This window comes from Triturus cristatus, chromosome 1_2, assembly GCF_964204655.1.
Source record: "Triturus cristatus chromosome 1_2, aTriCri1.1, whole genome shotgun sequence".
NCBI classification, from domain to species: Eukaryota; Metazoa; Chordata; class Amphibia; order Caudata; family Salamandridae; genus Triturus; species Triturus cristatus.
The window spans coordinates 112970380-113114558 of record NC_140580.1 but is presented as its reverse complement, the minus strand read 5'-3'; the positions used below and the strand labels follow the sequence as shown (position 1 = coordinate 113114558).

At 44.6% G+C, this 144179-nt stretch overlaps 1 protein-coding gene across 1 annotated transcript; it reads right to left on the bottom strand.

Annotated features, from left to right (window-relative positions):
- Positions 1–30929: 30929 nt before the first annotated feature.
- On the bottom strand, positions 30930–121685 carry VAX1 (ventral anterior homeobox 1). The gene is made up of 3 exons (XM_085603130.1): positions 120036–121685; positions 103138–103325; positions 30930–31501 (listed from the first exon to the last, which is right to left on the bottom strand). Exons 1-3 carry the CDS (start codon positions 120271–120273, stop codon positions 31031–31033), a joined length of 897 nt encoding a protein of 298 aa, XP_085459256.1. The 5' UTR covers positions 120274–121685; the 3' UTR covers positions 30930–31030.
- Positions 121686–144179: the final 22494 nt, after the last annotated feature.

The following is a 144179-nucleotide window of genomic DNA, read 5'->3' as shown; positions in this document are numbered from 1 at the left end:
TTTTCACACTCGATTACACATGTACACGCTGATAGAGTTCTGTTTCCTTCTAATCAAATGTTCGATGATGTGTAAAAGTATGTATTCTCTGATCCTTGTTTGTTAGTCCTCAATTGAGGCATGAACATCATCTTGTTCTAAATGGAAGTCACACTTGTCACTCATGTCTTTCTCCTGCACGTCTCAAAGTCTGTTATTTCTGCAGCATGTAGTCAAGCAGATTATTATTTGTTAATTTCCATTGTCGTCATTCCTTCTGACTTCAATGAATTTCCACAGCTCAGTCATGAACCTGCTACTATTTCTTCAAGGTTCTTTATCTAGATCACTGTGCTCCATGCATGTAAATAACACTCTGTTGTTCAAGTATCTAGTTTGTTCTAACATCTCCGAATGACATTAGCTTAGAGGGGGCAGAATATGTATTCATGTACTGAGATAGTGTTTAGGTTTTAAGGCAATATCACATTTAAATTAACTGTGCTCTAATTTGCTGATGAAGTGATGCATTTGCTCCAGCATGGTGATTCTGCAGTTCTGTTAATTTCATATGTTAAAATAACGTATAAAAACCTTCGATATTGGGCGTGAACTTGAAGACTTTCCTGTTCTTCTGGGGAAGCTCCCTGCTGCTCTCCTTATTTTGCTGCCCATTTGGGGCTCAAATTTCTGATGTTGTATTTCTCTATATTGTCCTTCCCATTAAGAGCCTTCATGGCATTGACTCTGTACTGCTTTACTTTTGAATTTTTGTAAAAAGTTTCTTTAACTTTCTATTGACATAGAACTTAGTTATCGAGTAGGCCCTACCATATACTTCATTGACTACATTTCCAATTTTTGATGCATTAGGAGGTGCCTTTACAGTGGGGACAGTTTGCCTCATGGAATTGAGGTTTAACACCTGCTCTGATCCAGGAAAAGTGGGTATTCTGATGAAAAGTGAATTTTGTGGTGTCCAAAATTTCAGGGTCGCCCATGTCCACAAGAGCAGTGAGGTGGCTGTCCTACCAACATTGATGAGCACCCACGAAAGATCACACAGACAGTGATAATTTCTTATATCATTTGTATATTTATTACTGGTGTTTATCGACAATTCTCTGATCACCCCAACTGCTTATGCATAATTTAGATTACTTGTTCAAGTGCAGCAGGAACTTAAATAGGTCACGTAGACTGGTGATATAGATTGGAAGGTCTCTTAAATTGATGGGGAGTTTGTGGGCTATGTGACAGGAAAGTCACAAAAGTTAGTTATTGCTTTTGTGCTGAGTGGCAGAGCTATTGGCTGTGGTTCTGTATACTGAATTCCATCAATTCAATGTCTTCTGCGTTATCCCCACCTCTTCAGGGGCAATGCATGTAAAATCTCAAGGTGGTACTGGCAGTACATTTTGGTGAAGTAATTCAGTAGGTGTGTTGGGAAGGTGAGGTGTTAGATGCACATCACAGTACCCCAGTCTGGTGCTGTCCTGCATGCAAGTTGTTGCATTGGCTAGGGCATCTTTGTGTTTGGTAAGGGATGGCTAGTTTGCTACTGTATTTGGGTTTCAATGGGTTCCTTTAGTCTAATATTCATGAGGATCAAAGGAACACTGTTAACTAAAGAGGGCTGAGTACTTTGGATAAATCTTACAGTGAGACAACTTGCTAAGGGCCTAACAAGTCTGGCAGGGTCCACCAGACTTGCGGTGGTGCGACGGAGGCGGTCCAATTACTACAGCATTGGCGGTCTGACTGTCATATAACGAGTAGGGTGGTCGGACTATAATTGGACCACCAGGGAACCAGCATTCCCTGGTGGCGGTGCTGTGGTCAGGGCCATCTTAAGATGCAGGTGGTGCCGCTGTGGCACCGCCATGCATTTTACAAGTGTCAGGACGCCAGCATTTTCATGAAAGTCTTTCCTTCATGAAAAGGCTTGCGGTGCTGAAACAAAGGACCCCCTGTGCCCCCTCAGCCTGGGGATGCATGCAGGGGAGCACAACATGTGCCCCCCCCAAGTGCATGCGCTTCAGTTCCTGCAAGGTATGGACTTCACAGTCCATGCCATGCAGGAACCTGTGTTGTGTTCCCATTGCTGTGCCATTTTCAAAGGCACTGCTGCCTTTGAAAGAGGCACTGCCGTGGGAACACCACGTCGCCTGCCTGCCAGACCACAAAAATACTTGTAATCTGGCAGGCGTGCGGCAGAGAATCTTGGTAGTGCAGGGCGCTGCAGTGGCAGGCCGCCTGCTACCAGACCTTCAAAAGTCAGGACTATTTTGACTTTTGCATCCACAGGCAGAGGGGGGCAAACGGGGACCCCCCCCCTTTGTTTCAGCACTGCCAGCCTTTTCAAGGGGGAAAAGACCTCCATGAAAAGGCTGGCAGTCCTGAAACTTGTAATATATATGGCGGTGCCTCAGCTGCACCCCCTGTATCTTACAATGACCCTGACCTCTGCGCCACTGCCAGGGAACAGCGGTCCCTGACGGAGCCAGCAGTCCTAATACGAGTTAGGCAGTCGGACCGCCGGCTAAGAGGTGGCTTGACCGCCACCACGGGCCACCATGAGTATGGCGGTCCTTGGACCGCCCGACTTGTAATTAGACCTGAAATGTTTTTCAGCTATCTTTAGAAAAGGGTGTCTGCCATTATTTGCGAGCTTGCTCATTAGTAATCTGCATTTCTCTTTCCTTGCAAGTCATTGTGAAGTTCCTTATTCGCTCACATTCACACGTGGGGAGGGATATTCTTCCGCATGCTGACTTGTCTACAAGGCTTCAGGTCTCTGCATTCGCTTCATTGCTGGCAAATGCAATAGTATAATAGCTCAGTGGTGTCACTGAACAGCCCCTGTGTCACTTGTGTGCACAGCATACATGCAAGTGGGCCTGCTGCAATGAAAAGTCACCTTGTATCCTCACATGTGGCTAGGTCCAGCTGAGCAGATGTGTGACCATCGTGATCTAAGTACTGCATTAGGAATATGGCTGTGGCACGTGCACACAAACAGCTCGACTTAGTGTGTGCAGGCCAGCAAATATTGCTCTCAGCAGCAAAATGGAAGCGAAAGGTATGCCAGGGCAGCAATAACTATGTGACATTCTCTTGTGACCAACGTTCAAAACAGAGAACTTGACAATCTGAAATAAAAAGTGCTCCCCATACACTGCATAAAATGTACCAAGCGACTGCATGCAAAATATAAACCAAAAACCAATTTAAAAATCAGTAACTATTATCCTTTGTTAGCCACTGTGACTCAAAACCCATTGTAGAAATTAAGGTGAGATTTCAGTGTTCTTGCTAGCATATAAAAAATGTGTTATGCCTTGTGGTTAGGTTTAGAGTGTTAGCCTGTGTGGCAGGGTTTCTTTAGGAATGTTCATGGGGGTTGCTGGGTGATGGAGTCAGAGGATTCCAGGCTTTTCAAATGTATGCGGAGACGTTTATTGTTGAAGGTGGATGTCTTTTGTTGCCTCTGCTGTGATGACCAGTAATAAACCTACTTAAAGGACCTGACTCCTGAGGTGATTACTACAATTTGACTGGCGACGATTTCCGGTCTTCACAGCTGTCTCTTTGAGCCTACGCGAGTATTTCAGCCTCGTCAAGACAAGCTAAAGAAAGACAACCCATTACAAATTGAGGTGGGTGCTACGCCTCGAGACAACCAGGATTCTCCGTTTCTCAAAAAACAAACACCCTTACGTGGCTGCAAGGTAAGGGTGTCTAATTTCGTTTTAAAAGCAGACTGGCAACCGTTTTTCGTGAAAACACGAACTTACCCGACCAGAGGAAGATCGATCTTCTTTCCGCTGTTGTTGTACCGCGGTGTATCTTCGTTTTGGCTTTATATCTGTTCCGGACGTTTTTGAGATTATTTCTCGTTTTTCCAGCTTTCCCGTGCATGCGCGAAGGTAGTTCTGATCTATTCTGACTACGCAAGCGCGAACCGGCAACACGTCCAAGCCAAATGCCAGTCCTGTTGTTCTCGTTGCCTAGCAACAATCACCACACGAGTGATTAACCTTCTACACGCTGCACTCGAGTGTACAGTGGTACAACTAATGAATACCTTTTCTTCAGTGTATTGCTTCTGTGATACACACACACACACATACATATATTCATTGATTCAGTGATTTTGTTTACGAAGTCAGCAGATTCTTCCTGTGATCTGCACACAGTCATTTTTTTTTAGTTTCAAAGGAAAAGAAGCAGATTCTTCCTGTGATCTGCACACAGACATTTTTTTTTTTAATTGTTTTTTTTTCTCCCAGATTCTCTCTTTTTTTTTGTCATACACATTGTGCTGTTCCTCGAAGCAGATTTTTCCTGTTATCTTCATACAAACCCAGATTTGACGTTATTGTGAATAATTTCGTATTTTGGGTGTTACTTTTCTGTTTCTGCTCTTTTCATTTTTTTTAATCAAAAGTGTTTGATCATCTTTCTGTGTACATCGTTTGTTATTCACTACCAATATGCAATCAGTCACTCCGCCTCCTGCTTTTCTGGAATCAGCGGGGGATCCACCAGTTAGGTGGGAACTGTGGTTTGATGCTTTCCAAACCTATTTGGGTGCTATTGGAGCATCCAGATTCGGCGATGAACGTAAAAGATTTTTACTTCTTCATTCTCTTGGTTTTGAGGGGAGGTCCATTTTCAAACATCTTCCTGAGATCGTTCATACTCCAGGGGAAGACATAGATGTATTTCAAGATGCAGTGACGAAACTTAGGACAAGGTTTCACAAACAACCTAGCCTGATGGTTCTGCGACATAAATTTTTCAAGAGGCAACAAAAAGATGGAGAAGATGTTGACATGTATGTTTCTGCGCTAAGGAAACTTGCTTCTGAATGTCAGTTTGAGACATTTTTAGAGCAACTGATCAGAGATCAATTTGTCTGTCACTGCAGTGACAAACAAATAAGACAAAAACTTCTTTCTCTCTCGAATCCTGATTTAGATGAAACTATAAAGATAGCTAAAAGTATTGAAACTTCTCAAATATCTTTAAAAGAATTGGAAGACAAGCTTCCAGACCCGGTGAATGTGATCTCGTCAACTTCAAAATTCAATTCAAGATTTCTGATGAGACAGACTGTATCGATCCAATCGTTGAGATTCTGGTGGGGGACAAAGTACTAAATTTACTTGTAGACTCTGGGGCTAGGATAACAATGATAACCAAGGAACTGTTTGAAGAAACTTGGGGAAATAGGAGTTTGCTACCCCCCGATCGCTCGCCAGTATCTTATGAGGGTCGTAGGATAGAACTGTTGGGGTATTTCGAGGATGAACTTCAATTTGATGGTAGGGTGATCAAGGGCAAGATTTATGTTGCTGTCAAAGGACTAAATATTTTAGGATGGTTTCACCAGGGGTTATTTGGAATGATCCTAAAACCAGGTTGTAGAGTGCAAGTTTTAACAGTTTCTGATGGTGGTTTTGGTGGCAATGTCAAATGGGAACAACTTTTTCCTACTGTTTTTTCAAAGAAGTTAGGAACTATCCGGGGGTTCAAGCACAGAATTATTGTCAAAGAAGGATCTCTACCGGTTAAACACAAATTAAGGGGTGTCCCGTTCAGTGTTAGGGAGGACCTTGAAGTAGAGATAAAGCGCTTGTGCCAGGAGGACATCATAGAACCAACAGAGTCTTCTCTATGGCTTTCTCCTCTTGTCGTAGCACGCAAGAGGTGTGGTAAGTTGCGTGTCTGTGTGGACCTTAGGTCCCTGAATAAGGAGATCTGGGTGGATTCCCATCCGCTGCCAAAAATTGATGATCTGTTTGCATGTGTCAGGGGTTCGAGATATTTTTCTAAATTAGACTTGGCAAATGCTTACCACCAGATCGAATTGGAGGAGGAGTCTCGTCATTTTACATCATTTATTTCACCTCTGGGTACTTTTCGCTATAAACGCATGCCATTTGGTTTGGCTTCTGCCGCGTCGGTTTTCCAACGTGTGATGCAGAGTATGTTGGGTGAAATCAAAGGGGTGCTGGTATTCCAAGATGATGTGCTGGTTCATTCCTGAGATATTAGTTCGCACAATGTCTTGTTGAGAAAGGTTTTCGAAACGTTCAGAGAATATGGCGTAGTAGTAAAGCCTGAAAAATGTAAGTTTTTATGTGATGAGGTTGAGTATTTGGGACATCACATTTCTGGCGAAGGTATTCGACCGAGGCAAGGTTTGTTGGATGCTATTATCAATGCGCCTATTCCCAAGGATAAAACAGGGGTTAAGTCTCTGTTGGGTTTATTGGAATATTATTCTAAATTTATTCCAAACTATGCCTCTGTGGTTAGGCCAATCAGCTATTTATTGAGGAAGGGTGTTATGTTCGGTTGGTCAAGCGAGTGCACTGCAGCTTTGGAGACTGTGAAAGTTCTACTTAAGAACAGTGAGGCACTTAAGCCTTATGATCCTTCCCTTTCTACTTGCATCACGGTGGATGCAAGTCAGGTGGGTTTGGGATGTGTGGTTACGCAAGATACTCGAGGTGGTGAAAATACTATTGCGTTTGCATCCAGAGTTTTGAGGGATGCGGAAACGCAATATTCAGTAATTGAGAAAGAGTTATTGTCTTGTCTCTGGGCTGTGAGTAAGTTTCGTACATATGTCTGGGGAAGACGGTTCACTTTGAGGACCGATCATAAACCTTTGGTGAATATTCTTAGTGCTGGTACTAGCAAGTGTTGTTCACCGAGGATTGTGAGAATGGTTTCAAGACTTATGCAGTATCAATTCGATGTGGTCCATGTTTCTGGTGGAAAGAATACAAGAGCGGATTTCTTGTCTAGATTTCCTGTAGGTTTAAACCAAGGGGTCTGTTCAGATGATTACCGAGAGGACGAAGACGATTCGGATGATTGTTTCATAGCTGCAGTTGATATTGCTGTTGGAGACGAAGGAAGTTGGTTAGAAGCTATTGCTCAAGACGAGGTTCTTCAGCAAGTGAAACATTATGTGATGAATGGTTGGCCTAGAGAAAGTACTTTGGTGCATTATTTACAACCTTACTGGAAAGTACAGTCTGAGATTTCCATTGAAGGGGGGGTGTTGGTTCGAGGAGAACGACTTATCCCTCCTCTTGGTGTAAGAAAAGACATTATTCTCAGAGCTCATGAGGGTCATCTAGGTTCGACTCTCACCAAACGTAGAGTTCGAGATGGTTTCTGGTGGCCATCAATGGATGCGGATGTTACAGAAGTTGTTGACAGGTGTGTCATATGCAGCAAAGCGGACAAAGGGTTGAAAGTAAAGACTCCACCACTCTTGCCTGTTGACTGTCCACCTGCTCCCTGGAGTAAGTTGGGGTTGGACATCATGGGGCCGATAGAAGGTTTGCAGAATGGTGGACGTTTTGTTCTGGTTTTAATTGATTATGTTTCTAAATGGCCAGAGGTTAAGGTTGTTAAGGATATTTCTTCCTCTACGGTGATTATGTTTTTGAGAGAGGTGTTTATTCGAGAGGGGTTTCCTGAGACATTGGTGACAGACAATGGCACTCAATTTGTTAGTGTAGAATTTGAGTCATTTCTAAAGTCTTCCAACATTAAACATAAGAAAAGTTCTCTGTATCACCCACAGTCTAATGGTCAAGTGGAGCGCATGAACAGAGTGGTGGGTGACTGTATCAGATGGGCTAAGAGTGAGAGAGTTAATATACAGGGTTCCTTAGATAGCATGCTTTGGTTCTATAGGACTACTCCTCATTCTACCACTAGAATTTCTCCTTTTGAGCTATTGAGAGGACGTAAAGCTAATACATGTTTCCGACCAGGTTGGATGAATAAGTGGATCAAATCGTTACATGATGTGAACAGTCTAATGGAGATTGTGAAAAGGAATGTTGGTAGTGCTCAAGTTAAGCAAAAGCGGTGGTTTGATAAGAAAAATTCCGCAAAGCTCGTTGAAGTGCATGTGGGGGATCTTGTTAGGATTAAATCCTCCATACACGTCAAGAAAGGGGAGAGTAAGTTTGGACTACCCATCCGTGTTATAGAATTAGGTAGGAATGCTGTAAAGGTTGAAGGGGGAAGTTGGTGGAATGTAGGTAAGATTGTTAAAGCTAGGGAAACGAGTGGGACAGGACAGGAGGTTAGCTATGGAGAGCCTTACTCTTCTGATGCTTTAGATGCTAGTCGTAGAACTTGTGATGTTCGTTCTACTGTGAGGAGGAGTAGTAGGACATGCAGAATTCCCATTCGTTTTCGTGAGTGAATCTATGTCATAGTGTTGATGTGAAAGTTGGAGTTGTTTTATATTTGTGTGTAATGTTTATTTTCGTTCTTTTTAAAAAAAAAATGACAAAGGGGGATATGTTATGCCTTGTGGTTAGGTTTAGAGTGTTAGCCTGTGTGGCAGGGTTTCTTTAGGAATGTTCATGGGGGTTGCTGGGTGATGGAGTCAGAGGATTCCAGGCTTTTCAAATGTATGCGGAGACGTTTATTGTTGAAGGTGGATGTCTTTTGTTGCCTCTGCTGTGATGACCAGTAATAAACCTACTTAAAGGACCTGACTCCTGAGGTGATTACTACAAAATGGAAGGTGCCCTATATATGGGGGCTGGTGCACTGAGTGAACTCGTCCTTTCAATGTGCTGGAGCTAGACTTCCGTAACTCCTTTCTTTGGGGTTGGGAGCATGCAGGGTGTCTCACCTCACTATTATGGAGCTCTTGGGAAGAGTAGAGCTTTGTGAGTCTTTGCCGCTGGTCCTCTGAGGCGCTGTGTTAGCTAGCTACTTTAGCTACCTGTGTTAATTAATTATTTGTTTTTGAATACTTTTCACTGACAAAATATCCTAATATTAATAGTCTTAAAACCCAAAAGCCAGGCTTTTCTCAACTTTTCCAACAATCCCAGTCTCGCCTAATGGGAGGATGCACACTTAACGGAGGGCATAATCTTCGTCTGGTTCTCACACTTGACCCTCAAGTGTATCACACTGTGGTAGTCCCACAAGTCAGGACTAGTCACTCAGTAGTCATCTAGTGAATTTTCAATTCCCTGCCGAGCGAGTGTACCCACAGTGGAAGGAATTGACTTGGGAGTGAAACACTGCTATGAAAAATGCATCAATGTTATGTTATGTTGAGGGGTTTCATTAAGCGCTCTCTTGCCCAACGGGCGTATTGGCGCTCGCTGAAAGGACCACAATGAGAATTGGCCCTCAAGAGAAAATTAGCAGGATCTGAAAAGCCAGGTTTTTAATGCTTTCCTGAAAGGCATCAGATTTGGCATTGATTTAATAGAAAGAGGGAGTTTGTTCCAGGCTTTGGAGACGCTCACAACAAAACCTCTTCCGCCCCAGGAGGCACGCCTGTATCTGGGAACGGAAACCAGCTTAGCCAAGGCAGATCTAAAAGATCTGGAGGGTAAGTACCATCTAAAACTGTTTTTGAAGAATTCGGGACCTAGATTGTGCAAGGCCTTGTAAACAATGCAGAGAGCCTTAAAAGGCACTCTCTGCCTCACTGGAAGCCAGTGTAGCTTCTTGATGGAAACTGCTACAGAATGAAATCTAGGAATTTTCAATAGAGTCCAAGCCGCCACATTCTGTAGTGTCGGCAATTTATTTAACACCTGCTTGTGGGTGTTTAGGTATAGGCCATTGGCATAGTCAATTTTAGACATAACCAAGAAAGTGACTACTGTTTTCTGAAGATTACTGGGTATACAAGGAAGGATTTTTTTAATTAATCTCAAAGTATGAAAAGCAGCTGAAGTTACTAATTTAGCCTGATCTAAGAAGGAAAGGGAATTGTCAATGTATACTCCCAAAGTTTTGGTTTTCTTAACTGGCAGAGGGAGAGCGTCTAACTCTGCTGGCCACCATTCCGGAGACCAGAAAGATGGCGAAGGACCGAAGATGAACAACTCCGCCTTTCCTGAGTTTAGTTTCAGACAGTTCTTGGTCATCCACAAACTCACCGGCTGCATAAAGTTACTAAAACTTGAGCCATCTACTACAGTGCCACTATCTAATGCGACGACAATCTCAGTGTCGTCCGCATAGGAGGTAAGGGTGAAACCGAAAGATCTAATGAGATCAGTTAAAGGGGTGACATAGATGTTAAAAAGTGTGGGGCTAATTGCCGATCCCTGGGGTACACCACAGGGCAGCGAGAATTCCTTAGACGAAAAGTCACCCAGACAAACTGCCAGAACGCGTCATTAAGGAACGAGTCCAGCAGTTTCCATGCCCCCTTTGTCACCCCTATCCCGCTCAACCTCTCCAACAGCAGCCCATGATTTACCGTATCAAAGGCCGCTGATAGGTCAAGCAGGATATGAGCTACTCTGCGCCCATTGTCAAGTGAGCTCCTGATTTCCTCCGTAGCTTTTAAGAGGGCAGATTCAGTTCTGTGCCCAGCTCTGCAACGTAATTGGGTAGCATCCAGTAAGTTGTTATCCTGCACATAGCTAACCAACTGCTCATTCATGATCTTTTCGGATCTAGGGTTTTTTGATAAGTGGCAAAACAAGTGCCATTCTGATGGAAACTGGCCCCAGCAACACATGCAGCGGAAAATCGCAGTGAGCTTGGGCGCAATGGTATCAGCCACTAAGGCTGCAATTTTAGGTGGACAGGGGTCACCGGGAGACCCAGATTTAGCTGACCTGAGCATATCAGCAGCTCTCTCAGTAGAGGGCAAAACAAAGAGACTAAAGGTGTTGTTCAGCTGAGAGCTAGGAGGAGCCTCTGTGTCAGATGACGTAGACAGCAGAGAAGAGGACAAGTTATTTAAGGCCCCCTCAACTTTCTCCATACATGCAGTTGCCAGAGTCTCGCAGAAAGATTGACTGTGGTCATTGCAGTTCTTAGCGCTAACCGAGGAGAGTTTCTGGACTGTCGCAAATGGCTCTTTTGTCGAATTTGACGCTTCTTCCACTTTGGTGGTATAGAAAATAGACTTTTCCTGGACAATCAGTTTTTTGTACTCAGATATTTCATTTCTTATAAATGATCCTCTCCTCCTCAGAGTACCCTGCTTTTCATTGTTTCTCCTGCCTGAGACAGCCCTGCTTAGCTACTCTAAGTTTGTTAGCGAACCATGCTGCAAATAATTTTTGTCTTTTTATTGATGCCTTTTTAGCTGGCGCCAGGGCTTGAGCCACTGCATCCAGCCAGTGCGTGTACTGCGCCACTTCAAGTTCCAACTCCTCCGATTCATTTGGAGTGGAGCTCTGTAACAGAGTGGCCAGTTCGTCAGCTCGAATATTATCCCACTTTCGAGGAGAGATCCATCTGAGGCAGCCTGCTAATGACTGAGTTGATGAGAGGTAGCTCATCTCAAAGAAAATTTCCCTGTGATCTGACAATAGAAGGGGTAGTGTAGTAATGTATCCTAAAGTAAGACCGTTGTAAACAATTCCATCCAACGTATGGCCGCAAAGTGTGTAGGCCCAGATTCCTCTCTGAAAGGCCCAAAGCCTCCATGGGGCCGATTAACAGAACTAATCTGAGATAATATCCTAAACATACTACTTTTGTTATTCACAGAAGGCATTTAGTAGTAGTAAAGTTAGGACTCCTAACTTTACTACTACTAAATGCCTTTTGTGAATACTGAAAGTCAAAACGTTAGGATTTTGTCTCAGTTTAGTAGTAGTAAAGTTAGGAGTCCTAACTTTACTACTACTAAATGCCTTTTGTGAATACTGAAAGTCAAAACGTTAGGATTTTGTCTCAGTTTAGTAGTAGTAAAGTTAGGAGTCCTAACTTTACTACTACTAAATGCCTTTTGTGAATACTGAAAGTCAAAACGTTAGGATTTTGTCTCAGTTTAGTAGTAGTAAAGTTAGGACTCCTAACTTTACAACTACTAAATGCCTTTTGTGAATACTGAAAGTCAAAACGTTAGGATTTTGTCTCAGTTTAGTAGTAGTAAAGTTAGGACTCCTAACTTTACAACTACTAAATGCCTTTTGTGAATACTGAAAGTCAAAACGTTAGAATTTTGTCTCAGTTTAGTAGTAGTAAAGTTAGGAGTCCTAACTTTACTACTACTAAATGCCTTTTGTGAATACTGAAAGTCAAAACGTTAGGATTTTGTCTCAGTTTAGTAGTAGTAAAGTTAGGAGTCCTAACTTTACTGCTACTAAATGCCTTTTGTGAATACTGAAAGTCATAAAGTTAGGATTTTGTCTCAGTTTAGTAGTAGTAAAGTTAGGAGTCCTAACTTTACTACTACTAAATGCCTTTTGTTAATACTGAAAGTCATAAAGTTAGGATTTTGTCTCAGTTTAGTAGCAGTAAAGTTAGGAATCCTAACTTTACTACTACTAAATGCCTTCTGTGAATACCAAAAGTAGTAAGTTTAGGATTTTATCTCTGATTAGTTCTGTGAATCCGCCCCCATGTTTTTAAGTAAAGTGGCTATCGCATATCCAGATAAAAATCAAAGTCAGTTAAAACTGTGAAATGACTAAGTAGGATATTAGCTTCTAACATACTATTCAATTCAGCAACAAAATTCATGGGAGGACCTGGCGGACGGTATATCAACATGCCATTAAAGGATACATTGTCTGGTAAATGAGCACAGAAAGTAAAGGCTTCGCAAGATAGAGGGGCGAGAGAATTGCAACGCACTTTAATGTGCGAATTGTAAACAAGCGCGATACCCCCACCCCACTTGTCTTTCCTAGAAAGTTTATAGAAGGCATAGCCCTCTGGAATGGCGGCGATAAAATCCGGATCGGATTGCAAATGTACCCAAGTCTCGGTAACAAAAATATAGGCGGCAAGTGAGTTTCAATCAGAAGCCCTCAGTGCTGCTGACACTGCACTGAGCATCTCCCCCTGCATGGGATTGTGGTGTAACTGCCTATCTAGTAGTAAAGTAGCATCTGTCCCCCAAGATTGGGAGGCGCACCTCTAGACCTTGACTAAGCCAATGCCAGAGATGATGGTGTGGCTGCAGGGACATGTTCCCAACCTAGCATATGCAGATAGGGGCGTTAATACCATCAGAGGTACCAACAGGGTATTCACCTTTTATGCAATACTATTAATAATACATGACCGCTCTCTGTAATGCAGTGGGGTTGCCATATCGTGATGGCATTCTGGATGGCAGTATGGTAAATGGTGGATTAGGGCCCCAGAAAGTCCCTAACGGTAGGGTTTCTTTTATTTGTACATCGCATTGCAGTTGAGAGTCAACAACAAAAACAAATGTACACCCTAGCATTCTTGCAAATTACATAACAGCCTGCAACGTTCATTGGCTCAGGAAGTTATCAAGAGTATATGTCTCCATTCAAATAACCAGACCTTTTTAGCAGACTACTAATCAGGTTTGCAAAATGGCTACAGCCCCGAGGCAGCCATTTCAGGAATTGTAGTTGAAGTTCATTGCATATTAGACAAGTGAGACTTGAGTTCTGGAAAACACTCAATCTCTCAGTCATAGGCAGGGTGAAATTGATTAAAATCGTGATGTTGCCACGATTGCTTTATTATTTCGTTAACCTCCCAATCTATTTGACGGGTTCATTTTTCCGGTCATTGGAGGGTATCATACCGGACTTTATTTGGAATGACACCAGGTGCAGGGTAGCATTAGGGGACCTATATTTGCCTCGATTAAAGGGTGGGTTGGCTCCACCCAATATGGCAAATTACTATTTGGCGTCCCAGGTCCTGTGGGTAGCAAAACGGGTAGAGGGATTACACCTGGCAGACACAGCTGAGCATGAGCCCCCGTACACTCTGGACAAGATCCTCTTTCTTTCTATCCATGCAATAGTTCACATGAGCCGCTTCCCCTTCTAGCGCAGATTGCTCAGAGATGCTTTCGCAGGGCATTGCAACTTACTAGACATGTCATACCATATGCGCCTGCCATTCCATTACTCGGTATGCCGTCAGTTGGAGGACATGTTCGGGGTACGGATCTTGTTGAATGGCACAAGGCGGGCGTTTTTACTCTGGAGGATCTATATGCAGGGGGCGCTTTGTGGCCCTTCCTCTCTCTATCTGAGGAAGAGGGTGTCCCACAGGGGCAGTTCCTGAGTCATGCTTCCTTGTTGGCTAGGTTGAAAAAGCGATGGGGAGACCTTTCACAGGAACTTACTACGCATCTTCTAATGCAGTTATACATGTAATGGGGACAGAGCTACACCTTATAAAATGGTTTGCAGAATCCATCCGGGAACACACCATGACAGACTTAATACCATTGAGAAATAAATGGAAGGTGGATATGACGCGACCATACACAGATCCTGAATGGTCCATGCTATTGGAAAGCCCCGGACAGATCCCCAAGAACGCACGGTTCCGGCTGATCCAATTTTATGTTGTGCACAGAGCGTACTTGTCCCCAGACAAGATTAATAGATATTTCAATAAGTCAGATGCATGCTGCCCGGGATGTAAGACCATAGGGGCTGATTTACTACACATGCTCTGGTCATGCCCCAAGTTACACTCGTACTGGAAGGATGTGACCCGTTCCCTGAATACAAGCACGGATAGAGAAATACCGCAGGACTGGAAGGCGTGCATTACGAGAATTTCCTATAGACATAAAAAGCATAAAACTTCTTCCAGATTATTTGATTTGGGGTTGGTTGTGGCCAAAAGGCTTCCTACACGCCACTGGAAAGCTGAAGAGCCCCTGTCAATAAAGGCATGGTTGTACTCCATGATAAATTGGGCTCGGGCTGAAGTGGTCTCATTGGTGAGGGAGGACAAGCTCGGACTCCGTAAGTACCCCATCTCCACGGCATGGATTACAATGTTGTGCACACTGCAAGGGATGGTTACTCAGGATGACATGTCCGACGGTCCTAACGTAGACTAAAAATACTCTGTACTGGTGTTGTGATTTGTCTTAAATTGTGATCTGGAATTTGCTGCATGTATAGACTGCCTTCGCCAAATTGTGTTAATATTTGTTGATAATAGATGCATATATGAGAATGTGTCATGGATAAGAATGCTATGATTAATGACTTCCTCCCACTCCCAAATGTATCCCTGAGCTCTCTCCTTGTCCCTCTAATTGGTTATTATATATATTTCAATGTTATTCGAATGATTGTCTGGTCGAAATTTGGCTATATTGACATGGTTGATAAGACATTTTCCGTAATGCACACATATAAGTAGAGTGTATGCATACAATGCGATTATATTCTGTTATACCGAGGTACTGTACGGTGGTTGGAATAATTACATTTATATCTTTGACCAAGGGTAAGGATAACCCATGCTAAAAAGACAGACTGGTATTACTACTGTGTCATTTTGATGTTTTACTGTATTAAATTCTGTATATGCAATTATAACTGCTGTTTTTTATGTGAAAATCTAATAAACAGATCATACAAAAAAAATTAGACAAGTGAGGCGCCGACCTACATATATCTTCTACCTTCTAGGCCATAGCAGGCTGCAAAGAATTCTAGAGCATTTGGGTTTTCCATGTCTAGTTCTGAGTTTTTTCTCCTCTTTTTGTATCCCATTGTTGTCAATTGGTGGAGATAGGATATCACAACTCTGATAGTTCAGCGAAGTCTTGTGATGTTCCCTTGGGCATGGACATTAATCAACTGATACCTCTAGCCACTGAGTTTGTTACTTAAGGTGTGGGAAGCTTCTAGTCATAAAAATATATCAGAAAACCTTTCCATTGTGCTCTCGGGGGGACGAGTGATGGCTTCTGTATGTGATGGGGGGTAGGGACTTGACTTTGTTGTCTTGGAACGTTAATGGACTGGGGGATAGGATTAAGCGAGGTGTGGTCCTGCAGTATCTGAAACGAATTTCGCCAGATGTGGTCTTTCTGCAGGAGACACACCTTATTGGTAATTCCTTCTTTGCCATGAATCGGCGTGGCTATCGTTTGGTGGCCCACTCGGGCTTCACGTCTGGCTCGCGGGGGGTGGGCATCATGGTTAAGAACTCGCTCCCGCTGGAAATAGATGAGGTGCGCCATGATGAGAGGGGACGCTACACTGCCTTGGTGGGGAGAATGGAGGGCAAAGTGGTTGTCTTTGTTTCAGTGTATGTCCCACCGGGGCTACAGTCTACCACCTTTGCGGACCTGGGGCGCCTCCTCCTTGACCTTCCGGGGGGGCTTCTGGTGGTTGGGGGGGATTTCAATGCGGTGGTTTCTGGGACTATGGATCGTCACCCCCCTAGGGACCTCCCCCGGGCGCAGGCGTGGCTGTCCGGCCTTTTGGATACATTGGGATTGGTGGACTGCTGGCGCTTAAAACATCCCACGCAGCTGCAATACACCTTCCATTCGGGTGCCCATGGTAGCCTCTCGCGCCTTGATCATATCCTTGTCCCTGCGGCCTATGCTGGGAGGGTGGGAGAGGTGCGCCATCTGGCGCGGGGTATTTCAGATCACTCCCCGCTCCTGTTGCACTTTGGTGTCCTCCCGAGGGGGGAGGGCAGGGTAGCTCCAATCAATGCCTGGTATCTGCGCGACCCCACTATTCGCGCGGACCTGATTAAATCCTTGCAGCGGTATTTCGAGGAGAATGTGGGGTCTGTCCCTTCGGCTATCTCCCTTTGGGAGGCCTTCAAGACAGTTATTAGGGGGGAGGCCCTCTCCTTCATATCCCATGCCCGGAGGCGCGAGCAGGAGGAGGTGACCCGAGTGGAGGCCGAAATTACTGAACTAGAGGGTGATTTGGGGAGTGGGGTGACGGATGCTGCACTGCATGTTCTACACCTTAAGCAAGCGGCCTATAGGGCCCTCGTCACGGAGGCAGCCAGGGGCCTCAGTAGAGAGCAACAGGGGCGACTGTATGATGTGGGTGATAAGGCTGGTAAATTGATTGCGTGGTTGGATAAAAAGGAGAGAGCGAGTCGTGTGGTTCCGCTGATTGAGAGGATGGATGGTGTACGTGTCACCGAGCCAGAAGACATTGTCTCTTGCTTCGCGGATTATTTCCGCGAGGTGTATTCCCCGGTCTCTCCCTGCTCGGAGGCGGATTCTCATGCCCTGCTTCGAGATATCGCGCTGCCCTCCCTTTCGGTGGAGGACAGGGAGTCGTTGGATGCTGCTCCTACCTCGGACGAAATTGCCCTCGCTATACGCTCGGTTGCATCTGGCAAGGCCATGGGCCCGAACGGCATCCCTATCGAGTTGTATAAGCTGCGACCGGACGTACTGGCACCCCACCTCCGCGCGATGTTCCTTGCGGCCCACTCGCGGGGCTCCCTCCCGCCGGACCAACGTCTGGCTACAATCGTGGTGATCCACAAGGAGGGGAAGCCCCGAGACCGGGTTACCTCCTATCGGCCTATCTCGCTCTTGAATGCGGAGCCCAAAATCCTTGCCAAGGTGCTTGCCAACCGGCTGGTCGGCGTGGTGGGCGATTTGGTCCACCAAGACCAGTCTGGCTTTATCCCCCATCGCAACACGGCCCTCAATCTGCGGCGCTTGCACGGGGTGCTCGCGCGTGTTCCGTTTGTGCGGGAGCCGGCCATCTTGGCGTCCTTAGACGCCACCATGGCGTTTGACACGCTCGAATGGCCATACATTTGGGCGATGCTGGCGAAATTTGGTTTTGGACCGGGATTCATCAGCTGGGTCAAATTGTTGTACTCGGGCCCGTTAGCGCAGGTGGTAGTGAATGGGCGAGCCTCGGCCCCGTTCGCGCTGGGACGGGGCACGCGACAGGGTTGCCCCTTGTCGCCGCTCCTGTTTGCATTGGCCTTGGAACCCCTGGCGGAGTGGCTGCGGTGGCACCCTTCCCTCCGTGGTCTCCGTTGGACCCCCGAGTATGAGGACCGCGTGTCCCTCTACGCTGACGATATCCTTTTGTACCTAGCCTCCCCGCGCAAATCACTGATTGTCCTGGTTGATGTCCTGCGCTCCTTTGGCCGTAACTCAGGCCTTGTCATCAACTGGGCTAAATCATGTGTCTATGTGCTTTCCGGGGAGGCTCCCGTCCTCCCGCGGGGATGTCCGATCCAGATTGCCTCGCAGGGGTTTCGGTACCTGGGTGTCTATATCACGCTGGACCCGGCGGCCCGCTACGAGCGAAACTTGCTTCCCCCCCTCCAGCGCTTGAAGGAGGACGTCGCGCGCTGGCGGCACCTGCCGCTTTCGCCGCTCGGCCGGGCGGCATTGTTTAAGATGATGTCGTTGCCGCGCTTCCTGTACGCTCTCCAGAACACTATGGACCTAGTCCCGGCGCGCTACTTCCGTGAGGTGGAGAGTCTACAGCGCCGCCTGTTCTGGGACGGGAGGCCGCGTATAGCCCTGGCGAAGTTGACGCTCCCGTGGTATGACGGGGGGATTGCCCTCCCGGACATTAAGCGGTATTACTGGGCCTCCCAGCTAGCTGCAATTAATCACGGCCTCTATGGGCCCGCCTTGAACCCGGCATTTGAAATGGACAAGACGCTCCTCCCCGGTGGCGACTACAATCGAGCACTCTACTCTGGCGCGCCGGATCCCCGCTTGACGGGGCCCACGCGTGTCATGGTGCGGGTGTGGCACGCGGCCAATGCAGCTATGGGGTGGAAGGACCGTTTGACCCGGGCGTCGCCGTTGTATGCGCCTCAGCGGTTGGGTTCCCTGTGGACCTCGAAGGGCTTCGAGAAGTGGGACACGATTGGCATCAGTAAAGTGGGGGACCTCTGGACGAGAGGGGGATTTAAAACATTCGAGACGCTGCAGACGGAGTTTCAGCTGCAGGGCAGTGAATACTTTCGGTACTTGCAGGTCCGTCATGCGCTGGGCTCCGTCTTCCCAGACGCCGCCTCCATCCCGGAGTCTTCCCCCCTGGAGGATAGAGTGCTGGATGGCCACGTTCCGGATAGCACGATCTCCCTCATATACAAAAAACTGATTAATGCCCGCTCGGGCCTGCTGACCGGCCTCCGTGAGGCTTGGGTTGCCGACGGGCTGGAGTTGGACGACGAAGACTGGATTTCCGCGGTGGCCTCTCCGAAGGAGGTGGCCATACCGGCTCGCCTTTGCTTCGTCCAGCTTAAGATACTCCACCGGGTTTACATGACGGGGCCAAGGCTTCTGCGTATGGGTTATGCTGAGGATGGGTTGTGTAAGCGTGGGTGTGGTGCTTTGGCGACTTTTTTGCATATTTTGTGGGAATGCCCGAAGGTGGAGCGATTCTGGCGTGGTGTACATGAGGTCCTGCGTCTGGTTACGCATGTCGCACTGTTGCCTGAAGCGAGGAGATGCTTGCTGAATGTGTGGGAACCAACTGATTACTCGGTTCCGCAGACGCAATGGGTGACTCTGGGATATATGATAGCTAAGCGTGACATCGCTCAACTGTGGGGATCCCAGCGGCCCCCGGCGGTGTCGGCCTGGAAAGAACATATGGATTGGTGCATGTTCCGAGAAAAGGTGGTGTATGTGGCGAGGGGCAAGCCTGGGGCGTGGGTGAAAATATGGGGCCCCTGGAACGCCTACCGCGGGGGTATTTGCGAGCCACCACTGCTGCCTGCTGCCTCACCGGCTCCGTCCCCCTAGTTGACCCCCTCCCCCAGCCCCGGGCACAGAGTTCCCCCAGTCCTGGACTTGTTTCCCTTCCCCCTCTTCAGATTCCTGTGGATGGTCGGGGTCCCTTATTCGAGGAGCACGTGTGGATACCTTCGATTGCGGGTTGCCTTGCGGGTGTGTTTTTTTATGTTGTTGCGTGTGTATAAAATGAAACCGTATTGTGGGCTTAGAGTCATGTGGCTTACGTCGTTGATGTCTCCTGATTTGCTTCTCTGTAACGCCAAGTGCCCTTTTGTAAGTTTGTCAGGTGCTCCTGTCACTCTAGCGGCCGGCCGGAAGGTTGTAGGCCCATACTTGTATATACTTGAGATTGCAATAAACGGTTTCAACAAAAAAAAAAAAAAAAAAAAAAAAAAGAAAACCTTTCCATTAAATGACATCCTTAAAATATATCTCCTACAGCTCCAGCAATGAATGCAGGACTACTTCTTGATTCTAATACTTCCAAAAATGTACTTCCTCCTAATTATCCCTAAACTCAGAAGCAGATATGACCCCACTCTTCTAAATGAACTCAAGGGTGATGGATTTCCCGCCTCACTTACCTTCTCGGCCAAATCTGACAGCTCCACAGTAGCCACCACTCTTTTCCTCAACCCTCACATTAACAGAGTTGTACAATTAGCAAGTTTTTAAAAACTTAAAAAACTGATCTTTAAAGAAATGTGCTTTAAAAAAGTCAGCTTGCCCATAAAACCAGCTGATATGAAATCAACGAGGGTAATATAGGTCATGGCACCAAGAGGAACTGATAAGGAAGATCGATTCTAAAGTGGCGAAGCCAGTCATGGCTCATAAAGTGTACAATGGGCAGGCGTTTTTGTAGTAATTAAGCAAGAACTTAGAGAAATTAGAATTCTTGTTAGGGTTCAACCACTCAAGAGTGCACAAAGTAGAAGCCATGCAAGTGAGGCACAAGCACCCCCCGTACCTCCTCAGTCCTCTAGGTCCTGCTGTTATAATTCTAATTTTAAAGGCATTAGTGGAAACCTCCTGGGGTGTTGAGCACCACCCGGGGGTGTTTTACACATGTGTGTACATCAGCTTCTCCTAAGGAATAGCATTTGGGAGAACATGCACAAACCTCTTGACATTTTAGAGATATTGGGTGCACTGACAGAGGTGGGGAAGTTCAGTGTAGCAGATTCCTCATTACATATCTCCGGATGATTATAAATAGGGCTCCCGGTTTTATGGTATTTATTTTTTTGACATTTCCGTCTGTATTTATCCATATTTATTTTTTGTCAACTTTATCTGTATTTATCCATGTTTATTATGGGTTTTGTGAAAAAAATAATGCCGAAATTGGTATATTTTCACATTTATTTAACCAATACACATGCAGTCATGTTTGAATGCCTGCTAGGTTTCAGTGATATGAACACCTGCAGAACATAAATCAAAGCACTTTTATGAAAATATGCACATTTCAGTATCAGCATTGCACATATCTTCTGCTGTTTAAGCTTCTTTACTACAATTCTTTTCTTTTTTAACCCCACTTACCTATCAATCCACACAGTTATTGGCTGGGCAGTCATGGCAAAGTGTATTTAGAATCACTCAAAAAGCAACCAATTTCCGTTTTTATCCACATTTAAAAATAAATACAGACACGAAAATAAATGTTTTTCTTTCTGTATTTATCTGTAAAACAGGGAACCCTAATCATAAACTCCATGCATCTGACCGCATTTATGAAACGTTTAGAAGGTTGCAAGTTATTGTAGGAGATGTTCTACAGGTTTAGCTTGCAGGTTGAGATGAGCATCTGTTTCATGATAGGAAACTTTTAACTGTGTAGGAGGCAATATTACATGGTGGCTTCATAACTGTATTCCACGGTCGTCAATCTGTGGCCACTAGTAGGGATGAACATAACGCTACCAAGAACGTTTTTATTGGACAGCGTTAATTATCATCGTGTAAAGAACGATTTCAGATTGTTGGCATTTTGGAGTCATAACCCAAAATAAGCGTTTTCTAGAAAATTATCTTCCTTTCTAGGGTGAACATTTTGTAGGGCAGCTGAAGTAATTCCATGTGCATTTGGGGCTGAAAAAGATTGTCTCTGTTTTCCTTGCATTTAGTTGCACCCACGTCCACACTTTTCAGTGTGGTGCTGGAATATCGTGGGCAGAATACTGCCCCCAAAACAAATAGTGTGCAGTAAATATAATTTTCAAAAATATTGTGCATTTGGAATTGGAATTAATAATAGAAATCCAACACCCATTGGGATGGTATTCTTGTAAGCGAAATTTAGATCACAAAATGTATGTCAAACTATTTACTTAGACAATATTCTGACATACACCATCTCACAATGCATTCAATGTCAGCAAGGCTAGACCTTGTTTTGTTGCTGATCCAACCAAATAACTACAGTAATAGTCTTTGTCTTGCTGATGTAGGACTAAAAGTAGACATTTTGTGTTCTAAGATCTAGTAGTGTCTTTGGAAAGACTAAAATAAGAGCAATGTGTGACACAGCCGAACCAAGGGCCATCAGCTAATGGAGTAGGAGATGGTGCTCCACTACATAAAATGCCACTGATAAGTTCAACAGTACTACCCTGCCCCTGTCAGCAGCTAAAGACTATTAGTACCCCTGACATTAAAGGAAATTGCAGTACGCCAGCTTTTGAGTGGCTTTGAGACCTACTCTGTTAATAGGAACTTGACCGTCAAAATCAAAAAGACCAAATTCATAATCATGAATCCGAAAGGGCACCTTAAATGTACTTTTACCCAGCTGTGGTCCATGCAGGTAACAGCGGTAGGGCGGTGGGGCCAGGTGAGGGGGGATTTTGAGGGTCGATGTCGAGGGAAAATTAGTTATTTATTTAATTTTCCCTCTGCATCGTCTGTCGAAATACCCCCTTACCCGGCCTCACCGCCCCACCGCTGTTACCTGCACGGACCGCAGCTGCTCTTACCATCAAGCGCAAGCCACTTGGAAAGGTAAATTGGTTCAACTACTTTGTTGTGATCAGAATTGATTTTAAGTTAACATGTCTCATTGGAGGCAGAAAATATCTTGTACTCTGAGCCAGAACATAGGTGCTGTTTTAAAGCAAAAGAAAAATTGTCTCCAGCATGATTGGTACAGTCAACCAAGTTTATAGCATGAAAGCAGACATACCGGCTGAGTGTGCAGCAAAACTCTAGAGTATCAATAATACCACAACGATACAAAAATTGAGAACCGCTTCTGAAGAGCCCGGGCACACCTTTGAACTGGGCTTGAATTGCTATGTCCTGTTTTATTCTGGCTCAGGTTGCACAAGAACAGTTGTATATGTGAAATCACTGCAGGAAGTCACAATTATGGACAACTTGAATGAGTGTCGATAGCTATGGTAAGTAGCGAGCATGTTAAAACGGACAGGGTGCATTGAGTTTTTGAATAATTCAAGGTCCCTACTATGCGAAAACCCGATGCATTATGGTTTTTAACCATATGTTGATGAGATTTGTCCTGAGATCTGCTGTGTTTTGTATGTAAAGGTCAAAGTTAGGGTGCTCCCTGCCTCTGCTTTCTTACCTGTGCCACAGGGAGTTCCCCAGGGATCCTCCATCAGTCCCATCTTTTTTAATGTATACCTTAAACCACTGATTACATTAATCAAGTCATTCGGGTTAAAAACAATTAATTACGCAGATGACACCCAGCTCATTCTCTCCTGGGAAGGAGAGGACTCCATCTCCCTGACCTCCTTCCATGAGTGTCTTAGAGAAACGGCTGGCTGGCTCCATAGGAACTCTCTTCAATTTAATGCCTCCAAAACAGAGGTTTTGTTCCATGCTGGCACCACGCTATCACACCAGTTCCCGAACGACTTCTGGCCTCCTGAGACAAGGGAGAAACCTAAACCTGTCTCCTCGGTCCGCAACCTGGGGGTCATGCTCGATAACAAGCTGAGTATGGAAACCCAGGTGGCAAAAACAGTGGGGATCTGCACGGCTTTGCTACGCTCCCTGCGAAAAATTATGCCACTTCTCCCTGCACAAGCCCGGGCGCTGGTAGTCAGGTGTACGATTCTGAGTCGCCTGGACTACTGCAACGCCCTACTCCTTGAGTCCCCTGTCACGCTGTTGGACCGGTTGCAACGAATTCAATCTGCCGCGGCCAAACTGGCTCTCGGCTGGTCGAGAAGGTCTTCGGCCACTGCGGCACTGGCCGAATTGCACTGGCTACCCCTAAAGCAGCGGGTGGTTTTTAAGTCCCTCTGCATTGTATTCAAGGCCTTGCACGGACTCGGGCCCAGGCCCCTGCAAACCTTGTTTCAGTGGTATACTCCTACTAGAGAGCTTCGGTCTTCCTCGGCGTATCTGGTAAGGGTGCCCAGATACAATAAAGCCAGAACCGGGGGCAGATCCTTTAGGGTCGCAGCTGCCAAGTTATGGAACAGTCTGCCCATTAAAATACGCCAAACCCCCCAACTTCTCCCATTTAGGAAGTGCATCAAGACCTGGCTCTTCCCTTAGACCTCCCTGTCTTACCTACTTGTGCTCCTCTTCAGTATAGTATTTTTCCTCAGCGCCAGGAAGCCTGCAAGGTATCAGCTGCGCTATATAAATAATTAAAATAATAAATAATAATAATAACTGGTTGGCTCACGATTTACCACGCAGTGCCATCCAATGCCTGGTTTGCTTGGAAGACCAATGGGAAATCGATGTAATAGCCCAAATGTGATTTCTATTCTTTTAGCCGCTTGTGATTTTATCATTGACATGGATGCAACATATTAAATATTTCAATGACTGCTGTTTTACTTTTGTGATTTGTATCTATGGAATAGCTTTGTGTCAAAACAATAAAGATGATGATGACGATTATTATTTACAAACATCATTCATGGTAAGCTCCGTGCCGAGCCGAAATCAAAGCTCACTCTATTTCATTCCTAATTTATTATGACCAAGCTGTGCCTCACGCTTTTCTGAAATACTTGCTCCGATGCGTAGCTGATGAAGGACAAACTTCCACAAGGCCACTGCAGGGATGATTGTTGTTGTGTAGGAATGTACACCTTCCTGCACAAAAACAATCATTAATGGCGTTTTGCTCCTTCTATGTGTGCTGCAGAATGAACAAAAAACGAGAAGAAATAAAAATATTTCTCCTTGTTGTGCCACTCCTACGCCTCCCCTGGGGAGGTGTAGGATTCTGACGCATTCCCAGGCTTACGACACTTTGTAAATCTGGGAATGTGTCAGGTTCCATGAATGTTGTGTGGGAACACCCACAGCAACACCCATGGAACGCCCCTTTCACGCAGAGTAGTGCGTGAAAGGGGCCCATATTTGCTAGCCCATGAAAAATCACGCAAGGTGACTTTACTTGGCCTTGTAAATATGGGCAGGCACACTGTGCCACCGGTGCGTCAAAAAAAGTAATGCACCGGCGGCGCAATGGGCTTGCAAATATGCCCCAGAAGACGGTCTGCCATATCTAAAGTTGACTCACTTTGCATGGCATGTGGGCACTGGGAATTGGCTATTCTCCCTATAATGGTACCTGCATTGGGGATACACTGCCAATAGCCTTATGACAAGTATCCTCGAAACCCTGGAAGTTGCCTTTCGGAAGGTCAAAGGTACGCATACCAGAATGACATGGTTCACAGGACAGACTTGCATGTTACAGGAGCACCATTAATGGTTGCAAGCTGATCAACCTACACTGTGTAGCTGGCCTGATGACATTTAGTCTGTTTCACTTACTTTCCCCTGATGCTCCTAATGGTGCTGATATAAGAGGCTCTGACAGCCGGAAGGCTGTCTGCCCCTGCTTTCTAAATAGGGCAGGGTAGCGGGTGGCTGGTACTCCTACTGTGTTTTAGACCTAAATCCCATTGCCAACCTCCTTGAAATCATCTGCATTCTTGGTCATGGTGAAGTTGTTGTAATGGGCCTAGTGTTTGAGCTAGATGATGGATTTATGCCACGATAAGGCTGAACAGCCACCTCTACATTTCCCCTTACTACTAGATTCCCCTAGGAGATTAAAAAAACACACGACCATGAAGCCACAAACCACTTGGAATGGTGGCAGGTTGTGAAAGGTAGCACAAAGAATGGGCACTATATTAACCAGGACAGAAATCTCGTGAGATGCGTTTTTGGAACGTGCAATTCTGTTTTGCCAAAACTGTGCCTACAAGATAGGCAAAGGTTTGTACTTGATTAAATGCATTTCCCCTCGGAAGCCTAGTCCTTTGAGTGGGGATCTTGGTTTTTTACAAGATGAGCAATTGTTACATCATTAGTTGAAACCTTCGGCACAAAAACTTAAAGCAACTTCTGCAACATGTTTTTACTGTGGTTAGTTCTCAAAAGCTGTAATTTTGCTCTTTCATTTGTGCTAGCTCATTTTCCGAAGGGTCTCCATCATCTTCTATTTTGGGTTCACAGTCCCATCAGGCTCACAGCACACCTAACACATATATTATCTTGTCTATTTCAGGTAGGAGGACCTGTAAAACCTCAGAGTGAGGGGCAGTGTACTTGCCCTAGACACTAAGAACTCAGGAACCTAACTGATGTAGACACTGCTTTTTCTGAAAGTGTGGTTCAAGGGATTTTCCTGTAAACCAAAAATAAGAAGCAAAAACAAGCTTGCTACATTTGCCAAAAGCATTGATGCTTGCATGGTAGTAAGCACTATAATATATGTTTATTGAGCTTTGTTTTGGTCAGTATGTGTATGTCATTGACGCAGATGTGGTCATTCTGGTGAGTAGTGCACTTGTTGTGTCATTGCATTCTGCAGCATGCATAGAAAGAGGAAAAGGCCTTTAATAGTTGTTTTTGTGCAGGAATATGTCCCTTCCTGCACAACATCAATCATCCCCTAGCGCAGGCACCCTGGCAAATTGACACAAGGGTGTCTGTGTTGGTGCACAGCTACTGACTGTGCGCCAGCGCAGGAGAGAAGGACAGGAATGCACCGTATCTTCTAGATATGGCGCATTCCTTCCCTTTTATTTTGACTCACGGCAGTGCAGCGGGAAGGCTTGAGGCACTGCTGTGCATCAAAAAATATTGTAAATGAGGCCCATAGTGTAATGAAAATGATGCAGATCTTTCCATGCATTCATAAAGGCTTGTGGTCCCCGCCATCTTACTAGGAAAGGAGGAAGAACAGAGCATCCTGTGTGCTGGAACACATGTCCTCCATGCAGAAGAATGTCCTGACACACTGTACAAAAGGGAGCAATGAGCAACTATACAGCACGCTAAGGGTAGAAAATTCTAAAATTGAGATTCAAGATAATGTTTAATGAAAGTGAACTCATTAGTATAATTTAAATAAATAACTTCATGGAATATGGAGATCTGTTGGTTTTGTCCCTTTAAAATATGTATTTTTTTCCACCATTCAATGCCGACTTCACAATTCTTACAGTGCAAGAAATACATATGTTATTACTGGGCTTGCCTAACTCGGCACCCAGGGTGTTCGGCCGGCTACTTTCCTCGCTTGCTTACCTCTAAAATGAAAATGCACGTCAGCTGTCCTTATCAATATAGATATTTATGTGTCACTCTCACCACAAAAATACAAAGCACTCCAAGACATTCAGAACAAAAAGTTATTAGTAAAGGCTTATTTTACCCTTTTGGACCACTTTAAACCATATATTGCCTCCATGCAAATTTCTCTTGCGCGCTCCACATCCCAACACTAGATGTCTATAAACGTCTGGGGGCAATAGAGTCTCCAATGTCTAGGAAATTCCTGGGCTGATACTTCACATTCTGGACCACAACTTCTTTCCTTGGGTTATCACCACGAAGAACTCAAGTAGGTCAGAGGAGTCGTCAACACTGGACACTGTACACTTTAAGGGAGGGCAAATGAACAGAGTTCGGAGATCCTCATGGAACCTGTCCTAGTGCAGTATTGTGACCTTTGCCTTCAGGTTCTTGTACATTACAAAGCAGTAGAAGCCAGTCAGTTGTTTTCACAGTTCTGTGTAAGAAAACATTGAGCAAGGTGATTGTTGGGTCTTAGCCAGGTGCTTCTCCTGTGGTGGTGTCTGATTTCATCACACGAGCTGTGTTTGTCTTGATAATCCAAATTGCAGTCCTTCTACTGTTAATGCCAATGCTAGTCTGCCCTTCACAATTTATAATCATATAGATATGTGGATATACTGGCAGTGGTGTCGTTTCTTGACGATTGCTGTGTCCGTGACTTTTTCAGAGAAAAAACATTTGAGAAGAAAAGGAAAGGAGTCTGCCAGCTACATGGCTATGCACAGGATTCAGAACATGGTAAAAACCCTTCTGCAAATTTAAAAAGGGTCACACTACTGCTCCTGGGCGACTAGGTTTTTAGTGCAAAACACAGAGCAGCCCCCAAGGTGAAACTGTTTTTACAAAATTCAAGGGTAGACAGAGTGACCTACACCAAAATATGGATCAATTCCAAAAAAAAATTAAATTAGGAGATACTGGAATAGATGAATAAATAATATTGTATGCAAAAGTATAAATTTAGTCCAAACACACACCAAGGTTTTTCACCATAGTAAACGGTTAATGAGTAGAGGAATGCCAACAAAAAGTTACATCGCTAAACACCTGCACTGAGTGGTGAATTGGTGAGGAAAGTTAAGAAGTCTTGTAAGGTGCGAAAACAATAAAATAGGTGACAATCCTTTTGACCCATCTAATCCTTGACCGGGTCTTCTTCAGGCCAGGTTAGTTTTTTGCTACCTATCTTATTGCTGTGAGAATCCACCATTCATAATTTCTGTTTTCACATATGTTTCAGTATATACACTGTCCACAATATAGGAGAGGTGCCCTTCCACCTAAAACGAGACAAGGTCAATATAAGGTACAAACAAGAATGAGTCTCTTTTTGTGTCAATCACTCTAGCTGTTAACAATGCAGATTGATTTTGTATTATAATATAAGATTTTGATATATCCTTACATGCAGTCACTCCTCTATCTCAACACTGAACAAAGTTGTATGTATGTATCACAGTATTATGAGATTTTTCCTTCCGTCTTCCTCTTGTTTCTTCGGAAAGTACTGAAAATTCCCATCCTCTTTCACAAGAGGATGGGCATTTTCAATACTTTCTGAAAAAACATAGGGAAGACAGGAGGAAAAATCTCGTAATACTGTGGTATCAAGCATCTTGAACAGGAGGTGAGTGGTCCTGTCGAGTGCCAATAAATCAAATAAATAGAGACCCCCTGGGAAATAGCACACCAATGCCTTAGCAAGTGAAAATCCCACCAAAACACATTGGATGAGTTCACTTCTTGTTAATATCAAGTGGGATTGTGGATTATACAATATATCCTAATCTATTGAACAATAAAGGATCTAAGATGATATAACAATATTCTTAAAATAACATCTTGAATAATTTGTGAAAGGTGGTGGATCTTCTCAATAAACCTAAAACCAAATTTGGTTGCAAATGTCCTGTCCTGAAGAAGGTGGTTTTGTCCACCGAAACGCTGCTTCAGCATTTTATGATCTGCAACAGATGGGCGATTTTCATGATATTGGTTTTAACATATTTCATGATGTGTATGATTTTATTGAATGATGTAGTTTATTCATGATGTTTTTATAGCGGACATTTAATGTATTTGATTTATGATAAGAAATAAAGTAATGGCATTATGAACCAGAAAAGACTTTTTTTAAATAAATGAGACACCTTTACATACAACTGTGTCCAGTTTTGGGATAGAGGAGTGACTGCGTGTAAGGATATATCAAGATCTTATATGATCATACAAAACTAATCTGCATTGTTAACAGATAGAGTGATTGACACAAAAAGGGACTCATTCTTGTTTGTACAGTATATACACTGTGCCATCATTAGCTATGTCACAATCAGTTTTGTGTTTTCAATCAAAGTTTTACTTTTGTATCAACTAAGTGTTTACTTATTCTACTATCACCTTGTTATTATGTCTGTTTGGATGGAATCCCTATTTTAGTGTGTACATTAATCTGACTACCCTTATAAAATAGTGAACACAGTTTTCCATTAAGAGATACTCTTAGGAGAACAATTATGCACAGGAGTAGATTTATGGGATTTTGCATAACTTAAAGTAGTACATCAGGAAATCTGTGTCCTTTACAACTTTCAAGGGGTGCTCCTGGGAAAGTCACGTGACTATTTTGCAAGTAGGCATTTCACTAGTATGGAATTGCATGTACAGTACAATTCTGCATTGGGTAAAGGCAGCACCACTGTGCAATAGCACTCGTTTTCCTTTTCTTCCTTGGGAACACATTTTGATCATGTTCAAATGGATCGCTCCATCCTCCACACGATGTTTGGTGGTATTCCATTACCCATCCCAACCTGGAAACGAGTATACTCCAGCCCTTGACTGGTTGTAACGGCGTTTAGGAATGCTCACAAACTGACATGACTGTGAGCATTCACAAGCTTTCAAGGCAAACCAAGTCTTGCTGTGCACACTCCCCACCTCTTGTATGGTGTAATACTGCGCATCCCAGAGCTAATGTTACACAGGAGTGAATAGATCTAATTCTGCATCTTGGACTTCCTTGCAGGCGTACATACAACCATTTTGTTCACAAAAGCACTTATGCGACCCAAAATGGTGTTGAGTTGCGCACTGTTTGCTTTGTTTTACTTGTGCAAACGTCATACAATGTATCAGTGACAGATTACCTTCTTCGCTGGAAGTATGGCTACCCTCACAAGACGTTTACCTAGATTTCCTTTCTTCGGTGTATACAACTCCCCTGATAGTCAAATTTAGAGTTCTCGCTCCCTCTCTGTCCTATGAATTACTCATTCTCTACCTGAAGAGGTGTGGCGCATCGGCCAGGGCGGCTGACTCCGGAACCCGGGGGCTTACTGTTCGAACTCCGGCATCGGCGGCAGATCAGCCCAGCACCATGTGACTCTGGGTAATAGCGCGCTTAATCTTCCCGACGGCCCCCAGCGCCTTCACACCTTCGGGTAATTGTTCGCGCTTTACAAATACTGGACATTTACATTTACCTCTCTCCGAGCCCTCTGTCTCTGTCTTTATGTCATTTGCATGTTCCTGTCGTGACATACTCTGTGACCGATCCAAAGACAGAGGTACAAGCTCACTCCACTATCAGAGAGAGAACTGGAAGGCCCGACTTAAGGCAGATATCTGGATGTATGTTAGGAGAACACAGAGGTGAGTTTTTAAAACAATGGCCCTTGCACTTGACATTACGTGAGAAAACGCATTATCAGTTTTTGAACTGTCGCTGACTTCGATTACCGTTTGCAACTTATCTGTACCAACACTGACCAGTTTGACAATCAGACCTGCACATTGATGTTAAAAGGCCAGACTTAACTGTTCGTACACTCATCCCCTCAAAAGACTGACAAACAGTACCATAAATATATAACCACATTGTGTTTATATCTGTATGTATATGCAACTATATACATACATATATTATAATAATCCTATAAATATAAATACATAGAAAATTTACAATCAGTCCAGTGATTTTTTCTCCAGTGTGTCCTTGTTGGTGGCCCTAGTGTAGGGCTCGAATGCTGAGGAGCTAAGGTAGCGGGCAGAGAGTTCCTGCAGGTTGCCAGCCATGGTCAAGGGGTTGGAGGTCAGGCGGCTGGCCACGGTGCCTAGAAGTGAAGGTACAGGCAGGTTGAAGATGCTGTGGCCTGCTGGTGAGGTGTGCAGTCCAGGCTGAGGTGGGCCAGCATTGGTCACCGTAGGGTGAGGTGGGGACCCTGTCCTGCCTGCGCCCGAGCTTGGGACTCGCAGGGCATTGGAACAGGGTGGAAGAAGCCCAGGTAGTCCAGGGGGTGAGAGCAAGCGCCCTTGTTCCAGCAGTCGCAATACACTGCATGTGGCAGCCGTCTCTGAAACGACAGACCGTAGCTCCGAGTCCTTGCCTTGGTCTTTCTTCTGCTTTGTCCGTCTGTTCTGGAACCAGACTTTTACCTGCCAAAGATAGAACAAACAGGATTAGCTCTGCACATCAGATCTACATTTTCCTTTTTAAAGAAAAGCCAAATTAAAGTTGAGTAAGTGATTGGGTAGAGAACACCAGTAGATTGCCGTGGTAAAATTGGAATTACCAATTTTGTAGAACATACATTTGTTGTACCAAGGTAAAGTGTGGGTTAACTAGCATTTAGATCACACAACATCTTCGGGATTCAGAGAAGGCTGCAGCACAGAAACAGTCAGTCTAGATGGGACTAATTAGCCTCACTTATGCCTTATACACATGGATTGCCACAGGACATTCTGACCACTGCTCATTTTAACCTCTATCCAGAACCTCTGAAAAGGAGAGGAGTAGGCCTAATAGGCCTAAATATTCATTAATATTCTGATAAAACTGAGCTTTACTTAAAAATAACTGCCGAATAGTATGCTAAAAACGTAAATCAAAGGTCTAGAAGCCATATTGAAATGGCCTTCTAACCACTTCTTTAAACTCAAGCCAGTCACAATAAATTCCTCCTCACCTTCCCCAACACAAAAACACACACAGGCTTGATATCCATCTGAAACTCACTTGGAGTCTCTTCCACTAGGGCCAAGAAACCATCATTTTGGGGTTTTATACAGATGATAAATCTTACTTACAATATATCATAAACAACATCGTACAACAAGCACTGGCAAAGCAAATAGTTATCACCTATGAGAGTTATTGGCTTGACAATGATTTGTAGCCATGCAACATAGCTAAAATATATTTTTTAAAGAAAGCACTATGATGCGGCCAGTGCCGCTGTTCTTTTTAAATAAATTTTGAAAAACATAATTACTGGCAGCATCATAGCAGTTTTTTCATTATTTATTCCAAAACAGCAGAGAAACAACTTTTAATTAATAAATATATGCTAAAAAACTGATGATTGCCATGCCCAAACAAGTGCTTAATTTGTGCATGTGTTTTCTGGAGCTCGGCACTGGCACATATTTAAGGCAGTCCATCACACGGTGGTGCTGTCAGTCTGGTTTTTTTTAAATAAAAGCACACGAGCAAAGTGTTTAATCATGAAATGTATGATTAAAAATAATAATACCAAGATGCTCAGCCTATTCTAACAGCTTTGGGTCACCTACTACAGTCCAAATTGTAACATTTGTAGGGCTGCAATGGACGTACAAGTCTTTGGTATTGCTATTTGGCAGCGCTGGCAGGGACTTGAAGTGACACAAGCAACAGTGGCCTTCTGAGAAATGTATCTTGGGCCCTGGCACTTATTATTTTACCAATTAAGCACTGGCACAAACCCAAATGCAAAGAATGTTGTCTATACTAATTACCTACACTTTAAAGGCCTACATGCCATGTTAATTGACTTAATCAATTAACTCAAGGTTGCCTTCTCTACTCTCACAGTGGCTATAAAAGAAACCCTCCGGCTTCACTCTAATCCCGACTACAGCATTACAAAGTTCCAATCAGAATGCTCAGATTTACAAGAGATACTCCAGAAGAATCCATTGTAAGTATGTTTGATTACGTCTGTGACTTCCATCCTTATAATGCTTTTCTTGGATTCCTTCATTATTCTTAATGTGAATCCAAACATATCCCTTATCGGGGCATTTATGCCACTTCCTGAAGCATTTTGTAAAAGGCATCAAAAGTTGTAAATATGTTCTCATCTTCATTCTTAGGTCACCCTCTACCGTTCTTTATGCTAATATAAACTTTTCACTCCATAAATTGAATGCATAATATTGAAGTACATTTGACAACTGATGCATCAAAAAATAGTCAAAAAATGTCAGACGCCCTGACAACTGAAACTATTTCCACTCTGTGGGGAATATTCTCAAGGAGCTATCGCCGAGTTATCGGCACTTTATCGCAGCCAAAGTCGCGATAAAATTACCGCCCTATTCACAAGCAGGTGCAAACAGCCAATATCACCAGATTTCCGGCGATAGCATCCTCAAAAGACATCGCCACAGATGACCCCGGCAACTATCGCTAATGAGATGCAGACTAGAAGTTCCCAAGGAAAAAGCCGCGACAACACCACACCCCAACATTCTCAACGACCAGCCACATCGGCGATAAGATCAGAAAACATGCGATATGGCACGTTAGCAGCAGGAATCTAACACCTGCTCTGACCTGGTGCAAAGTCGGAAGACAACCGGCAACAGAAAAGGGAGCCCAGACCACAGCCACACCTGAAGTCCAACAGACGCCATGGAGCCACTGATCATGCAGCTCGGAGCCCCAACAGGGCCACAACATCCACCGCCACTACACCCAGGACCGCACCCCCCTTCCCCCAGAACCCCCTCCCCGGACCACCACAGAGGCAGCGCGGACAAAGACAGCGGACCCCAAGGAAATGCACCAGCCTCACAGACCCACCACCTGACAATGTCATTGCCCACTACAGGCTCAAAAGGACAACCATCCTACACATCCTGACCATCATTGCTCACCAGGCTGACGGCACCAACACAGCAGATAACCAACATCCCACCCCAGACAAAGCTGCTGGCTGTGCTACACCTGTTGGTACCTCCCAACCAACAACCGCCAGAGTCGGAGGAGTCTCACAGCTAGCCACATCCAAGTCCCTCACACCTGTCCTGGATGCCATCATCAGCTTGGTACCCCAGTACCTACACATCCAGCACAATTCCCAGGAACAGCTGGAGACCAAGCAAGGACTATACGCCATAGCTGGCTTCCCGCACGTGTGGGGGCAATCAACAGCACACACACCCAACTTGTCTCCCCTGGTGACACAGCAAACAATTACCGCAACAGAAAGCACACGCCTCCCATCAATGTGCAGGCAACAGCCGAACACCGTGGAATCGCCACCAACGTCGTCGCCAACTACCCAGGCAGTGCGCAAGAGACCCTCATGTGTTAAATAAATTCAAAGTTGTAATTCCGACCCATGTTTAAACAGGAGTTTACTCATGCGTGGGAATATTATGAGGAACTTAGCATCCTAAGCTTTCAACAGAATCGGTGCTTTTGGAAATAGCGGACACATTAAAATCTACGACTGACAAAGGCAGGAAGGAAGTCTTGATTTTACTTGACCTGTCAGCTGCATTTGATACCATATCACATGGCATTCTCCTTTTACGGCTAAAGAATTGTGGCATCTCAAATACTGTATTGGATTGGATTAGATCCTTCCTTACCAATCGTAGGCAAGCAGTGGCCCTTGGAACGTTCCTCTCTACGGAACATCACATTACATCAGGAGTACCTCAGGGCTCCTGTCTTAGCCCACTGCTATTCAACACATACATGGCTCCTCTAATTTCCTTGATATCCTCTTTTGATATTGAAGTAACTTCATACGCGGATGACACACAATTGATCCGATCATTGGACAAAGATTCAACTAAGGCAGAACTCAATTTTAAATCGTGCCTAACAGGGGTCATCCAGTGGATGAAGCTCAACCATCTCAGATGCAATACAGATAACACTGAGATCCTACTGATAGGAAAAGAGGGCCCCTTCCAGACAAGTTTGTGGTGGCCTGAAGGCGCAACTGTACCGCCGAACACTGTAGAAGCAGCAAAAAACCTGGTAGTGCAATTTGACACCTCACTCTCTTTCCGACCGCATGTAGTAAAGGTGCAGGGACCTGTTTTAACATAATTAAGACATTCATTAAAAAAATTCTTCGACCTCATTCCCCTTTCTGCGAGGAAAACTGTTGTGGTGGCACTTATCCTATCACGGCTAGACTACTGCAATAGCCTTTAGCAGGAGCAAATAAACAAATACTAAAGAGACTACAAGTGGTACAACATGCGGCGGCTTGCCTAGTTCTAAAACTACGACGCATATCCTCTGCCTCAGCAGCTTTTAAAACCCTCCATTGGCTACCTTGCACAAGAGAATTCTCTTCAAGATACTCCTAATCACCTTTAGAGCTGCTTGAAATCGAGGCCCAGCGTATCTCTCAGCCAGATTCACCCCCTACACTATGGCCAGGACTCTTTGAGCATCGTCGGCTAGCTTCCTCAAACCCCCTTGCTTTAGGTATAAAACCAAGGGAGGAAAAACCATAGCAGCATTAGGAACCAAAGCTTAGAATCTCATGCCTACACACCTTAGGCTGATCAAAACAGAACTGCAGTTCAGGAAGGCCCTGAAGACCTGAAACTTTGCATCTTCAGATGGATTCTGCCTATCCCTCATATAGGGCTCCTGCATGTCTATCTTGACTTCTGTCCGCATTGTGCCAGGATGCTCCTTCTGAGTGAAAGCCCGCGCTTTATAAATACCTTACTCAACTTATAATCAGGCCCATGGATGTAGTACAGTGTCCAGATGTAAGAATGCAGTGCACAAGTGGGATGGAACACGAAATGATGGGTTCCCTGACTCACAAGGAGAGACAACCCCCGGCGATCCAGACCTTCAATTTATGCTGTCCTTTCTGGAGGCCATGCCACCTGAAACCAATGATCCTGCTACGGCCTTACCATGAGACTGTCCTCTCTTGCTGTGGACTGCCTGTGGGGGATACGAGGCAGCTGGATACGTTGCAGGGGGAGCATCGAGAACTACTGCTTTATCCAATACACTACCAGGGGCTACAGAATTGAAACATGAATTGTGTGCCCATTTGACTTGTGAGGGTCATTTGATTCTGAGCTGGTGCCTGATTTATGCTTTTGCCATGGCTGCTTGATGACCAACTGTGGATGGGGTTGTTCTTGGCACAGTTTGCAGAGCCATACTAGGATGGGCCCCAGGATACCAGTGGCAAACAACCTCAAACACCACGGTTAGGACTCATCTGTCCTGTGGACCCCTGAACGGGGTCTCACAATGGGCAAAGCTGCAACAACAGTATGGTTCAGTTATGAAGTGAATAGTTGGGTCTCAAAATATCCATCAACTTGCTGATAAAAAATGAAAATCTCATGAAGCAAAGATCTCTAATTGTGGTGAAGAACAGGTCTTCACCAACTAAAATAAGAGGGTTAGGCCCCCATTATGAATTTCAGATAGGGCCGGTAACAGACGCTACTAGCCCTATCGGAATAATGCATTTTCAGTTTCAACCATGAACTCCTCCTGCTGAAAGAAGCAGGTATTTCCAGATGAAATGCTGGGGAGGAATGAGAAATTATGGGAAATGGGTGCGGTATTTCTGATCTAAACGCTTCATTTTTCAGGCTTCCACTCATAACCCCTGGTAACTCCTCATCCCTGGACTTACCGGTACTTTCAGTACCAACACACTTGAATGTCCATTCTCCCTTATCAAGGTGTGATCTACAATCGAGCACAGAACAAGAACATCGATCAGTTTTGCACCTGTTCACATCCTCTTTAGGTGAGCATAGTGCAGACCATAGTTCTGACTCCATCACTGACAGTGTGATGTCTGCAGTGCATTTGCTAGTGGGGTTATCTAGGCTCTTATATGCTGGTGTATAGTATTGGCTTAGCTATAATGTAGGAAAGCACTTGCAAACACTTGAATGTTTTTATGCTTATATTACCACTTTTTAAACACTGGATGTTTTTAAAACACATTTTTTATTTCAGCATATTATTATTAAGGGTTCCACAAACATAGAACATTAAAACATAGTACAATATCTGGTGTACAAATAAGCATCTTAAATATGTGCACCAAGGTCAAAAGTAAGAACTTATTTATAATGAAGCTAAGAGACGTTGCTAGTGGCAAAGCATGAGTAACGTTTGGAGTAGGATGAGAAAAAAGCTAAAAAGAGAAGAGGACAAAGGAAAAACAGAAGAGAAATATAGAGAAATAAAGAGAAACACTCCTGGGTAGGATAATGCAAATCGAGGACAATAAATAAGGAGGTACATCCAATGTGCGGAGTTACCACACTAAACTCAGTATGTCTATGGGGTTTGATTTTTCTAAGTATAAATCCAACTTGTTCTATAATAATCTAGGAAGAGGTATTAAAGTTGTCATTCTGTATTATGAGGAATATTACCTCATATTTGATCCCACATAGACTGTTATGGTGGATGAAGTCATAAAAGACTGTGCATTTTTCCTGAACATGGCAAGTTTCTACACAAACATTTTTCTCTAAAGGTTTATACACTTTAGAAGCAACATTTCTTTTGCTGGAGATGGATTTGAGAAATTCCATACATTCATAGTCATGTATAGTAACTTGAGGCCAGATATAGGTAATCCACAAATACCGAATTCTTAATACCGAATTTTACCGATTTGGTATTAAGAAATCAGTATTTCTTATGTAGGTAATGAATCGGTAAAAAATACCGATTCCTTAATATTCCTTATTACCGAATCGGTAATACCGATTCGGTAATAAGGAATACCTACCCATTCATTCCTATGGAATTGGAGGCCCATAGGAATGAATCTAAAGCCATTCTGTATTAGCGAATCGGTAATACCGGGAGTTATTTCAAGGGTGCCAGGGTGTCCAAAGGACACCCTGTTGCACCTCTGAAATGTGCCTGTGTGCACATGTGGCGCACATACATGCCGCAAGGGCATGGATGTGTGCCACATGGCACTTAAAAAAAAATTCAAAAGTGAATTTTTAAAGGAATTCGTTAATTACCACCAACTTCAAGTTGGTGGTAATTAACGAATTCTTAAAGCACATAAGCACTCTTTTATGTGCTTTCTACATTGCATTTACCGAATCGGTAAATACCGATTCGGTAAATACAGATTCAGTAAATACCGAATCATCACCTACATTAGGAATGGCTAAATACCGGTCGGTAACCCTGAAAATTACCGAATTTCGGGGTTACTGACCAGTATTTAGCCACCTACATCTGGCCCTTGGTTCCTAACTGCAGCTATAATGTTTCAGAAAGTTATAAAACTATGAGAGTTGAATCTTTAATTTCTTAAAGATCATGGTGAAGGAGAGAGGGGACTTGGAGGAACCCAAGTCTTTGATGACTGCAATGCTAGAATTTGCTCACATTTTTCAGAAGTCAGGTTTAGGGTTTATTTTAATATGCGGCTTGTCCCAGCTAGAAGTAACATCCGATTTTTGCAGTTTATTTTAGAAACATTTGTCAAGTGATTTTATTGCTAATATGGTATCTTTTAGGATCAAATAGGAGTGAAGTAATTTAGGTGTTTTAGAGGTGGTTTATCAAGGATAGCGATTTAACTAGGTTTGCTTCAATGTCAACCCATGAGGGACGGGAAGTAAGCTTTGGGTTTAACCAATGGAAAGCTTGCCTGGCAAGGAATGCCGTTTGATAGTTGATAAAGTTAGGAATCTCCAGACCAACTTTGAATATATATGTTTTAAGTTTACAAAATGAATTTTGTGCTTATTCGCCCTTCTAAATGAAGTTGGATACCAAGTTACCAATATTTATGTGGAGGTTTTACGGTAGTCCTAGCGGAGGCATTCCAAGAATAAGAAATAGAGTTAATATGGGGAGCCACCATCATTTAAATTGTCTATATGCATCCCCATCAAGTGATGTATTTTGGTGACCAGGCTTCTAGCCTATTTTTACTTTGGCTAGAAAAGATCAGGTTCAGTAGGGGATCTCGTTTCTTCCAGGTCTCTTTTAAATTCAGTTCCCAGATATTTTAAACAGGAGTGTTGATATTTTAGATTAGAAGCTTGGGCTATACGAGACTGGACAGTTTTATTAACAAGTCTGAGTTTGTGGCTCTATATATGCTGAATGCAGGCAACACATATGAATTCTTACACATACATACAGCAGCACACAGTTCCATACCGAACGATACCATAACCAAAAGGTGTTCCAGAACTCTCCATGTATACAAATCATCACCGTAAGCGTTCCTGGGCTTTTTCTTTACAAGTCTTTGCTATCAGCTGTGTAGGACATATTTTGGTGGCCCATGTGGCTTGGGTCCCATCAATACCTCATCTAAGGGGGCTCAATAAACCTTTTCTGATCTGTGGGGGTTGTCTCCCTAAATCGCCTATCATGAGCGAAAGACAAAAGGAACCTCTTTTATCTCAGTCACTGTAACATGGAAAGTTATTAAATGGTTAATTTAGCATGTCTTAGATCTCCAGTAGGGACAACTTTATGGTTGCAATTCAAACCTATTTTTGGTACTTATCAGACTTTTGGCACCAAAGTATTATCACTCTAGGCAAACATGGTTAAAATGATTTTTTTTATTCAAGGAAAACAGCTATTTTCGAAATATACCAATAAAGCATACTTCTAATTTGCTTTTAAAATGCTGTCAGTGTGTGCCACTCGAAAGCTCAATTACTGTTATGAAGGAAGCCACTGCGAGGGAGTTATGAGTAATCTTATTTGATTAAAGAATCCTGTTCAGTAGGCAACCACCCATGGAATTACACCTTCTCTCTCTCGCGTCTCCTGCTACGCAACCGTTAAGGAATCAAAGAAAAGATTCCAAATTCCAATAAAGCTCAAAGACACACAGAGGCACGAGCGTTAAACATGGATATAACACATCTCACCTAATGAGTTCAACCAAACAAGAATGAAATAATAATAATAGTAAAAATGATAAACTTAGAAATATAATATATACACTTGCCAATACAACACCGTATTATAGTTACCAATATGTATATATGAGTCTACATGTAAATATGCACACTGAAAATATATATTCAACCCATAATGCAATCTGTGAACTTCACAGGAACCCTGGGTTCAAGTTTCCCACATTTGTCTCAAGCAGGAACCCCACTCACCCCACTCTTGGAGTCTCAATGCACCCTCCAAGGAGTATGATACATTTCTTTCTCAGGATAATGTACAGGAACCTTACCCCACATGAGCAACATTCCACATTTGTTCATTTTTCAATCTCACCGCACTTCCATCTGTATTCACTTCATTCACTCGACACGGTGCACCACACTTCGCTTTGCCCTTCATCATTTTGGCACTAGGTAACCTGATACAAACCCAATACACTTTTTTAAAGGGTATTGGCTTAGTTTTCTTGTATGCATCATATATGAATTTACCTCTAAGTTGACTTTGTTCAATGTTGGTACTCATGTCCCCAATGTGTTGCTTTTTGTTAAAAGTAGATTCGATTTTAGACAGCTTATTTAAGGTTTAAGAAAATTTCGAGAAGATCTTCCCCTGAGTGCTTGAAAAGGTAAAACACCTGTTACACAATGGGGAGTGTTGCAATAAGACCATAACATGGCACGTACTGCTTCTACTACATCCATCCCTTCAATGAGTGCACCTCTCACACATGAATTCACCAGTCTATTAGCTCTCTTGACCTGGCCAATCATTTGGGGATTGTACGGACTACATCTTTTATGCTTGATACCAGCATCTCTTCAAAACTCCAACATGTCATCTGACACAAACTGTACCCCATTATCCAATATTACTTCAAAAGGAAAGCGTTCTCCTGAAAATACATCTGTCAAGAAAGTGATGATTGCTTTAGTGTTGACATTGCTCACAATTTTTACCTCCATCCATTTGGAAAAAAGGTCAATCAATACTATGGCAAAACGTTGGCTATAAAGCAGCGTTCTGAAAGGACCAAGAAAATCCATACTCACTCTAGTCCAAACCTTCTTCGCACTACCAACTTCTACCATAGGAGGTGTCACACTCTAAAGGTTTTTATCATTCATTTCCAATGAAATATTTCACATCCCTGTCCATGATCAGCCACCACTATTTTTCTCTTAACCTTTTCTAAGTGAGGGACATTCCCAAATGGCCCACATGATTTATCTGGAACAGTTTACTTATGATATTACATTGTAGAATCAATTTGTACTTTCGAGAACAAAAGACCCGGTTCCAGAGATAACTCTGACTGTAACTTACTAAATGGCTGCAATGATACAGAGAAGTTTTTTCTTTAGGCCACCCTTTTGTCATGTGCTTCACAACGTTTTTCAAAATTATGTCCTGATCCAACCCCTTACTCCACACCTCTTTAGTAACACACATGATCTTACCCCACACAATGCTTGCCAACAAAACAATCTTCATCCAGTTGATCACTCATTCCCAGCTCTAAGTCAGCATCCTAGCATGGTAAATGAGATGAGCAGTCAGCTTTGATATTCCTGCCACCCGGAATATATTGTACATCAAAGTGATACTCCAACAATTTCACACTCAACCTTATCTACCTAGCTGTGGCCTTGGTGGAATGAACATTGGAACCACTGATAATTGACAGCAATGGCTTGTATTCAGTTTGTAAAAGAAATTTGGTTCCCCACGCAAAAGCTTGAAATGTTTCAACAGCCCACACACGAGCCCGCATTACCCTTTCAATGACTGAATAGAAAGCTCCAGCGGCTTCAACGTACGTGAAGCAAAAGCAATTATGCATTCAGAGCTATCTTTCCCTTGAGATAGAACAGCACCAAGGCTCACAGTGCGTGCATCTACAGTACTATATAAGGATTTTCCTGGGATGTATGGCGACAACAAAGGAGCATTTAGCAATCCCTTTTTATCGTCACAATAGAATCTTATTGTGAATCCCTCCCACGTGAATTTATCATTCTTTTTCAACAAATTGATCTATGGCTCCGCTTTGGTAGCAAAATTTTGAATAAATTTCACACATGCCAAGAAATGCCAAAAGTTCCACAACAAGAGAGAGAAGCACACTATCCCAAGTGTACAAGAACAAAGATCATTTTAGTGAGGCTAACATCCCAGCTTTCTCCAAGAAATACACCACGAAGTCTCCATTTGTGGGGCATTTCTTGGAGAAAGTTGAGTCTACATGCAGGAAATATACGTGGTGACTTGATATTAGATGGTTTACTTTCCTTTCCTAAACCTTCTGAACCTTTGGAGTTCATTAATTATACTACACGGAATACACGTTAAAGTGATTTGGAAATAACTCTGCACTAAATATCATGCTATGGGCTATCTACTTGCCTCTACATTTTTTGCCCTGAAGAAGTCCCTATGTTTTTGGGATGAAATGCGTTAGCAGCATCCTTGTCCTCTGTTTTAATCACAAGCAAAGAAATAAAGAATGAATACGCCAAATAGATGCTTTGTGATGTTTTGATACCAATGGTTAAAAAAATGTATAACTCTGGTTTTCAACTCTCTTTGGGATAATAGGCCCTATAAAATGTATTTGTTCTAGTAAACCTGTATTACAGTGCTTATCCCTCTTGTTGTGGAATCTGTAACCACTAGGGTTTCTGGACGTTTAATCCTGGGAGTAAGCCCCTACTTTTATGGGAACTGTTTTGAATGGTGTAATAGTGTTTCACAACCGATCTGGTGGTGTCCTTGTAAAATGTTCAAAGTTGTTCTCGATCAATTGGTGTAGGAATTTTCTCCGTAGCTTTCAGTAGCCCAGGGCGTGGTGACATTTCATCTCAGACACTAGCTATATGGCCAAGGTATTCAACTTTGCTTAAACCAAACTCACATTTATCCTGTCCTAATCTCAATCCCATAGCTCCGAGTACAGACAGAACAGCATTACGTTTTGAAACATGTTCAGTGTTATTTTCACCATATACAAAAATGTTGTCCTAAAATAACATGACTGCTTTCAAATCTTTTTGAACATCTCCAATTAGCGAGGCCAAAGGCCATTCTGCAAAATTGAAATACCTCTGATGGTGTCACAAAAGCACTAGCAGTGAGATGTCTAGACTCCTCTGCCAGTACCACCTGTTGATAGGCTGACTTCCTGCCTAGCTTTGTTCCCGCCAAATTAGTGATTATCTCTTCAATATGGGGTAACTGATGTCCATCCACCAATATGGCCTTATTAAGACTCCTAAGATCATACACATTCTTAAATCATCATTCTTTTTGCGGTACACCACAATGGGAGATAATCATAAAGATGACTCGACCAGTTCTATGACATCATCAATACACAATTGAGAAACAAGAGTATCTGGTTTATTTCTAATACTCAACTGAACACATCTAAGTGTATGACTCACTGGTACGCTTCTATCTTTTACTTTGATAACATGCTCCAATTCACTCAGTGTACCAAATTTTTCCTCAATAATTTTTCTGTTCTCTGAAAGCACTATATCTAATTTATTACTGGTAACATGTGCTTCAACCTTTTCCACTGTTAGAATCTGGTTTGCTCTGCCAGGTCTCAAAACAATTCCTAAACACCCCTAGTGATGCCAGTCCGAAATACCAGGACCATGGTAAGAAACTTATACTCTGTCTTTAACTTCTTGTCCTTTGAATTATATGACTGAGTTGAAAAACCCTTCCAAATCAGTTCTCTCACCATTGTTAATATCTGGTAATTCTAGCTTCTACTTAAAATCTCTGCTAAAAATAAGTATTTTTGGATTAATTGTTATTTTTTAACCAGAATCTGTCAATAATGGTTTAATAGTGTCATTATAGAGAAAATCATCTATAGGATCTTTGGTCTTCGGAACATCATTCTCATGCACTCTCACCCACAGCAGCATATTACCCATGCTTTGAGCGAATCCATGTTCCCCATCCACTATATTCACACTATTCTTCCATGATCGAGAGTGACACACTCTAGCAAAATGACCGAGAGTGCCACACTTAAGACATTCTTTGCCCAATGCAGGGCATTGCTCAAATGATGCTGCATGAAATTTAGATCCACAATGAAAACATGCTTTTCCCCCCACTTTGGTTCTTACTTTAGTCAACAACTTTGTTGAACCCAGGTTTGTTAGGCTTAACTAACAACACAGTTTCTTCTGCATCCTTTTTAAATTCCTTGTCAGATTTTTTTTATACCTGCTTTCTGTTGGCAATGTCAACTACTTCATCTAGCAACGAGTTCTTGCATGTTAGTAGTCTTTCCTGGATCTTTGTATTATAACACCTGGTTACTAGATGATCCTTGAAGAGCTAGTCAGTGAATGTACCAAATTCACATTTGGCTGCCATAACCTGTAAGAAAGCTACACAAGCAACAGTTGATTCTACCGCTGATTGTTCTCTGTAGAAAATGTACATCTCCTGACAATTAAGTTGGGGGGTTCAGAGAATTTTTTTCCAGTTTCATCACTGCCAACTCAAACTCATATTCGTCCATCTCATCCTCCGTTAATGGATCAGGCAAATGTGCTAGTATATCTTGACCTTCTTTATCCAGTGAATGTTCCAGAAGCCAACGCTTCTTTTCTGGTTTGAATTTAAATCCCCTCAACTCAAAATTGCTTTATTCGGTCATTACGACCATAAAAGTGCAAGTGCAGCAATACAGAATTTCATTAATACCAATATAACAGGGATACAATGTATGAGCAGATTTGACAATCATTATAAAAACATCATCTTATATTGGCAATTAAAACAGTATCTTGCTTATACAAGGAGAGGCACAGAGGTAAAACAGTCTATACATTGTTGCAATAAAAACGCTTAAATGAATATATGAAGGTGCAGAAGCCAGTAATGCAAGAATGCAATAGAACAAGCATGTCAACAGTTTGTTCAGAACTTAGCAGCATATTTATCTATAAAATGTTCCATCTTCCTGAGGAAACTAAAAATGATTAGGACAAAAGATTTTAAAAATATATAATATGTTTTAGAGCACGTCGAAAGGACCAAATGCATTTCCAAGAAGTATATTTTATGGCTTATTTAGTACGTGGCGCCTGATGAGCCACATTTTCCCTAAGAATTTTGCCACTGCACAAACCATCAGGGGCCTGGAATCTGTTTTTAGAATTTAAATCCATCAATTGCTCCTAAAAATGCATTAAAGGTTGTAAACCTTTCTTTCCAGGCTACTGATGATTCTCCTGGAGTTTTTAAGAACGATGGTGGAGGGTTAATAGCTTGCATTTTACACAGAAAGCTCTTGATGCAGAATAAAATAAACATTTAAAATATGAATATAGTCTGATAAAATTAGGATCACTCTTAAAATATTATACTTTGCAACCTAGCAAACAAATAAATTGTAGTGTTCAGTGTGATTTGCCTGACTTTAGCAACAAGACAAAACAGGCAATAACAGGGCCACCAAATTTGTAGCTTTAGTGACTGACTTTGTAAATACGAGGCCATTCAGCCAGTTCAGACATATAAAATGGCCCCCGCGGATGCAGATAATAAATGTCTGAATAATGACACACCAGGCAATTAGAAGCACTTGTGCTAGATTCGCCTGACTAATATTGTGAATACTTGTGCTGGACTTGAATTCTGGCAAACTGAAATGTCCACTGTGTATTATGCCATGAAAATGTGCCTGACCAAGTATTGTAATGTATGGCACTTTGACTGCATTCAAAATGGCCACCAGACATGAGCGCAGTACACGCATATGTCGATCCCCCTAAATACTTCGATGTATTACGAATCGCCAATCGTGGTTGCCTACCTAAATCCAACAGTGTTGCACCATTAATTTGAGATGTCGGGGACAATTTTCAATGCCGGAGCAAGCTCAGAATCATACAGTGCGTGTCAAAATGGAGGCTGAGAGCAGCACTCACTTCACCGCTGCATAAAGTTTGTACCCAGTCGTCAACAGTGTTATAAAGGAAGACCCTGTGAGGTAATGATGAGGAGGAGTTGGCCTAACGGCTAGGGCGCTTGATCTCGGACCTGGGGGTCGAGTCTCGGTAATGACGCTGAACATCCTGTAATTCTGGGCAAATCACTTAATCTCCCTGTGCCTAACAAAAAAATTAATGTGTGTCCTCATGTAACGTAACTGGTGCTATGTAAAGAGCTCTGATACCTGATTGGATTCGGGTCAAGTTCGCGCTATATAAAACTCTGCAAAACAAAAAAATCCTGTTCAGAAAGCAACTACTCACGTCATTACACTTCTCTCTCGATTCCCCTGCTCCTCGACCATTAAGAAATCAAAGATAAGATTCCAAATTCGAATATGGCTTAAAGAGACACACAAGCATGAGTGCGAGAGCGTGGCTATAACAGTTACCCATTAATATGTAGAAACCCTTATGTGTGGGTTTCTGTAGGTAACTCTACTTTAAGAGTTATTTTCATATTTATGTCTAATGACATCTAGTTACTTTGGGGCACATGCATCAAAGCTTTTTGTGATCGCAAACGGTGCGATTCGCAAAAATCGTCCGTTTGCAATCGCAAAATGGGCTTTTGCGATGCATGAAACTATTTGGCATGCTCAATTTCGGTAATCGCACTTTTTTGCAATTTCCCAAATTGCGATTGCATTTAAGGAATTGCAATTTGCGATTCCTTAAATGCAATGCAAGAAGCACTGTTAAATAGCGATTAAGGACTCGCAAAAGCATGTCTTGATGCATGTGTCCCTTTATTCTTTTTGTATAGCACTTACATAGTCAGGATACCACTTCAGAGCACCAGTAAAAAGAGAACATGATCATTAATTTCTGAGATCCCTAGATGGAAAACTACACTTATGCTCCATGGCACACTTCATTTAATGTATCACAGATCCAGACAATTGATAGGATGCATCAGTAGAGATATTAATTTCATAAGATCCATAAAATAAAAGAGTGCATAGCTTACAAAAAACTTTAATTTTATGAGATTAGATTCATGTATAACAGAGTGCATACCTTGCTAAAGTTAATTTTGCATTTCTTAATGTCTGTTTTATTTCATGCATGTATGACTAAATATTTATAAACATATTCCTTTTACAGAAAGGAATGTGTTATTTTTATGCAAGGCACATGGTATTCTTTATATATATTTTCATGCAAAAATGTGTAACAATGTGTGTATGTCCGCTGTGATTGGAAACTTGATCCATTACTATTAAAGTTACCACTTGCTGTGACAAAGGGTATATTATGCTAAATAGCTTCCCAGCCATTTTCAGGGCTTGTTCTCTGCCCTAAAACATGGGCAGCTTGGAAGTCCAATTCTTGTTGATCAGTGTAAAAGTAAATTAATTAATGAGTGATCTAAGCAGGATCTATGAGTGGGGGGAGTTTGGTAATTACCATAGGCCACTGAGGCGCTTCTAATGAACAGCAGTGACAGGTCTGTGTTCTTTTTTACATAGGCATAGCTGATGCAGGCAGTGTTGGCCAGCCCAGACACATCAGTCGGCTTCACTTTTATAGGAACAATGCAAGGCGTTTCTGTTAAAGATACTAAGAAATGTGCACTACTGGTTTTCCAAAGGCCTCTGGGAAACAAATAATCACTATAATTTTGCTTTAGTCAAACATTTGCAAGAAATACAAATGAGGATTGACTTCATCAAGTAGAGGATTGATTTTCAGCTAACTGCTCTCTCCATTCAGGGACTTGTAATTTTGGTTTTCCTGTATTAGTGTTGAACTGCAAGTCCCAGTATGTGAAGCACCTCACACGAAACAGGGCCATGTTTGTGGTACTGCTGATTGGATTCTTCCAATACTTGTCAGATCTGACAATCTCATGCCTGGGCCACCAATTGGCAACGTCATGTGTGACAGCCTTCGCCAGAACAAGCTTCACAAACAGGAACATGCTGCATTCATAGACTTCTTGTTTTGCTTTTGAGGCTGCCACTATGGGATGCAAAGTTCCAACATTCAAACTGCTGTTATGCCATGTTGCCCCATATCTTGGCTTCTTAAATGTGTACCATCAGATACTGCAAAGTGACATCAAGGCAACATTAATAAATAGAGTTCTTCGAGGTCTGTGACAATATGATTTTCAGAATAGTTTGTGCTTAAAGAGATGCAGCAGAGTCTGGAATCTTGATGTGAGGCTGTGCAGTGTATCCCCCAACAAGCAGAGAGTTATAGGATGGTAATATGAAGAGATAGTGGAGGCAGGCATAGAACGCAAGATAGGCACAGCTGCCACTGTCACCAAATCACATTTAACACCATCGACCAGTGTTGTCTTTTTATCCAAAAGCATTTTGCATTCTGGTTCTAAGAGTTTTGCTTCTCTTTATATGGACAGACCTACAGGGTCACATCATAACCTGTTGCAGGCCACACATATCCCAGCACATGTGGCATTTGATTACTTTTCTGTTGTGGAAATGTAAGGCGATGAAAGATTCATCCCTAGTTGCAAAGTAGCAATTGATCACTTGGCAAGTTTCTGTTTCAATTAAATCAAATGTATTTTAACTCACACAAAGAGATTTGACGTGGCTAGAGAATAAGGATACCTCAGACAACAATTTAGCCACTAGACCACATATCCTCCCTCCACTATGCTCTTCATAGTACTTCTCTCCCTTTCGCAGTGGCCTACACTTGATCAGTGGAAATAATGAGGTGTTTCCTGCCACACTCCGCCGTCTTTCTTTTCTGCCTCTCACTTTCTCACAACACTTTCCATCCCATATCTGCATCTCCTAGCAGGAAGGATCACTGGAATCAGGCTGGCTAGGGCCCCCACCCTACAATCTCAGTGATCCTACAGTGGAAATTTGGGTTCCACCATCATGGCATCAAATCTGTTGAAACCAATGGTGGCTGCCACAAAGAAAGGGTGGTGAGGCGGCTGGAGGTAACGCGGGAGGGGTCGCGCGGGGTTAGAAATGCTCTTTTTTTTATGTACCTTTAGATGTTGGCCGCCTGCAGAGCAGCGTGGGGATTGGCCTGGGTGGGCTAAAAAGACGCTCTGCTCAGGCCAGGAAGTCTGTGGGATTTCTCCAACACAGCGGCTCAAAGCAGCCGGCCTGGAGAAAACCTAAGTGAGCATGTGTGTTTTGGTCGGCCTGAGACAGCCGGCCAAACACACATGAGCACTTAGGGAGAGCACGTCGAACTCTTTCTCCCCCTGCCAATCTTCCGCCCGCCCCTCCCTACAGTGCTGGCTCACAGCCTGCAAATGCAAAATAAAACGATGCAAGAACATTGTTTTATTTTTCATTTGCTGGCTCTGAGCCAGGCAGTGGGGCGACGCTCCTCCGCCATTGCGGAGGAGCCACCGGGGGTTGAAACAGGTCGAAATGCTTACACTGAAAGGTAGATAAAGCAAGCACATGCAAAGCTGTTAGTTGCCAATCATCGGAGCTGTTCCTTTGCATATATATAACTTTGGTCTGGAAAAAGTTGTAATTTATTTATGGATACTCAGGTTGAAACATAGGAAAGAAGGACCTGCATGGGGTAGGTGTCTTGGTTACAATGCAGGCTCATAGTCTGGAACACATTAGATTAATAGGAGTTCTGAGGGGTGTGCCAGAGGAATGGCCACGGAAATCTAATGCAAATCACTTGTATGACTAAAAAATCAAAAATATGCAGGTACTTACAAGGTTTTGCATAACATTTCTCTCGTATGACTACACATTTAACTTACACCTGATTGAACCAAGTATAGAGAGGTGGAAAGTAAAGAAAAATGAACCACAGTGTCCAACATTCATAAGGTTAGTCAAAGTAAGTGAGAAATGGGCAGAAAAAGTATGTAGAGCAACAAAAAAAATTAGTGTAATGTATGACTTGAATTTCATAATTCACTGAAACGTGAACTTGTGAAATCAGAATCGGACTGGTCTATATGGCTATCAGGTGATGCTCAACTAGCTGGTCTGAAAGGTCAGTGGATGGGCATCATTTTTGGCTATTTGTGGGCCTCTTTTATGGTCTGCTGGTTTTACTGTTGAATTCCTTGATATCAAACATTGCTTGCAGCCAGCTCAAATTCATGCAGTCTTCCATACCTTGCTAAACACTTAGAAAGCGAGTCTTTACAAGTTCATACCTGTCCCAATTTGAAGTTTGCAAACATCAGCCACATTTATTTTTAGGTATCTAACTCACTAACGGGGGAAACTTTTCTTTTGGTACAGGAGCCTTTTTTCTGTCCAAGTCAGACCCTATGCATAACGTACAGAGTTTTAAAACTGTCAAATAATTCGAATGCATGTGAACTCACATATATGTTTCCGCATTCATACTTCATACAATCTTAGGATGGAAACATATGCAACCTCAGAAATCTGACATAAACAATGACCAATGCATGAGTGTAAACTAGGCTTGTCGTAGTTTGTACCAGGTCATCCTTATCTTTGTGGCTTGCCTTCTAGTTTCTATTACCACTGCTCTCTCGGTCTCACCTACAGACAGCTTCAGCTGCATGGAGGTGAAAGCCCATTGTGGACCTTTGCAGCAACTTACGATGGGCATCGAGCACACCCATTACATACCATTGCCTGGCTTTATTGCCTCTCATTTGCTTGCTTCTCATTCAATGGCTTGCATTCTCTTGTGTTTGGCCCTCCCAGTGCTTAATTAGTTCACGAAAAAGTGCTGCTGCCAAAGTCTTTCTGCTGGTGCTGCTCAAGGTCTGGGTTGCTGAATACCAAATCTGTCATCTTAATTCCATCTCATGCCTCTTTTATCCTCCGTCAGACACACTGTGCCCTTTTATCTCACTATTTCAAGTTCATGTTCACTCTTGCTTTCTCTCCTTGTCACTGTTTTTCTGTCTTCCTCTTTCACCATCCTTTCCCTTTAATGACTTTCTCCCTCGTGTTCTGGGTCAATATATGATAATGGAAAATAAGTCCTGGTCCTCATCAATGGTTGTCGGTGGGCCCCGGCTGCATCCACCACACTGGTCCCTATCTTAAAGCATAGCCTCTCTATCATCCTTTTGATTGGCTGACTTGATAGTGAACAAATTCTCCATCAAAATGATGTCTGGGTGTTGACAATAACTGACCAAAAACAGATACAGGAAGCGCATTTAGGAGGGTCAGTTTTAAAGGAAGATCCGAAGAGGAGTTCAAGAGTTCATCTCATGCTTACAGTTTTCAGCTGTGATCTTAATGCATTGTTATTCTACCACTACAGGAACTCTTTTGATCCAGGAAGTAATATCGACACGCTGCAGGAAAATGTTTATGGGACATTCAAATCTTCCCATTTCACATCACTGAGCAAAGCAGATGTCAGACCAATTATAAATATGAAGCCAGAAGAGCTAAAAGCCACCAATATTTCACGTGTAATTAAAAAAAACAAAAAAAACACAATAAGAAATATGGTGAGAGGAATAACAAGTAGCATGCCTCCTGTCCTCAACCCAGGGAGGAGGTCCTCCCAAGTCCCCATTCACCATACAAAATCAAATGTATTTTATTTGTTTTATGCAATTTGACATGTGATAGCACACTGAGTTTGTGCTATCCATTATTTATTTACTTTAAAAGTCGGAATCATACGATCTTATTGATCAGCAAGTTTTTATAAAATGTTACTATTTTTCCTTAACTTCTTATCAGTGAAAAAGTACTCATTTGTTTTATTTTTTCCAGTTCCTATAAATGTGCTCAGTTTTTAAGCACTATATTCCTGACCTTATATTAACACAGTTCACCTAGGTAATGTAAAAGGGGCTTTCTGGAAAGCATGTGTGCAGTTGGTCACTCCATCAGGTTGAGAGGACAAGGAGTTAGCTCTGAACCAGGCATCGGTTTTCTAGTTAATAGTATATAGTAGTAGTTCAGTGGGTTCATGTAGCAACTGCGCAGATTACACAATATGTCAAACTGGGGGGAAAAACAAACAGCCTAGATGAAAGTCAAATGCATTTACAAAGAATAGCTTCCCAAAGCGTTGTGCATTGCAATGCAGCATAACATAATTTAATACAACCTAACAAGTATATTGATGTCCCCAGGTGAAAAGGTTAAAGAAACACACCAGTCAAGAATGGTGATCCCTGGCCTAAAATACACTGCTTTATGGGTTTGCATTGGTTGGATTTTAATATAGAATGTGATATTTTAAAGAGCAATAATAAATTATTAAGATGTATACTTGTGCATCACACAAAAGTAAAATAAACTCTTCTTGCTTTATTTATCCTATTTAAAACTATTGTTCCCATCATATTCCAGCATTAAGATGCCTGAGGGGGTTCCTTTTGATATTTTTGTAATATTTATAAATGGAAATAGAAAATGGTTGTTTGCATTTCAGTGTGAAAAGTCACTTTTCACATGACTCCTCCTTTCATCCTCTGGAATGCCCAGCAAGAGCAGCAATAGAGTTACAAAATGACATCAATTTGCAGCTAGACAAATGTAAAGATAGATTTACAGAATAAAAGAATATGCAGTGGTCTGTAAGACATATTACCTGTAGGCTATGCTTACTTATGGCTTACTGTGAGAGTATACATCAAAGGCTGCATGATACATCTGCTCAGAGGGTGACTGCGTCACCACCCATTATAATTCTGAGATGTCTCCAAGTTTGGGAGTGCTGAAGCACCGCCAGTGCCCCTAGTTCCAGTGCCACTGCTTTCTGGTGCAGGGCTGCTCTTCCGTTGTGGGGGGTTCACTGGTCTGAGATCAGCCCTGCGCCAGTCTCCAACGGGCACAAGTTCTGTCCATTCTATTTTTGGTGCAAGACTCTCCTTGCACTTAAGAGGTTGCTGGCACAAGCTTCCCGGTCATGTCCAGCACTTCTGTGTTGTTGGTTGTAGAGGCAATTGTTTGGGTTACCTTGGATCTGGTGCTTGGCATCAGCTATTACGGATCCTTTTTGCGGTTTTCCTTACCTTCTCCGTTTGGCTGTTCTGATAGTACTGCGGTGAGAATAGCCATTATTTACTTTCATGCTTACAGGAACAGTTTGGACATTGCTGCCTGTGGGGAGTATTTGCTTTCCTATAGGGCTCCTCTTCTCTGTGGCGCGAGCCCTTCTCTGGGTGTGCCTCCACTGACTCTATTGACTCAGCCGTTAGGTGTCTTTTGATGCTGTGCCTGGGACTTCTCTTTTCATTGCTTGGGGCCTGGGCCACCTTCCCTCTTCTTTGCTACTTAGTAGGTGCTGCCCCAATGGGCCATTGGGCACTCTTGGCCATTTGTGGTTGTTTTCTTCTCCCTCAGTGTTAGTCTGAATAAAGAGCTTATATGTTGTTCTTTTTGTTTGATGGGCTTTAAGACTTGAAAAGATCCCTGCTCGCTTTTGTGATTACTAGTGGTCCTTGGGTTACAATGTCAATGCCTCTCTTAGTGTTCCCTTCTCTTTGCTGTGGTTGGTGTCTTGAGGCTGTTTTTTAGTGGCGGATGTGGATCTGAAGTGCCTGATAACGTCTTGAAGGTCCTTTCTTGGAATGTCGCCGGCATTACCAATAAAATAGATACGAGTGACTGGGACTCTTTAGTAAGTAACAGTGATATTTGTCTCTTTCAGGAGACCTGGGCTATGGAACCCCTGTCCAGAGCGGGTTATGCAGTCTTTGAAGTAACTGCAATTTGGTCTGGCAGGGGGAGGCCATCTGGAGGACTGGCGATTTGGGTAGCTAGTCACATTGGGTGTAATGCGGAGAGTCTACCGACTCTCTCGCCGGACATACAATGTGTTCTACTCAAGTGGCCTAATGGTTTTAAACTAGCAGTCCTTAATGTGTACTTCCGCCCCATTGGTATTACTGTGGAATCCCCACTACTAGATGATCTTGCGCGCTTTCTGGAATCCCTTCCTATTAACTACAAGATAGTGCTGGGCGGGGATTTTAACTGCCACTTTGAGCCCTTGGAAGGCTTAAAGGAAGGTGCACTTACGGCAGAAGATGATCTCTGGGGTGTCCCCCCCTGCCAATCCCCATATGCTAAATCCTGGTCCCCCTTGGCTGTGCAAATCATGTCCCTAACACTAAATTTCTCTCTAAGGGCATGTAACGGACGCACTATCTCTGATACCCCTTCTGCATGCACGTTTAACAGGAAGAACCATGAATCCAGGCTGGACTATATTTTTGTAGATATTAGCCTATGGCCAAAGGTCCTGGACTTTAAAGTCACTGATAGATCGGACAGTGACCACAATGCACTTATAATGGAGATGGTGCATCCTGTGGCTGCGGTGCGATCTTCCTCTGTTGAGCTTGGTCATGATCCTGGGAACCTGGTACTTAGCTCAAACAGACGCAGGGTCAAGTGGGGGAAACTGGAGAACTCAGAGGAGTCCATAAGTAACATCTACAGGATAGCACTCCCAAAGCTACAAGAACTGGATTTGCTAATTATGCAGCCTAAAGATCTGCATTTTAACGAGAAGCTGGCCTTAATCCATGACGACCTAGTGGGTGCACTGGGTGAGGTTTTCTACCCAGTGTTACCGCAGAGGAAAAATAAAACACGTACCCCAACATGGTATAATTCATCCTGTAGAAAGATTAAGACAGAATTACTAAATACAGTCAAAATAGGTTTGGATAAAACTAAAATTTCTGAGCTTAGACGAAACTACAGGAGAGCTATGGCAGTGGCATGGTCAGAATGGGATTGGAACAGATGGCAGGATCTCACATTTGCACTTGAAACAAGGGATATGAGAAAATTTTGGTCTCTGGTAAATGCCGGCACGGCAGAACCCAAAGCTGCAGTGGAGTCAAACATTGCAGCATCTATATGGGAGGCCCATTTTGGTCAGCTTTATCAAGAACCGTTTCGATGCGATGATGAGGGGTATGTGGCTCCTACAATTGCCCATGACCCCACATCTGAACTGGAATTCACTCTTGTTGAGGTGGCTAACGCAATCGGGGGTTTGGCGAAGGGCAAGGCACCGGGTCTTGATAGGTTGCCTGGCGACCTCTTTCGTCTTCATCCAGACATTTGGGGTCCTTATTTCCTCATACTTTTCAATTCCATTCTGGGTGGGATGGAGATTCCCTGTACTTGGCTGGGGGCGGAGATAGTTCCTATCTTTAAAAAGGGCTCTCCTCTTCTCCCAGCCAACTACAGGCCAATAAGTCTCATAGATGTCCCTCAAAAATTATATTCTCGCCTCCTCTTGAACCACCTCTCGGAGTGGATGGAGGACAATAAAATTCTTAGTCCTCTTCAGGCTGGCTTCAGGAAAAAAACGTCCACCATGGACCAGATCTTCCGCCTCGTTCTCCTTTATTGGAAAACTGTAACCATCGAGAGGGGAAGGCTGTACATGGTGTTCGTGGACCTGAGGTCAGCATTCGACCTAGTTCCCAGGAAAAAATTATGGCAGACCTTAAAGGAGTTAGGCGTTCCGACCCATATATTAAATGTCATTATCAGGCTCCATGAGAATAACTACGCACAGGTCAGGCATGGGAGGTTGGGAGCACTATCATCAAAATTCCCGGTCCTCAGAGGGGTCAGGCAGGGTTGTGTCCTTGCACCAACCCTGTTCTGTCTTTATGTCAACAGTGTCATAGCACATCTTGACACTGTTGTCGACAATGATGCCCCCTGTTTGGGCAGCAGGAGGGTACCCGCCATCATGTTTGCAGATGACACCCTGCTGCTGTCAAAATCTCCGATGGGGATCCAACAGATCCTAGATGGATTTGGCCTTTTCTGTAAGCAACATGGTCTAGAAATTAATACAGGAAAGACCAAGTTTATGATATTTAATCCATCATCTAAAACCAGACCTAATCCTTCTCTGAGCACTGAAAGATTGGAGAGGGTGAATACCTTCCAGTATCTGGGGGTAACTCTCCATGAGAATTTATCTTGGGAACCTCAGGTGACTAGAAGTCGGCTCAAGCTTTCTCAACTGTCAGGGAGAATTCTGAAAGTGGCAAATTCCTCTACATACAAACCTATCAGTCCGGCAGTTGAGATGTATAAGACGCAAGCAAGAGCCGCCGCATCCTATGGTGGAGAACTTTGGGGACACAAAGCGGGTTTAGGAATTGTAAAAGTAGAGAACAATTTCATAAGGCGCCTTTTGGCCCTCCCTTGTGGCACACCCCTTCTCCCCCTAAGATTAGACTTGGGTCTACCCTCCATAAGAGAAGACCTGGAATTAATGCCACTGAGATTCTGGCATAGGCTTTGGTCCACCGCTGAGCTCGAACACTACAGGCAAGAGCTCGCCCATGTCATGAATTATAATTTCTGGGATAAAATCCCATGGCTGGTTTTTATAAAGAAAGAACTTTACCGACTAGGTCTTCACGAACTATGGGATTCCCCGGAACAAGGCTGTTTCAAGGTGTCACGCAAACACCTTGTGGGTATTTATAGGGAAAAAAGTTTTGCCTCCCTTGTTTCTGCCACCAATAAAGGTATTTTGACTGTTAGATTTTTGGATTTTAAGGATGTATACCAATTCGAAGGGTTTATGGACATCATTTTCCCCATACTAGCTAGAAAATTGTTTATCCAATGGAGGCTAGGGACTCTTCCCATTAAAATATTTACTTACAACTGGACAAAAAGGACGGATAAAATCTGCCCAGGTTGTTGCATTCATGATGAGGAAGAATCCCATATTATGTTTTTCTGTCCTGCATACAATCGACCCAGAAAATACTGGTTAGCTCCTCTATGCAGAAACTTGGGCTTAAGGAGCTATCTCCATTCGCTTAGAATATTGAAAACGAGCACGGCACCCCACATAGTATTTGCAGTTGCTAAATTTTTAATGGCCATGTGGCAGTTAAGGTCAAAATATCTTAAAGACTGATCCTTTTGGCTATGATTCTTAGCGCCTTTCGCAATCAGAAATTCTTTTTATACTATGATGGTTTTATGTATTTTACTATGTTCTTATACTAATGTGGATGCATTTTAATGATATTGTTTTTGCATCTTTTATGGCCAAATTGGCCGAAATAAAGAATTTGATTGATTGATTGATTGGTTCCATTTGATATTTTTGTAATATTTATAAATGGAAATAGAAAATGGTTGTTTGCATTTCAGTGTGAAAAGTCACTTTTCACATGACTCCTCCTTTCATCCTCCCGAATGCCCAGCAAGAGCAGCAATAGAGTTACAAAATGACATCAATTTGCAGCTAGACAAATGTAAAGATAGATTTACAGAATAAAAGAATATGCAGTGGTCTGTAAGACATATTACCTGTAGGCTATGCTTACTTATGGCTTACTGTGAGAGTATACATCAAAGGCTGCATGATACATCTGCTCAGAGGGTGACTGCGTCACCACCCATTATCCTTCTGAGATGTCTCCAAGTTTGGGAGTGCTGAAGCACCGCCAGAGCCCCTAGTTCCAGTGCCACTGCTTTCTGGTGCAGGGCTGCTCTTCCATCGTGGGGGGTTTACTGGTCTGAGATCAGCCCTGCACCAGCCTCCAACGGGCACAAGTTCTGTCCCTTCTATTTTTGGTGCAGGACTCTCCTTGCACTTAAGAGGTTGCTGGCACAAGCTTCCCGGTCATGTCCAGCACTTCTGTGTTGTTGGTTGTAGAGGCAAGTGTTTGGATTACCTTGGATCTGGTGCTTGGCATCAGCTATTACGGATCCTTTTTGCGGTTTTCCTTACCTTCTCCGTTTGGCTGTTCTGATAGTACTGCGGTGAGAATAGCCATTATTTACTTTCATGCTTACAGGAACAGTTTGGACATTGCTGCCTGTGGGGAGTATTTGCTTTCCTATAGGGCTCCTCTTCTCTGTGGCGCGAGCCCTTCTCTGGGTGTGCCTCCACTGACTCTATTGACTCAGCCCTTAGGTGTCTTTTGATGCTGTGCCTGGGACTTCTCTTTTCATTGCTTGGGGCCTGGGCCACCTTCCCTCTTCTTTGCTACTTAGTAGGTGCTGCCCCAATGGGCCATTGGGCACTCTTGGCCATTTGTGGTTGTTTTCTTCTCCCTCAGTGTTAGTCTGAATAAAGAGCTTATATGTTGTTCTTTATGTTTGATGGGCTTTAAGACTTGAAAAGATCCCTGCTCGCTTTTGTGATTACTAGTGGTCCTTGGGTTACAATGTCAATGCCTCTCTTAGTGTTCCCTTCTCTTTGCTGTGGTTGGTGTCTTGAGGCTGTTTTTTAGTGGCTGTAAGTCAGAGGATGGGTGCTTTCAATGTGTCTACGCCTCACCGAGTTCTACTATGGTGTTCCTGCAACGTCTGGCCCTCCCCACTGTTTTGTTTACCTTGGGTGGCGAGTTCCATGGCCTCAGTGAGCCTTTGGTAAGCTTGTTGTTGGGTGAGGGAGCTCTGGGGATCTCTGGCGCCTCTGCTTCCAGGAAACAGGGAGCTGTGCTTTTCTGATCTTTTTGGAACTCTTGCTTGTATGCCTTCAGCCACTCTAGGGACCAGACGGCAGTGTTCTTGTGCATGATTCTAGACTTTGTGCAGGTAGTTTTCCTGTTTTCTCCTGCATGGTATATGTGTGGAGTTGGTCCATGTTTCAAAGTGAGCCACTCATGGCCTAGTTGTCTCTCAAACTGGAGGGAGGTGTTCAAGTCCTACTGTCCATACTAATGTGCCAATTTCAGGCTCGTCTCAATTAAAACTTGTTTCAAGAGTCTTTCTTTTAGTGCAGTACAAATGTTTTTCATATATCATGAAGATGTAGTTGTCATTTTAAGAGTCAGACTACAGATTCAGGTCCTGAGCCCACTGTGTGCATGGTGCTGTTTTGAGTTCTAGGACGGTTCATTCATATGGTGTTTCCATGTTTTTTGTACACAGTGTACCGCCCATGGCTTCTCATATGACACAGAATCTCAACCGTCCAGCCTCGCTTGTGGTCTAGTGATTGTGTTTTTATTCGCTCACACTAATGTTATGGTATCAATGCCCAAAGCTGCTATGGTTCTGTGAATATATTCTGGTCCCTTCATTTGCAAAGCGTTCCCAGATAATATTGAATGCTGGTGTCTTGGGGACCATTTTAGGTACAAGGATGGCTTCTCTGTTACTTTGGTGGCTTTTCCTCTGTGATTGTAGGGCCTCTGGTTTTCTGGGTTGAGTGCTGTCTTCGTGCTTTCTGATGGGGCTATTTATCTAACCAGCTTTTAGGTTAATTCTTGCTGTTCCTGGTTCCTCCCTTACTTCTGTCCCAGACTTGTATGTTTTTGGTTGGTCCTTGGGTCTAGTTTGCATCCCCATGCTATGCTTTTTTCGTGGTGGTCCAGGCTTTCATGTCTCCCATCCTGCACTGCTTTGCAGAGTTCTTTGCTTGCTTTGGTGTTGGGTGCCCTTGGGTGTGCAGCAGATGTCTGTGGGGTATTTCATGTTCACACCTGCTAGAAGCTTTGCATTCTTCCGAGTTGGTCTCCTGTCCTTGGGCACTGAGCTGTTTTGGGTTTCATAAAAGGTGGCTGCTTGCTCTGATGGTTCAACGTGTATGTCCTGCTGTGAGTGGAGTTCAGTCTCTCCTTCTCGGTTGGTTCCCTCCTTCAGTTCTCTCACTTCTCTGGTAGTGGTTGATCTGCATTCCCTCCCCCTGCTTCACAATGTTTTTGAGGTGCTCTGCTGTTATTTTCTCTGCTGGATTCTTTTCTGTACAAGGGTTGGAGTATTGGTTGTGGCTTGCTATCGGTCTATGTTCTTGGTTTGGCTATAGGAGGTGTTTATACTGTTTTAATTGATTCTTTGTCTTTCTGAACTGGGCTGCCACTCTTCTGATCAGCGAAATCACAAGCCTCTTCTTTGACTTCAAATTGCTGGTCCTGTCTGTTTTTTAACGAATTGCTCCTGCCGCATTTGATGCTTTAGTGTCACCTCAGTGGAGTGTGTCAGCTTCTTATCTTTTAAGGGTTGTTTGGGAACTTAGATTTTAGGCCGGTGGCTTGTTTCAGCCATAGGAACTGTGAGTAGGGGAGTGGCAAGGGTGCTGCAGCACCTCCAAAATAACCATGCTGGAGTTCAGAAGGTGAAATAGCAATACAGATGCCTTTAAATGCTATTTTTATCTAGTTACATTTGCTGTGCATTCAAAGACAAGGCCATGTTTTCTGACAAATTGCTGCTTATTCTCTTAACAAAGCGATTGGTGTTTACTTTCCTTTCTCTTGCTGCTAAGAAACAGGATTTTGTAAAGTGAACTATCTGATAATCTTGCTGAGTTACAGGAAGTGTGAAAGAAAATGTCATTTTTGTCTAACACACAATATTTAAATTCTTCTAAATGACCCATACAAACATTTTAAAAATATATCCGCAGCTAGGAAAACACAAAGGAAGCACTTTTTGCTTGTAATGCAGGAGGTGTGTTGGAAACAAAGATTTTAATAGAATCAAAACAAAACAAGACAAGACACTTAGGGCCTCATGTAGGTAGCATACCAGTTACCACTTCTAAAATACCGAACGATACCGAATCGGTATTTTAGAAGTGGTAACTCGTATGTAGGTAATGAGTCGGTATTTTTTACCGATTCGTTACAATTCGGTAATTACCGAATCGGTATTTACCGATTCGGTAATGAGGCATACCTTCCCATTGATGGGAAGGTATGCCTCATTACCGAATCGGTAAATACCGATTCGGTAATGTGGTGAACACATGCAAGGGTGGCAGGGTGTCACATTGACACCCTGTTGCACCCCTGATGTGTACACATGTGGCACACATACATGCCCTAAGGGCATGTATGTATGCCACATTGCACACTGCTACGCGCGTAAAAATGCATTAACACATACATTGATTATTTACCACCAACTTTAAGTTGGTGGTAAATACCGACTCGTAAACACACCCACACACTCCCCCTACATCTCGATTTTGGTTTCGGAATTTACCGAATCGGTAAAATTACCGATTCGGAAAAGTTACCGATTCGGTAACATTACCGATTCGGTATTATTACCGAATCGGTAATTTTACCGATTCGGTAAATTCCGAAACCAAAACTTGTCCCCCTACATACCAATAGCCAATATACCGGTCGGTAACGGTATAATTACCGAAAATCGGCCGTTACCGACCGGTATTTGGCTACCTACATGAGGCCCTTAGGGCCTCATGTAGGTAGCCTAATACCGGTCGGTAACGGCCGATTTTCGGTAAATATACCGTTACCGACCGGTATTTAGGCTTTTGCTATGTAGGGGGTTCATTTCTGGATTCGGTAATTTAACAAAACCCGGTAAAATTGCCGAATCGGTAATTTTACCGATTCGGTAAATACCGAATCCAGAAATGAGATGTAGGGGGAGTGTGTCGTGGGTGTGGGGATTCGTTATTTACCACCAACTAAAAGTTGGTGGTAAATGAGGAATAGGTGTAAATAGGCATTTTTGTGCACTGTGAAGTGTGCAATGTGGCAGACATAAGGGCATGTATGTGCGCCACATGTGCACACATGGACGATTCAGGGGTGCAACAGGGTGTCAATGTGACACCCTGCCACCCATGATACTGCCTCCCCCATTACCGATTCGGTATTTACCGATTCGGTAATGGCAACTGGCTTCGAGGCCCATAGGAATGAATGGGAAGCCAGTTGCCATTACCGAATCGGTAAATACCGACTCTAAAATACCGACACTTACCGATTCGGTATTTTTTTTACCTACATTACATTTACCGATTCATAAATACCGAATCGGTAAAATTCGGTATTTATGAAGTGGTAAATGTAATTTACCTACATAAGGCCCTTAGTGATTAGCAAATGGCAAATACTTGCTTAAAGACGATTTGCATACATATTATTGTTAATGTGCTACATAGTTTTATCAGTAAAACTGTGTCTCAGTGAGAATGTTGAGGCCATTTCACTGGAAAATGTGCTGCCTGTAAATTGTAGTGCACTACCACTCCATGCTTTAGTAAAATATTTGCAACAGTGTGCTCCAAAATGCACCACTGGCTACACACTACACATTTACATGACCCTTTCTATTACTTCCCTGCTGAATGGGAGTGGCTTATTTGCTATACTTGTTCTTTGTGTGCAACCTGTATTGTTTCCATTCCATAGGACTTCAGTGGTGTAATGCTGATGGCAACATCCTCACTGTGAAAATTGTACCAGCACCACTGGTTTCAGCTAGTCGGCTGTTTAAATAGACGTCTGTTGCCTTCTGTCATTTTGCCTAGTCCTATCTCATGGCCCTGTGGTTCTGTTGTCATGCCAACTCCAGTTCAGGTTGTGAAGCCCAAATTTTTCTAACAATATCCCATTGAATCTTTTGGCTCTGTTAAGAAAACCATTGGCCTTCACAAGCTGAACAATCTGCGGATTTTGGGCTTACCTGTGGAACAGCTCAAACACATGTTAGCGTAACTACTGGAAAAGAAACAATCAAGACTTCTTCCAATCTCCAGGTGCACCCAACGCTATGCTCTGCAACCAAAGTGAATTTACATGATGCAATTTGTACCACAATTTATGATATAGCGTTTGTTTTGTTTAAAATAAGAATTATTTTGCAAAATGAGGTATATGTGACTTGTGAGGCTCAGATAGTGGCGGCTACTCCCCCAAGGCAGAGGAGCATCTCCCAACTGCTGCAAAGCAGTGAAAGAAAGAACAAATACAATGAGAATAACTCAAGGTTATTATTATTGTATCTCTTCCTGCTGCGCCACTTTGTGGGGCGGGTGTGGGGCTGCCTTGCTCTCGGAGCAGGGGAGGAGTGGTTTGCCATCTCCAAGTGTGCAATGACTGTTTGGCCGGCCCTCTGGTGCTGTCCAAAACAGTCATCTGCATTTCGCATGTTCTCCATGCAGGCTGCAGTACAGCATGCTTGAGGAACATGCCCAGGCCCCCATTCCCTGGCTGAGCGCCAATCCACAGTGCTCAGACCAATCAAAACACTGCATTGCAGCGTTGTGATTGGCTTAGGGGAGGGAGCCTGCTGCTTCCTGTTCCGGCCCAGAGGAAAGACTGAGATGGTGTGCAAGAGCTTGTCGAGAAGGTACTTTTTTTACATTTTTTTTTCATCACCCTCTCCTCGCCCCATGCATCCTCCCCACCCGGCCCCGCCCACCACTTCCTATCTGTTCCAGCCGCTACCAAGCTCAGATACAACATAAGGACATTCTTCTTCCAAAGCCAAAAGATGATAAATGCATGTAACCCACTTTCAGCAGTGGTGGTGTGGACAAAAACCAGCAACCAAATGGAAAAGTGACAAAGTCAAACACAGACATCATGGCAATGAAACTGATAAAGACTAAAGATGGTCTATGAGGCTGCACTCAACAGGAAAATACTAAGATCATGTTGGCCATGGGGTTCTTCTTACCGGCTGTCGCTGTCTATATGTCTATGTATCTCATTGAGTAAATTGCTTGTCCTATGTATACTGTAAATCTTAAAGGCCATCCTGTGAAAGATGTCACTATACACTTCCCAATACAACAAACAACATAAAGCAAAAGGGACATTCTGTTGTCACTGTCGTTGACGATTGTTGGCCATGCAAGATTAGGAAGAAAAAAAAGATGAGTTTATTTTCACCTAGAAGGCTTCTGAAGAACCAAATCCAACAAATGATATATTTTGTATTTTCACAGTTAGTAATACTGTTCCCAAGAATTTAAGTTAAACAGTATGTTTACACAATATTCAGGAAGGTATTCAAATATTCTGAATACCTGTAGAATGTGATTGGATTTCGCTGGTAAATCGGTCATTCCAGTATACTTTTCAGCATTAATTTGCTTTTCCATGTTTTATTGTTGATTGTATGCTTCTTCCCTGCCTTTATTCTCTAAACACCTCCTTTTAAATAAGTGAGGCCTGGCCTCGTCATTGTTCTCCTGCATCCCTTGGTTTTAATTTAGCCTGTGAGTGTAATGTGTGCAAATGCAGGAGCACCGCAGTGAGGGTAATTCAACCAAGAGGTAAAATCATGCCGGCGTGCACTTGGACATTCAATGTGCTGTACGCGTTGCTTTGTTCTTTAATGCAAAATTCAAATAAAGACCTCATTCAATTGGAACAAGCAAAATGGAAAGATAGGTTGAAATTGTTTAACATATCTTTTCATTTGTAGATTAATATGTGTGGAGTGTCGGTGTCATTTGTCTAGTTAATGCTTAATGTAGGATTGGAGAAAAGGTTCAATTTGCATGTTTTCTGTGTAAATTCAATGACTCTTAACATTGGGCATTTTGGTTTGAAAGGTAAAAATGTAGTTTGCATCCAGCAGCTCAACAGAGGCCGGCATTCATGAGAGCTGTTCAGAAGGAACCAGCCGCCCCTGGGTGTTTGACAGGAGTGGGATGTGACCTCAGGTGTGTGGGCCGGGTCCCTGGCCAAGTGGGCTACGAACCTGAACTCCACCGAAGAGAGTCTTTATGGGCACCATACCCCCCAGCAGGGCGCCAGTACCGAACCACTGAAGTTTAGTGCGTCGGCCAATTGTTTCCCTCTCATTATACATTCCATTTTTGACACCACATTTCCAAACGACCTTATACCACAACACTCTGAATTACATCAAACATTGCTTCACCACATTGGAATAACCCAGGGCCAATTGCAATACACAAAATAATATGGTGTGCTAAAGCAAAATGGCTGTTTCGCATGTACAAAACCTATTTTACAAGTCGGAAAGGGTTTTCTGAACCCCTTACCGAATCAAAATTTTGATGGGTGTAAAATGAGTGTCTTTTCACATTGCACTTCAGTACAAAATGTTTAAATGTTTTTTACTATAATTGTAGTTGCAAAGCATGGTACAGTTACTGACACCTCAAAGGAAATGGTAACTGATTAGCAAAGGGATTTGGGAATCGACTTTGGCATTCGTGTTGGCAGCCTCAGGGAGAGTCCCACTGCATGTTCTGCTTTTCTTGCCACTCCCTTAAAAGTCCGAAGATCTAGGTGGGGTGGACGCTCCTTCTCTCTGAATGCCTTCAACCTCTGGAACGCCCTCCCCCCCACTCTTCGGGGAGAACCTGATCTGTCGGCCTTCCGGAAACTGCTTAAGACACACCTCTTTCTTTCAGCACACTAACATGAGCCTCTCTCTTTTCATGTCTCTCCGCTCCGCAAAGCGCTAGGAGGCCTCAGGGTAGCTAAGCGCTATACAAATGCAATTTCATTCATTCATTCATTCATGCTCCCCCTGGTGTTTTTACATATATTAATGCAGCACCATATGCTTTAAGGAACACAAGCTACTTTTAAAAAGTTCCCCATTCGGTAATGCAATGCATGGATGGTGGAATACAGCCCCTAACAAGCCACATCCACGTGTTTTTAGCCACTCGCAGGGGGTCTGCAAGTCTAACCTGCCTGATTAATATTTAATAGGCATCACATTCTGTGACCCCCAGTGGCTGATCATTTTGTGATACCACCCTAATAGTACCTAGGTCGGTTTGCACAACCAGATACTGGCTGCAAAAAGTTGGTGCACCTAACAATATTACATCCAACAAGAACTTTGAAAAACAATTCATTCTACTCTAAACCCTTATGATGCTAAATTTGATCCATCTGTTCTGTTTCTTAACCACCCACTTAAAGCCGGAGAATGTGGCTGTTTGTTTAAGTCAACAGGCAGATACCTAATTAATCTAGACTGCTCTAAGGACACATATATGAGGAAATTGCAAAATCGGTAAAAGGAAACAAGCAAGAGAGGGGAAGAGTTCAGCTTTTGTTTACTCCACATGATCCCTCCAGAGGTACTCAGGCTCACCACACTTCAATCTCAGATTATACTGGTCTTACTGAAAGGCATTACATTGCTGGAATACATAGATTCTTCCGCAATTGATAGCATAAACTTTTTTCCTGCCTCTACCATAGTCCTTCTAGATGGCACAAGGGTCATTCTGTGCATGGTAGGTCATACCTCATACCCTGCTTGCTCAAATTATTTCAGAATGGAAATTAGCATCACAATAGAATCAGGATTAAACTACTGTTAGCCCTCTCTACCCCTCAACCATCTCCAAGACACCATCCTAAGGCGTGCAGCGTGCTACATCACATAACAGGGCCACTGGGGCCAGCCAAGATTTTGACTGCTCAGCTGGTGTTTACGTGCCAGGCTGGTGGATCTACGTCCTGTACACTTGGCTATTCCTTTGACTTCTTGTGCAGGACACACTGCGAATGGGTAGTGGGTACTATTAAGACTCATACAATTAAATCTCAAAGAACTCAGTTCTCAAAAATTTCAGAACAGAGACACTTGCAACTCTGTTAGAAACCTCACAAGAAAGGAATCCCATCAGCTGGGTCAGAATATCATGGGAAATAATTTGGCTAAATCTATGAAGGTACAACTTCATGTTCTTATTACTTTGCTGGTGGAACGGCATAACAAATGAGACAGATATATTGAACTTTCTCACCTCAAACAATATGATATGTGTGCAGCAAAGTTGCTGCCTTGAAGCTCCTCGTTTGGCAGGTTATTCGTGACACTTTCTTCCTGCACACAAAACCGCCATAAGAGCCACTCTGTTTGTGGCCAGGCCATTGCCTCTACCTTCGATGTGGTAGCAAACCGAGAGAACCATCAAATATTGGTGATAGACCTGTCACTTAAGCTGGCCCAGTGTAATATCAAATTGCTAATTATTAATGTTTATATTAACCCTAATGGAAATATGAAACAATCTTTCGATAAAACTACTGTTGAATGTTTAGCACATTGTAAATTCCTGTATGTGAAAAAACGAAATGTCTAATAAATGCACTCTGAGGATAACTGATTGTCCAAATGGGGTGTTTTTAAAACATTCCCTCAGCTAACGCATTAGGAACTCAGCTCCTCCATGCGTTATGGACTAGGTTTGTGAGAGCTGAATGGAAGATTCCCCTGAGACGTGCTTCACTAGCACTATTCGATTATATGGACCACTATAAACTTGTTCTTAGATAGAAAAGAGACCACACGGCTCAAATGATGGTAATAAAAGTGCTAAGTTCAATGTACATTTTGGGCATTATTAAGAGTTTGGTGGTCTGACAGCGGTGGTTGTGATTATTTTTCCCTATGCATCGATGCCTGTGTGAACATTTCGACTGCATATGTGTTGAATGCACGCATATGCATGATACAAGTGGAAAAATACCACCTACCTGTTGCCTGAGTCTGGCCCAAATGTGGGCAGTCCAGGTAATGGGTATATAGTACAAAAAGGATACCTGTACATCGCCGCAAACAGGGTCGTATTCTTTGGTGTGAAGATGCTGCTGTGAAGTGGGGACCTAGACAAAGGGATCCAAATCGAATTCTGCCTGGAAGAACAGGAAAGGGGTGAGTATGCACCCCAAATTCTTCATTACCGCCGACTCGGAGCTGGTGGTCGGCTCATTGGAAAGCTAGCTCATAATACGGATGGCGGTAGAGCTCCTCAGTACCACCCTATGGCAGCTGCCTTTAACCTACCGAGATCCTGGCGATTTGCTAGCAGTGTTTGCGGCTCAGCTATGGTCTTCTTAATAGCAATCCGCCCTACTCCTAATACAGAGGTGGTACTCACTGCATTCAGACTGCCAGAGCTGATATGGCAGTTCACGGACCGCCATCTCATAATAAGGCCCTAAATAAGGGAGGTGGCAGTGTCAATTGACCTGCAGCAACTGAAAAGGTTAAAATGGGGCAACGTTTCTGCAAAAGGTATGAAATGTGGACAATTCCTATTTCCTCCCAGACTTTAGATTATTCAGTATTTAAATGAAGGGAAATGTCAGGGTGGGTCTTTATAGTCGAACTTAATTACTAGTTTTTTTATTCTTTTATTGATACCAGCCGAAGTGCATAGAGCATAGCCTAACACACAAAGATGGAACATACGTAAACCTTTGTAAAATAATTTCTTAGAAAAGGGGGCTATTGAAAGCCTTTAGAAAATTAAACACAATTCAATATGCTTGTAGCATCATTTAAGTCACTTACATTGCTTTAAAAGAAGCTGACCTGGGATGCCAAGAAAAAGCATGTAAACCCACAATGGATACGACTTTCAGATAGTCACTAGGGGATTTTAGACTCTTGGCAAGCACTTAGGGTATGATCATGAGAAATTAGAGAGTATTCATGTCAATGTAACCAAGTGCATAGATTGTGTTGTTTCGTTATACCCTGACATGACGATCTGGGTGATAAACATGGGCTGATGGCTCCCTATTGCTTGGCCTCTTTCAACCGTATACTCCAGTTACATTTGCTAAGGTTCAGTAATATAGGTCAGACTGGGGCAGAAAATATGTGTGAGCATCAACATAAAAGTTGCTCATATTTATGAACTGCGTAGAAAAGAAAACTGGCCCACCATTCTAAATCGAGCAATTGTCGACTTTTAAAGACATGCTAGCTGGGTGGTCTTCGACAGGTGGGGAACTACATGGGCAATGTGTGTGGTAATATTCCAGAAATGTTGCAATAAAGTTCACTAAGTTCCTTCCCTAGCGAAACGGTTAAAAAAATTTGACTCATCCCTGCTTTCTGCCTGCAAACTGCAATCAGTCTATCCACACTGCAGTCAGTGAGATAACAGCATCTGCAGCCTGAACAGATGGAAATGAGGCACATTAATGGAGAAGTATTTGTTGGTCTCCTTTGTCTGGTCTTGGGGAGACTATTTCAACCCCCACTCTCTCTATTGGAAAATCATGCTTAATTTGAGCAGGTGGATTCCGGTGCTCGGCACCTTTACTTAATAGTCAACACCGGCACTTATGACAGCTGTCACATGGTGGCGCTGTCTGTATAATTTAGAGATGAGCAGAACAGTAATTATTTATTCATTTAGTATGCATTAAAAACAACTAATACCTGCAGCCCAAACACTTTTAATAGCTTTGGGGGCCTGGAATAGTCTGAATTGTCACACTTGTAGCAGTGTGTTGGTTCGTAGTTGTGTAGGTACAGTCACTGGCAACGCTGGCAGTGACAATGGATGGTGCTAGCTGCGCAGGCCTCGTGTGGAGGGCCCTGGCACTTATCTTTTTACAAATTAGGCACTGAAAAGCTGGATGGTCTTTGCACTAGTTCCTGCCTTCACAAACTGCCTGACAGCGGAGTACGGGGGCTGCTTCCTTTCAAATGGCGTATTCCCCCTAGGCTAATACAGGCCCACTCAAAGGGCGGAGATGCGGGCTTGTGAGCACCCAGATGACTTATCCCACCTGCAAAGCACACTGCACAGCCTCGCTGAGTATTACTTGCTGGATGGTACTATACTGCAAGTGGCAAGTGCAGCTACTGTCCAGCAGTGCTGTACAGTACCACCCAATATGCAACGTGGATCCCGGTGGCAGAAAGAGAACATGATGGCGCACCCCTGCAGAATGTGACGAGGGAGCCCTGAGTCTCTCATATCTCACAGATATTCATTGCCTTGAACTGAATGCCCCCCCCCAAAAGGGGTTTGGGTTGGCCAGAGTTGCGGACCCCCCTCCCCGCACTGCAGGGGCTGCAGGGGCCTGTGTTACGCCCCTGGTGCCTCCGGTGTTCCCTAAAGAAGTTGGTGAAGTGGGAAGAATCATGTGATGTCTTTACTCTTTCTGCATCTTTTTACGTAATGAGCTTTAGAACAACACATCCTTGTGAACATTTGATGAAGACGCAGCTTCTATAAAGAGGAATGAGATTGGTGCCTGATATCAAATATGTACATACAAATAACGTAAACAATGGAAACTGGAGGCTGCTCTCGTCATCTTGTCATTAAAAGATTTTTAGTTGCTAGCATTGAAACTCTTCATTTCGTATTGTGTAATTGAACCCCCATTCTCGATACATATTTTGCTGATCTGGAAGGATGAACGGATGAATTAGCTTTGAAAGAACTTTGGGCTTTCACTTGCAAGCCGGACACAGATCCTGGCAGCAGGCTCTTCACCACAGGCAGGCAGACGCCATCCACCATCCGGCTGCTGCAATGTGTGTGACATCACTGCGCAGGGGAATTCAGTCCACCTACAAAAACCGAGAGCTCCTTTCTGCAGATATTCTGGTCGGTGGAATTTGTGTAGTCGCGCTACACAAAGCTCCTCGAAATGGTAAAAAATCTCCGCGAGCACGCAGAGTTCGCGAACACGCGGAATTGCTTGTTCCGCCCGTTCGCGATGCTTTTTTCCTGTTTGCGAAAGCTGTTTACGTGGTCAGGGGGAAATATCTCGCGAACATGCATTTTGAAAGCGCGAACAAGCTAAAAATTCCGCAAAGTCGCGGATTGCGGAATTTTGGGCAATTCTGCGTTCTCCATGGAACGCGAAATTACCCAAATTCCGCAAATCCCTTGAGCGGGACGGAATTTACTGCCCAGGCCTAATTCCTATGGCCAATGCTAGTCATTTCGACATTAAAAATTGGACTAAAATATAAGTAATAAGGGAGCACGTCATTCAAAAATGAAATAAATATTGGCAAAGACAACAAAATGGGTGTAGGCCACCAGCATTTCTACCTTGTTTTGTTTTGTCATGTTTTTGGTTAAACTTTATTGTGTTTTTTAGAGTAGTAAGGCCCACAAAAATATACAAAAACACACTGGGTGATAGCAAAAATATGTTTTTGGTTTTAAAGAGTACACACTGCCATAATGCTCCCTGGCACTGAAGTGAACCTACTTTGTGCATGGCTGTGCTATTGTAAAAGAGCATAATGCCACTACTCACAGGGAAGTTGCCAATGGCTGAAGTGGGCTGACACAGTGCCCCATTCTGTGTGCTGTAGGGAGCAGAAGAAAAATGTGAATGACAGAACAACACATCAATGGATGAAAGCCCCTATAACTAAGTATATTATAAATATAATTTTAGAAAAATCAAAGGGAATCAAAAGGTCTAGGCTGATGCCAGACCTAATTAAAGAAGAGGGAAAATGGAGCAGGGCTATAATGTAACTAGAAAATAGACATGCACAGCTTCTGGAAGAATAACATTGATGAATGATGTCCAGGAGTCACTGGTTAACATTGGGAATTTTATCTATGTCATACTTGTATGTAGTTCCAAATCCTAGAATGAATACAATACAGATGTGGTGACAGACTCAGTGACATTTTAGTGAGAGTCGGCATTTAGCCTCCAGAGCAATTGTACAGATCAATAACACTTTGGCATTGCTGGCTTATAAGCATCTGTCAATACCATCTGACGGGTAATTGTGGCAATCACGGCTAAGAGTAGCCTTATTTACAAAGGCGAAGACTAAATATCTGAAACATGTTTACAGTAGTTACTCATGACATGTTGAAGTCCATTTGCTCAATAGCAGATTGTATCACTCCCATCAGGCCCTCAACAGCATGGGCTTGTGAGAAAAACTCAATTATCCCATATACGTCTCGCCTTTTCAAGTCTCTGTGCATATGCTCCTTTTATCCCTCAACAACAAAATGAACTTCTCACTGGTGTGGTCGACCTGACGCTCAGAGCTGTCAATGTTCATTACAACGCCTCTGTTTTATTGATACTGCCTTCATAGAAATAGCTCTTGAGAACCTTCCAATCTGTAAGGGTGGAGCATTTTATTCAATAACTTAAATGGCCTGAAGAGACTAGCCCCTGAGAATACATTGGTACGAAGTTAAAGTTCTAGCTTATGCTGACGATGATGCAGTTCTAACCCCTCATTTTTTTCATGACTTCTTTTGGTCTTAGAGGAGGATTGGGCATGAGAACAACGACGTATGTTTAATGATTTCCTGCCGCTGGGTGAATCACTTGCCAACTACCACTCCTGTAATCCCCAATAAGTCCCACACAGAGGGATAGCTAAGTGGTCTTTGGAGGCCACGCCCCCTCTCTCCACCTCTCTGCAAATGCGCCTCCAGGTGCACTACTTGTTGGGGGATGAAGTCTACTTTCCTCCTGAGGGACCGTGAGTGCCAAGAAGCCCTCCGGATACCTCCTGTAAGTCCTACACAGCAGGATCCCTGAGAGCTGGTCGGAGGCCCAGATGCCCTTTCTCCACCACTCTGCAAATGCGACTACTGGTTACAAACCCATTGAAATTCATCGAACAAAAAAGGCTACAGGTACATTATAGTTAGGACTTAGCATTTAAAAAACCTTCAAAATTCACTGAAAAAAACAAAGGTTACAGGTACGTTATAGTTAGGAAATGGAATAAAAAAGAAACCTTAGAAATTCACTGGAAAACCAAAGGTTACAAAGACGTTATAGTTAGGCACAGGTTTCACTCGTACAAAACACGAGAAATTCAGCAGTTATAGTTAGCTGACTTAACTATAACTCACGTCCCTCGCCCCTGCATGGCTTATAACCTCACATATTACATCACTCATGAATTGGTCAGTGACATCACTGATGATGTCTCAAATGACATCACTGATGACATCATCCACATAATCTCTGATGCACCAACTCACACCCCAATATAACCTTTCATACACTCACTCCAACTTGCACACTACCATTTTTAAAACCATTGACACAGCCATACCAGTGCTTACACACCCACTCACTGATATATAGGTCTACACACACATCCACTCAGTCACCCAAATAGCCACTAATACACCAACTCACTGACTAATACAGTCACTGATATTTCCACTCATACACCATACAGCCACTCACACACTGTCAGTCACCAAAAGAGCTATTTACACTCATCCATAGGGTGAATCACACAGCCACTTACTCAACTATACTCTTATATACACCCACTAACTTATTTATACAGATACTAACACATGCTCACGTATACAGTCACTGCCTCAAGCACACACTCACCCATACAGCCACTCTAACAATCACCCACTCACACACACAGTCACTTGTATACTCAACACTCACCTATACTGCCTTTCACATATGCAGCTACTCATCCATATACCAATGACAAATGCACACTCACTGACACAGCCTTACACATGCTCATTCCCCCTTACAGCCCCCCACACACACTGACTAACCCATATACCCACTGACTCACCCACTCACTTATCCATGCAGGCAGTCACACATCCCCTCAACCCATCCACACAGACACTCATACACCCATACAGGCACTCAGACAAGCAATCAATTGCCCATACAGCCTCTCACAATTATCCATATAGCCACTTAGACACCAACTGACAGACTGATACAGACATTCACACAACCTAGTCACTCACCCATAGATTCACTGAGACACATAATTACTCACTTATACAGTCAGTCATGCTCCTACTGAATCATCCATACAGGCACTCATGCACCCACTCATTCATCAGTACACCTTGGTATATATATTTAACACTCAACCCTTTTTTTTAAAACACTCTGGGTCACATGAGATGTCATCAGTGATGTCACTGACCATATCATGAGTGATGTAATATGTGAGGTCATAAGCAGTGCATTGCGGGGGCGCGAGTTGTAGTTAGCTCAGCTAACCATAAATGCTGAATGCCTCTGGTTTTGCACTAGTGAAACCTGAGCCTAACTATAATGTCTCTGTAACTTTGGTTTTATCAGTGTGTGTATATATATATATATACATATATATATATATATACATGAAAAAAACAAAGGTAAAAGTGACGTTACAGTTTGGTGAAATGCTCCGTTTAAAACTCTAAAAACCACTTTAATTCAAATTCACTAGTTAGAGTTATCTCAATTAACTATAACTCACACCCCTGTCATGCATAGTGATATTATCAATAATCTCAAAGAAGATGTCATGAGTGATGTAATATGTAGGGAAATTAGCAGTGCATGGCGAGGGAGCGAGTTATAGTCACCGTAGGGCACAAGTTATTGTTACCTGAGATATCTTGAGTTACTTGAGATAACACTAACTATAACTGGGTGAATTTCAGTGGTTTTAGAGCTTAAATCTGAACATTTCACCTAACTATAACATTACTTTAACCTTTGCTTTTTTCAGTGAATTTTAAAGTTTTTTTAATGTAAAGTAATATTTAATTAACATACTTGAAAACATTTTTGTGGGGGTCAAACCGTTTGGCCCGTCGTGTGACCGAAGGCCACACTGATGCCAGCAGGGTGGCAGGGGTTGTCCACATAACATCAACCCAGGCCACTCAGACATAACAACTGATTCAACTCTTAGTTCAATATTTGCATTGTTGCCAGGGTTGGGGGAAGCATGAATGCTTCGAAATTCATGTTTGCAAACTATCACTTAAAAAAAGAATACTTCTCTAGGCACTGATATACTAAGGTGAAACGCTTCTGCATGTTAAAGAAAAGCACTTTTTGGATTTTTGTAGAGACTATCACATTGTTTTCACGTTTGTTGTAAAATGTCTTCAAAAAATATTTTATTTCCTAAAGTTAAGTTGTCCAGGACACCTTTACTGCTTTCCATTTACTTTAGTTAATAGGTTAGTTTGGTTGGTAATAAATGCTTGCCCCTTAAAGTAAATATTTTCGAAATATTAGTGCTCCCTCAAGTTAACAGCAGCCGAGTGCTGCTGTTCACCAGGGGACCACATGTATAGATAATGAGGCCCGTATGCGGCCCCTGGCCCGCACTTGGAGTATCACTGCGTTAATCCAACTGGCCGCAGCTGATCGTAATTACACCAAATTTGTCAGAGCTAGTTATTGGTCAAAAAAGAGTGCTTTCGTAATTTTGTGTAAATCTGTTCATCAGTTTTGGAGTTATTAAAGAAAAAAGATGTATGTATATCTAGGGACATGAATCCAACAGACCTCGTGGTGAGAACTGATTGGCTGCCACCACTTCAACCAGGAAGTGGTGGCAGCCATATTGGGACTCCTGATTCAGCCAGATCCCAAGAACAATTTAACAAAAAACACAAAGGGGTAGGGTAGAAATACCCTGACCCCCTAGGCCTGGTGGCGGGGTCCCAGATGGACTCCAAGGGGGGCCAAAAATATTTTTTTTAAATGTTGCAGTGAGTATCCATGGCAAAAAATGTTTTTAACAACAAGCTCAGTCTCCTGTGCTTGGGTTTTTTTGCCCACCCAGGTGGGACAGGTCCCGGGGGGGATATTTATTATAATAATATGGAGGAGGGGCCATGCAGCCTCCCTCCCTGGGTTGATTTTGTCCCCATGGACTCCACCCACTGGTCCCCGTCTTCAATAACATAAGGGAGGGGGGCATGGGATCCCACCCTTTAGCCATTAAGATGTAGTCCCCAGGGCCAGCTCCTGCTATGTCCTGGGGTTGCCACCCCGGGTTAGCAGTTTTCCTGCCCGCACTGGCACAGGCAGGAGAACCTGTGTTTTCTCCCGCTTGGCGGGAGCAATTTTACAGCTTCCGCCATATGAAAACAAACACGAAGTCCGCACCCAGCAGGCGAGAGCGTTAAAAATGCTCCCATCAGCTAGGAGCGGACTTCAGATCTATTTCACTGTCCACAGTGACACGGATAAGGAAACAGATCTGAATATTGCTCCTGCCTACAGGGAGCAGCATTTTTAGCTGCTCCCTGTGGGTGGGAGAAATGCTGGCCCCTGCTGGATACAGGGAGCTGACTGGGGACATGGGGGCTTGGGGCTCCCCCTGCAACCTCCCAACAAGGAGATGGTGGGTGACCTGGATGGGCATCGGGCACCCGCTCTTTGTTGGCCAGGTCCCAAAATTGGGTTCCCAGGGCCGAAATCAGCCTAGGGCGGGTGGCCGTGTGGTCCCCATAACCCTTTAGTAAGTTGTCGTACCCCAGGAGATGGGGTCCCTGTGGCCCATATTAGCCCAGGAAGGAGGTATGCTGCCCACTACCCATTTACAAAAGGGGTTGGGCCCCGGGGGATGGGGTCCGTGTCCCCTCCTTGTTTACAAAATGGATGGGCTCTGGGAGATGAGGTTCCCGGGCAGAAATTGGCCTGGGGAGGAGGCCTTTATGCCCCCCTCCCCCATACCTACAGAGATGAGTCCAAAGGGATAGGGTCCTTGGAGACAAAATCGGCCCAGGGAGGGGGACATATGCCCCCCACAAAATGTTTCAGACTCCAATGGAAGGGGTCACTGGGGCCAAAATTGTCCCATGGAAGGGGGCTAGGTGCCCCCCCCCTGATTGGGCTGCCTTTGGGGGGTTCTCCACAGGCAGCCAGGCCTTGTTGCTATCCCCCCACTGCGCACGACCTAAGGCAGGGCACGGGGTAGGGTTGGCTGCATGTGGGGGGTCAGTTGTGTGCGGCATGGGAGTGGCTGCACGGGGGTTTGACTGCAGTAGTTTGTCGTAGGCCAGGCCCTATGGCCAACCCCTCTGCTGCGCACACCCAAAGGTTGCCCTAAAGTAACTATAACTCGCACACTGCTCATTACCCCACATATTACATCACTCATGACATCTTCTATTCCATCATTGATAATATCAGCACAACATTTTCTGTAAAATTATTGATGAGAAAACTATGCATGGCGGAGCTTGAGTTACAGTTACCTTAGGATACGAGTTATAGTAATTTGAGATAACTCTAACTATCATTTCTGAATTTTTATGGTTTTGTATGTGTAAAATCTGAACCTAACTATAAAGCACAGGTAACCTTTGGATTTTTTGTGAATTTTTAAAGTCTTTTAAATTCTATTTCCTAACTGTAACGTCCCTGTAACCTTTGGTTTTTTCAGGGAATATATATTTATTTTCACTAAAAAAAAACAAAGGTTAAAGTAACATTATTGTTAAGTGAATTTCCCAGTGACAGCGTTAATGTTGCGAACAAAAAAAAACCACAGAAATTCACCAGTTATAGTTAGCAGCATTAGCTACAACTTGTGGCCCTGGTGTGCACTGCTTAAGAGCTCGCATATGACATCACTCATACCATGTTATATGACATCATTTATGACATCACTGATGACATTTCAAATGAAACCATTGATGGTGTCACTGATTACATCACTGATTACATCATCCAATGAGTGTGCTAGTTTGTTTTATAGTGTACATAGTAGTGAGCAACTACCATATTTATTTTCTACCTATTTGTGTACAACTAGGGTCCAGTTAATGGCTGTAATTATTTACTAAAAGCATGTGCTACTAATGCATCATAGGTGTGGTGCAGTATTGAAGATGTTATAAATGTTTGCATGGAAAAGTGACCCTGTGTGCAACTGAAGTGGAGCTTCAACTGGGGCATCTGCAATATTTTTATTTGTAAGTGTTTCCTTTTGAGGTTTAATTTCTGTGAAATGAGCATCAGGGCCAGAATGGAACATCACCTGCCCATTTATCCAACAGGAACCCATAGTTTTGCAAAAAATGTCTTTCCAACTAGGGGGATTTCTGCTGGCTAATTGGGAAGTGCTACCTAGTTGGGTAAATGCCTAGTTTGTGTTCTACACTACAGCTCCATAATGGACAACAAGGAAATGTCTCCAGTGACCTTGTGTGCATTTACTTTCAGCAATGTGATTGTTCCTCAAGCGTTTTCTTCCAGAAATCAGTGTTAGCAAGAATCCTCATATAGAAAAGACGAAGAGACTACAAAGAGGTGAATCTCCACCAAACCTCAAATATATGAAGTAAGTGCTTCTTTGTTTGGTGAAGATGTCATCATATTCCCCAGCATCAAGAACGTGTCACTAATATCGTCGGAAACGCGTCAGAGGCGCTTTTGGTAAACTATCCATCAACCGAGCAAAATGCAGGAAGATCTTAACATACTACTAAGGTGGACGGGGATGGGGGGAATGGGCAGAGCTTCTAGGTGATTTTGTACATTTGCATACTTGTGGTAATTTAAAAGGAGAAACCTGGACCCTGCCCTAACCATATGACAAGAAAGAACCCACTCATCGCAGTCACTACAGATTGCGCTCCGAGGCATTCACCTCCATCAAAGGTCTCGGATAGAGAGTGCATGCATGTTGTGTTTGATCTGTGAGCTTTAGCCCACCCACTGGCTTCCCATATGTTCGCTCCATCATCTGTCTCATATTCTTCGTCAGCATTTGTCCCTGGTATGCATGGCCATGCCTCTTCTTGAGTTTAGCTCTCCCAGTGGGACCCACTACCAGGCCTAGGGGATAAGGGTATTCCTACCCTGCCCCCTTATGCTATTTTTTGTGCGATTTTTCTTGGGACTCTGACAAGTCTGAGTCCCAATATGGCTGCCAACACGTCCTAGTTGAAGTGTTGGCAGCCAATCGGATACGAGCATAGGATCTTTCCGATCCACAGAGAATTTACGACCCTAGGCATACAAATTCATCTTTCTTAAATAACTCAGAAACTAATGAAGAGATTTACACCGAATTACCAAAAGGGCTCTTTCTAGACCAGGAGCTAGATTTCTGCCAAATTTGGTGTCATTTTGTTCAGTGGTTCTGGCTATAGTTGTACTCAAATTCCCAATAGGAAATTGCATGGGAAAATGAGTTTTGGGACCCTCCCTTTTTCTTAGCCCCCGCTTGACGAATCACCCCAAAACTTTCCACACAGCAGCTGAAGTGAGTGGCTAATTATTTTTGAATATTTTGTGAAGATTCGTCAAACGGCTTGAAAAATGTTATTAGCAACACTAAAAAAGCTTTTCCTATGGAAACTAGGTTCTAACTATAACTACCTACTGCTGACCACCAGTAGATATAAACATATATATGTACATATGTTCCAAGACAGTACTCACATGCTTCCAGCCCTAACAGTTGTGGTGCATGCTCGGGTGTGAGGCCCATAAAAAGTCAGCTCAAACTTCACGGTTGAAAAGGATGTCTTTGTTACTTCATACACAACAACATCTTGGCAACTACAAAACACGCCCGACAAGCTTTCCTAATGCTTTCCATTTTTCACTACTGTGAAGTATGAATTGTAGATAGATAGATAGATAGATAGATAGATAGATAGATAGATAGATAGATAGATAGATAGATAGATAGATAGATAGATAGATAGATAGATAGATAGATAGATAGATAGATAGATAGATAGATAGATAGATAGATAGATAGATAGATTGATTGATTTGCTGAAGGAAAGCTATTTTCTGGGCTGGGTAAAGAAACGTACCTGCTATACAAAACCATGCAAATGCCACACAATAAACGTCATTTGAAGGTTCAGACTCAAACTAAAAACACACTGAAATTCATGAGTTGTGGTGAGCTAGTCAATCTGAACTTCCCAAATACACTGCCTGTGATCTCATACTTGATATCACACATTAAAATAAAAAATGACATACTAAATGACATCACTGTTAAAATTGACCATATCACATCTCTACTGGTATCATCAATGACACTTCTGAAGCCATTCATCGCATCTGCCCCCGACTGCCACTTGGTGCAGGGAATGGCTGTGCTTAATCGCAAAGCCTGACTGCTCGTAACACAGTCAAGTTCTTTTTGTTCTTTTTACTGAGAATATATTGAGAATATATTTTTCTTTAAATACAACATAACAAAGAAGAGTAAAAGAGAAGCATCAGAGCACACACATCCCAGGTCTTAAACCCACAGTTATGCGTAGGCGACATCAAGCAGCATAATTCATTGGTCAAAGAGCTGTAAAAAATGAATATAAAACACTTGATTTTCATATGCCTTCAGATTACCAAGGTGTAACTATGTATTAAATAAGCAAGTCCCCTCATAACCAGCTTTCCAGATTTTTCTCCGCTTGCTGCGTCTAGCATGCTTCGGTATAATCTCTAATTCCAATCCACAAAGAAACACAAACTCCTGCCAACAGGATAAGGGTTCAGGGGCAGTGGCGGCTCGCCGAGGAAGTGCTGTGGGCCAGTAGGCGGGGTGGGGGAGGGGCTTGGGGGGGGGGGGGGGGGGCAGTAAACTCCGCCATACGGCGGTACGGAGTTAAGTATATAAATACATTTTTTTAGATTACATTGCGCGCACTGCAACGCCAACTCGGTGATGCAGCGCGCGCAATGTAAATTGTTTTATTTATTTCCTTAACTACCTACCGCCGTATGCCGGCGTTTACTACCCCCCCACCCTGCCCCTCCCCCGCCCCCTCCGCCCTGCAGCACTCCCTCGGCGAGCAGCCACTGGTCAGGGGCCTCTTTCTGAAGCCATAACCGAGCAATCGCCAGTGTTGTAGTTGCTGTGGCAAAGAAAAAGGCCCCTTCGACTTCAGATAGAACATTAGGTACGTAGACTAATGTGACAGTTTAGGGGTCAGATCTAGCGTCTGTATTAAAAAGTCGACTAATTAATTAAAAAACTGTGCAACAATATGGAGCAATAATATTGCAAGTTGTAAAAATGTGAACGGAAGCAAGTTGAAGTATCCCTTAAGCCCCGTTTATGTGCTTTGTAGGGTGTACATTATAAATCATACAGAGTTTTAAAGGACCGGGTCTTAAGAGACATTTAAGATGCTCTGAGCCAGCAGATCTGTATGCCTTATATCAGAGACAGACAAATTAGGATGCAATTGATGTGACCAATTAGTTGACAGAGCTGCAAATTTATTAGACATATCTCTCTGTAAAGTTAAGAAAGATGATGCTTTCCATGTTAAAAGAAATATTCATGCCCAAGTACCTAATAGTTGTGACAGACTGAGCATCAGGTTTTTCCAAAGAAATGTTAGACACTATTTCGGTCTTATACATATTTAGTTAACATCCAAAAATTTGCCCGATATCATGGATGCATCCTTAATGGCTGGCAGTGCCTTTATAAGGGATGATGTTAAAATGTAAATATCGTTGGCATATGCTAAGAGCTTATCTGCCCAATTATTTAACTTCAATGAGGGAATTATAGCAGTTGATTTAAGTACTTGTATATATGGATCTAAGTAGAGAGCAAATAGAAGCGGGGATAAAGGGCATCCCTGCCTCGTACCGTGAGTAATACAAATAGGTGCGGAAAGTGCACCCATACAGATGATCCTAGCAGTTAGAGGCGAGTAAAGTGACTTCCAACGCATTAAGAAACCAGGATCAAACCCCATTGCAGACATGGCCGTCCACAAGTACCATCGAAAGCTTTTTCAGCGTCCAATAGGATCACCCTGGCAGACCTCTTCAACTCACCTGTGACTTCTAACACTAACATAGCTAAATGTATATGGGATGTAGTAAACCAGGAAGGGATAAACCCATGTTGCGTGGGATCAATTAAAGGATTTATAACTGAGGCTAGCCGATTAGCCGAGACGCGTGTATAGAGTCACATGTGATTAATGATATAGGGTTGATATGAACTGCAATTAAGTGAGTCTTTATTCTTTTTGTCACATAACGATAGAAACATTTTTCCCCAAGATGGCAGTGTCATCTCAAGAAATTCTGGAGAATTCACAATATCAAGCACAAGGGGCACGATTATTTGTTTGAACTGCTTATGGAATTCTGACGGGATGGATTTGAAGCCTTCCTCTTAACCCATTGCTAATTGCGCAATCGCAATTTTAGTCTCATTTCTAGTAACGAGTTTGTCCAGCCCGGATTTCTGCTCTACCAAAAGTTCATTAGGGCTAATTGTTTGGCGATAGCTGTTGATCATGTCCTGTGTTACCCGGCAATCATCAGTATAAGGACTGGAGTACGATTGGTGAAAGGCTGCTAATATATCATAACAGCGGCTGAAGACTTTGCCAGTAACATCTCTTAAGCTCGCCACCAAATCTTTATTTTTCTTGTCTCCAACTTAAAAAGAAAGTAGATTGGCCATCTCCTCACTGTTCTCAAAGCACTGCAAGCATTTCACATGGTACTTAGAGCAAGCCCTGTCCCAAATCATGTTTTAAAGTATATCCGCAATGTGGTCAATTGTCCAAATATTTCCCCTATTTGGGAAATGTTGCTGCCTAAGCTGAAGTGAGTATTCTATTTCTAAATGGAGGAGTGCATCTCGTAGTCTTGCCTCAGCAGCACGTTCATCCTTGGCCTTTCGTGCGGGATAGCTGATAGTCTGATCATGGAAAAAAGCCTTTCAGGCATCCCAGACCATTATTGGATTGGCAGTACCTTTATTAATGATTAATTTTCTAAAACAAGAGCATCATAAAACTAATATATGCTGAAACCAATAGTAGCTTATGTTACGATCAAAAGTCCATCGCCATGGGCATACCACAGAGACCAGCTTACTTGACTTAACAAGTAAGGACAATGTATTATGATCAGATACAATCCCAAGGTTTAATTTGATTGACACAGCAGGTAAAAAGCTATGGCTAACAAGGAACATGTCAATATGGGAAGACAAACCATGTGAAGCAGAATAAGAAGTGAAACCAGGTTCATCACCCCCGTAAGCCCGCCAAATGTAGCAATAGGCGATTGTTTCAAGAATTTGCTTTATAGATGCCCTGCACTTGCCCATGCCCCACTGACTTGCTACTAGAGATGTGGTCAAATCCAACTCAGGATGGATAGTCAGGTTTAAATACCTGCATATATCGGATTGGATCCTGCCACATACTGAGCCTGCCTACTAAAAGATTTAACATAGTAGGGCTGTCCATATTTGCAGCAAGAACCACACAGACTGTTAGTTGTAAGCTACCATTTTCAATATGAGTGATCAATCAATGCCTCAACCAGCCCAGGTCATACTGCTGAGCAACCCACGCCTTCTCTCTAGGAGATAACCCCATTTCCCTCTTTGGGACATCAATTCCAGTTGTGGCCACCGTATGATAGCATAAAGTACTCACAGTAAAACACACAAGATGATGGACGGAATGTTGCACATTGGCAAAACATTCACCCCCAGTCACAGATCTGGGTTTAATCCATCGTTATTTTGCTCACCACGCCACCCCAGTTCAGATATGGCCATATGCAAATCAGTCTTGACCCTGTGCCTCATGGGAACAGTCCAGCCCGAACTGCCAAGCCATGTCTTCCCTGGACCGGAATCAAGCATCCTAGGACCGGTTTCAGGGTTTCACCCCTCTTCAGCCAGGATAGCTTGACTCCAGTGGCGCAGTGAGCACGGGACCCACATCTGGGCATACCCTTCCCACATAGGGCGAACTGTAAAACACACAAGATGATGGACGGAATGTTGCACATTGGCAAAACATTCACCCCCAGTCACAGATCTGGGTTTAATCCATCGTTATTTTGCTCACCACGCCACCCCAGTTCAGATATGGCCATATGCAAATCAGTCTTGACCCTGTGCCTCATGGGAACAGTCCAGCCCGAACTGCCAAGCCATGTCTTCCCTGGACCGGAATCAAGCACCCTAGGACCGGTTTCGGGGTTTCACCCCTCTTCAGCCAGGATAGCTTGACTCCAGTGGCGCAGTGAGCACGGGGGAAGACGTGGCTTGGCAGTTCGGGCAGGACTGTTCCCATGAGGCACAGGGTCAGACTGATTTGCATATGGCCCTGTCTGAACTTTGGTGGCAGAGTGGGCTAAAGAACGGTGATGGATCAAACCCAGATCTGTTGACTGGGTGTGAGTATTTGATTGGTTCTGATGCTCCGTCCATCACCACCCCCTTTTCTACCGCTTTGTTCGCCATAAGTTGGCAGGGTATGCTCAGACGTGAGTCCCTTGCTCACTTTGCCACTGGATTCAAGCAAGCCTGGCTGAAGACGGCTGAAATGCCAGAAACCGGTCCTAGGAAGCTTGTTTCCGGTCCAGGGAAGGCGTGGCTTGGCAGTTCGGGCTGGACTGTTCCCATGAGGCACAGGGTCAGACTGATTTGCATATGGCCATGTCTGAACTGGGGTGGCAGAGTGGGCTAAAGAACGGTGATGGATCAAACCCAGATCTGTTGACTGGATGTGAGTGTTTGATTGGTTCTGATGCTCCGTCCATCACCACCCCCTTTTGTACAGCATAAAGTACTCAGCTTATAGAGTTCACTGTTGGTTCAATTGAGAGAAGAGGGTGCTTCAACTAGCTTAGTTCCTCTCGAATGTACCGTATCTTAGCAGTCAAATGTGTGTCATTAATATTCCAACAAAGTGTGTACACATCCTGGTTACGACTTTTTGAAACCTTATCCATTAGTATGCAAAGGTGTTCTCCTATGCACGATGTTGCAATTTTATGAAGTTAGCTCAATTGATGATGTGTCTTTTCCTTTTATCCTATGGGACCCCTGGCGTCTCTCCCAGATTGCTATCTTTTGACCTAACACCTCAAGTGACCTATTATATCCCACCCCAACCTTTCCACCCAACATAGAACGCCCAACCGCATCTCCCCCACTTGTACCCATCGCCACCCTTTCCAATTCACACTACTAAAGCCATTCATTGTACCTGCACGTGACTGCCACTTGGTTCAAGAAATGGCTGTGCTTAATTACAAAGCCTGAGTTTTTTTTAGTTTTTATTATGGCAGCATGAGTTACTGAGAAGTTGAATACATTTCAAATAAAGAAAAAGGTTTATAAACGATATCTGAATTGCAGTGAAAATGTTCCTGCTGCCACACAAGACATGTTGAGCAGTAACCACTGATCTTGTTTAGAGCCGCTACTTCTTCGATCTTGGTCTCAGCATAGAAATTTCAGGATCAGGGAAATAACTAAGATGATGTGGCTGGACAGCTTCCATTGTGTTTCTCCACTGCCACCCATCTAGCACTAGTGAGTTTCTGTGAGGTTTTTTTATTGTGGCTTTATCACACATGACAATTACACGTGTGCACCGAGGGCATAACGAGACACAGAATAAGACCCAGAGATGTGCTGTGAGGTCTGGAAGGGGACACTATGTGCATTTTCCATTTCTGTGCCTGACTACTGTCACCTCACCAGGTTGTACAAGACTGATAGTGGTGGGAGCATCAATTTCTAGTGTCAGGAAAGTTTTTTTTACCTGTCACCTGCCACAGAAAGTCTACTGTCCTCTCCCATAATTTAAATTGGACTGTCAGTTCCTTGCAAATGGATCCTTCACTCTCTCCACGTGGAATGTGGATGGGCACGTTTCTATAGTTTATACACGTGCAGGAGAATGTGTGTAGGGTGAGCATTCTGCATGTGACTGTGGGAATTCAGGATCCATTTTGATTTCCTGAACCAGAGTGGTACACAGGATAGAGGCTTAGGAGAGCTCCAAGCAGCAACGTGAATTAGACTCTCGGGTGTAGAGGATAATAGACAGGGGATAGTTTTAAAATGTAGATAAAGCCTCTGCCCCTTCCTGCCTCATTGTTCCCTAAAAGTATTAGACCCAACAGGTTGAGTGGTTGTTCAGGTTGATGCATCTCTATCTTTGGTACCTTTGTTTTGGGTTTCCCCTAAATGTAGACTCCCAACTCCAACCCACCTACTTGCAGACTCTGTGAGACAAAGTTTAAGGCTGGACCAGTCTAGGAGGAATGTGCTCAAGTCAGGAATTGCCATAAACTGGTCCCAGAGTTGGACTGGTGGGATTCACAAACTTTGTCAGCAAACATAATATAAGTATTGGGCAGAAACTACCAGCCAGGTCACCAAGATTTCTCTAACTGAATCTAGGGTCTAAGAAACTCTTATCTGCTCCTGGGCTAGGGCCACTGATGTCTCCTTCACCAGGTTTTGGAACAGGAATGTGGACATTCTGCAAACTACTGGGAGGAGCTGCCTTGGTAGAAGAAGCTGACCAACTGCTGTGAAGGGAAGATGGAAGTGCTCTTGCATTAGACAAAGGGTGTGGAGGAGAGGACAGTGAGGATGTGAGGTGCGAGGAGCAGAAACAGGTCACTGACACCAATGGAAGGATATGCACTACCAGGGTGTATGATGAGGCCATGAGGTCTCTTCAGCATGGGCAGAAGATAACCACCTGTGATGGGGTGTCAATCCAGGAGATCACAACCACATCCAGTGGTCCTTGTTTAACGTTACTGGTGATCATTTAAAGCGCTCCAATGCCTTCAGGTCGAGTTTGCGCTATATAAAACTGCAAAAAAAAAACGTATTTTAGGTCCTGCTAAGGAATGAGTTGCCTGATCCCCCGAGTGCAGTCTCAGGTGGGACCGAGCACTCTTGGCCATGGCCACGATTGGACTCTGGAGGTCGATCCGACTGTTGAGGAACAATGGGCAACAGAGGAGGTCAGTAGAAAGAGGTTTCCCCTGCTCCCCTCTGAGCTGGGGTCTCATAGCCTCATTTCACCACCTGCACCCTCTGCTCTGGGCCCCATATAAGGCGTTTCATGCTATTACCACTAACATTCAAGAGAGAAGCAGCGCACTGCCTCTGACAGAGGCGATGAAAAATATCTCATATGTACACAATAAAATTGCCAGAGCAACATCTAAACTATATTCTAAGAATGCATTCAACTGGCAGCTTTTTTCAAGACTACTGTAGAGTGATGGTAGTAGACACCTCCCCAGGGGAAATATAGCCTTGGATTACATGACAGAAAACACATTACCCAGCCGTGCTCTACGTGGCAGACTGCACATTATCCAGCACTGCATGACACGGCAGACTACACATTACCTGAGCCCGACGGACACGGCGCAGCGCGCATTACTCAGCCCCTGTGTTACACCGCGCAATACACATCACTAGTCTCTGTCTCACTGCACTTATCCGTGTTTCTGTTGACTGTATTTAAGTGAGGTCGGGTCCTGCCATGGGCTTGTGACGCCAGCAGTGGGGCAAACGTTTGCTGACTGAAACCAAGGTAGCCATCAAATTGTTGGACCTCGCTAACATAAAAAAAAATGGCAATGGTCAGAGTTGGCTGCTTGTGGTGCACTGTGGAAGACATGTGGCTAATACTGTGACTGCACATGCCCATATCCAGAGGGCTCATATATGACCACTAACAGAGCGCAACTAGACCCAAATTTCGGGGGGGCTACCAAAAATTACGGGGGGGGCTGATTCTTCTAGCAATATGTAGAGTGGAGATGCAGGGGCTCTAAGAAGGGGTGAAAACATAACAAAGCATCGTTAGGAAGTAAATGGTCTTTTAAAGACCTGTGAAGTATTCGGGTGCGGCTGTGTGTGTTCCCGGGAAGCTGTCTAGGGCCGGCTTCCACACATGACGGGGAAGGGGGGTCTGAAGCCCATTCAGTCCTATGGGCGTTGCGCGCCTGACCACTAACAACAGATATGTCTTTGTTTTTGGATGGATCTTGCTCCTGGCTCACTTTCATGATGAATGGCTGAGTCCGTGGGGTGAGGGTCACACTGACTCAGCAAGGCAATAAGTGCGAATGGGCGAGAGACACCACTGGGATGTGACTGGACAATCTAAAGATGTGTAACCTAGATTGAGCCTCCATCTTGTAAATCAATAATGCTCTCTTCCGCACAGGTTAGAGAAGGCCTTCCTTCTTCTGAAGAAAGGTGTCAGGCTGAGACATCACTGGGCTTCAGCATTATCAGTAGAACCTTCTACAGAAGTTTTGTGCTTCTCATGTGTCATCACCGAGAGAAGATACAACTATGAGGAATACTCTTCCTGGTGACCTAAGAACAAAACCTTCCCCTGACACCTTCATGCATCTCTTAAAGTCCCACCTCTTCCCACCTTTTCTGAAATTGAAAGGTTAAATCGAAAGGCACAACGTCGCCCAGATATCCCCAAGGGTGACAGTGCCGCACTCTACCAATGCTGATTGATTTATTGATATTGAAAGGTTTCTTCTGATGGTGATGAGTGTTTTGTTAACTGGAGGCCTGTATTAAGTCTTACTGCTACATAAATCAACAAACAAACAAACAAATTCATAAATAAATACATACATAAATACATTAATTAATCTGCTTAGGAGTCGTCTCATAGCTCTAAGAATTACAAGCTTCAAGCCTAAGTCTTAGTGAATTTCGAAGAACTACTAATTGGGAGGAGCAATCTGTATCATTTTTAGGAGCTTAATGTTCTTCCACCCGGGTTCGGAGTTGCTTGACCAGTATCTAAATGGAAAATTAGTTAGAGAAGGCCTCTATCAATTCTGGGAGGGACTTGACCAAGATCACAGGTGAATCTTACATAGGAGATCAACTTCTGTGACAGACCCTCATCTCTTTCCCTTTTTCAGGTTCTTATTCCTGCAAGGAGAGCACATGGACCAATTGTCTGAGTCAGGTATCTCCGCCTTGTGTGGAGCTTTGTTTTCAGCCCTAGGCTTTTCCTCTTCTTCACACAGGCTAGATTTCTCCTAGCTGAATCTCCTTACCTGGCACGACAAAGTGCCACTTACTGCGTATTTCTTGTTGAGTGAATCAGATGTTAAATTGTACATTATTCAGCCATCTAGTACATGATAAACCACATATAATCTACCCCATTATTATACGATTAGTCTCATATTACGCACCTCTATATTACATGAAACATCAAACTTCATCCAGCCCCCCATCAATTTGTAAATCACGATACACTGGTGTGTTCTGAATTTAAATGAATGTTGTCATGACCTGTGTTACCGGTTATCGTTGTATTACTTGGCGGGCCACACATTATTAAATGTTGTATTAAATAGCAGACCACACATTAGCTAACATTTTGTTAAATGACCATACATGATTACACTGCTTCACACTGCAGACCAGACTTTATGAAATATTGTACTATACTGCCATCTTACTTCAGCCTACTCCAGTATGACATGGAAACCTACACATTAGCGGACCATTCTTGAATCAGATCTTCGTTATCCAACTCTGGTTATGTTATGTTATCACCCATGAGGGTGTTAATGCGCTGGAGCAGAAACATAGGCCGTGCAGAGTTCATAGTTGAACAGCCAGGTCTTCAGTTACTTAAGGAAATTGAGTAGAGAAGGAGCTGTCCTTATGTGCTGGGAAACTTCATTTCAGTTCTTGGCAGCAATGAAGGAGATGGAGTGTCCTTCTGACTTAATTCTGCAGATGTGGAGCGTATCTGTCTGGATGGATGGCAGAGGTGAAGTTGGTCGTTGAGGTATGCCGGTCCGATGTTGTGGAGGGCTTTGTAGGTGTAGGCAAGCAGTTTCAATTGGCAGCGTTTCTGGATAGTAACCAGTGTAGTTCAGTGAGGTAGGGAGTGATGTGAGTGCTCCTGGAGATGTCTAGGATGACTCTGGTGGAGGTGTTTTGGATGGTTAGGAGTCTTTGCGTGAGCTGGTAGGAGATGCCGATGTAGAGCTCGTTGACATAATCAAGTCTGCTGGTTTTGAGGGCCTGGGTGACCGTGTGTCTTTTGTGTATAGGGAGCCATTTGAAAATCTTGTGAAGCATTCTGAGGATGAGGCAGCAGGATGTGGTCACAGTGTTAACCTGTTTACTCATTGTGCATTTGTCATCTAGGATTATGCCGAGGTTTCTGGTGTGGTCAGTAGGGGTGGACGTGGGACCTAATTCAGATGACCACCAGGATGAGTCCCATGGGCAGCACTTGTTTCCAAAGATCAGGACCTCTGTTTTGTCTGAGTTGAGTTTGAGGCAGCTCTCCCTCATCCAGTTACCCACGCTGGACATACAGTAGGTGAAGTTATTCCTGATGGTGTTGTTCGCGTCAGTGAGGGAGAAGATGAGCTGTGTCACCAGCGTAAGAGAAAATGTTAATGCTTTGGGCTCTTATGATGTGGGCGAGGGGTGCTATGTAGACATTGGCCTGAAGAAAGATACCTGAGGGACGAGTCATGTCTTTTGATGCCTGTCTCCATTGGCGTTCTTTTGATCTGAACACATGCACCGACTCATGAACATTAAATACTTTGCCCTGAAGTATCCCTCTTGAAGGGTGAAACGCGTTGGCTGTATCCTAAAGTGTTTAAAGGATATTTGAAATAAAGGATTTACAATGCTCAACCAACAGAACCTACGAAATAACTCTTCATTTGCATTAACCCACTGTTGTTTTTGTTTGTATTGCCTCTCATCAGCTCTTTTGTTTCTTGTATTCATCTGTGGCCGTGTGGCAGCTGGCCATTTGAGGTGGGCAATACATGTGCGATGACATATTAGTTACTAGACTGTGTGGTGCAGTTGTCGCTAACTCTGCTGCCTTTCTCTTGGGTGTATGAGGGGTGTCTGACTCATTGAGTTCTGATGGAAAGGAACGAGAGGATCCATTTCCGGGAAGGCCCTTGAATTCCTGAGCCCAGGAGTCTAGCAATGACGGTGTCATGGGTAATGGTGTTGAAGGCCGCAGAGAGATCAAGGAGGATGAGAGCGGCAGTTTCACCTCAATCCATGATGGACCGGATGTTGTCTGTATCTGCCAGGAGGGCGGTATCTGTGCTATGGTTGCTGCAGAACCCTGACTGGGTGGTGTCCATTAGGTGGTGCTGTGCTGGATGGGTGGGTGGAGAGTTACCTGTTGATCTCTTTCTCCAGGAGTTTGGATGGGAAAGGAAGGAATGAGATGGTTCTGTAGTTGCGGATTTCTTTTGGGCTGCTGAGGGTTTCGTCAGGAGCGCTGTGACTTCTTCATGTTTCTAGCTATCCAGCAAGGATCCTGTAAGGGTGGTGGAGTTGATGATGGTGGTGAGGTTGGCGCTGATCAGTGTTCTTCCCAGGTTGTACATGTGGTGAGGGTAGAGGTCTGTGGAAGATCCTGAATGGATGGTCTTCATGATTCCACCCCTAAGGTCCACCTGCTGGTACTAAGACACCAGGGCTTCTAAGGTCTTGTGGGGCCTTCTAAGGTCTAGCATGGGATTGTGCTCTCTCAGGAGAGTGGTCTGGGGACAGGTCATGAAGGTTGAACCTGTTTCCCCAGTTCCAAATTCAGCAGCTCTGACCATAGTGCCACATCCTCTCCCCCACTGAACACCATACTGCTCCACTGGAGGAACCTCACACTGCCTCCAACTACAACCCAATTGTGCCCCTCTATAAACACTTGGCTGCAACTCAATTCAAATTATGCACTAGACAAAAGCAATATGTTGCCTACAGAAAAAATTAACAACATCCTACAATAAGTAAACACTCATAGGGAATGTGAGATTAAATAAAGCGTGTGAAATGTAAGCAGGAACAACATGGTTACCCTAATGCTTTTACACTCACTATTCAGAAATCAGTGAGTTGCTTTTACCTGAAAAGTTAAGGACATGACTACAGGGCCCGGAAGGGACCCATTTCAATGACCATTGCTTATATCCTTACAAAACGTAAGCAATGTGGTTTAAAAAGCCCACATCTGTGGACACAGAGTCGCAGTACACATTTTATTTTCCAATCCACCCATCAATCAGGCATTGCAGTACCTCCAGGATTGGTGCACTTCCCCACCCAGGGAAAACAATGCTGTTCAAAGAAAGACAATAAAACAAAAGTAGCACTTCATTGGCAAACTCTGTAAAGTGACACTGATGTGTTTGGGTGGGAATAAAATTAATTTGGCCACTGTGCGACCACTCTGTGTTGCTTTATTTAGTTATTTTTCATATTTTGAACCTTTCATTCCCAAAGCTTCACTTTGGAATAAAAAGATATAAAAAAAAAAAGGACGACACTTCCAGCAAAAGTGTTTTTATTTTTGGGATCCATTTCACAGGGGAATAAATAAAGGAAAGGAGGAAAGAGAGGGTGAGAACGTTTCTTGAAGGCACAGTGGCAGAGCATAAGGGGACACTGTCCTTGTCTTCTCTGGGCGAGAAGGAAAAGACAGAGTCCTTTTCCTTCTCTGCCCACCCGTCTGTCCCCAAACGGCCAGGAACGCCGAGCCTTATCTGTAGGCCTTGGCTATTTCTTCCATCCTGGGACGCATGTTTAAAATAAAAAATTAGGGTAACAGATCTATTGAATTGAAGAAGTAGGGGCACACTGTGCCCTGCCGATCCCGCCCGCTTCGACCACTGGTTTTACTGTTAGGTAGATAAGTAATCTTCTGGGTCACCTTAAATGTTGCTCGAGAAGACGCAAGGTTTTTATGGCGATGTTTTTATAGGGTTGTGATCTTGGCATCGTATGTTCTGGAATCTATATTTTTGCGAAATATGTTTTTGCAGTCTATGTTTTCATATGGAACCTCTCAGTGACCAAATTCATGTTTACTTACTTTGGAATTCAAATAAAATATATTATTGACAAAACACACAACACTCCAAGTAAAGCATTTCAACATCACCACATGGAACATGCTCAAAGGTTGACATCATTATGCAGGTCTTTTTGAGATGCCTTTGAGGACTCAAATTTGGAGGGGGGGGGTGGGGGGCAACACTGTGTAACTGTTTTCATGCGTTATTCACAGAACTGCCTAAAAATTGTATCTGAGGTATACCCTCGTGAAATACCAACTCAACAATATACAGTCCATGACGTTACTATAGTGACGTGTACACATTGCTAGCGCAGCACTGCACCCACGGAGCACATCCAGTTTCATAGTTCCCGCAATACATTTTCTGCTAGAATCAGGTCTCCTGCAAGCTAAAATTACACAATAGGCACAAGGGTAAAGAAAACAGAAATTATGTATGATACGCCAACCTCAATAACTGGAGCTTATGCTAGCATAAATAAATATACACCGGCATGTACCGTGTCATTTTCTCTGATAAGTGGGTAATCATAAAAACACACATTTCTCTATGGTTTGGGGCGTTGATGTTTTTCTTAACCACATCAGCACTTCATCTTGCAAGAGAGTTCAGGGAAGTCAGGTGTTCTATGCATTACAGATGGCTTGGCTCAAATGAATAGTGGACTATGGAAGGGTCTCAGGGAGGGCCTATGTCAGATGAGTCCCTAAGGACTGCCCCTGGACTGCCTATTTTTCAAAGTGATTAACAGGTGTGCTGATCCTGGGGTCTTTTCATGAGAGTTTAGTGGACTAACCAGCAGGGCTGGACTGGGAACCCATAGCAGCCCTGGCAATTTTCTCAGACCAGTCCCTGGGAAAGCACTGCCTGGCCCTGGGAGGCTGGAAACACTTGCTTGCTGCTTTTACTACTAGACCAGTGCTTCATTTGAAAACAATGATTGCCAGGGCTCTAGTCAGGAGGCCTCTGCAGCTTGCACCACCCATTGCCACTGCCAGCGTTGCCAATGCCAGTACCTACACAACTACTAACCAGCACACTGCTACGCGTGACAATTCAGTCTATTCCGGGTCCCCAAAGCTATAAAAAATAGCTTGGGCAGCAGGTATTAGTTGTTTTAATGAATACTGAATTCATAAACAATTGCTGTTCTCATCTCTAAAATATACAAACAGCGCCACCATGTGGCAACTGTCATAAGTGCTGATGTTGACAATTAAGTCTCGGTACTGAGCACTAGAAACCACCAGCTCAATTTTAACACTGCTCGGGGGCGATATTGCTGCACCGCTACAAAACCGGTCCCAAGTAACAAAACCAGCCTCCAAAACCGCCCCCACCCTTCCAGCCTACCTGGGAAACGCCCGACGGTTGATACGGCCAGTCCAGCTCTGCTAACCATGTATGTGTTTTGTAGACTAAGAGGAGTTTAGGGTTTTCAGCCCATCCTTTCCTTTTTCTGAATTTCTTAGGGCTATTTTGGGTCAGGCCACAGTTTGCCTGTATGCTGGTTCTTTTGAGGCCATCATAGCTTATCCGGAGTATGTGTTGGCCTTTGCCTTTCACCAAGGCTTCCCTACATCTCCAGGGGCTCGGGTTGGGCAAGCATAGGTCTGAGTCCGAGAGCTTTCTGGGAGACTTGATTTACGCACTGATAGCTCTTAGGGTGGTCTGAGCCTTAGAGGTGAAAGCGAAAGGTGCTAGGTTCCCCATCTTCATCTTAAGGGCTTTGTGTGTGAGACCTGAGGATGAGACTGACTGGCATGCTCCCGAGTGCTCCGTTCCTCCTGTGAACGCTCTCTGTCCAACCTGGACCTCAGAAATTGAGGAGCAGATATTTGAGTTGCCTGATATTCCTGTGATGCCTCTCTGGGTGACCAGGGGACATATGCTGGGGGAATAGTCCTGGCTGTTTCGCATTATTCAATTATAGAGTATATCCTGGCTGTTGCATTCATTCTTTTGTGGATTCTTGGCTGGCCTGGGTCTCGGAAGTGGAGGACGGGGCATAGGCGTCTTGTTTTCTCAGATTACTCTCCACGTCTTACAAGTTTCAGTGCTTAAGGAGCACATGCTGAATACCCTAATGCTGCCCTAATGGCTGAGATGCTTGTCCTAGCCTAGGCAGCTCAATCTCCTCCTGTTATGTTGTTTCTCCATAATACGAAGCTCAAAAACATTTTAGGAAGGGCTTAAGGGCTTTGACCACCTCTGGATTATTTTAGCATCACGAAGGTTGTGGGGCAGCGAAACTTAAGCTTCCTTTAGTTTTTCTAATTCGGTGGTCTAGTTGGGTTGGGTCAAGCGGGTGGAATAGAGAGTCCAAGGCTTCGGTATCAGAGGTGTCAGTGTTGGGTCCCAGTGATCTGGCAACAGGTTTTTGACTTTTTTAACCTCTACATATCACATATATGCATGATTTGTAAGAATGTCAGATGTACCTATGTGAGTAATAACACTAATATTTAATAATACAACTTACTAATTATTTTTAATTAATTTATTTTATAGTGCTCTTCATTCCAATGTATGGTCTCTGAGTGCTTTACACATCACCCATATAATATACAAAGTCAATGAAGCATGCAAGGAATGCTGCATAAGACAATTAGGGTTACTAGGAGTCGGAGCCACATATCATTTATTCTGCTAGGCATTGCATGGTAAGAACGCTTGGTCTGGAGAAACTCAGGATTTAAAATGTATGTCTACAGAATGCAGTGGTTGAGGTTGTAAGCATTAAACCATCATTATCACTAACCTGAAACCCTTTTTTAGCAACCTTAGAATAATAAACTCTTGTGAAAAAACAATGTGTTCATATTGCATGCATCTTATTGGTGTTTGCTCATAACTCACTGTCGTATATTACAAGGGCTGTAACTTATGACCTGTATGTAATAGAAGGAGGTCTGCAACAAAAGCAGTAACCCACTGAGCTTTCCTTTCCACATAAAATAAAAATAAGTGACCTGAATGTAACAGGTTGTGCTTTGCCACAGCCACATTAACCCTCCATACTATTTTATGAGGAGTCAAACTTGTGATTCGCTACACACACATCTCTCCTGCAGGTGTGTTAACCACAAGGCTGATCTTACTGGTATTGCACAGCAGAAATTGGTACCAAGAAATTTCTGCAGCAGGTGCTGCAGAAATATATATTTTTAATATATATTTAGTTCCATAATATATGTTTAGCACACTATCTGTTTGTAACCAACTAAGTAAGTCAGAACAGATTTACCTCCACATTTGACCTTGTTGCAAATTTTTATTTGGAGGGTAGAGTTAAAAAAAAAAATCTATAGATTGACAATCAGACACCATTCTGCCCCCTCGTGACTCTATCCCCTTTCTGCTGCCACACCCTGACTCGCCGTTGATGGACTGTCGAAGTAATTGTTTTACATTTCCAGCACTGCTCTGGTCTGACAAGGTTTGAGGGAGGCAGCCTGAGATCTGATACCAGCAAGTTTGAGAGATGGAGACTGACCTTCTGTCTTGAGCAGGCTGAGAAATCGGGTGGTTTCAGCAGAATTGGTGGAGTGTCCCTAGAGGTGGGCAAGCCACTGGAAGCTCAAACACAGCTCGAGCCAGATGCCTCGCTCCGGCTCAGCTTGTGGTCCTCTTGGATCCACCAGCCCAAAATGAGCAGAGCATTCAAGTGGCATCTGCCTGCCACCCCCACACTCTAACCGCTTGCACAAAGAATTAAAGACAAAGCAGTAACCTTTAATGCAAAACGAGTGAGAGAAACAGTTAGCCATGTACTTCTGAGCTGCACAATATGAAACCGTAAAACCTGGGATCAATCCGGGCTTCCATGCTTCACCAAATTGTGTACTCTTAAGCAAACATTTTATTTCACCAAGCCTCCTCTTTCTTCATCATCACATATGAGAGCACCTTCAAATATATGAGCTCAGTATGTGCGCTCCACAAAAACATCTTGTGTATGATGTAATAGGCTATATTTTTATTCCATATACAATAAAGATCCATATTGCCATGCAATGATATACAAGAGGAATGCTTCTGCATGTTAAAAAAAGACACTTTTTTAATTTTTGAAGAGGTTGTATCATATTTTTACCTGATGTATGTTGCATGATTTACATGCCAATTATGTTCATGGTTCGGTGCATACAAAAACTCTTACAGCCAAGCCAGACCAATCACTGGGCTTTGAATTAGCTCTCCCAGTATATTTATTGGATCCCCCATCTCGAAGTGTGCCTAACCTCCAGTTTCAGCATAGCCTAGGGAAGGTGCTATGGTCTTGTGTCAGCGGGTTTGAGGGAGTGTGCCTGGTCCATGGTACCAGCAGGTTCGAGGAAGGGCGTCTGAGCTCCTATCTTGGGTAGGTTGAAAATGTTGGCAACTAGGATGTGGTCTCAGGAGGTTACAGAGGGAGTGCCAGTCATCCCTTCCTGGCTAGATAGAAGGTGCAAGTTCAGTGACCCTGGTTTCAACAGGCAGAGTTTGCAGGGGCAGGTATCTGGAATAGTATAGGAGTCAGGCAGGCCGCTGAGGTTCATGGGACTGTTAATTCCCTGGGTGCAGTGTAAGAAATGAGGGGGATCCAGTCAGATCCCGGATCTGGCAGCTGTTACTTAGCAGGATCCCGTACTAGCCAGAGTGAAATATACTGAATGTGTTCTGGAGTAAATTGCTGACACCGGGATGCCATTAGCAGCGGCCACATGTTGTCTGCTTTCCGTTCCTAGCAGCAACAGGAAGACGGTGAAGGGATTTCTTATTTCCACTTCCAGTTCAAATAAATGCATGATTTAAAGGGCGATCAGCAATTCTGTTTTGGAGTCTCATCCTGGCTAGGAGCTATCTGGAGCCTAACACCTTGACGTCAATGCAATGAAGGTGCACATCATGATATTCACTTCACAAGAGCTTATGGGAAGCTATGATTTGGAGGCAGGTTTTTGAATGTGTTCAATTTGTTTACGGAAGAGATATGTATGCACCGTAAGAATGGCAGATGTATTGGTTTGTATCAGTGAGTACACAAATAGCGATTTAAATAGCAGTTACTGTTTTATTTTATTAATTATTTTATGGTGCTACACATTCAGTGTAGGGAGTCAAGGCGCTTACACCTAACGCACAATCACACAAGTCTGTAAATCATTGTACAGGATGTGCTACATAAGACGAGGGTTACAAGACATAGGAGTCACTTATCCTCCTTACTGGTAGGTGCTATATGTTAAGAGTGCATGATCAGGAGAAGCAAAAATCAGTGGTTTGGGTTGTCTATTGTAATAAAACGTAATTATTACTCAAAAGAACCCTGTTTACCAACCTTAGAATTATTACAAACTCAGAAAAAACAATGAGGTTCTAACCCCAGGCGTTCCAGTTTGCATGCAGCTCCTTGATGCTGGTTCATAGCTCACTGTGCTATATTAGGATTGCAACTTATGAACTGCAAATCTATGTCAAAAGCAGTGACCCACCTACCTATTTACATAAAATACAAATCTGCATGTTGAGCGATGTGCTTTGCATGGGACACATTAACCCTCTATGCTACTTTATGAGTCAAAACGATGACTAGGCAAATCACAGATCTCTCACACGTACATTAGCCACCAGAGTTATCTTACCAATATTATTAATGAATGCGATTTCCTGGACCCACCAATATCTCTGCAGCATGTGCCTTATTCCTATTAGGGTATTTTAAACTGCATCTTTTTTGTCACCAATTAAGTAAGCCAAGTGAGATCTAGTCACTTTCTCCTTGTCAATGTATTTGTGATAGAGTTTTAAAAAACATACATGTATAAATTGACTCTCAGACTATATAACTGAGGAACAGTGGATAAACCACTTTTCCCATGTATATAAAGGAGAGGGTAACCCCCCTACGGATGATAATTTTCCTGGTGTAAACTGTTCTTTGTAGCACAATGAACTAGGGTTTACCCTAGAGGAGGTGGAGCGGGCCCTCCATGCTAGTCAGGGTGGCAAGGCTCCGGGCCCAGACAGGGTCCCCGTTGACATATTTAAATCAAACGTCCTTATATGGGAGCCCCTTCTGGTACAGGTCCTTAATGCTAGCTGCAGCACCAATTTCCTACCTACCTGGGTGGTTTCCACTATCATGCCTATTTTTAAAAAGGGCGATAGGCACGATCCGGGATGCTACAGACCTATCTCCTTACTGGACGCAATAACGAAGGTGGTAGGCAGAGTTCTCCTCGAGCGCCTTCAGGATTGGGCTGAAGAAAACTCGGTGCTGTCAGACCTGCAATATGGCTTTCGGGCCGGGGTAGGTACTATAGAGCAGGGCATATATCTTTCTCTTTTAGTGGGGAAATACACAAGGGCTAAGAAAGGTAACCTGTTTTTAGCATTTGTGGACCTCACAGCCGCTTTTGACTGTGTAGTCCATAGTAAATTGTGACTAACTTTAGAAGTTATGGAGGTTGAATCAAATATTATTTATTTTCTTAAACGATATTATTGTGATGCCTAGGCCAGTGTCCACTATGGTGTGAGGGGAGAATGCTCAGAAGCCTTTTCGATTAGGAGTGGAGTCAGACACGGTTGTGTCTTGGCTCCATTCCTTTTCAACCTGTATATAAATGGACTAGGGGAGGCCCTTCTTAAGGATAACCAGGACTTTGCCCTAGCAGGAGGCCGTCCAATTCCAGCCCTCCTGTAGGCAGACGACGCGGTATTGATGTCTCGAACCCAAGTAGGCCTTCAGCGTGTCTTGGATAGTTTTTTCCTCTTCATGAAAGATCTAGGCTTAAGAGTAAACTCATCCAAAACTTTTATTATGCGCTGTAGTATTGGCATCAAAAAGCATAAGGATATGTATGTGGCAGGGCAAAAGCTCGGGGTTGCAAAGAAGTTCTCAGATTTGGGTATTCCTTTTGCCCATAATGATACTTGGGCTCAAGCAGTTTTAGCTAAAAAGTTGGTACTTTTACGCACTACATGTGCCTTAACTACTTTTGCCAAAAAATTGGGAAAAGACCCCCAGTAGAACTTCTAAAAATCTATAAAGCAAAGTGTGTTGCAGCGGCAGTCTACGGGAGTGGGGTTTGGGGTTTTGTAGATCTACTCCCAAACCAGAGAGTTGAAAACTCTTTCTTAAGATATATTTTATGCTTACCGAAAGGTTCTTCTTCATGCGTTTGTCATGCAGAGTTAGGGCTTGCATTTATCTCTGATTTGATTAGGCTTGAACCTGTGCTTTTATGGCACAGACTGTGGTCCAAAGATGAGGCCAAATTAAATAGAGAAATTCTTCTAGATATTTTGAACCTGGAAGGAGCAATGAGGATACCATGGATAAGATATGAGCATAATTTTTTAAAAGATCTTGGTCATCCTGATTTTTTTACTGACCCTAGCACCCTCAAGTTTATAACAAGATAGAAATTAAGATTAGAGGGTATGCTGCTGCTAGACTCTAATAGAATGTCGTCTGAGATTTTAAAACCCACTGTTCTGCACAACCAGATGGTTTTAACCACTTTTAACATTCAACCCCACTTAACCTATGTACAAGGTGCCTATGATAGGTTCCTATTGATTCGTTTCAGGCTTGGAGTTCTTCACCGACCAGCCACCTTTCCGACAATAAATGACTGGCCTCAAAACATCCAAGCCTGCCCTTGTGATAATTTTTCCCCATATTCTACGATTCATGTTATCCTCTTCTGCAAATTCTATACTGCTGCGCCAATGCCGACCATGGCTTTACAATTTTTAGATAATGAGCATACGGTTTTTAGGATATTGTTTTTTCTGAAAAACGTTTTGTCCAACAGGAAGCAAATGTCCATGATCTGATATTTTGTGTCAAGAGCTTTTCTTAGTTTAATACTGTTTTAACTTTTTTTTGCTAAGTTTGGAGCTTAAATTAACTTATGTGAGAATTCTCTTGTAAGATTAACAGTATTGTATTTTTAATGTGCTTTTATGATTGTCTGTCTAAACAATCGAATAAAGCTTTCTTGACTGACTGACTGACTCTCAGACTACACTTTTCATTACTCCGCCCCTTGTAACTCCAATCCCTTTCAGCTGCCACCTCTTCACCCTCAATTTATGAATATCTGGAGTATTTTCTTTCCAATTCTAGCCCTGCTCATGTATCAGGTATGTTCACCGAGTGCAATAGGAACTTCCCCCCTCTGGGTCTCAAAAAAGCTGGGGCTCTTTCCCTATCAGAGTCTGCTCTCAAAGCTGATGGGCGTGGACTGTCTGTCCAATCCCCAAGAACCTGAACGTGAGGCCCTGCTTCTACTGGGTCTCACTTGTCTCGAGGGGAGTTGGTCAAGGCACGTTCAGGATGGGTGCTTTGGAGCCGTTTCTCTGGGGGCTGGACAATAGATGTCATGTGGCTCACCCCCGTAGCTGTCAGGCGAGACATGCATTCAGTATTTGACACCCATGGGATTTCTGCCGCTAGCTCTTGGTGCTTGGGGTACCACTGGTTTCCACTCAGAAGCCAAAGCCCCCTCGTGACTCCAGTGTCTGCCTTGTATAGGCTTTGGTGACATGTGTTATTTGTTAGTTTTATATTGATTAGTAGGGTTTTCATGCTCACTTTGTGTGTTTACATCAGGGTCACGCTCTCTTATTGCGCGTTCCAACACTAGCCCTGTGACTGGTGAAGTGCCAGCTGTGGTGAGGTGCTGTTGTATCTCCCTCTGCTCTGTGCTGCCTAACTCAGTGGGGGTTCTGTTGGTGGAGCCTGTGCACTTCTCTCCTCTGGGGGTCCTGCTGGTGGGGCCTGTGCTCGCCTCTCCTCTGGGGGTCCTGCTTGTAGGGGCTGCGCTCTGCTCTCCTCTGGGGGTTATGCTGGGGTCCTGCTGGTGGGGCCTATGCTCTGCTCTCCTCTGGGGGTCCTCTGGGGGCCCTGCTGGTGAGGTCTGTGCTCCGCTCTCCTTCGGGGGTCCTGTTGGTGGGACTTGTGTTCTGCTCTCCTCTCCTCTGGGAGTCCTGTTGGTGGGGCCTGTGCTCCGCTCTCCTCCGGGGGTCCTGTTGGTGGGTCCTGGCCTCTGCTCCCCTCCGGGGGTCCTATTGGTGGGTCCTGGCCTCTGCTCCCCTCTCGGGGTCCTGTTGGTGGCGCTTGTGCTCTGCTGTTATCTGGGGGGTCCTCCTGGTGGGGCCTGTGCTCTGCTCTCCTCTGGGGGTACTGTTGGTGGGGCCTGGGCTCTGCTCTCCTCCGGGGGTCCTGCTGGTGGGGCCTTTGCTCTGCTTACCTCATGGCATCCTGCTGCTGGGGTCTTTGCTCTGCTCTCCTCTGGGGGGGTCTTGTTGGTGGGGCCTGAGCTCTGCTCTCCTAGGGGAGTCTGGACTGGGGGCAACGCCAAGAATGGTGGGCCCCTAAGACAAGTGCGGGCCGGATCGGACCGGTTTAGGGCGGCAGCCAACGGTGGCCGCCGTAGGTTTGAATTTTCACAGGCACATCAGCCATTGACTGGCAAGAAGAATGGGGGTCGCCTGGGGGGGAGGGGGTGGCAGGGGCAGTCAGGTAGGATAAAAGGAGGCACAATTTGCTTTCAACATTACCTGGTTTCCTGCCTTGCAGCCCCTGACGACCGCCGACGCTCCTGGGCCCGCATCTTTTTGGGACCATGGGAAGATTCTTTTGCCCGCCTACCCATCCCTGTAGATAGCCCCTTGGCAGGGAAGGAGTCATGTTTGGACACAAAGCAGGTGGACAACCTTGGCATCAGGAACAGAAGTGCAGGTGAATTCAGGATGGAATTGGAACCCTTTTGGCTCAAAACCGGGGCTGGGGTACTGTGGTATAGTGACAACAGCTCAGAACGCTCGCTACAGCTATTGTCTTGAGCCTCTCACGGTACTCCATTACTTTGCCCTGGTGATTATGTTGGGGGATGGGGACAGCGCCAGGGGACCAAGGTTTGCCCGGTTGCCCAGGACCATCTCCCATTGGGTGACAGGAGGATCCCTTCTTTGGGTTGGCTCTGGCATGGTTGTTTTGGGGGTCCAGTTTTCATGCTGGACCACACTCCCTCTATTTTGAAGGAGCAGGTGAGTTTGCCTTGTAAAAATGCAAGTTGTTGAGGGGGATTCAGGGCCCCTGAGACCATTTGGAATAGTCGATGCTATGGGTGCCCAGGGGGTAGTCAACCATGACTCCTTCGAGAGCTTTTGTTAGGAGATTCCATGTATTAGAGATCCACAATGAAGTGCTGTATATAGCTAGCGTCGAGAAGGAAGTGCGGAAGCTGGAACCATTGCCCGAAGGCTCAGCCTCCATCAAAAATCAACCAATAATTAAAATTGGGTTCAATATATCATTTCGGATTCAAGGTCACACAGAGGATCCAGTGCCTTGACACCTCGAGATTTGCGACATCCCGCTTCTTGAGACACTGTTGGTTTTCACATCAGAAACCCACAAATATTTTTAGTATTTCCATATTATCCGACCTGGAAACGCTATCATTATTTCTCCTATCAAAATTAGGGAGAATATCAGATTACTATCAAGTTCTGTTGTGAACCAAACCTTTTTTGACATTCCGCTACAAGATTCAGGCTTTTTAAAAATAAGATAATAAAGAAACTCCATTGTCCTGTCTTTCCCCAGTGGCCAACTTTCCTGACGAAGGCACTTTGGTGTGCCGAAACGCGCGTAGAGAACACCCCAGTCAACCAAACTTGTGCCACACTGTGTTTTTTATTGAATGTTTTTCCAGAATGTCAATTGCTAATTATGTACTATTGTTACTAAATTCACATGTCTTTGTACATTTGAAAGTGTGATTGGATATGTGTATGATGGACACGTAAATTCCTGTAGGAATGTGATAATGTTTTACAACAATTATTTAATGTACAATAAAAATTAATTTTGTATTTTTGCTATAATCATTGTAGTTGTTGGTTCTACTTTGACAGTACGTACAATTATCATCGTGTTATGTTTTTTGGTTGCCTTAATGCTGTACAATTATTGTATATTGTAAATAATAGGTAGGAATGAAAACATTTCTCTAAACCAAGAACGATGTTAGAGTCTCTATCTATCTGGGGGGGCGGGGGGGGGGTGGATTCTACTCCACATGGGGGAGCGGGGCTAGGCCTTTTGTGTGTATCTGAATAGGTCTTGGTACGGTCCCCCACCTGTTGCTGGTGGGGCCTTTTCTCTGCTCCCCTCTGGGCCTTATGTGTGGCCTTCGAGGGTGCGGAGGGAGGGCGTGCCGGGGGCTCAGCTTTGGCTTACCTGAGTCTCGGAGAGGTTGAGTTGCCGGGCCAGCTCGGTCCTCTCCCGGCCCACCACATACTGGCACCGTTGGAACTCCAGCTCCAGCCGGTAGAGCTGCTCGGCCGTGAAGGAGGTCCTGGTCCGCTTGGGCCGGTCCAAGTCCAGGCCTTTGGGAAGGATGATCTCCCGGATGGAGCCTTTGGCATCTGTGGAAGGGGAAAAGAACTGCGGAATCAGAAACATTTATCAGAACCCTCAACGAGGGTCGCGTGGCATGTGCAGGGCACAGCACGCACTAACACTTGCACACCCACCTAAGTGTTCAGCTCGCATTTGTCTTCTACCCAAATATGTCAACTTACTCTCTCGCACATATTACACGCACCTCCCCACCCCGAGCCTTCAACGCCCTTGACCCTCTCTTTTTACCCCATCTCACGCCCTTTCGCCAGCTCACTACCCTTGCCGATCGATTTTCCGACAGGTGGATGGAGAGACCGACATAGAGACAGAGAGAGGGGCAGTTAGATCGACAGAAAGACAGATGGTCATACAGGCAGACAGATAGGCACACAGACAGAATGTCACAACTAGCTAAACAGGCAGAAATTGAGGCAGGCAAACAAAGAGATATGCAATAAACCCGACTCGCACACAGACATACAGACAGTGGCAAATAGACAGACCATCGGACAGATAATATATATATATTGGTTGAGAAAAGGCAGACAGAGAAATAGAAGCACGTCTAGATAGCTAGATAGATCGATAGGTATATAGGTAGGTAGGTAGTAGATAGGTAGGTAGGTAAGACGATAGGCAGACTGTCGAGTAGAGAGACAGAAAGACAGATTGCCGGACAGACAGACTGACAATTATATCGATAGAAAGGCGAGATACAGGTAGACAGGAATAGAATGACAGGTAAACTGTCACACGTGGACACACTGTGTTTATATTCGCAGAGGGCCTTTCTGTAAACTCTTTCAATCTTGGACAAAAAAAGTACTCGATCACGTACTATTTTCTACTCCATGCAGTTTGGTAATAAATGTGTCCTTACCCCACTGGTCGTATGTCGTCATTACGCAGCGCTCTAGCGTGTCTGACTTAAAACGTCCAATCACGCGCCCCGGGACCCCATCGTGCGCCACCCTTCGACGCACGGCGACATATATTGTACTGGACATTGTAATAAGCAGGATTATTAAGGCTAATATAAGGAAGGTATTATGTATCGCATGATTATTATTCAGCTAGATGCTACTTTGTGCTATCTACTATGAAACAGGAGGTTGCCGCACATCACGTATTACAGCAGGTTGTATCTTGCACTATTCACTATTAACCGGGATCTATCTTGCGCTTTCTAATACTAAACGGGGCTAAACCTAATAGTATCTTTTAGTCAAGAAGGATTTATCTTGCACGGGTGGTTATTCTAGCTCTATGTCTACCTAATGCTATAAAACTCGTTTTTATTTTATTTTGCCACCTCCCTGTATGACTCATGATTAAAAGGTGCCAGTACTTCACTTTTATTTTCAAAGAGAGTTTTTTTTCGTTATGTTTATATTACACAGAGCTTTGGTATCTAAGCTATACCTTTATAGAGGGATGTGCATTTGCCCATTGACTATTAAATAAGGCTTTGTCTCAAAAGTGTCTAATTGTGCATGTAGCGCTCCTTACTAGCTTTCCACCTTCGAAGTGCTAGACTGGTGTTTGGACTGGAACGGCTCACGCCGTGCAGGCTGAAGGTACATTCATATTTCAGACCCCGGGCTCTGGCACTAGAAAGGTCTTCTTGAGTACTTTCTTGGGGGGGGTGTGGGGGGGGGGGGGGGGGGGTTACGGTCCTTTCTTCAGGGTGCGATAGGTACGCCCTCCGTTAGTAACGACTATGTAAAGCGGAATGTATTCGTGGCTCTTAAGGATAGCAAGCTCGGTCAATCACATAGCTCGAGTTGTCCCCACAGCTGCATACTATCAATAGTGCAGCAGGTGCAGCGGCACCGGATCTTAGGGAAGTGAGGGGTCCACTGCAGCCCAATTACGAATGTGTTTTGCTTTTCTTTGCTTGTATTCGTGCCTATGATACCATGGCTAAGCCACTGTGACCCCGAATCGGGGACCCCGACAATTCTGCCACCGTGCTCAAATACTTATCATCATTAATTTTTGGAACGTTGAGAGCTCTGTCGTGCGTTAGGAGAGACCCTTCGATCTCTTTCTTTTTATTGCTCATTCCCTTCCCTCGTTCAGCTGTTTCGAAAAAATGTGTTTGTTTTACGTGTGTCCCCTGTGCTAGATTCTGTAACCCAGGCTCTAACACATTATTTCATTATCAGTGTGGCTCTCGTGCAATAATTGAGCGTTTAATAAGGCCTCGTTGTGTGTTAGCTCTTCATCACATAGTGCCCTGCCCGACACTTTTTGAATCCGTAAACCAGGCGCTGTATTGCACACTGCTATTATCATCAGACTGCCGTCTTCCCAGTACTGTGATCAAACAGGTCTCTACATTCAACATATCGCTCTGCTCTAGGCATTCACCCACTGATTCAGCTTCGAGGCGCTCTTGTGATACAGGAGGATTGCGTCTTTTATGATATTACGACACAGAGGGCTCCTTATCACGCGTTATTGTCACGCCCGGTATTATAAACCAGCTCTCACGCAGGCGTACCAATGTCGCACAAAACGATTATATAGCGGGCTCTCTGGTGTAAATATATAGTATGTGCGGCCATCTCGTAAAGCGCTGCGACACACAGAGCTCCTCCACGCAGAGCAGTGTCATACATGACAGCTTTATCATGCACTACATTATCATGTAACATAGATAGATCTATCGTGTACATAATAAAACAGGACTCCATCGTGTGGAATATCATCTGAAAACAGAAGTATAGGTGCACAGTGGTATAAACTATTTACATTAGGCGCACTATTCCTATAAAATGAGCTCTAACATGTACAATATTTTAAAACAGCACTTCAACATGCACAGTATTATTATGTTCCAGAGCACTGTGTGCACAACACTATTAGCAAAGTCTACCATGCATAACATTATTATAAAACAGTGCTCTAGCATGCACAATACTATTACAAAACAGAGCTCTAGTATTCACAATATTATTACAAAACATAGCTCCAACATGCACAATATAATGTACCAGAGCACAGTGTGCACAAAACTATTAGCAAACTCTATATGCACTATATTATTACAAAACAGCGCTCCAACATACACAATATTATTACAAAACAGCGCTCCAACATGCACAATATTATTACAAAACAGAGCTCTAGCACGCACAACATTATTACAAAACAGAGCTCTAGCATGCACAATATTATTACAAAACAGAGATCCAACATGCACAATATTATTACAAAACAGAGCTCTATCACGCACAACATTATTACAAAACAGAGCTCTAGCATGCACAATATTATTACAAAACAGAGATCCAACATGCACAATATTATTACAAAACAGAGCTCTAGCACGCACAATATTATTACAAAACCGAGCTCTAGCATGCACAATATTATTACAAAACAGCGCACCAACATGCACAATATCATTACAAAACAGAGCTCTAGCATGCACAATATTATTACAAACCAGCGCTCCAACATGCACAATATTATTGCAAAACAGAGCAACAACATGCACAATATTATTATAAAACAGAGCTCTAGCACGCACAATATTATTACAAAACCGAGCTCTAGCATGCACAATATTATTACAAAACAGAGCTCTAGCACGCACAACATTATTACAAAACAGAGCTCTAGCATGCATAATATTATTACAAACCAGCGCTCCAACATGCACAATATTATTACAAAACAGAGCTCCAACATGCACAATGTAATGTACCAGAGCACTGTGTGCACAACACTATCAGCATAGTTCTACCAAGCACATTTGTTATAAAACGGAGCCCTACCATACACAGTATTATAGAACAGCTCTTCACCATGCACAATATTATAAAACAGAGGTTTATCAAGCACAATAATCTTATAAAACAGAGTTCTTTCATAGAAAATAGTCTCATAAAACAGGCTCTATCCCTTGGGTAACAAAACTCTGCCAAGCACACTATATGCATAAAAAGCTTCGTCATGCACAATATTATAAAGCAGAGCCTTAATGTGCGTGCTATTATAAAGTAGAGTTATGTCCTGCATAATATATAAAAAAGCATAGGTAAAGCCAATAGGTCTGGATTTAATGTGCAAACGTATGCAAAATGAACCTCTGTATACATATGTTACCTTATAAAAGCCAGACCTCTCGGATTTGCCAATACTTGTTTCTAGGTGTATATGGAGCGCCCCCGCAGACAAAGTGCACGTCTTGACTAAAATATTTGTAAAAGCCTGCTGCTGTGAACAGAAAGGAGTGCTTACTACGCAGGACGCACGTATGAAGTCATCTGATGTGTGGATTCGCTGTACTTGTGCGATGTAATGTTGTCCTTCATGCGTTACATAGCGAGCCCTGGCCTCAGCAGGAGGGGGCGTGATACACCAAATAGCCAATAGTAAGAGGTGAGGGAATAACTCTTCTATGGCGAGCCAGAGCACGCTCCATATATATTTCACTGCATTGGTAAGAGTTAGTAAAGTAGAAAGAAAACTGTCAAGCCAGACCTAAAAAACAGGTTTCTGTAATTTACAGTATTACTATAAGACAGAACTCTATTCTGGCCCACTATCGTCAAGAAAGAGTTTTGTCAAGCACAATACACACTTCTAGAAAATGATTTACAAGAGTGACACAGCTCTGTTCAGACAATATTATACAACGTATACAACCGAGTCCTATGATTTACATTTTTATTTAAAAAAACAAAAACAGAGTTCTGTCAAGCACTTCGTTATCATATAACGGAGCATAATATTATAGCGAAACAGAGCTCTACCACGCACAATTTTATTAAACCGAGATCTGCCGTGCATAAAATTATAAAACATAAATGTACCAAGCACAATAGATTAAAAATAGCTATATCAAACAAAAGAGTAGCAAAATATTATCGAGAAACGGTGTTCTGCTGCGCATATTATTATAAAGCAGAGCACTATAATGCATAGTATAATCTCTGCCAAGCACTGAAATAGAAGAGCTTTATCATGCGGAATAAAATAAAAAAACATTTCTCTCTGTACCAGATGAAGACCTCAGTCGTGGACAGAAATAGATTATAAAACCGGGCTCTGTCCCGCCTAGCGTTTTCTGAGCTGCTCTGCCCCGGTGACCCCACTTGACCTCGCGCTTGGACGCATCACGCACTGAGCAGGAACTTCCGGAAGTGGTTCCGGGCAGGGCTCTGCCGCGCGCGGACTCTTTCTATGTCGCCTTCACCTGGTGCAGAACCGGGCCCAGTGTCTTCCACCTCGGACTTTGCCTTCCAAGGTAAACACCGCTAGGGAGCTGGACAGTTCTGACCTAGCCTCTGACCTCCGGGCAGTAGCACTGTATTTTTTACTCTTATGGCCTACTGTCTTTCTTTTTCACAGATGCCCAGGGAGTGAGTTGTTTGCTATTTTTTGGTTCTCACTGTCTAGCAGCGTTTCAGTTGTGCTGCTATTGGCATGCTGATGCATAGCAGCGCCAAGAAGTTTAGCTTAGCATCAGGGCACTCTACAAATTGAAGTGTTTATTATATAACACATTATAAACAGGGCTCTACTGTGCACAATAGTGTCATACAGGGCTCGGCCATATACAGTTGTACCTTTGAACAGAGTTCTTCCTTGCACGTCGTTACCACGAGAGGTTAAAGTTTTCACTGTGTTATTATATAGGAAGCTACTGGGCACAGTTTTAGCTTCCAGGATTCTTCAATGGACAGAACGCGCAGTACTATCTTTCGGAGGGCATGGCTTGCACGATATTGTCATAGACTGAACACACTGTGACGCAAGAGCGTTATTATATAGGTAGCTACTGGGCACAGTTTTAGCTTCCAGGATTCTTCAATGGACAGTACGCGCAGTGCAGTCTTTCGGAGGGCATGGCTTGCACGATATTGTCATAGACTGAACACACTGTGACGCAAGAGTGTTATTATATAGGAAGCTACTGGGCACAGTTTTAACTTCCAGGATTCTTCAATGGACAGTACGCGCAGTGCAGTCTTTCGGAGGGCATGGCTTGCCCAATATTGTCATAGACTGAACACACTGTGACGCAAGAGTGTTATTATATAGGTATTCTTACACACAGGTCTATCATTGAATACACATTTGGCTCTATCAGACGCAGGTTTATCACGCATGATTATTTCATAGACAGAACTATAGCGTGCATGCAGGGCTCTATCTTGCACAATACTGTCTCAGACAGGACACTGTCATGAACACTATTATCATATAGTTATTATCATATACAATATTGCCATACTGGACTCTTGCATAGACGCATATAGCCTATAGGATTCTTTCATGGACATAATTATTGTGTGTAGAGCCCTATCTCGAACAATACTGTCATGGAGAGGACACTGTCATGCAACAGTGTTATCATCTACATGTTCTTATACAGAGGTCTAGCATATCACATAGGATTGTGTCAGAGTCAGGTTTATCATGCAGGATAATTTATGATCGTATGTGGGGCTGTAGGCTGTGCAATACTATCACATATAGGATACTGTCATGAGCACTATTGCTATGAAGATATTATCATAAAGAGCTCTGTCATATGCAGTATTGCCATGCCGGACTCTGATGTGCACATACGTGGCATACTGATTTTTTTCATGGACAGAATGAGTGAATACAGAGTCCTATTGCGCAACATACTATCACAGACAGGACGTTGTCATGGAATATTAACGTTTGTATGTTATTAAATAGCTATCTTCATAGACTACGTTATCTTAGAGGGCTCTATCAGGCGCATTTTTTGCATGCTTGATTATTTCATGAACAGAATTATCTTATGCAGGGCCCTGCCTTGCACAATGTATTCACACGCGCACTATTATCACGTATATATGATCAAAGAGAGCGCTATCAAAGGCAATATTAGCCCGTGTTTAGCGCTTTTGCCCTCGTGATTCTAGCCTTCACATCATTATGAAGGAATGTGGCTCTATGTTGAAGCCCCTGGGCATTAAGGCATGGGCCAGTGGGCGGGGTGAGTCGGTGCCCAAAGGCGGTTCATGCCTTCAATGGGCGGGGCGAAGCCTTCATGTGGATGGCGTTCACTTGTCTGCGGGTGGCAATGAGTTCTTTGTGAATTTTCTTCTTGTTTTTGCTCCACAACAGCTCTCCCCAGCTCAATAGATGAGACTGGGCTGGCGAGTGGGTGGCACCAACGATCAGTTAACCATCGTTGACTGTCGCGGGGGTGTAAAACTTCACGGTTGGCCACAGGGAAGGTAGACACCTTGGCATCTGACCCAAAAAGGCCAAGCGTATTCCAGATTCAGCCCTAGTTATTTTCACTGCTGTGCTGGTGGCGCGGCAGTCTGCAGGAGAGTTGGGGTTTCGTCACTACAGCGACTACCCTCTGGCTCTTCACAGGTGCTCTTTAACAGTGCGGGGGTGGGGGATTCGGAATATTGTACTTGCACCAGGGGACAAAGATATAGGCCAGTTGCTCAGACCCATCTTCGAAAGGGAGCCAGAGGGCATCCCATTTTGGGTTCCTCTGGCATTGTTTAAGGAACAATTTTCTGGTTGGTCCGAGGTGGCTCCCCCAGTATGGGGGAGCATCGGAGTTTGCCTTGTCAAGTACTATGGCCCCTAGAGGGAATCTGAGGGCTCAGGTAAAATGTTCATGGGGATAGTGCTTGAAGGGCCAGTCGGATGGTTAACCACACTTTCAGGAAACTTCAGGGAGGACATTTTATGTTTAGCCTTGTATTGATATTGATGTTCAAAATATATGATTTAAATATGATGGAGTGTGTCAATATCAAGAAATGTTTCTTAGGTGTCTTTTGAAAAATAAATACGACTTGAGAATGTTTAATTGTAAAAACTAAGCCTGGTGGTGGCAGGCTTCTTCATTGCTTTGTTGCAGGTGTCTGGTTGGGCACGGGGTTGGTTTTTGGTAGTCACTCATATGTCATCCCAATTCAACCTCGGTTGGCCCCTCTCCCGTGAGCATAGGGGCTCCATGTTGGAGCCCTCAGCATTTGTGCTAGGTCTAGAGGGAGGTGGCACCCAAAGGCAGTTCTTGCCATTGAAATAAAAATTCAAACATTCGGTGGGAGCTGGGGGGGAGGTGGGCTCCAAACTGGTTGAACCCACCCCTGTTTGATGGGCTTCGGGCGAGCACAGGGCCGCCCAGGAGCAGCTGCAGAGCCTGACGCAACCAGTATTTGAGCTAGGATGGCAGGGTCAAAGTCGGCGGTCTACTGGTGAACTGCCGCCGCCTCCTCAACTCGTCGTTTGACTGCTTGAGTCCTCGGCCGAAGAACAGCATCTTTGTTTTACCCACCCACACATCCCTTTTTGCTAGGTTTTCTTGTTTTGCTATGTTCCCTTGCAGGAGTATGATTTTTTTCTGTGAGTTCCCTGTTTTTTCTGCACTATTGTCACATTTACGGGGGGGGGGAAAGTCATAGTTGTCCACATGCTAGGTAGACACCTTGGCACCTTACCCTGTAGGATCAGGCTACTTCCCTGCTCGGCTCTAATTATTCCCCCAAAGAGGGGCAGTGATGTGCAGGAGTGTTGTTGCTTGGACCCTACTGCTACTTTAATAGTTTGCTAGCGGTGATTTGGAAGAAGGGGACCAGGACATGGCTCAATTGACCAGGTTTATCTTCCAACGGGAGCCAGTGGGGATCCCATTTTCGGTTGCCCTGGCATTGATTAGGGTCCAACTTACTAGGTGGTCCAAGGAGGCTTCGCCGCTTTGGGAGGAGCAGCAGAGTTTGCCTTGCCACTAAGTCAGGGCCCCAAGGGGTAATCTGGGGGTCCAGCTCAAATGTTCATGGGGATCGTGCTTGAAGGGCCAGCCGGGTGGTTAACCATGATTTTTTCTAAATTTCGTATAGGACATTGTATGCCAAGCCTTGTATTGATATTGATGTTCAAAGTGCATGATGTAATCATTATTGTGAAGAGTGTCAACAGCAGGAAATGTAGCTTATTTGTCTTTTGAAAAATAAATACTTTCCGAGATTGTTTAATTCTAAAAAAACAAGTTTGGTGTCCTCACACTACTTTCTTGCTTCGTTGTAGGGGTGTGTCGGGGCACAGGTTTGCTTTATTGCAATCACCAACATGTCATCCCCATGCAATCCGTGATGTCTTGGGGATTTGAGAGGCCTCGGACAAGAAATACTTTAGGGGGCCCTGTTTGGAACAGCTTTGAATGTTTTTACTTATTTTCTGTTACTTCATGATGGCAAACAGAATGGAATCATATGTTAAAGATTGAGATACAGAAACAGACAAAAATTAAATAAATTATAAAGTCCCTTTACATGGGGCTTTTTGGAAGGTGGGGTCCCTGGGCAACTGCCGACTCTGGCTATGGGTCCATGGTCTATTCTCTAGGGCCTTTTACATTCTGGCTCCTGGCAGTGCCCTAGAGCGCTCAGAAGCATCAGTGTTGTGAAAGGTTAGCAGTGTAAAAACCCCAGGCATCAAAACAAATAAACGTACATGGCTGCCCCTCCGAGGAATTCTTGTTTCAGGCAGCGCTTTCTTAAGTGTAATAGGATCCCCTGGGCCCTGGCACTCTGTCATGGACAGCGTTCTCATGCAGGGATCTGCAATGGAGTTGGGCAATGCTAGCGCCTGTATTAAGCGTGCGATGTGTGATAAATATACATTATTAACCCGAGGGATGTCCAGCGCTCAATATTATCACACATGCCTCTACCAGGCATGCTATTATCCTGTGCAGGGCACTATCGTGCATAATATCACAGCAGGGCTCGACAGTTCACACTATCATTATAGGCTCTGCTCTTTCATGCACAACAGTTCCACGCGGGGATCTATCGGAGACAATGCTATCCTACACATGGCTACATCATGTGCTATATCACCTGACCATATACTCAGTGATACAGAGGGATCTGACAGGCACAACGTTGTCTTAAAGGGCTACATCGTGTGCGATATTAGTCTAGCTTTAGGGCTTTTCAGGCACATGGGTATACATCATGGGTCTGCGTATAATCCACAGGGCACCATATACACATCCTTAACAGAAACTGGCCACTAGCATGCGGAAAATAATCCCACAGGGCTCTACCGGGCACCTCACCCAATCTATCACCATGCAATCCTCTCTCAGGCACCGTATTATCACACAGGACTCCACTTGCACGGAGGCACAGTGTTATCACACAAGAATCCACCTGACACTGAGCCACATTGTTATGATACAGGATTCCACCAGGGCCCGAAGCACAGTACTATCACACAGGACTCCACCAGGCACCTAGACACAGTGTTACCATACAGGACTCCACCAGGCACCTAGACACAGTGTTACCATACCGGACTCCACCAGGCACCAAAGCACACTGCTGCCATACAGGACTCCACCGGACACAGTATTGTAATACCGGACGCCACCGGTCACTGAGGCAGTGTTATCATATTGGACCCCACCGGGCACTGAGGCACGGTATTATCGCGCATGTCCCCTCCAGGCACTGAGGCGTGGTGTTATCATACAGTACTTCACCAGGCACTGTACTCTCACACAGGACTCCACCAGGCACCTAGGCGCAGTGTTACCATACAGGACTCCACCAGGCACCAAAGCACACTGTTGCCATACAGGACTCCACCGGACACAGTATTGTAATACAGGACCCCACCGGGCACTGAGGCACAGTATTATCACACAGGTCCCCACCAGGCACTGAGGCACAGAATTTTCACACAGGTCCCCACCAGGCACTGAGGCACAGTATTATCACACAGGTCCCCGCCAGGCACGGCGCCGCATTGTCATCATACGGGACTTATCCAGGCACAGTATTATCACACAGGACTCCACCGGGCAGTGAAGCACAGTGCTATCATACAGGACTCCTTCCAGGCACAGTGTTATCACATAGGGCTTTGTCTGTACAAAATGGAAATACAAGGTTCCACCAGGCGAAGCAATTCCATACAAGGTCTACCATGTGAGGATATTGGTAGACGTGGCCCAGTCCAGTAAAGTGTTTCCATGCCTGACTCCATCAGTCACAGTATTCTGATACAGCACCCAGGATTCCACCAGACACAGTGTGAGTTACATGGCTCTGCCGTGCAAAATACGACCACACAGGGTTCAGTCGGACACAGTATTGTGCCACATGGCTTTATCATGTAATGTATATGGTCAAAGCGGGTTCAGTCGGGTACAGTCGGGTACACCATATAACATATGACCCCACAGGGTTCAGTTAGGCCCAGCTCTGTACTAATTACGTGACGTCTCTAACAGAAAAACATGAGCAAAGACCCAACAATATTGCACAGGGCTCTATGAAACTGTATTAAATGAAATGCTGTACCGCGCACGGTGTTAATGCATGGAGCTCTGTCGACCAAAGCCCAGCAGTACAAACACATATGATACGGCGACCTCTCGGAAACGCTTTTATCGTGTGAAGGGCTTTATTATTCAACACGGCTCGATTGTCAATGGTGCTCACTGCTGTGCAGCATGTCTCTAGAAAAGTGATTTTCGATGCACCATTTAGTTACTAAATACAAATCAATAGTGCATTATTTTACTGCGAAATATGCTTCGCGCGCACACGTGGGTAAGAGCCCTGCAGCTCATTGTATTTAACACTCTTTCGATTTATAGCGCTAAAAAGGCGCTATTTGATGAATGAACACGTTTTTGAAGTTGAGTATTATCCTTGCACGTGGTGCTACAGGGGTCCTATTATGACTGTTCCCTGGGGCCCTTACACTGTTTTAGGACCTGAAATAGAGCCGCCATGTCCATGTTGCGCTTTCACCACTGAAAGTCACGCAGTTTTCATTTAATTATTCAGATGAACAACAGTGCGCTTCTCACTCTCAAGCGGGGCTTTTCGTGCACTTTATCATCTTCGAAGCCGCGTTTGTAAGGCACTTCACCAGCACAGACGGGTGCAAATCGTGCGCCGTGTCATCTCCAAAGGCAGGTTTAGCAGTCACTTTAATATCATTACGTACGGTTTATAGGGCACTGTCTTGATTAAACGGGGCTTTTTTTTTTGGCTTGGCACGGCTGGGGTTTATGGACGATATTTTGTGATTAATGTGGGCTCTGGTATGCACTTTATTACCATTAAACAGGTGTTTTGGGCCCTTGATAATCAATAAAGATCCTTCGCTCGGGCGCTTAGTGAACATATAACTTGTGTGTGCCGGGCTCTGCTTATCAATAAACTGGCGCGCTCTGCGCACTCTCCACCCGGCAGAAAGCTGTGTAATGGCGTCGTTTCATTTCCCAAAAAACACGTGAAGCAAACTTGTTTTTTTAGGAAGCAACTGGGCATCGGGCACTACAGTATCAGCAAATATGTCGGCCCGTGCCCCGTATCAGAATTACATTCGTGGTTTGTGGACAATTCGTCAACAGACAGGTGTTAACCGAGAAGTTTTGCGACCACCTGACAGGGCTCGGACATGTCACGAAGTGACGGCCGTTTGGCGGCCCTGCAATGTGGGTGCCCGTCACATGACTGTGCATGAATATATACATGGCTCTTTTACAGCCAGGACTCCGGCGTGAATCCGCACTCCAGGCCTTGCAAACATGCAAGCGCGAGACACTTTAGCATTACAGGGCAGGAGTCTCTGTTGTGCACGAGTGTAACAGGCACTCCATTACCTTTACACTACCAGGCATGAGGCGCCTCACCTTTTAACCTCACATGTTTGTCTCAGGCACTTCAAAAAATGTGTGCTTCGCATCACCATTAATACAGGTGTGCATAAGGCACCCGGTCACCATAGCACACGTGTTCAACAGGCACTTCGTCACCATTAAACGAGTGAGACCGTCGCTTGGGTATCATTCAACACGTGTGCATCACTTCGCCCCCATTTAATGTGTGTGTATCGGGGACTTCATGGCTGTTAACAAACGTGTATTACGTCCTTCATTAAGACCGCACGCGTGCACACGGCGCTGTGAGCGTCCGTCCCTTCGTCATGAACAAGTGTGAGCAGGCCCTTCCCAAGAGGAGCTTCAGAACAGTTAAACACGCGTGCTTTAAGCACTACACTACAATGTAACATGTCTATCGAGCGCTTCCTCGTCATGAGACAGGCATGTCTCATGCATGTCATTGCCAATAAACGTGTGTATAATGCACTTCTTCACAATGGTGTGTACAGAAGAGATTTCGTCACTAATAAACAGGGGTGTGCGTGTGCATAGCAGGCACCCCATCTCTATTAAACACAAGTGCTTCGGGCATTTCATCATGTGTGCACCATGCGTTTCATCTCCGTGTGCCAGGCATTTTATCATCAGTGATCATGTGTGTGCATATCAGGCACCACATTAGCGTCACACGTATGTTTATCAGGCACTTCCTCGACATTAACCGTGTGTATCAGTCCCCTCGGCCCCATTACTCTCCGGTGTATTATTAAACAGGTACTCATCGCAAACCTCCTGTTCAGTGAACAAGACTCGCCCCTGCACTTTATTCTAATTAAAGGTCGCTTTCTGCCGGGCTCTCGGCGTGCACTTTATTAACATCAAACAGCGGGATTTGTCCGGCTCTAGTACTCGATTAAGCAGGGCGCTGGTGTGCACTTCACCGTCTCCATCAAACATGTCATGCACGTTGACGCCTGAGCAGAACTTTACCATGTGCTATTTTACTAAATCGGGACCCTTGGCGCATTTCATGTATTATTACATGGGAGATGTGTTATATTGTTTCCCGGAAGCAGCAACCACGTAACCGACAATTTCTTTTTACAGGAACCAACTATCAAGACCCGGGTCTTCAACTCACCGCCAGGAAATCTATGAGCACTGTTTGAAAGTTAGTTTCACTGCTGGAACCGCCCAGCGACTACACTGACAGGAGATCGTCTGATTCTCTAGGAACACATCTTACACGTAAGATGGAAGAAAGGACAATGGAAATGAAGAAGTAAACTAACACACCCACAGCAAAGTACTAATAACACAATTAAGAACCCTCAATAAATGAAACAAACCAACAAGGACACATGCACCCTCAAAACGAGAAACACACACAAAAAACACAGGCACACCCCACACATTTGCCAGAAAAGAACTAGAACAAATTAAAGACGTGAGCAAACACCCAAACATTTACATAAGAGACACATACTAGAAGAAATCAACTAACAGAAGAAATAGGGATGCCACAAACAAAATCTTAAAAAGAAACCAGCCAACAAAAAACTCGGATGCAAACTTAAAACACAATCATAAAACAGCAACACAAACTACATCATACAAAAACTAACTCACACAAAAAGGAAAAAAACATTGTATCTACAAAAACAAACAATAATGACAAACACTAAGCAACTTTACAATGTAACAGACATACATTAGGGAAAAAGATCTGTGTAAGTACTTTGCGAGATTCGTGGGAGATCTACACATGCATAATTGGACTCGCACGAAAGAAACAATAAAACATGCCACACTAACCAATAAACATTCACAAAACAATGTTACAGTAAAAGAACGCACAGACACTCAATTTACAAACGACAGAAGCCAACAACCAACCAGCTTAATAACCAACAAAGTACAAACTAGATAAACATAATCGCCTTGACTACTTTGTGCTGATTATGGTAGGTCTCAAATCAAAAATAGCAGCCATTTTAGGGAAATAGCAGACCCCCAATAAACGCAAAGCCAACGCACACACCAGAAGAATCAACACACACCATTTACTTGACGGCGAACAACTCAAACAAACAATCGCACAAATAAACAATCAAACAAACAAAAACATACCAGCGATACATACCCGTCATGAGTACATTGGGTGGGTCGAGAAAGTCTCCATATTAATGCATGCATCCGTATCCAAAACAAAAACAAACAAACACAAAAGAAAGGCACAAACCAAGAAGCATGCCGAAACAAAGCCAAACAACTTACGGAAAGAATCTACTTAATATGCAGCAACACACACATTAAAACAATTCAACAGTCAAAAGGCAGTTACACAGCGCCAGAGAACAAACTGCAGATTGCTGGAGATCCGCAAATCAATCACTGCATCAGTCGCAGAGAACAGACCAATCAACTAAGAAGCACAGCACTCGCAAACATACACAAACCAAATCCGCAAACCAAAAACACATCCTCTACACAACTCAAAGTAACACGCTTTAACAGTCAAACAATTCAAAGAACAAAACAACTACTACCCAGGAAAGGCCACGAGTATTGTGTTGCAACACTGGAGGTCCTTCGGAGCCAGAAGACTGGCGACGCCTAAATACTGTCGCCCAAACACCGACTCTTGGCGGGGACAACCTGCGCCGCGCAATAGAAGCCGAAGAAAGACTACCGGCTGGGCAGCTACGGTAATGTCAGGACAATGAAAGGGGAATGACACTGCTGCCAAGTACATTTCAACCCAACTAAGCAGGATGCTGAATTAAAGGTCTATCTTTCCACCTGCATTTTGAAGTACGTGCACCCCCACCCCCGGCTCGGCCCCCCCCCCGTCCCCCCACCCTCGCCAATCTACAGTAAGGTTCAGACGGGCACATTATTTTTAATCTGAACTCTCCCCGGGTCAAACGGTCAGCAGGGGATTACTGATTAAAATGGTCTCCCTCGCACTGCACTTAAATAATGGAGGTTTTATGTGTGCAGCCTGGCACACGGTCTCCCCGCGGCGACGCCGGGATTCTGTTTGTACATGTGGAGAAAAGTACTGGACTACGCTTCTCTGTCCCTGACTGCTTGCTCCTAAAAAGAAAAAAAAGAAAGAAAGGCCATACTCTGAACTGTATAACATCTGCCCCCTTTATATTATTATTAGCATTGTTATCATTATGAATACTATTAATAATAATAATAACAACAACAATCATACTAATAATACTTATAATAATGATAACCATCATCATCATACTGATAATCATCATCATCATAATAATCCTCATCGTAATAATCACAATCATGTGTGCTTTTTCCGTACGCATGCCACATCCGCTTGGCTGGGACGTGCTATAATGTCTATTGTTCCCGCCTGTCAGGTATTAAAGGCGAGTTTCAGAAGTCCAGTCACAGAGGTAAACTTAATTCCTCGAAGCACATTTTTAAATTAAGATGTTTGTAATGTCGTCGCCAGGAGCAGTGCGTAGAACAAAGTAGCCATAACATTCTCGTGCAATTTAACGTGCACGTTAAAAGACATGAAAAAGTGCATGCCAAAGGATCCAAAAAGTGTTTTTTTTAGCAGTACATGTTGCACTATTCAGGTAACAACCCCATGCAGCTCTTGTGCAATGGGATATGTGTCCACCGTGTTCCTTCGGATGCTTAGATACTGGAAATACGTTAGCATTCCCAGGAAATAAACGTTAAAAGCTACCCTTTTGAAATGGCAATCCCTCCAACGGTCACTTTGAGCACCCACGTCACCACTTGTGTTTGGAACGACTTAAAAAGTGAGTTAAATGTGGCACATTTTTACACGCCATCGGTAAACAAAGTTTACATTATATGTCATCGGCATTATATATGTCCTCGGCATGCTAAGGGTTTCAAACCCAGTTTGAATGGACAGTAGCTCCCAGAATCTGTCTAGAGGAAAAACAATTCTATCCAAAATATGGCGAACTAACTGTGGTGGCAAAAGGGGAGCAGCGTGCTTGCTGAAGGAAACGAACCTGTGAGCCCCGAGACATAACGCTGGAGAGGAGAGCAGTGAAAGAAAGACGTGACCCACCTCTGACAAGAATCCTCCGACAGTAGTCCGGGTCGCCAGCTTTACTTTTCCCGCAGTCTTCCGAGGGGCCGGAGGCGGGGAAAGCCCCTTGCTGCTGCTCCTTGGCGAATGGATGCGAAAGGGGCCCCTCGATCTCCTTGCAGTCCCCGCCGTCTTTAGGGGGGCCGTTCCGGGGCAGCCGGCTGCTCGCGGTCTCCGGGGTGCCCCTCACGTCCATCTTCTCTGGTTTCTGAAACATGTAATGCTGGAGGGAGGGTGGGAGGCGAGTGAGCACTCGAGCTGAGTGTGTGTGTGTGTGTCCAGGCTAGTTTTGAGGCGCAGCCGACCCGGAAAGCACCCCTTTTGGGAGTCGCTGTGTGTGAAGCTGTTTCTTGCCGGGGCAGGGCTCTGCTCTCACCCTCCTGTGTCCAGCTCCTGTGAGCGTCCAGGTAGTTAGCAGTGTAACTCCAGCCCGGCCACTTAGCGCCTTATTATCAGCAGGCCTGGCAGTCAGGCGCAAGCGGGGCCGGCCTCCGCGCCCCTCTCAACTGATTAGGGGTAATTTCACAGCTTCCATATTTAGGTCCCCTCATGAATACTCTAAATTGTTTGCATGGCGGATCACCCCGCACATGGACGCTTGTGTCGCGGCTGGCCCCGAACCAATCAAGCGAGGAGCGCTCGGAAGTGATTGGCCCTGGCCGTGGGGAAGGGCGCACAATCAGGGCGTCGAGGGCCCGGGCGTAGGGTGGGACATGACACTTTCTTCCAGTGGTGCGGGGCCCCGTCAACACCGCTGGCACCCCGCTGCTGACGTTTGTCTCTGAAGTCTGAGGGTCTGGTCTTAGTCTGAAGTTTTGGGAAAGTGATCTCGGCCCCCCTCCAAAACCAAGCAACACAAACTGACAGGTGCGCCTTTACCGTGGAGTCCAGGAAAAGTACTGCTGTGGTGACGTTTCCAGCTTAACGTCTATTCTCCGGACTTCGCCTTAAAATGTTGACATCCAAGCAGTTGTGGGGTCGGCACAGTGATTTCTTCCAAGGCACCGCATTCCTTTCGGGACAGGCAGCTTTCTGTCGAGTAACGCAGTATTCGACAGGAAAAAGAACCTCATAGGAAATGATGTTGCTTGGGGACGGATTGGGGTGAGTGAACAGAGAGCCAGATGGAATGGGGAGAGGGCTCGGAGAAGGGAAAGGAGGGGGTAAGAGGGGTGGGTTGCAGGAGAATAAGGTCAACGATAGAAAAAGTAGGAGAGATAATGACATAAATCAACTAACAAGAGATGTAAACAGGGAGAAGGAGAACAAAAGAATAACAGAAACGAAGAATCAAAACAAAATTTAAAAAGGAAGGAAAATGAAAAAATTCATGAAACGAGGAATGAGACGGCAAGCAAAAAAGGAAAGTGATGAAGAAAGAATAGAAAGAGAAAGAAACCAGGATAAAAACGTGTTTTGACAAACTAGCAAAAATAGAGAGCGAAGTAAGGGGGAGAGAAAGGGAAGAGCTGAGAGGTAGGGTAGGGAGAAGGGAAAGCAACAAAAAAACAAGAAATGAACTGAGAAGAAAAAAGTGCCACAAGAAAGGAAGAAAGACGACAGCGAGAGAGAGAGAGAGAGAGAGAGAGAGAGAGGCGTTGAAGCAGCGGGGCTGAGGAGACAGCCCGAGCAGGTCCTCGGTGCGCAGCCCTCTGGAGGAGAGCACGTCTTCCCCTTCTTCTTATTTCATTGTGAGCGCCACAATATCTCCGAGCAGAGCAACAGCCGTAATCCAATAAGGGCATTGATCAGGCCTCAATGCGGCCATTCAGCGCCGTGGCCTTGTGCGGAGCGCTGGCCTGAGTCCTTCTCATCACCTTGCCGGGCAGAAGCCCTCTTCAGGCGCCCTCAATTCAAGGCTGGATGGGAAATGTGCAGCGCAGGGAGCGAAAGATGCCAATTATCCAATTGGACTATTAAGAGACAATAACCTGAGCGTGGCTGCTGCCTGGCAGTGGTTCCTGGGCGGGGCAAGACGCCACATGTGCCCTGGCCCCCCATTCACCAGAGTTTCAGGGGCCGAGCAAGAAAGGACGCCCGGAAACATGGAGCCTAACTTCCCAGTCTGAGAAACGCTCGCAGGGAGCACAGCGCGGGCTCTTTACGTCTATATTATATAGACAGGACATTTAAAAATGTTACCATGCCGTGTTTTTTAAAGCGCAGCACCAGCCAATTAATGGCCGTCTTAGCGATGTTAATAACAATTTCACTCAGTTCGTTTGCGCTATATGGAAAAATATATAGATTACAAGCAACTGCACGGAGTGTAATCTGCTATTTTTGGCCATTTCTGAGTGGCTGTGATTCACCAGTGATGAAGTCTTTAGAGGGTCATGCTGCTCCTACCCTCCCTTAAAAATAGTGGCAAATACTTGTGGCAAGAATACGTATTAATAATAAGTTATTTAGACTGTACTGTAATAATAAATGTGTGAATCTGTGTTTATTAGTAATCTTGTTAGAGATCACGCGTCATTGGCCACATTTATTTCCACTTCCATGGCATAATCAAGTGCATCTACAGTAGGAGCTAGACTCAACAGGGTAGTATAATGTAGCAGGTGATCCATAAAATACATGCCTCTTCTATGTTGGTAACATAATATACAAACATGTTCTTGGATGGTGACATAGTATATATACCAATTTTAAGCTGGTAATATCATATACATACTTATTGTTATGTTATATTAATTTGTATAGCGCACTAATCACCGAGAGGGTATCGAGGCACTTGGGCAGGTGTGTAGGTTGTAGGTCCCCAGGGTGCTTATATGAAGAGCCGGGTCTTCAGCTTTTTGCAGAACTCTAAGAAGTGAGCAGGCAGCACGGATGTGTTGAGGGGGGTTATTCCATGTCTTGGGTGCGATGTCGGAGAATGAGAGACCTCCAGCGTTGATTTTGGGGACGTGGGGATTGTGTGCGTGTGAGAGTGAGGCAGAGTGTAGTGTCAGGTGTGTTGGTGAAAGTGTTGCCTATTCAGGTATTTTAGTCCTGTGTTGTGTGGGGCTTTGTATGTGTGCATGAGAAGTTTGAATTGGCTGCACTTGTGAATGGGGAGCCAGAGAAGCTTCCTGAGGTGCGGTGTGATGTGGTTACGGCGTCGGAGGTCGAGTATGAGTCTTGCAGCGTGGTTTTGGATGGTTTGCAGTCTGTATAGGAGTCATTTGGAGATTCCGACATAGTCAGTTTTGCCATAGCCCTGCCTGCTGGTCATGAGTGATTGCGTGATAGTGAGCCTAGTGTTCTGAGGTAACCATTTGAAGATTTTTTGCAGCATGCATAGGATGTGGAAGCAGGCGGTGCGCACTGTGTTGACTTGAACTGACATGTTGAGCTTGTTGTCTAGGATGATCCTTAATTTCTTGTATGGTCTGTGGGTGTGGGTCCTAGATCCAGAGGCTACCAGGTGGTGTCCCGTGGGTATATCATGTTGCCAAAGACCAGTACTTCCGTCTTGTCAGAGCTAAGCTGCAGGCAGTTAGTTTGCACCCAGCCTGCTACCATGGTCATGCAGTTGGTGAAGTTGGCCCTGGTGGTGGTTGTTTTGTTTGTCAGGGAGAGGATGAGTTGGGTGTCATCAGCGTAGGAGATGGCAGGAGTGTCTAGTGATCGGATGACGTTGGCGAGCAGTGTCATGTATATGTTGAAAAGGGTGGGGCTGAGGGACCAGTTTCTTGGTCTGTGATGTGAAGGGTGGCAGCCTGATTCTTTAAGTTCGTCCTGTGAGGAAGGATCAGATCTATTCAAGAGTGGCACTTTGTATGGCAATCTCATGGCGGTTTCTGATGAGAGCTTTATGGGAGATATTTTTGAAGGCCACAGAGAGATCGAACAGGATGAGGGGCCACTGTTTCTCCTCATTCCAGGATGATTCAAAAATCATTGGTGTCCACGATTAGTGCTGTTTTGGTGCTGTGGTTCTTTTTGAATCCTGATTCAGTGTATCTAGAAGATGATGCAGTTCGAGGTGGGTTTTTGAGTTGCTTATTGATGACCTTCCCGATCACTTTGGCTGGATAGGGAAGCAAGGAGATGGATCGAAAGTTGCTCAGTTGATTCAGGTGGGCTGTGAGCTTCTTGAAGAGAGTGTTGATTTCTGCAAGCTTCCATTCATCCGGGAAAGGGGCAGACGTGATGGAGGGGCTGATGTGGGTCAGGGTGGTGCTTATTGGTGATGTTCCCAGGTTGTAGATGTGGTGGGGGCATGAGTCCGTTGGGGCCCCCGAGTGGATGGTCCGAATGATTGCTGCTGTGTTGTTTTTGGTGAGAGTTATTGATTTAGCAGGTGGTAGTCTTGGTTGGTGGTGGGTAGTATAGAAACAAGTTCTCTGGGTTTGGGTTGGTGTGCAAAGTTGCTGTAAATGTTTGCGATTTTGCTGTGGAAGAAGTTAGATAAGTTGTCACAGAGTTGTTGAGAGGCGGGGATGTTGGTGACAGTCGCTGCAAGTGGGGTGAAATCCTCAACAATCAAAAAGATCCCCTTGCAGCTTTAGCAGCTTTCTTCAATGCGGTCCACTAGTGCTTTTTTCTTGCTGGTAATATAATTGGTCTGTACCAGCGTATCGTTGACTCAGCACTACCACCTGGTTTGCCTCTTAATTTTCCTAATTTGCCCTCAATGTCACTGTGCTTTTCTGAACCACCTATTACAGTCTTTCTGGTGGAAATTCTACCAAAGTGATAAATACATAAAATAGTCAACATCTTACCATTGAAAGATGGACAGGAAGGTTAAAGGCATTCTTCACTCTGAACCTCGAAAGAGAGCTCTCTGGAAAGAAATCCCCAGAACACATAAGAGTTAGCTCTTTCATTACGTTACACCTCTCCATGATGAGAAGTGATTCCCTGGGTACTGCACACCAACCAATAACCACCCAAGTCACTCACACCTCTGTCTTTGCTCTCACAGACACACAGCTCCCAAACACAGATACACAAGTGCGCAGTGTTTTGACAGCTGATCCAGCCCGTCATCATCTTCTCTGTCTTTTCCTTCCCTGCATGGCGTCAGTAGGTTGAGACCACTGGAGGGGCTCCGTGTATCTCACTTGGTCAGTAGCCACCTGATAGGCTCTGTTGGGCATGGCTGTAGCAACACAATACTCACTGGTCTATGCTGACCATTCATTACTTCGAAAGCGAATGAAGGTTAGTGGCTGATCAGTTATTTAGGGGCACAGTCCTTGGTACCCTACTCCTGGTAGAGGCTTCCACTGATCCTCTTATTTAAAATGCCTCTGTGAGGTTCCCCATATTTGGGACTTTGATTTCCCCCTCACTACGGGTTGTCTGGTGTATTGTTAGTGTACCTGTATTCCACATCAGTCCTGTACCCCTTGCTTTGTCCATCGCTATGCTGTAATCATCAATCCCCATGAAGGCATATAGTCCAGGGTGCAATGTCCTAGGGCAGTGACACTCAAAGTATGGCCCGGGGGCCGCATGCGGCCCTCCTGTCCTTTACGTGCAGCCCCCTGGGCAGCAGCAGCACTGGGCTGCCATTTACTCGACTCAGCACTAACATGAAAAAAAAGTTGAATATACAGCAAACACTTATTTAAAGGTGAATTGCAGTTAGGGAAAGGAAGTAGCCATTTAGGAACACCTTCATTTTTAAAGATTGCCACTAGATATTAATGCTTTGCTTCCCCTTCACCCACTTTACACCCTCCGCTGGCATCAGTGCGGCCCTCGGTCACAGCATAGACCAAACTTTGCGGCTCCCGGGAAAATGTTTGTGAGTACCCATGTCCTAGGGGAATACACCTGCTGGCACTTAAGGAGAGTACGGGCCTGCTGAGGTGGGTCTTCTATCCAGATGTCAACAGACATACGCTACTATCAATCCTTACCTCGGAGTCCTTACGTCATCAGCGACTTGGTGCAAAACATGGACAACCCTGCTAGAGCTCACTACTAAAGCTACCTTAAACTTGCATTTCCTCCAGTTACATGTGTGACTGGCTTCACTTGTGAGCAGTGCTTTAAATGGGCAGGTATTGTCCGGTACTGAGTACCAGCTTTTATTTTAAGAAGGGAGAGTACCTGCACTTCTCAGCACTGCTGTAATACATTTAATGAGAGAGTACCACCTCTTCCCAAGAGCAAACAGATACTCTAAATCACTGGTACTCATTGTACGGCCCGCGGGCTGCCAGCGGCCCGCAAGTCTTCCTTGGCGGCCCGCGGACCTTGCAGACATTGTACCTGTGTTTTAAAAAAACTATTTTTTTAAAGAGTGTCAGCAAACACTGCCACAGCAGCGCGGACTCTGAGACACTCAGCTCTGTGGGTGCCGGGCGATTCTAGTGATAGAGTGGAGATGCAGGGGACCTAAGAAGAGGTTAAATACAACAAAGCCTCATTAACAAGTAAATGGTCTTTTTAAAGACCTGTGAAGTGCTCGGGTGCAGCTGTGTGGGTGCCCGGGAAGCTGTCTCAGCCCGGGCTGCCACACACGCGGGGTGAGGTGACAGACAGAGGGAGACAGACAGAGGGAGACAGGGGGAAAGAGACAGAGGAAGGGAGACAGGGAGGGAAACAGAGGGAGACAGACAGAGGGAGACAGAGAGGGAGGGAGACAGAGGGACGGAGACAGAGGGAGACAGAGGGCGACAGACAGATAGAGGGAGACGGAGGGAGGTAGACAGACAGAGGGAGACAGACGGAGACAGACAGAGGGAGGGAGACAGGACAGAGGGAGAGAGAGAGAGGGAGAGGGAGGGAGACAGAGAGAGAGAGTCAGAGAGAGCGGGAGATAGAGTGAGGGAGGAGACAGAGGGAGGGAGAGAGGGAAGGAGAGAGGGAGAGAGAGGGAGAGAGGGAGGGAGAGAGAGAGAGAGGAAGGGAGACATAAAGAGGGAGGGAGAGATAGAGAGAGGGAAGGAGACAGAGAGAGGGAGAGAGAGATAGAGAGAGGGAGGGAGACAGAGACAGACAGAGATAGAGACAGAGACAGACAGAGATAGGGACAGACAGAGACAGATAGAGGCAGAGACAGGGGCAGACAGATAGAGGCAGAGAGAGACGGAGAGGGAGACAGAGGGAGGGAGACAGGGACTGACAGAGACAGGGACAGGCACAGCCAGAGACCGGGACAGACAGACAGATAGAGGCAGAGACAGGGACAAACAGACAAAGACAGAGAGGCAGAGAGACAGAGAAGGAGACGGAGAGGGAGACAGAGGGAGAGAGAGAGAGAGGGAGGGAGACAGAGGGAGGGAGACAGGGGGTGACAGATGGAGGGAGAGGGCGGGAGACAGAGAGAGAGGGAGACAGAGGGAGGGAGACAGAGGGAGGGAGACAGAGGGAGGGAGACAGACAGAGTGAGTGAGACAGAGGGAGACAGAGAAAGGGAGACAGAGCGAGAGAGCGGGAAGGAGACAGACAGAGTGAGTGAGACAGAGGGAGACAGAAAGAGAGGGAGGGAGGGAGAGAGAGATAGAGAGAGGGAGGGAGACAGAAAGAGGGAGGGAGAGATAGAGAGAGGGAAGGAGACAGAGAGAGGGAGGGAGGGATAGAGAGAGGGAGGGAGAGATAGAGAGAGGGAAGGAGAGAGAGGGAGGGATACAGAGAGAGAGAGAGAGATAGATAGAGAGAGAGAAAGATGTGTGTATGCCGGGTTTGGTGGCTCAGTGGAGGAAGGCGTCTGCTGCAGGGGCCTGTGTTCAACCTCATGGCCACAGTTTTATTTTGCTCTAGCCCTGCCCCCCTCCCCCTCTGACCCCGCCCCCACCGGTGCAGCCCTCGGCCACAAACCACACTGCAAAATTGGCCCCCGAGAGAAAGTTTGTGAGTACCCATGCTCTAAATAGTGAGTACCTGCACTTTTATTTTTACAGATCCACTCTCTCTCTCTCTCTCTCTATGGAACAGAAATAAAATAAATTGTTGGGGTGGAAATGCCTCGTGCAAGGCTCATAGTGAGCATGCTCCCCTACGTAATGTGGGACTTCTGATAAGTTCACTAAATCTCTCTGCAGTTTTATTTTACCATAGTGACCATGACAAACACTCTTGTTTACTAAGAACCTTACCGTTTTAATGGACAAAGATCCAAGAACAGTGCTCTGAGGTTAGGAGGGGAATCCAAAGGCATCTGTCACAGGATAAGTGACAGTTGACTCCTCACTGGGATGAGAGAGGCTAGCACTGGTGACAGCATTAGACTGTAGTGGAAGGGATAGGCTTTTTGAACTCTCGCCTTTAGGGAGGTCTGCTTATTTTACTTACCGTGTCCTTTGCTCCATGTCTGTGGAACATGGTTGGAGAGTGCCTGTATCCTTTTCATATGTGAGGTAGATTGAGCGTGGAGCCAACATGTGCTTGCTTGACAGACTCAGTAAAGGACTCCATACTTTGTGTAAATGGCAGCTGAAAATGGATGGCTTGTAACCCCGGGCGTAGTACTACGCTACGCTCGTGGAGCGTGCGTTGTTTGCACTACTACGTGAATTGCACGTAGCACAGTGCAAAAACGTAGCGTAGCGGGCATTTGTTGCTTGCTCGCGGTCCTCAACGTCAAGTTGCAGACCGCGAGCGAGCAAAATTAACATCCCGGCGAGACTTTCTCCTCATTCGCGATCAGCAACTTCAAGTTGCCGATCGCGAGCGTGGAAAATAAACCTCATGGCGAGATTCTCAACGCGGGGAGGTCAGGTTTATCATTGCGAGTGGTCGCATATGCTCGCGACCGCTCGCGATGAGAAACTACCAGTCTGCGTTGAGAAACCTGTTGCTCGAGTACAAATCTGCTCGAGCTACAGAAAACGACCGCTTGCACTGTGCAAGATGCCGTTTGCAATGATTGCACAGTGTGGACAAGCATCCGACACTGTGCAATCAATGTGAACAGCATTTCCCTACTGCACTACGCAATTCGCGTAGCTAAGCGTAGCGTGCGTAGTGCGAAGTGCATTTCACGTAGCTATGCGTAGCGCTATTACGCAAACTACGCCCAGGGTTAGTGTGAAGCTGCCCATTCTTTTTTTAACTTGGGGCCAGCCCCTAGAACCTTCCTGCTCCTAACCCCAGAAGTGCTCCTTTGTAGTGAGGTTAAAAGGGCCCAGGCAAAAATGCTCCTATTTTTACATGTTCACTTTTTAAGTTGGCATCTTTTCAGACAAGGACTACTGATTAGAATTTAGGATGCAGGGTTAGGTGTTACACAGAGCTACTGATTTGGTTTTAGGATGCAGAGATAGGTGAAACACTTTCAGGTAGGCAGATACGAAGAGTTAGGGCAGGCATTTGTACACCAGACATGGAGCTTACCTTTCAATTATAGGTGTACCAATCAGGGAACTGACGTTTTTCTTAGTGGTACAGACTGCAAGAATACTTTTGGCCGTTTTTTAGTTTGCAGGGAGGTCACACGTCAAGGAGCTTGTAATGCTTTAAAAGAATACGTTATCTGAAGGGTTCCCCGCTGCTGTAATTTGTTAGGCATTCAGATTGCTTTCCAATGGAAGGTATTTGATATTGAGTGACCAAGGTTGCCAGGAGTACCCTATGTGGTGACGGTTTCCAGGGTTGTGACCATTTGTACTCCAGTTAGAGGAGTGAAGGTTTGGCCTTCAATTACTATTTTTATTGTGTACTTTGATAGGCTGAGCAGACTGAAAGTCTTATTGTTTCAGAAGGAAGATACTTTAACAGCTGCAAAAGAGACGTTTGATCTTCAAGTTACACGGTCTTCTTCTGAAAATCATTCACTACTACGCACTAACCTCCCACTACACTTCACAGAACTTGTGCACCGCATATTTAATGCTTTAAATGTAGTGGGAGTAGTTCATTTTTTTAAGTGATTGGGTCTGGGTTTGTTATCACTTTACAGACTGTTGTCAGACTGTTGTCAGAGTGATTCCATCTTTTATACACTCAGTGGTTTCCAGCTTCTTTGGAGGAATACCTCTATTCTATTTCTGATTGTCAAGATTCTGCTCCTATTTTTACTGATTTGCACTAGATGACCCACCACGCGGCAAAATGGGAATGGCACTACCATTTGTTGGTGTGTTGTGATTGTATGATACAGTATTTTCACACACCCTTAATTCAGGAATTGAATGACGACTATTCCTTGTCCTTTTGACTTTTATGGTTACATTGCATACAGCCTATGTTATGCTATCTGCTGTGCACTTTTGTATGTGCCTTGGATATCTGCTATGGAATGCGATTGGTACAATCTATGGATATGGAACTGCTGATTGACCCATTAAGAATAATTTTCAGAGATATCCGATGCAATTGCAGAGCTTCAAAATACATATTATGAGCCTTCTGTGAATGCCTCAGCTCCTGGATTTCAGACCCTGGCTCATCCTCTGCAGATGCACTACTGGCTGTCAAACCTTCAGCTGCTGCTGATTGGGTTGGACATGACCACGTTTGTTCTTTGGAAATGGTGACTGGGGCACCAACGGGAACATTGTCTGTGTAAGCTAGGAACATCATGATTTCTGAGGCCTCTCGTATCATTGAAAACATTAGTCGAGTTTCCAGAATATAAATTTGGCTTCTTTTTATTGTTAAATGTTTTTATGCTGATATTAAATGCATATTTTGAAATTGCCTTTTAATGCAACGTGACTTTCTTTATTCTTTATCATCAAAGTGATATATATTTAAAAAAAATTAGGTTTCAATTATATATACATACATTTTTATTTTAGGATATGTCTTTATGTTTAGTTTGAAGCTTTTAATCCCCTTACTGTTATGTAGTTCCCACTAATCCGTAGGATCTTCATGTTCGTTGGACAACATAAAATTTGGGTGGGGTGCCTAGACTGATTCCGAGTACCCCACAGGATATGTTGGCCTATGGACCAGCTAGCTCACAGTGCCACCGTAAGCCCCCCAACCTTACCAGGGAGCGAATGGTTTCTGGCAACTACTGAACATGACAACCCTGACCCCTAAGGGGTCATGGTAACAGATCAGAACCTCCCACTCAGTCACCCGTGCTCTTTTGTTATCGGAGAAATATACACACTGGGATGTTTTCAATATATTTATTGAACCAACGTTCTTGTCTAAAATACATGTGCTGCTATAATCAGTAGACAGAAGCAGATGAAAGTGATTACAAGCACCAAAAGAGTAAGTAGTAGATTTAGCTCTACCACGGTGCTATGCAGACATACAAAACATGGCGGTAATGAGGTGTACTCCTACTATGCAAACCCTACACTGCGTGTATCTATTTCTGTTGCCTCGATTTATCAAACACCCCTCCTCATTCAACTGTGCTGTACTCACCTCCCATTGCACCAATTTCTCTATCGTGGCTTCACTCTGTGAATCCCTCCGAAGGACGACCTAACCCCATTACCTGGCGGGAGAAAATGTAGTACTCTGTCTTGATCATGAACTGGACACCACTCATGGAGATGTCAGACTGCTGAGTGGTGAAGTCCCCGCCTGCAGGGACCCTCGGTGTCAGCTGAAGTGCCTCCTCTGCTAATCCTATGAGATGCTAATTCTTTATAATAAAAGGCATCCTTGCGATGTACGTGTAGATTAGCAATGTTATGGATATGTAGATTGCCCTGTTGCCCCATGGATGAAGATAGAATGACATTTGTACATTCATGCGTAGAGGACTTGTACTTGGTGTTCGAACATTGTGATAATGTTATGCGATTCCGATGTGTAAACAGAAGTAGTTTCTGAGAAACTAATCCAACATTGTCATGCACATGAACATGTGCAAAAGGTCACAGCAGAAATGTTACTGTGAAACAGAGGACAATGTAAGAAATGTGCAGCTTCACTGCATGTACCTAACCTGGGCACATAACATTACAGACAAGGAGTGGGTGCCATGAGGTTAATAGGGCCCAGGCACAAACTCTCCCATTTTTACATGTTCACATTTTAAGTTGACATATTTTTAGGCAATGAATTTTAGCACATTTTGCTTGCATGCTTTCGGGTGATAGTGTCCTCAAAAAGTGTTTGCTTACAAATGCATTTCTTCGTAGGCATATTATCATACTATCACACATTTGGTCCATGGACCAAGTACACTGCGCAAACTGCCCTTGCATATTAGTGTCAGTTCGGAGACAGCTCTGAATTGGTGGAATGGACAATGACAGCCAGATCTGAGCTCAGGCACAGTGAGAAAGGGTCCAGTCTTTATAATAGATAAACTGGTCCAAGCCTTTTTTTGGCAGAGGAGCATTTCCATGGATTGTCGTGTTTGCCCATTGTCAGAATTATAGCCCAGATGAATCGCGTCATTATCCTGGGAGGGACAATGGCCTGTTCTACACCATACTGGCTTCCAGATGAAAAACGCACACAGGTAGATGGGGAGTTAGACCACGCTAAGGAGAAACAACCTTTACAACACAGTCATTACAACGCACTACCTTTACAATGCAGTCATTACAAAGCAACGTCCTTTACATCGCATGCCATAACAACGCAACCATTACATCGCATGTCACTACAACGCATGTCATTACAATGCATGTCACTACAACGCATGCCATTACAAGGCATTGTAAGGTAAGTAATGGGAAATAGTAATTTCTACCCCTACACTATCCAACACTTACCCTACTGTTGCAGTCACTGGAGCATGAATAATAATTTATACCCTACACTATCCAACACTTACCCTCCTGTTGCACTCACTGGAGTGGCAATAGTAATTTTTACCCCTACACTATCCAACACTTACCATACTGTTGCACTCACTGGAGTGGGAATAGTCATTTTTTACCCATACACTATCCAACACTTACCGTATTGTGGCCCTAAAAGTAATATGCGTTGTAATGGTATGTGTTGTGATGGTATGCGTTGTAATGGAATGTGTTGTAAATGTAGTTTCTAAAAATGCATTGTGATGGCATGCGTTGTAAAAACATGCGTTGTAAAGGGTGTTGCGATGCAAAACCTGCATTGTAAAGGCATGCGTTGTAAATGTTTGCATTGTTACGTCATACATTCACACTAAGGTATCTGGCAGAACTTTATTCACCCTATGCACTCTGGGATGGGTAGTGCTAGGTGGGAGTACAATTATGTGTATTCATATAATCAATGCAATAACTAAAGTGGTTGAAATATAAAAAGTTTTCACCATTCTTGTAATGCTGGTTATAAGGTTCTGTCTCTTTCTACAAATCAATGCAGCACACATATTTTACACAAGAACCCAGTTGATTGAATAAATGTTTGAAATGCCAATTTGTGTATTTCTTGTGTCTCCTTTGGGCATGCTTGTGATAACAATGAAAGGGTAGACCTGTTTCCTCAATTTCCTTGGGAGAATTAGTGTTGTCATGTACTAAGGCTGCAGACACCATCGAGTACCCTGTGAGGTTTTGGTGGTCCAGATAGTGCAATATGAGCTAGCCAGGAACCAGTACAACATATTCTGATGATATGAGTGGACGTAATCCCCATAGTTTTGATGCTTATGTTACCTAAACGCACAGTCTTACTGAATTAGTAGGAACCCTAAGACATGGCGCTACCAATGTTATAGTCAGGTGCTTACTTACTGAGTCTCCTGAGTAGTTTCCATATGTGCACCCAAAGCCTCAAGTCACCTTTTAACAGAGACGTCTGTGGTGTTAGGTAAAAATCCTCCTCAGCCAAACTAGGGAACCCCTACTTCTGTCTGTAGGTTGTTCAAGCTTGAACCTTTCAAATGATCACCCCACTATAGTTTCCCTTCTCTGAATTCCGTTCATTGAAATGGCTACTCAAGTAACAGTGGTTGTCCCACTTAATTGCAGACATGCACAGCCGCGACTCGTACAGGTAAGAGCAGTGGGGCCGGTTGGGGGGGATTTCGACAGACGACAACAAGGGAAAATGAAACAAATAATTAATTTTCCCTCGTCATTGTCTGTCGAACGCCTCTCCACTTGTCCCCACCGCTCTTACCTGCACAGGCCATGGCTGGACATGCATTGTTAGACCTAGCATCTTTTTTAGAGTTTTCTATAGCGCGGAACAGACCCAGGGAAGGGTATCAGAGCGCTTTACACTGAGGGCACAATACGAATAAAACAATTTGCAAAAGAGAATAGCATACATAAGATCAACTTATTTACAAAGTTCGTAAGGTCGCAGGCATGAGAGTATTTCTAAGCAACAGGTCGAGAGCAGCGAAGGTGCCTTTCGAGGGATAGCAGGGGCAAGTTTAGGGTGTACATCTGGAATGGTCCATGTGATAGTTTACGGGAGGAATTTGCATATAAGGAATGATTTTGCTTCTTTTTTTAACAGAAGAGTAGAGGAGATTTTTCTGATGTAGGGAGGTAGCGAGTTCCATATTCTTGGTGCTGCTCCAGAGAATGCTCTGTCAGAAGTTTATTTCTTTCTAAAGTGTGAGGGTTTCAGGAGTAAATTATCAGCACTCCTTGAATGTCTGATTCATCCAGATAAGGTCAGGTTTTGGGATAGGTACTGGGGAGTATTGTGGTGAAGCGCTTTGTGAGTGATGCATGCCATATTTAGGTGGATTCGAGCTTCAAAAGGAAGCTAGTTGAGCGCTTTCATGTGTGGCGATATGTGGTCAAATTTCCTGGATCCTGTTAGGAGTCTTGCTGCGGCATTGAGACAGGATTTTAATGGGGCGGTTGAGATTTTGGGAAGTCCCGAGAGGGTGGTGCATCCGGACTCCAGCCTTGAGATGACTAAGGATTGAACTGCAGTTTTGAGGTCCTGGTTATCGATGAAAGGCTTCATTTTCTGAGATAGCTGAGGTGAAAGCGTGCGTTTTTAGCTAACAGGTTGATGTGTGTTTGCATGTTAAGGTTCTTATCTAGAGTAATTCCAAGTGATTTGGTGGAGTCCACCAGAGTTGGCGTGCAGTTAAGTGCAGTGATCAACTTGGACCATTCCTTTGTCTCCTGGGAATTATTAGGGGGGGAGATTAGAAGAAATTCATTTTTTTGTGAGTTTAGCTTGAGGAACTTGGTTGTTAGTCAGTGGACGGTCTTTTCGAGTGCCATGTTCATCGATATTATGTCTTTAATGGAGGAGATCTTGATGTAAAGTTGAGTGTCGTCCGCGTACATGTGGTAGGCTATGTTTGCCTACTGTAATAGTTCAGTTAGCGGTTCGACATATAGGTTGAATAGGGTGGGGGATAGGGTAGAGCCTTGTGGTACACCCAGAGGGTTTGGAGAGGAGCAAGAAAGATTTTTGTTCACCATGAAAGATTGCGTTCTGTTTTCCAGAAAGGATTTGAACCATTGAAGGACTGAGCAAGATAAACCCCTCATATTTTCCGGTCTTTTTAGAATTTTTTCATGATTGACCGTGTCGAAGGCTGAGGAGAGGTCAAGCAGGACTAGTAGACAGGTTTCGTTGCAGTCAAGAGCAAGGAGGGCGTCGTCCACTATATGTAGAATGGCTGTTTCTGTGCTATGGCCGGGTCTGAAACCCGATTGGTGGGTGTTCAGAAGGTTGAAGTCCATGATGTGTTGGTTCAGTTGTTGTTGAACACACTTTTCCAGGACCTTGGCTAGCATGGGAATGTTAGTTATGGGTCGGAAATTGTTGTGGTCGGAGGACTTCGCAGTCGGCTTCTTTAGTATAGGGGTGACCTGGCCTGTTTTTAGGCAGTCCGGTATGTGCCCTTGCGCTAGCGAGGCGTTGATGATTTTGGTCCAGAGAGGGGAGATGACTTGGTAGATGTGGGGAAGGCAATTTGAGGGGACTGGGTCATTGAAATGGCTGTTGAGGTAGGTGGTTGCTAATGTTTTGGTGATGTCATTAGGATCGTAAAGTTTGAAAGTGGACCAGTGAGAATTATTTTTTGGCAAAAGTAACTTGGGTTGATCAGGGTTTTCAGCTTGAGAGTGCTGTGGGGTGGTTGCGTTCGCTGCTGCCATGTTAAGCTCGAGTTGGAGGGAGTTTGTTTTTGCTGTGAAAAAGGAGGAAAATTCTTCACTGCTAAGCTGTGATTTTGCGGTCGAGAGAGAGGATTTAGCCAATTTGTTAGATTGTTCTTTTAGAATGTCAAAGAGTTTCTTTGGTCTGTTCTTGGCATTGTCTAGTTCTGATCTAAAGAAGTCTTTTTTGGATTGAAGAATACTTTTGTTATAGGAGTTTCTAGCTTGCCGAAGTAGTTTGAGATGGAGAGGGGAGGTATGCTGTCGTCATTTCCGTTCTGATGATCTAAGTTTACGTCTTTCTTCATTTAGGGCTCCGTTAAACCAAGGGTTTTTATCTTTGTCTGGAATTCGTTTGAGCTTAGGTGGGGCAGCTTGGTCAAAGATCTTGGTCATCGTGGAGTTGTAGTGACATTAGACATGTTGTTGGGGGGGATGAGAACTTTCTCACAGTGGGAGGCTAGGGTGTTCCAGTCGAGGTTTTTTATGTTTCTTATCCATTGTTTAGGTTTGTTTTGTAGCGGGTAGGTTTTCTTGGTAGCGGAGGAAATGCTGAAGGTGATGATGTGATGGTCAGACCAGTCACAAGGGGTGATCTGGATAGATTCAATCGTGTTTTGTTTAGAGATGAGCCAGTCAAGAGTAGCACCTTTAGCATGAGTGGGCTTTGAGATAGCTTGGATCAAAGAATGGTCTGCTAGGAAGGTTTTGAGGCCGTGGACCTGTTTGTCAAGGGGGTTTATGAAACTCGAGTGAACCCCCAAGCGCTCCCGCGCGGTAGAACCAAAATAACCCTTAAGCGCTCCTGCGCGGTAAATCCAAAATAACCCTTAAGCGCTCCTGCGCGGTAAAACCAAAATAACCCTTAAGCGCTCCTGCGCGGTAAAACCAAAATAACCCTTAAGCGCTCCTGCGCGGAAGAACCCCAGGCAAACCCCTCAACGCACTGGCATCACAAGGGCTCAAAGGTTTGTGAAGGAGTAGTACCTCGACGTGTTCTCCAGCGTGAGGAAGACGGCCAACCAGCAGCGCTCCAGCATAGAATGCACCAGCTCGCTTCTGACCTTTCTCAGCTCCAGGAACAACACCTCGCGTCTCAGGGGAAATCCAATAGAATACGAAGCACGGAGCCAGCGGGAAACGCGATGTTTAAGCGTTTCCCCCGGAAGTGCTTCCGTGACCTTTCGTCGACAGGCAGAAGACTAGACTGGGACTCAACCTCCACCCGGAAGTGAGTTTCCCGGCCGTATCTGTGTGTGCGTTAGTGGGGGGAACGGCAAGCGCCGTGAAACACGACAGTACCCCCCCCAAAACAGGTCCCCCCCAACACCCCCAGAAACTCAAAAGGGGGAGGCAGGGCGAGGGCTTAAAGGATGACTCAGATGAAAGGCACGGACTAGAACGGGAGCACGGCGAACATGGGACAAAGGCTCCCAAGACCGTTCATCCGGTCCGTACCCCTTCCAGTCAACCAGGTAGAAAAGCTTACCCTTGGTACGACGAGAACCCAAGATGGCCCTGACCTCATACTCAACATGGTCCTCCACCACCACCGGAGAAGGAGGAGAGGGAACAGTGCCACCAGAACGGACCGGTGGCAGAAGAGAGACATGGAAGACTGGGTGGATTCTCATGTGCGGAGGAAGCGAGAGCTTCATAGCCACGGGGTTGACCACCTTCTCAATGACAAAGGGACCCACAAAACGGGGCAACAGTTTCTTGGGGCCATGCACGTTGAGGTGCCGAATGGACAGCCACACCCGGTCACCCAAGCAGTAATTGGGCTCCCTCTGTCTATGAGCGTCAGCATGTGCCTTGTAGGTGTCTTTTGCCTTGGCCAACTCAAACCTTGCTTGCTGCCAGAGTCTGCGCAGGGAATCATGATATGAACGTACTGATGGCAACTGGCTGTCCCGGGGAACATCCCAGGCAGAGGTGCGAGGGTGACGGCCGTGGAGACAAAAGAAGGGGGACATGCCGATGGCCGAATGCTTGCCGTTGTTGTAGGCGTATTCCGCCATCCATAGTACCTCGGACCATTCTTTTTCAACCATAAGCAGCAAGCAACAGAGGTACTGCTCCATGGTGTGGTTTGTTCTTTCTGCCTGACCGTCGGTCTGGGGGTGGTACGCTGAGGACAGGCGCACGTCCATCTCGAGGATCCTGCACACCTCCTTCCAGAAGCGGGACACAAATTGCGATCCCCGGTCTGTTATAACCACCGATGGAATGCCGTGGAGGCGGACCGCCTCGTGCACGAAGATCAAGGCCAGTTCCGCAGCTGTGGGTAATTTCAACAAGGGTACGAAATGTGCCATCTTGGAGAGGTAATCAACTATGGTGAGAATCGTGGTATGCCCCGTCTTGGTGAGTGGGAGTTCCACCACGAAATCCATGGAGATGGTGTGCCACGGATACAGTGGCACCGGAATGGAACGTAGAAGACCAACAGGAGGCTCTGACCTGTTCTTGCTCAATAGACAAATGGCACAGCTAGTTACATGGTTTCTCGTGTCGGTCACCATTGTTGGCCACCAAAACTGTCTTTGTACGAGCTCAAGCGTCTTATGATAGCCAGGGTGGCCGGATAGGACATGATCGTGGCACAGCCAGACTGCTTCTGGCTGACTGGGCAACCCAGGTAGGTACAACCGTTCTCCATGAAACAGCAAACCGTCCACGCAAGTCACCCCTTTGTGTACTTCTGCCAGAACCTCTAGGTCGGACTGCTTCGTGTCCTTTTTTACCTGAGTCAGGAAGTCCGAGGATGTTACAACGCCCTGGAAGTGTTTCTCAGCAATTATGGGAACAGGCTTGGTGTTCTCGGCTTCCTCGTCGGATTCTCCTAGCCGTGATAGGGCATCAGCTTTGGCGTTTTCTTTCCCGGGTCGGAATGTGATCACGAAGTTATATTCATTGAAGAACAGGGTCCATCGAAGCTGTCGGGCGGTGAGGGCACGTGCTGACCGTAGAAACTGGAGGTTCCTGTGATCAGTGTAGATGGTTACTGTGTGTTTGGCGTCTTTTAGGAAGTGGCGCCATTCCTCGAATGCGGTCTTGATAGCTAGGAGTTCCCTGTCGGACACTGTATAGTTGCGTTCCGCTGGTTGGAGTTTCTTGGAGTAAAAGGCCACCGGATGCAACTGTCCTGTGCTGGTGCTCCGTTGAGATAGTACGCCCCCTATGGCATTTTTAGAGGCGTCTGCCTCCACTACGAAGGGCTGCTCGGTGTCAGGGTGCACCAGAACCGGGGCTATGGTAAAACGCCTTTTCAGTTCTTGGAAAGCGTTGTCTGCTTTCTGATCCCAACCAAAACGTACCCCCTTGCGCAACAAGCGGGTAATAGGAGCTACCATCGCGGAGAAGCCTGTGATGAATCTACGGTAGTAGTTGGAAAAACCCAGGAACCGTTGGACCCCTTTTATGGATTCCGGAGGAGGCCAAGACAGGATGGCTTCTACCTTTTTGTTGTCCATTTGAATGCCCGCTGGAGTGATGATATGCCCCAGGAACTCAACAGAGGTGACGTGAAAAACGCTCTTCTCCAGTTTCACGTACAAACGATGTCTACCCAGCTGTTGAAGGACGGAACGTACGTGCTGCACGTGTTCTGCGATGGTCTGTGAATATATCAAGATATCGTCTATGTAGACAATACAGAAGACGTCTATGTAGTCCCTCAACACCTCGTTGATAAAGAACTGAAACGCTGCGGGGGCATTACAGAGTCCGAAAGGCATGACCTGGTATTCAAACAAACCAAATTTCGTCCGGAAAGCAGTCTTCCATTCGTCATCCTTTCGGACTCTGACTAGATGGTAAGCACCCCGCAGGTCGTGCTTGGTGTACACTGAGGCGTTTTTTACCTGATCCAGGAGGTTGGTGATCAATGGTAGGGGGTAACGGTTCTTCACGGTGATGGTGTTCATCGCACAAAAGTCTATACAGGTCCTCAGATCACCCTCCTTCTTCGACACGAAAAAAAGAGGAGAGGAAACCGGAGACCTGGAATGACGAATAAAACCGTTGTCCAGATACTCGTCCAAATAGGATCGAAGGTGGATGTTCTCCTTCTCCGTGAGAGAATAAATCCTGCTGCATGGCAACGTGGAGCCGGGGATTAGGTCTATTCGGCAGTCGAACGACCGATGCGGTGGCAGAGTATTGGCTCCTTTTTTGTCGAACACGTCGGCTAGGTCCAGGTGTTCCTCCGGTATGGCTGCTTGGGAAACCATCCCCATTCCCTGTAATGGCAGCGATCGTGCTTGTATGGAGCGATCCCCCAGGAGGTGGTCCTTCGCATAACAGGTTCCACAACAGTGTTCCGAGTCCAAGTGTACTATTCTGGACACCCAATAAATGCGAGGATTGTGCTTCATCAACCACGGCAATCCCAATATCACCTTGAATTGAGGGGCGTCGATGACGTAAAAGCTGATGGATTCGGCGTGGTGATTAGCAAAGGACATAGTCATGTTCTCGGTTTGATGCCTGATAGGGCCGGAAGTTAGGTCCGTTCCATCAACAGCCTTGACGGTTTCGGGTTGGGCTTTTGACACTGTATTTATGCCCAAGGCACGTGAAAAAACGGTATCTATGAAACAGCCTGTAGCACCGGAGTCCAACATAGCAGTTACCTGCCAGGTTCTGCCCGCCTGATTCTGTAAGGATACTTCCACCCCTACGTGGTGACTGCCGTCAAATACAGCAGGGATCGCTAAGGTGCAATACGAAGAACCCAGAGGATGGATCCCCTTGTCTACTGGGTTGTCTCGTTTCCCGTCTTGTCCACTTTGGTGATAGGCAACGCGAAAGGCCTTCTGCTCCGGGGTTTATTAGGCTTCACCGGACATTCCCTGACGAAATGTCCGCTTTTTCCACAGTACAGGCATTGGTTCTGCTTCCTCCGCCTTTCTCTTTCTTGACTTGTCAGGGATCCTCTTATGCCCCCGATTTGCATAGGTTCGGTTGCCTCGCCCTGGGGAGTGGATTCCTCTCTGGCTTTTTCGATACCCTTGTCCCCAAAGGACAAGAAACGGTTGTCACTGCCTTTTCCTTTCTCGGTCTTTCTTTCCTGTAGTCGGAAATTCATTTTCACCACCAGATCGATGAAAGGACCTATTTCGTCAGGCGGGTTTGGTAACTGTGAAATAAGATCCTTCAGGTCATCACGCAATCCCCGATAGAACACTGATACCTTCTTATTCTCAGGCCAATGGGACTCGATAACAAGCCTGCTGAACATGGTGATGTAGTGAAGCAGGTCCTGGTTGCCTTGTTTGAGGTTGAGCAACTCGTTGTCAGCGGCTTGCACAAAGGTGTGACGAGCGAACATACGTCGCATGGCTTCCTTAAAGGTTGGCAGGTGGTGTAGCATGGGGTCGTCATGTTCTACCAAGGCAATGGACCACTGAGCGGTGTCTCCGCCCATGTATGACAGGATGTAGCCTACCTTGGATGCGTCATCGGGAAAAGCCGCGTTTCTGGCCATGAAATGCAGGTGGCATTGATGGATGAAGATGCCGTACTTGGTGCTGTCACCGTAGAAACGTTCAGGTGGTGCCAGCTGTACGGGATGGGGGGTGATGACTTGAATGGCTGTGTTCGGGTTGGTGGCAGCGGAGGACCCACCAAATGTAAACGTAGGCTGTCTCAAGAGACGTTCTTGTATGACCCTGGGGCTAGGGGTGGTTCCCCAAGGACTGGTGACCCCAGCAGTCATCTGGCCCTGTAGGGTGGTTATGTCTTGGCGTAAACTGAGGTTCACTGCCTGCATGGCAGCCAGCATGACTGCTATGTCTTGTAAAGTAACCTCCGGGTTGCCCATGTCGTCTAGGCGGAATGGTTAACGTGGGCTTCGTATTCTATCAAGTGCCCCACAAGACTTACCTCTGCTTGTGAAGCAATTCCGCAGAGACGACAAGAGCGCCCGCCCCTGTACCCACCTGACCCTTGTGGACAGTAGGACCCAGCAGGGATGAGATGGACGCATGGAAGGGAGCCAGAAATAAGGTAGTGGGTTGGTGTGCAGGGTATCTCGGAGCTAACTGGAAAACAGGAGAGACCCAGATCAGTGAAGGACCCCAACTCCCACTTTATACAAGATCCGCAAAACACACATAGAAAATATCCCTGTCCCCAATTCTGGAGACTCACCAGTGCTCGGCAGACCACGGGATACCGAAATGAGTGCAGCTCCAACGAAGTTTACTCCAGGTGAGGTGCACCTGTGCAAGCTCCTCAGCAAACCAAAGGAAAGCGCTCCTGCGCGTATTGTAGAACCAATAAGACACAATTAAACAGTGGCATCCCTGGAAAACAAATGTAATGTTGAGCACTGCTCCAACTCTGTGGAGCTCTTTCCCAATTCAGCGCACTAGTGCGATGGGAAGTAGAAATACTAGGCGACAAACCCAAAGTAAAGCACTCCTGTGCTAGAAACCCGGTACCCCCCTTTTTAGGCGTGCCTACGTGGCACAGGTTACCGTAAACGGAAGTCACAACTGCCCTGGATCGCGCTCCAGCTCTGAGAAACCAAGGAGAACGAACAAGCGCTCAAGCTCTATGAAACTCGAGTGAACCCCCAAGCGCTCCTGCGCGGTAGAACCAAAATAACCCTTAAGCGCTCCTGCGCGGTAAAACCAAAATAACCCTTAAGCGCTCCTGCGCGGTAAAACCAAAATAACCCTTAAGCGCTCCTGCGCGGTAAAACCAAAATAACCCTTAAGCGCTCCTGCGCGGAAGAACCCCAGGCAAACCCCTCAACACACTGGCGTCACAAGGGCTCAAAGGTTTGTGAAGGAGTAGTACCTCGACGTGTTCTCCAGCGTGAGGAAGACGGCCAACCAGCAGCGCTCCAGCATAGAACGCACCAGCTCGCTTCTGACGTTTCTCGGCTCCAGGAACAACACCTCGCATCTCGGGGGAAATCCAATAGAATACGAAGGACGGAGCCGGCGGGAAACGCGATGTTTAAGCGTTTCCCCCGGAAGTGCTTCCGTGACCTTTCGTCGACAGGCAGAAGACTAGACCGGGACTCAACCTCCACCCGGAAGTGAGTTTCCTGGCCGTTTCTGTGTGTGCGTTAGCGGGGGGAATGGCAAGCGCCGTGAAACACGACACACACTCACTCACCCAAAAAGCCAGTCACACAGCTACTCACTCTCCTATTAAGTTGCTCACACTCTTACTCACTAATGCAGCCACTCATGCACCCTGTCACTGGCCCATATAGGTACTTATGCACCATTTACTCACCCATACACTCACGCATGCACTCTATAATTCACTCACACGACCACTCATTGACCCATATAGCCATACAACACATACTCACTCACCCTTACAGGCACTCATGCATCCTCTCACTCACCTATATTGCCACTCACACAGCCACTCACTTCCCTATACATTCACTTACACAGCCATTCACATACCCACGCAGCCACTCACACATTCACTCACTCACCCATCCAGCCACTGATGCTTCCAGGTACTCACCCACACAGGCACTCATGTACCTTCTCACTCCCCATACAGTAATTCATTCACCCTTTTGCTCCGTCATTAAGTTACTCACACACTCACTCACTCATGCATCACTCATGCAGCCTCTCACTTGCCCATATAACCATACATGTACTCACTCACTCATTGAGTTACTCACTCACTCACTTATGCAGCCACTCACATACCCTGCTACTCACCCATATAGCCACTCATGCACCATTCACTCATCATACACTCACTCATGCACCATGTCACTCAGACAACTACTTACGCACCCACTTACTCATCCATACAGCCACTCAACAGCCACTCACTCACCTATACAGGCACTCATACATTTTCTTACTCACACATATAGCTAGTTTCGCAGTCAGTCACTCACCCAAACAGCCACTTATGCATCCTGTCACAACCCATACAAATATTCAGTCACATATAGAGCCACTCACACACACTTTCATTCACACATACAGTTACTCACATACCAATCATCTATGCATTAACTCACACACCAATAGAGAGAAGAAGATATATTTATACTATTACAAACATACATATAACATGTAATTATCCTTTCATAAATCGAAATAGTTGGTTCCAACACAAATTGTTTTTTTGTAAAACCTTTTGAATTTGTTTGTATTTTTTGTTTTTAGATCTCGAAGAAAACAGAAAACAGAGTGCTTTGGAATTTAAAGCACAAAACTTGTACTAAGACTTCTGATGCACA

What these genes read in the sequence shown, in the direction of transcription:
- VAX1 (XM_085603130.1), bottom strand. Translation starts at nt 120,273, where the DNA reads ATGTTTCAGAAACCAGAGAAGATGGACGTGAGGGGCACCCCGGAGACC. An exon ending in TCGGAGGATTCTTGTCAGAG is followed by an intron (nt 103,326 to 120,035) that starts GTGGGTCACGTC and finishes CCCCTTCCACAG; the next exon opens with ATGCCAAAGGCTCCATCCGG. An exon ending in TCAACCTCTCCGAGACTCAG is followed by an intron (nt 31,502 to 103,137) that starts GTAAGCCAAAGC and finishes TATCTTTGGCAG; the next exon opens with GTAAAAGTCTGGTTCCAGAA.